The sequence below is a fragment of the Haemorhous mexicanus genome, chromosome 21, assembly GCF_027477595.1.
Source record: "Haemorhous mexicanus isolate bHaeMex1 chromosome 21, bHaeMex1.pri, whole genome shotgun sequence".
Lineage (NCBI taxonomy): Eukaryota > Metazoa > Chordata > Aves > Passeriformes > Fringillidae > Haemorhous > Haemorhous mexicanus.
Window position 1 is genome coordinate 1,590,490 of NC_082361.1, and position 123,600 is coordinate 1,714,089.

At 50.1% G+C, this 123,600-nt stretch overlaps 10 protein-coding genes and 1 non-coding gene across 18 annotated transcripts in view; 8 read left to right on the forward strand and 3 right to left on the reverse strand.

Moving 5' to 3' along the window:
• The window catches only part of ZBTB26 (zinc finger and BTB domain containing 26), a 7,664-nt gene extending 5,602 nt beyond the window's left edge, over positions 1–2,062 (forward strand). The window contains exon 3 of the mRNA XM_059865482.1: positions 1–2,062. This exon is cut by the window's left edge and continues 3,398 nt beyond it. The gene's annotated coding sequence lies outside the window, so the exon portion shown is untranslated.
• Positions 2,063–2,153: 91 nt separating this feature from the next.
• ZBTB6 (zinc finger and BTB domain containing 6) lies at positions 2,154–5,365 on the forward strand. Its single transcript, XM_059865483.1, has one exon. It carries the CDS (start codon positions 2,324–2,326, stop codon positions 3,629–3,631), a length of 1,308 nt encoding a protein of 435 aa, XP_059721466.1. The 5' UTR covers positions 2,154–2,323; the 3' UTR covers positions 3,632–5,365.
• An 843-nt stretch (positions 5,366–6,208) lies between these two features.
• RC3H2 (ring finger and CCCH-type domains 2) lies at positions 6,209–32,273 on the forward strand. Of its 3 annotated transcripts, none has more exons than XM_059865446.1 (21): positions 6,209–6,302; positions 13,418–13,714; positions 15,062–15,179; positions 15,628–15,861; positions 16,699–16,874; positions 16,976–17,176; positions 17,557–17,689; positions 17,928–18,046; positions 18,427–18,539; positions 19,002–19,310; positions 20,042–20,256; positions 21,213–21,640; positions 22,061–22,231; positions 23,333–23,488; positions 23,757–23,970; positions 24,136–24,220; positions 24,740–24,821; positions 24,972–25,106; positions 25,646–25,753; positions 26,164–26,312; positions 26,922–32,273. In XM_059865446.1, the coding sequence occupies exons 2-21, from the start codon at positions 13,484–13,486 to the stop codon at positions 27,118–27,120; spliced, it is 3,576 nt and encodes a 1,191-aa protein (XP_059721429.1). In that variant the 5' UTR covers positions 6,209–6,302; positions 13,418–13,483; the 3' UTR covers positions 27,121–32,273. The 3 variants fall into 3 exon arrangements, with proteins under 3 accessions (XP_059721429.1, XP_059721432.1, XP_059721430.1); XM_059865449.1 differs by having other exon boundaries at positions 26,164–26,293; positions 26,922–27,096; XM_059865447.1 differs by lacking the exon at positions 23,333–23,488.
• Positions 17,355–17,468, forward strand: LOC132337232 (small nucleolar RNA SNORD90). Its single transcript, XR_009489108.1, has one exon. It is a non-coding gene; the product is annotated as a small nucleolar RNA SNORD90 (small nucleolar RNA).
• A 235-nt stretch (positions 32,274–32,508) lies between the features above and the next one.
• Positions 32,509–36,891, forward strand: PDCL (phosducin like). 4 transcript variants are annotated; one of them, XM_059864935.1, is made up of 5 exons: positions 32,509–32,599; positions 33,149–33,192; positions 33,503–33,677; positions 34,184–34,365; positions 35,243–36,891. In XM_059864935.1, the coding sequence occupies exons 3-5, from the start codon at positions 33,509–33,511 to the stop codon at positions 35,792–35,794; spliced, it is 903 nt and encodes a 300-aa protein (XP_059720918.1). In that variant the 5' UTR covers positions 32,509–32,599; positions 33,149–33,192; positions 33,503–33,508; the 3' UTR covers positions 35,795–36,891. The 4 variants fall into 4 exon arrangements, with proteins under 4 accessions (XP_059720918.1, XP_059720920.1, XP_059720919.1 ...); XM_059864937.1 differs by lacking the exon at positions 32,509–32,599 and adding an exon at positions 32,615–32,701; XM_059864936.1 differs by lacking the exon at positions 32,509–32,599 and adding an exon at positions 32,763–33,057.
• Positions 36,892–39,497: 2,606 nt separating this feature from the next.
• On the reverse strand, positions 39,498–50,341 carry PTGS1 (prostaglandin-endoperoxide synthase 1). Its single transcript, XM_059864934.1, has 11 exons — positions 50,189–50,341; positions 45,509–45,625; positions 45,246–45,386; positions 44,379–44,522; positions 43,841–44,022; positions 43,671–43,754; positions 43,134–43,380; positions 42,564–42,850; positions 41,764–41,911; positions 41,031–41,403; positions 39,498–40,953 (listed from the first exon to the last, which is right to left on the reverse strand). The coding sequence occupies exons 1-10, from the start codon at positions 50,295–50,297 to the stop codon at positions 41,048–41,050; spliced, it is 1,815 nt and encodes a 604-aa protein (XP_059720917.1). The 5' UTR covers positions 50,298–50,341; the 3' UTR covers positions 39,498–40,953; positions 41,031–41,047.
• Positions 50,342–58,622: 8,281 nt separating this feature from the next.
• Positions 58,623–71,101, reverse strand: MRRF (mitochondrial ribosome recycling factor). Of its 3 annotated transcripts, XM_059864895.1 has the most exons (7): positions 71,050–71,101; positions 70,002–70,200; positions 69,595–69,750; positions 68,265–68,383; positions 65,533–65,624; positions 60,029–60,188; positions 58,623–58,961 (listed from the first exon to the last, which is right to left on the reverse strand). In XM_059864895.1, the coding sequence occupies exons 2-7, from the start codon at positions 70,174–70,176 to the stop codon at positions 58,884–58,886; spliced, it is 780 nt and encodes a 259-aa protein (XP_059720878.1). In that variant the 5' UTR covers positions 70,177–70,200; positions 71,050–71,101; the 3' UTR covers positions 58,623–58,883. The 3 variants fall into 3 exon arrangements, with proteins under 3 accessions (XP_059720878.1, XP_059720876.1, XP_059720877.1); XM_059864893.1 differs by lacking the exon at positions 71,050–71,101 and having other exon boundaries at positions 70,002–70,677; XM_059864894.1 differs by lacking the exons at positions 58,623–58,961; positions 60,029–60,188; positions 65,533–65,624; positions 71,050–71,101 and adding an exon at positions 65,694–67,960 and having other exon boundaries at positions 70,002–70,732.
• Positions 71,102–71,178: 77 nt separating this feature from the next.
• Positions 71,179–81,280, forward strand: RBM18 (RNA binding motif protein 18). The gene is made up of 5 exons (XM_059864898.1): positions 71,179–71,314; positions 76,758–76,884; positions 77,413–77,499; positions 79,242–79,327; positions 80,665–81,280. Exons 1-5 carry the CDS (start codon positions 71,202–71,204, stop codon positions 80,822–80,824), a joined length of 573 nt encoding a protein of 190 aa, XP_059720881.1. The 5' UTR covers positions 71,179–71,201; the 3' UTR covers positions 80,825–81,280.
• A 3,340-nt stretch (positions 81,281–84,620) lies between these two features.
• Positions 84,621–101,389, forward strand: LHX6 (LIM homeobox 6). Its single transcript, XM_059865139.1, has 10 exons — positions 84,621–84,696; positions 85,222–85,362; positions 85,650–85,832; positions 85,909–86,030; positions 91,386–91,606; positions 93,855–93,955; positions 94,049–94,144; positions 95,342–95,516; positions 96,025–96,128; positions 97,766–101,389. Exons 1-10 carry the CDS (start codon positions 84,622–84,624, stop codon positions 97,784–97,786), a joined length of 1,239 nt encoding a protein of 412 aa, XP_059721122.1. The 5' UTR covers position 84,621; the 3' UTR covers positions 97,787–101,389.
• MORN5 (MORN repeat containing 5) lies at positions 100,633–115,296 on the reverse strand. Its single transcript, XM_059865140.1, has 6 exons — positions 115,216–115,296; positions 114,784–114,931; positions 114,419–114,530; positions 113,426–113,557; positions 101,961–102,075; positions 100,633–100,738 (listed from the first exon to the last, which is right to left on the reverse strand). The coding sequence occupies exons 1-5, from the start codon at positions 115,260–115,262 to the stop codon at positions 101,981–101,983; spliced, it is 534 nt and encodes a 177-aa protein (XP_059721123.1). The 5' UTR covers positions 115,263–115,296; the 3' UTR covers positions 100,633–100,738; positions 101,961–101,980.
• Positions 115,297–115,329: 33 nt separating this feature from the next.
• NDUFA8 (NADH:ubiquinone oxidoreductase subunit A8) lies at positions 115,330–117,871 on the forward strand. The gene is made up of 4 exons (XM_059865156.1): positions 115,330–115,447; positions 115,532–115,695; positions 117,006–117,171; positions 117,626–117,871. Exons 1-4 carry the CDS (start codon positions 115,397–115,399, stop codon positions 117,761–117,763), a joined length of 519 nt encoding a protein of 172 aa, XP_059721139.1. The 5' UTR covers positions 115,330–115,396; the 3' UTR covers positions 117,764–117,871.
• Positions 117,872–123,600: the final 5,729 nt, after the last annotated feature.

The following is a 123,600-nucleotide window of genomic DNA, read 5'->3' on the forward strand; positions in this document are numbered from 1 at the left end:
TGCATTCTGTCTTCAGGCAAAATCTTCTGTATTGTTCAAACATTTTGATAATCTGTTATTCACTAAATAGTTAGAATGCTATGTCAAAATGAAGATAGAAGTGGACAACAAGAGCTTGCAGAGCCAGGTCAACATGCTGTAAGGTACTAGTGAACAATCCAAGGCAATATGAATATGGACACAAAAAAGAAAATGGTCTTTTGCCACAGAAAGGAATACAACTGCACAAATGCTAGAAAACGTGGCAGCAAAATGGACAGTATTGAAAGTTTTGTCTATCTGGAAAGTTTTGGTTTTTGTGAAATTATGAAGCTGTAATGTTACTGTAAGGAGAATACAGCTAGTTGAAGTAGCTGTGGGTGACTTGAAGCTGATACGAAGAGACAAGGCGTTTCCTAAGAAACGAAAGAAATCATTTGGTCAAGATGCATAGGTGTTCAGTCTACCCTGTGCTGTGGTGATTTGGATGTCTGAGATGGTCAAGACTGCTGGGCTGCTCAATGAAAGGCTGCTGTGGTTGTTTGGCAAGAGTGCAGCATAAATCAATAGGAAAAAGCAGAAATGCAGAAGACTTTCTTCACTGAAAATGGACACATCTGTTGGATGAAAAGTGACTTTTACTAATGTCTGCTTTTGGCCTGGCAAAAGGGTGCAGACCCAAAGATTTATGCAGGAGATGGCTGTGGGACTCCAGAAACACTGGAGCTCTGAGGGCAATACGCCGATGCAAAGTGCACTGGTGGTAGAGTTCATCTAGAATTTGCCCCTTTATGGAAAGACAAGTGAAGAGTATAGAAGAGGTAATAGGAAAGCAAAATCTGGCTAATGCTGCTTCTCTGAATTACAGATTAAGATGGAGTGAGAATTATGATAAATGGAATATGCAGAGGCAGCTCGATTATAGAGTAAGATGAACTTAATTGTCCATGTATGTAAAATGTTGTCTTCATTGCAATGTCCTGAGTAGTGAAAGATTAGATCTGTTGGTTGTTGCTACTGATGCTGCATATTCAGATGAGGACTATGGCAGTTATCATAATCTGTGTGTTACTGTGTAGAATACCATTTGCTGGTAAGTGGATAGTCTCATAACTTAATGTGCTGTACAACTTCCTGCATATCCTAAAAATAACTGAAGTCTATTACAAAAGTATTTTAATAACTCCTCAGCATATTAGGATTTTTTTTAAGTTGGCATTTTATTTATTTATATTATATAGAAGAAGGATTTTTTAGAATTTAGGTTTGCCAGAGGTTTGGGCTCACCACTTCTCTGAGTGATGGTAGCTTGTGTAGCATGTGTTCCTGCAGCATCTGCTGCAACTGCACAGCCTCCTGCATAGATCAGGGATGAGTCTTTCCTTAATTTATTTTTCTTTTAGAAGACATGTTTTGCAAGTTAGTAACTGATGAATTTGAAGTGTCAGTCTTTCTCTCCCCTAGCTTTTTGGCAAAACTTAGCTGCCGCTAAACTTTTGTTGAAATAACGTAGAAATTAATTGTGTGGGGCTGATTATGGTTTTGGAGTCACTAGGAAGAGTAAAAGTGAGGAGGGAGAATCAAAATGTGATACAAACTGAAACTGTTGAGAGAACTCTAAAGTCACATTAAATGTTAATTTTTATAAACAAAGAGGGGGACATAGTAATGCCTCCCGACTTGGTAAGGGGTGAGAAGGCAGGACGGACCCTTTCTTTTGAGATTGTATAATCAATGGACTGAGCATTAGCTACCTCTTCACTGACTGGGCAAAAGTCTTACACTACGTGTGATAACCAAAGCAGGCGGGTCGGCGGCTGCCGGGCATTGCCCCGTGGCCGTGAAGAAGCCAGCAGCTCGTCCCGGCGGCGTTCGGGGCGGCGGTTCGCCGTTACCCCGGCGCATCCCGGCTGATGGCGAGGAGGAGCCCCGGTAGCCGCTCCCCGGGATGCCTTACGGGGGCGGACACGTCGCTACCTCTACCGAACGGTGGGCGAGGCGCGCCCCGGTGCCGGTGCGGTTTCCCCTAGCGGCAGCCGCTGTAGCAGTGCCAAGTCTTCTAATAAACGTGCTGCTAACTCTGCCTGCCGCCGCCTCTCATTTCCACCGCGGTCACGGCGCACCGGGGGCGGGCGGGCGGAAGGGGCGGGCGGGGAAGCTGTTCCGGGGCGCTGCGGCACCGGCGGCGGAGCGGCACCGGCTGCGGGGAGAGGCCGGGGAGCGGGGCAGAGCGGGATCGCGGCCGGCGGCGAGCGGCCCGGGAGCCCCAGGACAGCGGGTCCTGCCGGAGGCGGGGGTGGGCTGCGCTCGGCGAGACGCTCCGGCCGTGCCCGCGGGTCCCGCCATGGCGGCGGACTCGGAGGTGCTGCACTTCCAGTTCGAGCAGCAGGGCGATGCCGTGCTGCAAAAGATGAACCTCCTGCGCCAGCAGAACCTCTTCTGCGACGTGTCCATCTACATCAACGACACCGAGTTCCAGGGGCACAAGGTGATCTTCGCCGCCTGCTCCACCTTCATGCGGGATCAGTTCCTGCTCAACCAGTCCAGGCAGGTGCGGATCACCATCCTGCAGAGCGCCGAGGTGGGCAGGAAGCTGCTGCTGTCCTGCTACACGGGCGCGCTGGAAGTCAAGAAGAAGGAGCTGCTAAAGTACCTGACGGCCGCGAGTTACCTGCAGATGGTTCATATTGTGGAGAAGTGCACCGAGGCTTTGTCCAAGTACTTGGAGATCGACGCTTCCATGGAGAGCGGAACCCAGGCTGCTGAGGGATGCCACTCCTCGGATGCTGAACTAAGGAGCGGGGATGAGGTTTTAGATAAAGATTGTGAAATAATCGAGATCTCTGAAGATAGCCCAGAGAACGAAGAATACCCCGTGAAACAGGAGGATGGGGATGGGGATGGGGATGGGGATGGGGATGGCCCACACCCTGCAGCACAGAGCTTGGTGTCGGAAAGGAAGGACACAAAATCCCCAGAAATATCAACAGTGGAAATTGGCTATAAGGATGATGAAATCTGTATCTTCAGAATGGATTCCATGAGTGTGGCAAGTGCAGAGAATGATCATTTTCCTCAGCCTTGCACTTCCTCTAAAACAAATCTATATTTCCCAGAAACCCAACACTCCTTGATAAACTCTACAGTTGAAAGCAGGAATACAGAAATGCCAGGAAATCACTTTCAGGCTTTTGTTGGTGACAATCCAGAAGGAACTTCTAGTGGGGCGAATGGCTTCCAGAGCCTGGAGGATTCTGGCAGCTCATGGCGGCACCAGTGTCCAAAGTGTCCGAGGGGCTTTCTGCACCTCGAGAACTATCTCAGACATCTGAAAATGCACAAGCTCTTCCTGTGCCTGCAATGTGGCAAAACATTTACGCAAAAAAAGAATCTCAACAGGCACATCCGGGGGCACATGGGGATCCGGCCCTTCCAGTGCATGGTGTGCTTGAAGACCTTCACGGCCAAGAGCACGCTGCAGGATCACCTCAACATCCACAGCGGGGACAGGCCCTACAAGTGCCACTGCTGCGACATGGACTTCAAACACAAGTCTGCTCTTAAAAAGCATTTGACTTCTGTTCATGGAAGGAGCAGCAGTGAAAAGCCAAACCTGAACACTATTACAAAAGTTAAAATAGACTATGATTGATAGCTGGGCAATTGTGGAGTCAGACTCCACAAAAAGCTCCTGGCTAGTGAAATTGTAGATGCAATTCCAGTTCCAGATCCCCATCTAAGGGAGAGAAGCACAAACAGGTGGCTGGTGATCCAAGACAGGCCTTGGAGCAGGAAACCTGCCTGCTCCCTTAAGGTTGCTATTGCTGTCAGTGAAAAAAAGGTGTTTCCTAGTTGAAAGTAAACTGCAAAATATGGGAAATTATTTCATGCTTCTCTTCTGTTATACTGAGCATATCCTGGTCCCCCAATGATGTTTTATATTCCTTGCCTCAAGGGCAGGCACTGCTGACTTTCAGGCTATTACTGATACTGCAATAAGCTGAAGCCTGAGCCATGGTGTTGGTGACAACAGCTGAGGGAAGGGGGTGTTTGTATTTACTCAGCGAGTCAGTTGTTTCCATCCAGTTCCTGGATCATTCATGGTGAAATCATCTCCTTCCTTGCCCAAACTTTGGTAGATCTTCCAGAAAGAAGGTGTGTTTTTTCATACTCAAGTCTGTGACGTTTAAGGACACACAACAAAGAAAAACTAATCAAGGAACCTTTCAGTTTGTCTCTCGCAAATAGAGAATTTGTAAAAGAGAAAGAAACAAACAGTATTGCCTTGGAGTTTATTTGTAACTGGACAGTCCCATGAAAAGGACTTGCTTTTAGTTTTATCAAGTTCTGAATTTTTATAAACTTCTTTCTTCTAAGAATTTTTTTTTTTTCTGTCATACCAGTGTTTTGCACCTGTATTTGATAAGTTTAGTCCTGTTTGTTGCATCATAACATCTGCCTTCATTTTTTTACAGATCTTAGCTATATGCACTTGTGTGAAATTCAGCTGTGTGCTGTTGGGTAATCATAGTTTCAATGCTAATTTTGAAAAACAGACATTTCTAGCAATGACTTAGAGGTCTCATACCCCGATTCTGTGACACAGTAACACAGTAATGATGTGTGTTTGCAGAAATGTGTTTGTGCTTTGTCAAAGGTCATTTTAGTTTCATCATGAGCATTGAGCGCCCTGTGATGCAGTCTGTGTCTTTGGCTGGTACATGTTTCTTCCAATTAAATATAAATAAAGAGTTATTTCAGTTGTTAATATGAGATAATGGTACTTACAACTAGCAAAAAGCAGTAGTTCTTACTCCTGTCTGTACCACGCTTTCCTTCACGTCTCAGAAGTGCTGTTCCAAGTTCTTGCTCAGAGTCCAGAAGTCTGGCCCAAATGCTTCAGAATCTGGCTGGCTCTAAAATCTAAGACAACAGTTTTTAATGTCAGTTCACTTTCCTTCCCTGTGTCTGTGAGTGCACCAGCCTGTTGAGGGTTTTATTGATCAGATACGTGAGGCGATGGGTGTGTACAATGTCTACCGTGCACTTTCCTGTTACTACTTGTTACAGGCACGGTCAGGTGTATGTGTGGGTATTTCCCTCATGAGCACTTCCTTGTGTGCCAAAGGGGAAACAGACTGATCTTTTGAAGTGTATCTTCTGTGGGAGCAGGTTCCGAGTTATTTTGGTCGTGCATGTAAACATGAGAGGGAGTTGTGTTGTGTGACAGGCCACCAGCATGTTCTGTTCAGTGGCTGCAGTGTCTCAGTAAGCTTTGTGGACAAACCCTGGTCTTGTGCACATGTTCACATTAAAGGAGTTTCCTCTCCCCTGTCCCCACATGTAACCATGTCTTGTCATAACACAATAAATGAAATGCAAACAAGGCGTTTTGTGACAAATACATCTCGATTTTTCTGATCACGCTTAATAATTCTGTGCATACCTTAACAGTTAGTATTTTGGCTTGCTGTGTTGAGTAAACAAGATGTAGTAAACAAAACACGGTGTTCCAGTGGCGGTCATTTAGTAACGCGTTTTTTTCGTCCTTCTGAGGGGTCTGTCTGACCCCCTCGTGCCATGAATTCTTCCCCCTCAGGAGTCACAGCTCTGCATCGCCGTGACCTTGGCTAAGGCTGTGTTATCTCTGCGTGACCGGAGAAGCAGCTGCAGCTCCCGGGTGCGGCTCCTGGGGCTGCCGTGCTGGGGCTGCCGTGCTGGGGCAGCAGCGCCAGCGCTCCCCACACCTCAGCGGGCCCCGCCGGCTTGAGGCGGCTCCGGGACAACGGACGTGGGCCAGAGGGCGCCTCCAAACCCCTCTTCCTCCTCAGCGCAGCAATAACAAAGTCATCAATTGCAATTTAGAACGGCAATTAAAAATCGACGCTAGCGCCGAAAGTTACTGAATAAATTTTAAAAGGACAATAAATAATCGACGCCAGAGGCGAACGTTGCGCACCGAGGAACCGCTGAGGCGGCTCTGCTCGAGGCGCGCCACAAGGGGGCGCTGGCGGCGCCGGCCGCCGCTCTGTCACGCCGTCTCTATGACCCCCGCTTGCCCCAGGCGGCGGGGCCCGTGCGGCGGGCGCATCTGCACCTCCGTCTCTATGGTAACTCCCTCCCTCGCGCGGTCACGTGTGGCGGGCGGCGCGCAGGTCTCGCGAGAGCGGCGTCGCGGGGCGTGGCGGCGGTGCCGCTGTCAGCGCGATGAGGCGGCGCCGCCGGGGCTCCCGCCGCTGCCTCCGCCGGGCCGCGCGCCCGCCCCATGGCGCGTGAGGCCGGCACCGCCCGACCGCGCTCCGGCCGCCGCCCCCGCCCAGCAGGTACGGACCGCACCGCACGGGTCGGACCGAGCTACCGAGCTGCGCGGGGGCGGCCGCCGCGGGGGACGCGCCGACCCGCCGGGGCCCCGCCCGCCCCCCCCCCACCCCACCCCCATCACCCACCCCGGTCCTTCCTCTGCCTCCCGGCGCTGCGGGAGCCGGGCGGGAGCGGCGTCGAGCTGAGCCCGTCCGGTGCGGCCCGTCAGGGGCCGCTGGGGTGTCGGCGCCCGGCGGGCCCCGCCAGGCCGCGGGGCCGGCCCGGGGACCCGGGCAGCCATTTGGTGGCGGCTCCGAAATGACGGCGGGAGCAGGGCCGGGCAGCGGGTGCGGGAGCGGCAAGCCAGCCCCGGGCCCAGGAGCTGGAGCCGGCCCGGCTGCGGGAGCCAGGCCCAGGAACGGGAGCCGGGCCCTGGAGCGGCAGCCGGGCCTGGTGCGGGAGCGGGGCTGGGCTCGGGTGCGGCTGACAGCGGCCTGCGGACGGGGCGAAGCCGCGGGGGCACTCGCGGGGCCGCCCGGCGTTCCGGGCACCGGCGAACGGAGGCAGCAGCTCCCGGTCCCCTCCCTGGCAGCCCCTTGGGGAGCCGCAGCATCGGGCAGTCCGCGCTGAGGCGCCCCCGGCACCGGGGAAAGTCGCACCGGAGCCATGAATATTCCCAGTCTGGAATACTCATGGAGCTGTGCGTTAGGGTAATGGTGGAGGAGAGTCGTGGTGGGAGACAGGCCCTGGGACTGCACCCACTGTGTCATGTTTGAAGTGTCTTAAACACAAAAACACAAAACGAGTGAGCAGGAAAAGCGTGTCCCGGTTCTGCTGATGCTCGAGGTGCACGGAGGGTTTCCATTTAAGTGTAGGAGTCAGCACAAAGCACAGAAGGGCAGCAGAGTGGTGGGAGAGTGATGAGTGTTCAGTTCATCCAGGGTTCAGAGGGGAATGGCATGGCTCTGTAATGAGAGAAAATAATGACAAAGTTTAGACAGGCAACCAGGAGATTTTCTGATCCAGGCCTGTTTAATTTCCATGCAAACTTAGAATTTTGTTTGGATTTAATTGTAGTTCCTGTAGCTTCTCTTGTGGTTGTTCTCTCATGAGAGAGCTATATAGCTACATCATAATAACGAAACTAAAATTAAAAATAGTCCTTTGGATTACAAGGGTGTAAATTTGCAATTGTGGCAGAAAATATCTAATTTTAAATGTGAAGCAACCAGTACAGCTGTAAATCTTCTGAATCAAAATACTATTCTTTAACCTTTGGTCTTTCATAAACATCTGTGGAAATAGTAGAAATTGAAACTTATGTTGCTGGTATAAGTATTATTCCAAGAAACACTGAAGTCTTAATTTTTGTAGTGAATCATTTTCCCAAGACCTTCATGTCCTTTTTGTGAACTTTTTTCTTGTTTCTGCATTGTAAGCAAAGCTTTCCCCAAGAAGAGGTGTTTTTATTAACTTGTATTTCTGTCTTGTTTGAGGTTGTGGCCATTTCTCTCAAAAATACTAAATTCTAACCCATTTTAGTGTCAGTGCTTTAGGTATCCCAAAACGAAGTCCTGATCTTGATCTTATTTATTTAAGACTTTGTTGCTTTAAAATAGATAAAACATTTACAATACCCAGATGGTAATAGCTGATAGCATTTGTTAGGAGTATGTTGCATTTCATTTGGTGATATTTTATATACCCTTAATGGGATGAATGTTCAGGGTCTCTCCTTGCTGCTTGGACTACCCTAAGGAAAGGAAAAAATTATTTGTCCATGGGCATCTAAAGTAATTCTGTACAACCTTTAAAAAGGCTTTCTAGCTCCTGTGGAGCCCTCTGTTTTCTTGCCTACATCTCAGTAGAAATGGTATTTCATTAAAATGGTCTAAAAAATATTAAAATACAGAATTTTTCATCTAAAAAATTTCATAGTTTAAACATGGAGGTCATGTGAAAAAAAAAAAAAAAGCTTGGAGAATTAAACCATACAGAGGAGTCCTTATTTACTGAAAATACTACCAAAAAGTTAGGGGTTCTACACTGTATCTCTTCTTGGAGTAACTGTGTCAAAGTAGATCTGCCTGGAAATGGATTCCCTTTCTCTGCATTCAGAGAGAGTTCAACTGATTTGGGTGGCCAAAAAGATTTTCACTTATTTGCCCTTCAGTTGGTCCTGAAAAGTCAATACTGTTCCAGAAGCTGAGTTGGTATCAGGCTGGTGGCAAGGACAGGCTCTCCTTTCAGGGGCACCTACAAAACACAAGGAAAAACCCACAGCAGCATTACATAAGTATTTTGGAAACTTTTAAAATCTACTAACATGATTTGTGGTAGAAGGGTTGGGCAGGGAGGAGCAGGTGAGACCTGCTGAGGGTGCCCTGACTCTGGTGTTGGGTTGGGGGCAGTTAACCCTGGATTGAGTGAACTTTGGCAGTCACAGAGCCACCACGAGTGTAAATTTATATTGTACCCCTGTTGGTAGGAACTGTTCAGCCACACATTTTAAGGAGGCAGAGGGGAATCAAGCTTTGATTTTTTTAACCAGTTAACAAGAGAATCCCGTAGGCATTTTGGCAAAACCTAGTCTGGGTACAGGTAAATGTTCAGATCTATATTTAGGGCATGAGGAAATGGAGTGAAGCTCTCAAGGAAGTTCAGGTTGGACATTGGGAACAGGCCAGAGGGTGGCCAGGCACTGGAACAGGCTCCCCAGGGTGGTGGTTGTGGCACCAAGTCTGCCAGAGCTCCAGGAATGTGTGGGTGATGCTCCTGGACACGTGCTGTAGTGTCAGGTACTCCTGCAAGAAGCAGAGTTGGACATGATGGGTTCCTTCCCACCAGGATTTCTATTGGTGACTTTTTTTGGAGCTTGAATTGGGCTGCAGATATTCACAAGAGCATTTTTGTTCAGTGAAATAATTGCATTGAAATACTGTATTAAATGGTCATTAAAGACTTTATGTGTAGAATTTTCACATGTTGTAAAAAGATTTGCATGTGACGGATATTATGGAGTGTAAAAATAAGCAAGGCACCTCAGTAAAGAGGATTTATTTCAATTTCAAGCCATCATAGCTGAATGATGCAAAGCTGTTACGGGGATGGCCCTTTCCTAAGCCTTTAATGAAGCCAGTTTTTAAGATCTGTGGATGGTGGCTGTTGAAGAGAAATCAATAAAAGAAATAACATGTTCCAGAGAATACATTAATACTGATAATTATATTATGTGATATGTGAGTTTTTGACTCAGTCAGAATGCTTTCAGGAACTACATAACTTAGGAAGGAAAGGTGGAAAAAGCTGCCTCCTTGTAGTAAAAACCAACCATTCATCTGCATAAATGAAAAGTTTTGATGGAGAACACTTTAAAAAAGAAAAGAAAATACCGTGATCTCTGCAGTCAGCATTAAGAGCAAGTCAATATCAAGGACTCTTTAATTTAGTGATTCAAAATCAATTGAGTTCTAAGATTTAGGCTTAAATCCACAGTAGGATTGTAATTGAGCCTCAGTTACGAATATGCCATATAATGTCACAAGTTTTCCAAGCATTTCCTTCATCTGTGGAGGAGACTTCCCTTTGTTCAGCACTGACAGAATTATTCCGTGTCTCATTCTCACCCAAGCTCTGCTTGTTTGTCTTTGCCCATGGCCCACAAGGGACCTGATGGAGGCAGCCTGAGCCGAGCAGAGCTGATGCTCTGGGGGAACTGAGCTGAGCCTTCAGCCTTTTCTGTGATAAGGGATGAAACTTGCTTGTCTGCGTTTTGGCAAATGCCCTGACTGAGCAGTGTGGGAGAGGAACAGACTAACAGAATAGCATGATCACCTAAGCTTGGTTTCTTCAGGAAATCAGAATTTAATTCTATTTTTCATGTCCAGAGGTTATTGAGTAAACATAATGATTTAGATTAGTTGTAGAGAATGTCTTGGGATTAGGTAGCTAAAAGTTAATATAAAATTATTAGAGACATCTAAGTCTTACAACTACCATCATTTGTAAGTGGTACAGCTGTTTGAGGAAGGTCTTGAGGTTTCACTTAGCTCCCCTTCCATCTCTCATTCCAACTTAATCAGATATTCTAGTCTAAAATGAGAAAATCAGTCAGTTATTGTTACTCTGATCCATTACAGCCATTACTGCAATAGGAAAATACTACTGTTTTAAAAACACAGCACTACTCAGCTGTACTGGTTTTTATTATTACATAATTTCTGAACTTAGGCTTGTATGTTTCTTGGTTTGTCATCTGAAGTAGTGCTTCTGGTAGTAATACTACAAAACTAATTGTGACTTCACTATGTAATGATCTTTTAAATAACAGCTGCCATGACTTTTCAGACTGCTTCCTTGTATGTCTGGCCAGTTTCTGTATCAGCCATTTCTTTGGGATTTTTTTTTGCAGGGTGCTTCTACTTTGACAGGGAAGAGGAGCCCTGTGTAGTATAGAGGTAGATAATACATCTGCTAGAATGAACAGACAGCAAAGATAGCTGTTCCAATGGAGTGTGCTGCCTGTTAAAAACAGAATCCAAAGGATTTCTAGTTTAGCTTCTTTTTTTTTTTTTTGTTCTCTCTTCCTTGTGTTTGCTCAGTTTAGAGTGCTGGAGCAATTTGTTCTTCAAGAGGACATCCCTGAAATACATTGTTTCTGACAAGGAGCAAGAATCTATTAAACATTTGGCTTATGCTTTTTGTAGGAGTTGACATGGTAATTAGGAGATGTGAGATTGTTTTCCTACACACTGGGGTGTAAGAGTGGCAGGAGAGCTGGCAGACTCAATAAAGTATGGAGATTCCTCCCTGTATGGCTGCTTGAAGTTTTGGGAGTCGAGAGCTTTTCCCAGCTGTTTGCTGGCTTAATTAGATTTTTTTTTCCTGTCAAGAAATCTGAAGGTCAACACATGCTTAGCAGAGTCTGTCATTTGGGATGATTAAACACCCAGAGATAGATCTTTAGAAAACAGTGGTGCACACTTGAAGAATCTGTTGTGTTCATTTCTATGCTGGTCAGGAAAACAACTGTATTTTAAAAGCTTGGAAACAGAGAGGTGGTTTCTTGCAAGTCTCTGAAGCACCTGTGGAAACCGAACGTGGGTATTGTCTCAGAGCAGAGATCCCTGTGTCTGAGATAATTAATGAGCAGTGTGGACACAGGGACTGTTTATTAGGAGCTCGTTAGTGACATACCAGCAGTTGAGCTCTTTGTGTGCCAGTCTCTTAAACTTTTCCCTGTGTGAGTCATGGCAGTCACACACTTCCCGGAGTGGTCTGGTTTGTGCTGTTACCTGTGGCTTGCAGTCAAGTGAAGAAGCACCACTATCAGCCCTAGGTCAGCAGTAGTGTTGGTGTTGGGGTTTTAATGTTTCTGGTGGTGCTGCAGAAAGCTTTAAGGGAGGTGTTCACAGACTGGCTTTGCAGCTCTGTGCATCTCTTCTGCCCTTACAGAAGGGAAGCAGATGTGCCAAAGGAAATGGTGGGATTCTTAACAGAGGAATCAGAAATCTTTCTGGGCCTGTTGGCTCAGCGTTTAGCTTTATTCTTATTTGTTTTGCTTTTAAATTTCCTTGGTTAAAAGACACATGTAGCAATAGCATGTTAAAGATGACTGGGTTTGTTCATCTCTGCTAGATCTTTGACTGTGCTTCCGTAGAAGCTGGAGGAAAATCTGATTTGTCCAATACATGGCAATTTTCTGGCTTATGTTGGAAGTGTAACCTCAGCAGTTTGGTTTTGAGAGGTTCAACTTCCAGTTTGGTGTGTTTTACTATGGGAATTCATCTGAGACAAAAATTGCTGCATAATATTGAAAAGCTCGCTGAGATAAGGACATCTTGTACAAGTATCCTGTTACTTAAAGGGCACTGAATGTTCATAGTACTAAATAGGATTTCTAAACAGATGGTCATAATTAACATAAAATACATCCACAGATAAGAGTCTATTTGGTCTTCTAGTAATTCTTTCAATGGTCTGGTACTTTAGCATTAATTAAACCGTAGCACAGCCAACAATGGAACTGCAGTGAGGAGTTTCTGAATTTGAACACAGAGGGGAGATCTCAGCTTCCTCAGAACAATCACCTTTTTTCTGTCATCAGAGTAAAAAAAAAAAAAAAAATAGAATGCTAAACATGTAATTAAAACATTTGTGTATTTGCATTTGTAACAAGCTTGTTCATAGCCTTGAAGTGACCCAACTGGTCTGTAGGTTGCCTAGAGAGCAAACACGGTGGCACATCACAGCCCAGGGTGGGGCTGCTCCCTCCAGGGTGGAGCTCTGAATGTAAATCCTGATGATGGAAGCTTGGATGAGAAGGGTTTCAATGAACTTCTTAGGCCTGGTACCTTTTTCAGGAATGTGACTTATGTAAGATCCAACAACAATCTCCATAAAGCCATATTTTCTTTGAAATACACTTAGGTAAACAATTTATTTGGTGCTACTGCACAGAGTGAGATGTTTCAAGAGACAAGGAAGCCATCTGAAGTTATTGCTGGCCTTATCATAGGTCCTTAATAACTGGATTTTACATACATCAAAGGTTTTCTTGCTGTGAGTTCGTGGACATAGTTATGTGTAAGGTAGAAACACGAAAAGCAAAATTGCACACAGCAATCTCTGCCCTTGAGTGCTCCAGCTCTTGAAGAAAAGGCGGAAATAACACAATCATAAAACTAAAAACTGGTCTCTCACTCTTTTAGTTTTTTCTTATGGCTCTTGATATTTATTAGTTGATTTGTATTTTACAGAAAGAGAAAACGTGTTTAAAAAAAAAGCAAAGCTCAGTTTAGTTTGGTGTCTGATTGAGTCTGAATAAGATCTGCAGAAGGAAGGCGTTGTTTTACTTAATTTCAAATGAAAATAACATTCTAAACCACACCACTCCCCCAACAAAAATTAGTGCCATTTATTGTGAATGAGTTAAACTTAGGGTAGTCTGCATTAATTTAGTTCATGAGCCTTTTTTGGTACAGTTGTTAAACTAACCCAGAGTTGGGGTTTTTGAGTACTTCAGCATAAGGATTTGGTTTTGTTCTTGGTAATATTGAAATTGTGGTCTGTTTTTTAATTAAAAGTTATTCTAAATTGCCAGAAAGCATGTTTTAAATACTCTGTTATTCACTTACAGCTGCCAAAACATAATACAGTGAAATAATGGTCTGCTAGCCTGCTAAACAAGTGTCCAGCTTCCACAATGCCTGTGCAGGCAGCCCAGTGGACAGAATTTCTGTCCTGCCCAATCTGCTACAATGAGTTTGATGAGAATGTGCACAAGCCCATCAGCTTAGGTTGCTCTCACACCGTGTGCAAGACCTGCCTGAACAAGCTCCATCGCAAGGCGTGTCCTTTTGACCAGACCGCCATCAACACCGACATCGATGTGCTCCCCGTGAACTTTGCACTCCTCCAGCTGGTTGGAGCCCAGGTAGGATTGAAGCAGCTCTTTGTTTTGCCACTTCGTGTTGTTGCCTTCTCCGTGCCAGCTGCAATATGTGTGCTGCTCTTTCTTCCTCATTTTAGCCCAAATAAATGGTAAGGCTTAACTTTGGACTCTCTAGGAGTCCATAGGTATTCTAAAAGCAACTTCACCATTTCAGGGCCATCTTCTCATAAAATGAAAACATGTTCTAATTGTAACCTGAATTCTGATTTTAAAAGGCTCTTGAACTGTGACTGGAGAAAAATTCCCGTTGGGAAGCAGACAGTTGTCTGTCCCAGTTGTCAGTAGTATGAGTGAACCTGCAGACTGCACTCGTTCATCTTAGCCTTGTGAGAAATCTCATTCCTAATTGTCACGTGTTTGGAAGTGGCTGTTTAACCAGGTTCCAGAAGTGTGTGTATAATTTTTTTAAAATGTGCTTGATGATGGCTTTTCAGTTGCGTTTGCAGACACTGGCTAATCAGGCCAGGAATGTTCCCTGCGCTGTCTCGTAGCAGTGGCAAAACAGTGATTATATAATCAGTACTGCACTTTATGGAGACTAAATAAGTCTGTTCCCCTTATGCTGATTCATGTGCTTTTTCATGTTACTCTCTCTAACACCTTGGTGAGGCAGTAAGATGATGTTATTTACTTTGCTTTTTAATGTCCTAGCATATGCCTTGACACAGCTACTGGTAATGACATGTCAGAGTGTTTTTATTTCTCAAGTTCACGTGATCCTTTCTTTTTTTTAATGTGTCAGATCATTGTTGTGATCTTACAACATTTATTTTCATGGTCTCCTAACTGCTTGCAATGTATTCCAAACAATTAATTTATTATGACTTACACTCCCTCTGTTTTCCTTATCTGACCTTGTTACTCCAAGTTTTTTTCCACCAAGTTTCCTGCTTCTTCTCTTGGAAGATTTCAGCATGCCCAAATAATGCTTAAATAATTTTTAAACTTTGCTTTATTATATTCTTGCTAGTTCATTTTGTCCTATAGCTTTTTTTGTAGTAAATCATGCTGATCTGGTATACTGGATCACCTTCTCAGATCTTGTGTTCTTCATCTTTTAGACGTTGGTTATTATTTTCCACCCTACTTCTGTTTTTAAGGTGTTGAGTAATAACAAAAACCATCTTTCATCACGCTAGTCTTCATCTTGGGCCCTTTTTGTTGTTCCTTATGCTGTGTACATGCCCTGGGTGGGTCCTGTGTTTCCCTGCTCTCAGAGCAGAGCACATCTGCAGTGTTATGTAATTAGTGGTGATGTGGGTACCAGCGGGGAGGTCAGCCAGGTGTATGTAATTCTGCTCCCCCTTCCTCCCCCTTGCATTTTTTTAGGTACCTGATCATCAGACAGTAAAATTGAGTAATGTAGGAGAGAACAAACATTATGAAGTAGCAAAGAAATGTGTTGAGGATTTGGCGCTCTACTTAAAGCCATTAAGTGGAGGAAAAGGTGAGTCTCTGCTGAGCAGTGGAATTTTGATGTAGCTTGCTTTTAACAGCACTGTGTTTTCAGCTCTGATTGTAAATGTCAGTGACATAATACTCTCATTCTTCTAATAAAATTGCCTTGTGTCTTTAAAAGCTTATTCACACTTGTGACACTTGTTTGCGGTTTTCTTATTTTTAAGTTTACAAAATACTCTGTTTAATAAAACTGCCTTGGGGCTAACTTTCTACTGAAACTGAACTTTCCCAAAGGATGGCTTTGATGTCAGTTTAAGATTTTTAATTAAAGTTCTTTTTGATAAAGAATTACAGAGAGTTGCCTTAGAAAAGGGAAGGTACCTGGGACTGGTATCCAAGTCATAGAGAAAGACATGCACTGTTAGACATTTTTTGTCTCGCTGAGATGAATTTGATGAGATGCACTGCTCTGCCTTTTCTCCCTTTCTCTGAAGGTGTTGCAAGCTTGAATCAGAGTGCACTGAGCCGTCCCATGCAGAGGAAGCTTGTGACACTGGTGAATTGTCAGCTGGTGGAGGAGGAGGGTCGGGTCAGAGCCATGAGGGCAGCTCGGTCGCTGGGAGAGAGAACTGTCACAGAACTCATCCTGCAGCACCAAAATCCTCAGCAGCTTTCTGCCAATCTTTGGGCTGCTGTCAGGGCACGAGGGTGCCAGTTTCTAGGACCAGGTAAGGGACCTGTACATCTGCAACAGAATATTTTTAGCTATACCTTTTCTTTACAAAAATACTTTGAAATTTCTTCTGTTCAGTTGAAGATGTTCTGCCAGAAAGAAAGGAAAAGGGGAAAAAAACCCCAGCAAATAGTAGTAAAATCTTCTGGCATAAAGTTTTTGGTTGTTTCCCCTGCTGGTCCATTAAATGTTTTTTGAAATTGGGAGGAAGTATTTCAAAAATGCTGGCAAAGAGGAGTCAATAAGCACACGCTGTGCAGTTTGTAATGGAGTGTAGCAGGCTGGCTGTACTGCTGCCTGTTATTGGAATTGAATAGCTGTCAATACAATCAGCCTAACTTCAGCTGCAGCATACTTTTGAAAATTATAGTGATTTCTATCTCTGATAGAAAACAAATTCATAGTTAAGAATGCAGCTAAAGCAAACACAGAAGCAAGAAAATTCTCTTTAAAGTAGAAGTTGTCCTCTCTTGACTCCTGCAACTGTTGATAGCATCCCAGTACTGTTCCCATATTTGTTTTATAGTTTCATGATGTGGCATTGAAGTGGTGTCCAAAAGAACAATGGCTGCAAGACTGCACAGTGGAGAAAAGTATAAAAAGTGCACTACTGATGTGTTTATTACTGGAACTTAGCCTAAGTTTGCTGTGCTTAGAGTGCTTTTAAATATTTCTTCTAAACTAGCAGCTTTCTTTAAATTTTTTTTAAGTAAAATAAAAAGCAATAAGGAATTACATTCAAGATGATTTAGATGTTCCTGCTTACCTGTTCAAATACAGTAGCCTAGCTGTTTTCTGGAATGTATCTAACTTCCATTTTTGTGTGTTAAAGCTATGCAAGAGGAGGCACTGAAACTTGTATTACTGGCACTGGAAGATGGCTCTGCACTCTCAAGAAAAGTTCTGGTACTTTTTGTTGTTCAAAGGCTGGAACCAAGATTTCCTCAGGCCTCTAAAACAAGCATTGGTCATGTTGTGCAGCTACTGTATAGAGCATCATGCTTTAAGGTAAAACACACTATTGTGGTTGGTGCTGTGCAGCTGTTTTTTATGATGAACATGGAGATTTTTGGTTAAAGAAGGAATGTTTAACTATTACTGTTTATTAGGTCACTAAAAGGGATGAAGATTCTTCTCTGATGCAACTGAAGGAAGAGTTCCGGAGTTACGAGGCTTTGCGGAGAGAGCACGATGCCCAGATTGTTCACATTGCCATGGAAGCAGGACTTAGAATATCACCAGAACAGTGGTCTTCCCTTCTCTATGGAGACCTGGCACATAAATCACACATGCAATCCATTATTGACAAGGTTTGTCAAAGGGATGATTTTAGTATCTTTGTAAGATTAGTTTTGACGATTAAATGTTACAAGAAAAATCAAAGAACTCCGTGAATTAACTTTTTGTTCGTAGTCCTATCAAATATTAATTAAAAACTAGATTGAATTTTTTCCCCTGATGTAGCATATTCATCATATGAAGTACTTTAATTAACTTTTTGGTGTCTTATGATGAAGCTTCATAGGGCAGATTCTGAGTTGAGAAATAAAATTTCTCTCCACTGATCCTCTCTATATGCCATCTGAAGACACTATATATTGCATTTAGGAACCAGTGTCATGAATATCTTTCTAAGATCAGTAATTGACAGTTGTAAGATGCAGGACACTAATGCTCCCTTTATTTTCAGCTTCAATCTCCAGAATCTTTTGCTAAGAGTGTACAGGAATTGACAATTGTCTTACAGCGCACGGGGGATCCTGCAAACTTAAACAGGCTGAGGCCTCATTTAGAACTCCTGGCAAACATAGATCCAAATCCAGGTATGCAAATCAAGCTTCTTAAACTTTTCTTGGTATTCTTCCTATCTAGCAAAATAAATTAAGAAGATAACCTCCATTCCTGGTTTTGAAATTCCCATTAATGAACATAATAAATTCTTCTTCGGGGCTCTCCGAGTTCGGTCCTAGTACTTGGTGTTGTAAAGTATACAAGATGTGTCTCTTATTTATGATCCTGGAATTATTGACAGAGTGACAGCCCTGCTTTTCAACATTTTAGATGCAGCATCTCCAACATGGGAGCAGCTGGAAAATGCCATGGTGGCTGTAAAGACTGTGGTCCATGGGCTGGTGGATTTCATTCAGAATTACAGTAGAAAAGGCCATGAAACTCCACAGGTAACCAGACTTGATCATTGCATCATGTCTTCAGCTTCCTCTCCATTTACTGGGAGATGTAACTTTGAAGAATTACTGTTGATTTGAAATATTTATGGCCTTTCTTGTGGGATAATTGATGATACTGTTATTTACTGCATTCAGATTTTGAAAACTTAACATTTGTGAATATGGAATGCAGCAGAACTGGCTGTAGAGAGATCCGTACAAGGACAATTTAGCCCCTCAACAAGGAGTGTCCTTGTTTTTCTGATTTAAAATGCAAAATGTAAAAACATGCCATGGATGTATTTTCTGTATTTTAAGCCTAATTTAATGTGAATGTCTGATAGATGGTAAGAGGAATGTCTTGTGGTTTTTGTTTGTTGTTCTTTTTTAAGCCACAACCAAATAGCAAATACAAAACAAGTATGTGCCGAGACCTTCGACAGCAAGGGGGGTGTCCAAGAGGAACAAACTGTACATTTGCTCATTCTCAGGAAGAGCTTGAAAAGTGAGTGTGGGAGACTTTTTCCTTTTTACTCCTTTTAATTTAAGTCCAAGCAATCTACAGAGATTTTTGAAAACATTCTCTTCCATGTATTCATTCATTTGGAGGGACTCTTGACATGACAATTCTTTATATGAAATTGAAGATAGAGCAAAGCAATGTCTAGAGACTAATTCCAGTTTTATTTTTTATTTTACCCCATATGAGGTAAAATTTCCTTTCCTGCAATTGAGTGCAAGCTCAGTGTCTTTCAAGGATTGGTTCTATTCTGTACAAGAGAGGATGGGTCTTAGAAGAGGAGAGATGATTTTGGGTTCCCGTTGTTGAAAATAAGTTTGTAATTTTTTGATGTCATGTTCCATGTCAATCCCTTCTTTTTGCTAGTTTTGCAAATCCAGTAAACTTCTCAATAAGCACTATCTATACCATCTTGTCTTTTGTGTGTTTGCACATGTTTGTTTGCAGATATCGCTTGAGGAACAAAAAAATCAGCGCAACAGTGAGAACATTCCCCCTTCTAAACAAAGTTGGCGTAAACAGCACCGTCTCAACCACCACGGGAAGCGTGATCTCTGTCATAGGAAGCCCTGAGGCAACGGGCAAGATGGTGCCAAGTACTAATGGAATAGCTAATCTAGAAACTGGGGTTCCCCAGCTGATCCCCCGCTGTGCAGACACCTCCCTGAGAGCTCTGGACAACACCAAGAAGGGAGGGAAGACTGGAGCCAATGGCCAGAACGCTTCTGGGTCCCCCACAGAATCACTTCCTGAAAAGTAGGTGACTTTTTTACATCAAGACAATTCAACAGAACATTCTGCTTTTAGATTATATAAAATAATAAATGGGGTTTGTGGGTGGCCAGCAGATACTGAAGTGTGGTCCTGGCTTGCAGTAATTGCTGCTGCTCAGTGGCTGCAGAGCTGTGTAAGGTCTTGCACTGCAGTGCATTGTTTTTGCTGTTCAGTAGTCGTGTGCAATGTAGACGAAATGGAAAATCTCTCCCTTAATCTCTTACCTCAATTGTTCTCAGCCTGGTATCTTAATTGCTGGTAGGTTATTACATAAAAAGTTATGGCATACAAATAAATTATATACGTATTGCATACTCTTGGGTTATTACATACAAATATGTTACTGCACGTGATAAATTGTATTCAGAATTTGACATTTCCTAAAACCAAGAAGAGCACAGAGTGTGCACTTCCTTGAAGCCTTCTAGTTTTGGGATTTTCACTTAAAACTTTTTAGATAATTCTGCAGGAAGCACTGAGTCTCTAAACCTTTGTCTTTACCAGAATGCACTTACAAAGGGTATCAAAACATTCACTTTTGAGTTCTCCTAGGAGAAAGTCTAAAATGTAGCATCAGTTCAGGGTATGAAAAACAAAATTCCAGAGGAAATGTCAAGGCCCAGATTTCCATGTTACGTGGGAATGTACACAAAGAGGTGACTGACTGAAATAAGTGAAGATCTGTTTAATGATTTCTTGGTAATCCTTTTCAGTAAAATCGGTTCTCCACCCAAGACTCCTGTAAGCCAGGCAGCAGCTACCTCAGCTGGTCCTCCTAATATTGGAACAGAAGTTAATTCTGTGCCTCCAAAATCCAGCCCATTTGTTCCCAGAGTACCTGTCTACCCTCCACATTCTGATAATGTTCAATATTTCCAAGATCCCAGGACTCAGCTGTCATATGAAGTTCCACAGTACCCACAGACAGGTGAGTGAGATCTGCACTGATTAGGAAATAGCTCTGAACTTTTCTCTGGAAAAATAACTTTTATGAGAAATAACTTTTAGATCTGTTTTGTCAATGTCTATTTTATTTTTTTTTAATTTAATATCAGCTGAATGTTCTCTTAATGGAATACTAATCTTGTTAATTGCTGAGTATGTGAGGGACTTGCAGTTTGCTCCCAGTGTTGGTGGTTCTTGCCTTTGTGTGCTGAATGTTATATAGCTTATACTTCAGCCTCCAGAAGAACTTGAACCTCAAGGTCTTTCATCTACTTTTTCCTTTGTTAACATTTAATTGTTTTTATTTAGGCTTGCTCTTGCCATGGCCCATCCATGAGGGTATCCCTGGGCAGGATTCAGAGGCATAGCACGCTTCTGCTGGGAGGCTTACACGTCTTTGTGCTTGCTGGAATGTTTTCAGAAGGTTCCAGTTATCTTTTTAGGTTGCACTGTCTATGTTTATATTCAGGCTAACAATTGTGGTTTTTAGCACTGAGTCATTCACAAGCTCTCAAAAGGTAGAGATGTTCAGGCAATCCTCTCCAAAGAAAGAGCAATAAATCAAGTGTGAAATGGTTATTTATAGACTTTTTATTTTTTATTAATATAGATTTTTATTTTAGAGAGAACTCTTTTAACTTCCTATATAAAGACTTGCTGAAGATTCTGTGTTTTCAGTTACTTAGTTACACCACAGTACATAGGAGCAATATTTTCCAAACTGGGTCCAGTTGGTGAAGGGCCATCACTGCATCTGCAAATGTGGTTGTCATACATGAAATGATATTTAACAGAAACATGGTGGGGTCAGTAAGAGGTTTGTAAAGTGTGACTCCTCATTCTCTAAAGGTACTTACCAATGCTATTTACAGTTTTAGAAGGTGTAAAATTTTGGGTCATTTGTGGTTGCATTAAATGCGCCTTTTTCCAATTTTTAAGGGTATTATCCAGCACCTCCAACAGTACCAGCTGGTGTGGCTCCCTGTGTTCCTCGCTTTGTGAGGTCCAATAACGTTCCAGAATCCTCCCTCCCACCTGCTTCCGTGCCATATGCCGATCATTACAGCACATTTCCCCCTCGAGACCGACTGAATTCTCCCTACCAGCCTCCTCCTCCGCAGCCCTACGGACCAGTCCCTCCTGTCCCCTCTGGAATGTACGCTCCAGTCTATGACAGCAGGCGCATCTGGCGCCCGCAGATGTACCCACGGGATGATATCATCAGGAGCAATTCTTTGCCTCCCATGGACGTGATGCACTCATCTGTCTATCAGACATCGTTGCGGGAGAGGTACAACTCTCTGGATGGGTATTACTCTGTGGCTTGTCAACCTCCAAACGAGCAGAGGACTGTGCCTTTACCGAGGGTAAGTGAGAGCCAGGAGGGGAAGGCTCTATGCAGACTTGGTTCTGAAGTTCATTACTGGGAAGTTGGTAAATAATTAGCATAGACCTGTTTATTACAGTGATCGAGACATGTGACTTGGACAAAATTCTTGTTTTGTTTTTAACGTCAAAATGGGCTTGCACAACAGACCACTGTCATCCGCATCAGGACCAGAGCCCCTTTGCCTCTTTAATGGCCATGTATGTTGCTTGAATTAATTGCATATCTAAGATTTGAGTAGCCGTACACGGGCCTACAAATTCTTGTAAAATTCTTCAAGTGATATCAGTGGAAGGTTACAGACCCAAGGAAATTTGGGGACCCAAGTGTGTCCCGTGCAAGTGTTTGCCTTCTGATTAGAGTGTGATGGGTTATCCAGTCCTGTGTTTATTCTTTCCAGGAGCCTTGTGGTCATGTGAAGACTGGTTATGATGAGCAGATGAGGCGGAAGCCGGAGCAATGGGCACAGTACCACACACAGAAAACTCCTCTGGTATCGTCAACCCTTCCTATGGCAACTCCATCTCCAACACCACCTTCTCCTCTCTTCAGTGTAGATTTCAGCACAGAGGTGGGAATCCAAAGATCCTCTTTATTTTCCCTTCCTGTTTCTGTAAGATGCCATTTAATATTTCTAGGAAAGACTTTCTAGCTGCCATTTATTGTTCATAAAATTAAGTTAATTTTCTAGCAAAAGGAAAATGACATTCAATAATGATGCAATTCAGTTTGATATTAAGGTGATGCATAACATGACTGCAGAAAAAAGGTCAAGAAGTGAAGTGATTCAGTTCAGCTTCACTAAATGAACAGTAATTTTATTGAACTCTGTGAACCTCCAGGTTTTTGTGTAGGGAACAGCAGTCGTGTTTTCCATTAAAAAGTACATTGCCTTTGGTAGTCCAAATGGCTTGACTTGATGAGTAGCCTGAATCAAACTTCAAGTGCTTATCAAGTCCCAAAGAATGCATTCCCTTAAGAGTGGCAAAAAGCACTGGTAGGACATTGTGTACTTCTGTGATAAGGCCTGTAAAGAAGAAGGGGAACTCAGGAAATAGAAATAGTGCACTTTTGAAGAAAAAAAAAACCAACTTAAAATACTTTCTCTCTCTAAATAAGATGCATCCAAAAACTAGTTTGAAAACCACAGTGCCAAGCACTCTTAGCTGTGGTTTGAGTTTTGTTGGTGATATTTGAGATGTTAAGAGTAATTATTCAGATCAGATCTTGTAGGTGTACCTGAAGTGCCTTCTGCATGCATTCAAGGTGGATCAGGATTTAGTAATTTTCACCCAGGTTGGAGGGTTGTAAGTTGTACTTTTATTTAGCACTGGCTAATACATTAAGGGAAAATGCACGGCTTCCTCTCAGTTAAGTTACTGTAGATATTTGCCTAAAGAAACCTGACACTAACACAGATTGCAGTCTCTCATCTTGGTGGGCCAGGCAGTTATTTGTATGGCAAAGTTTGCCCTCTGACAGCTGCCAGGGGCACTATTTTAAAGCATGACAAAACAGCTTATGTTGTCCCCAAGTCAAGTCTTGAATATGGCTGGAACTCCTTGATTGACTTTGAGATACACTTATTGCTATTTAATTAAATTATCTTCTCATTTTAAAACTGATTTCCCTGTTTTTATTATTCACTGCTTATTTATTCCCTTTTCTGTAGTTCTCAGAGAGTGTCAGTGATTTGAGTGGAACTAAATTTGAGGAAGACCATCTCTCTCACTATTCACCGTGGTCTTGTGGCACTATTGGCTCTTGTATAAATGCTATCGACTCAGAGCCCAAGGATGTGATTGCCAATTCCAATGCCGTGTTAATGGTAGGGGTTTTCTGCATGTTCTCTCATTAGTGTGATGATCCTTACATGCTGAAGTGTCTTCTGTTTGGTTAAACCAGCCTTTAAAAAAAAAAAAAAGGTCATAGCTTCCATTAGTAGTATTTTAATGTAGTTCTGCTCATTTGAAGTTGTTTGGAATATCCTTTCCCAGTTTTGTAAATAGGCAACTATAATGAGAAGTTACTGGCCAGCTGAAGAATGTGCATAACCTCAAATGAGTCCATGTATCTCCTATCTCCTGAATATGTAGGATTTGGACAGTGGGGACGTTAAAAGGAGAGTGCATTTATTTGAAACACAGAGAAGGGCAAAGGAGGAAGATCCTATCATCCCGTTCAGCGATGGACCCATCATCTCCAAGTGGGGTGCAATCTCCAGGTCATCCCGCACAGGCTATCACACAACAGATCCAATCCAGGCCACTGCTTCCCAAGGAAGTGCTACTAAGCCCATCAGTGTATCAGGTACAGCTTCAGGCTCTGTGTGACAGGAATTCATCATTTGTGCACACCCTGAGCTTTTCATCCTCTTTGTACTTACTGCAGCTATGAAATGCAAAGAGCTAAAGAACGTGCATGTCCCACTGAAGAGCAGAGAAGATAGTGAATGCTATCCTAATTCTTTTGCAGATTATGTCCCTTATGTCAACGCTGTAGACTCGAGATGGAGTGCCTATGGCTCAGATTCTGCCTCCTCAGCACGTTATGCGGAACGGTACGGACTCCTTCCCGAGCTCTGTTCACAGCTTTTCCTGTAGCTTGCAGTTCTTCAAAGTCCTCTGTGTGTGTGGGAAATCTGGAATGTCTATTAATAGACATTCTTAATTTGAAAGTAAAAGACTTTTTTACCTATCCAGCATAAAGCCTTGGAAAAAACTAGGTTAAAGCTTGTGTAGTCTTTAATACTTAATGCAGTTAATAGTGCACAATTACTAGCAGTGTATCCTTTGAGAGATCTGGCAAAGACCTGGAGTCAGGTACTGCCAAGTTGTCACGTCAAAATCTTGAGTAGTTTCAGGTTTTCTTGCCACATCTTATCCATGTGTAAAATAAGGATATTTGCTTCATACAATGCCTTGAAGTATTATGAGCCACAGTGAAGGTGAAGAACACATTGTCTAAATCACATCTAGTTTCTGTCCAAAAATCTAGCATTGATAGACTAATGAAGTTATGGGGTGTTTGATTTAGAGAACGTCTTTTAATTTCTAGTTTTGCCTTCTTTCTTTTAAAGGGACAGGTTCATAATTACAGATTTGTCTGGTCACAGAAAGCATTCCAGCACTGGAGATCTACTGAGTATTGAATTACAGCAGGTAAGACCAGTAAGACCAATACCATGAGGGTTTTTTAATTTAAAACAAGTTGTTTAGTAAAGTGCTTTTAAATAAATTTTCTTAGGGTAGCTGTCTGACTGCACATGGTTTAGGTGTAGTGTTTGGTAACTGAGCTGTTTCTTTCCATAGGCCAAAAGCAACTCCTTACTCCTTCAGAGAGAGGCAAACGCTCTTGCCATGCAGCAGAAGTGGAATTCTCTAGATGAGGGCAGTCGTCTTACCTTAAACCTTTTAAGCAAGGAAATTGATTTGAGGAATGGTGAGGTAAAGAAAGGGGTAATTGGGATGAAACAAATCTTGGAGGGTGTTTATGTGTATATATATATATAGAAGGGCATGAATTTTAACTAAGAGTTGAAACTTGGTTTTAACACTCCCAAATATTTATAGCTCCTTGTTTGCAAGCTAAGTTGCTGTTGTTGCTCTCAGTTATTAGGCAGGTGCACCTGCTATGCTGCTGCTCCACACATGCATTTACAGGGTGGGAAGAATGTAACAACCATTTTCATGCTATCATTACTTTTTGTCTATTTGTACATGTTATAAATCTTAACATTTTTTCAATGGACTCAAATTTCTTTAGTATTAATTTTATCTGTTTCAGTGCTGTATTCTGATTCAATTTAGCCTTGTATCCTATGTTGTCCATGCCTGAAGTTCATTTCTGTCTGACTAGCTCTCTTGTATTGTAGAAATGTTGTGTGCTGGACATGCATCTTCTGTTTTCACTTTAATTCTCCAGTGTTGTGTGAAGCCAGTGAAAAGCCACTTGATATTTAGAGAACATATTCATTCTTTTTTAGACTGATTATCCTGAAGACTGTGCAGACACAAAGCCAGACCGAGACATTGAATTGGAGCTGTCAGCCCTCGATACAGACGAACCTGATGGGCAAGGGGAACAGATAGAAGTGAGTACAAAAATCTGTGTGCCTAAAGAGGTCACTGGGTCTTCCCATTAGGCTTTATAGATTAATATGTTGATAGCAAAGCCTTTTGGTTTTAGTCCCAGTAATGACATCCAGCATTTCCCTTATTTAGCACTTGGGGTCTTGTACTTCTTGCTGGTATACCTGGCAGTTAATACTGGTGAAGTTAAAAACAGCTCACAGTTTATACTGCTCTTGTCATTCACAGCCATCTTTGAACAACTGGCTTTTCCTTTAGTGAAATGTGGTGGACATTCTGATAGTATGACATAAAATGAGGGAGTTTTATGACCAGACTCCTGTTTCTATTAGCATAATGTAGTGGAACTTAATAGGAAAATGTAAAGGTGGTAGGGACAGGGTTGATGGGCATTTCTCCTTCTCTCTTGTAGGAGATTCTGGACATACAGCTAGGGATTAGCTCCCAAGAGGATCAGCTGCTCAATGGAACAACTGTAGAGAATGGGCATCTGCTAAAGCAGCACCAGAAAGAATCTATGGAGCAGAAGAGACAAAGTTTAGGTGAAGACCTTGTGATTCTGTGAGTGTTAGACAAAACAGCAGTGTCTGCCAGTGTTAGACAAACAGAAGCATCAGAATAGTGGAAGCATGGTTGTGTAAGGATGAACTACGTACCTGCTCAGACTTGGATTAGACATCTGCATTGTTTGTACATGGTGGAGTGAGAAGAACCTGTTAAGAAATAGAATTAGGCCACAAAGCTGAATGTCCCAGGCTGGTTCCATTGTTCGTATGCATCGTTGTAATCGTACACACTGAAACGTGTCACAGCTGTTCAAAATACCTTTCACAGTCAGTAAGCAAAAAATGCAGAATATTTTTATAGTTAACAGAAATTAAGAAAAACTTCAAAAGGTTAAATGGCGGACTGTTTGCACAAATCTCCACGGAGAGGTAGATTTTGAAATACACTATTTTAGGTTTATATGTTCTGTAGTCTTTAATGAGTAAAGCAGCCTTTGAAAATGAGGCAGACTACTTTAACATCTTGAGCGTACCATTCCAGAGGAAGAGGTTTAGCCTGTTGCTAAAAATGAGTTTGTCAGTATTTATTTAATGCACACAATTCAGTTCCGGATACTTGTGCATGTCCTTGTTTAATATTTGTGTAACTTATTTTTCTCCTCAGGGAGGAGCAGAAAACAATCCTGCCCGTAACTTCTTGCTTCAGTCAGCCGATCACAACATCTGTTAGCAATGCAAGCTGCCTGCCCATCAGCACATCAGTCAGTGTTGGCAGCCTCATTTTGAAAACTGCTCACATTATGTCTGAGGATAAAAATGACTTTTTAAAGCCTGTTGCAAATGGCAGGATGGTTAACAGCTGAAAGGCATTCATCTTTCCAGCTTGTGACCACACCATGGAAGCATTTACACTAGCTTTTTATATATATAATATATATTATATAATGTATATTTTTTTTAAAAAAAATAATATTGGGGTCATGCATTTCCTGTGGACTCTTTGATACTTCAAGCCCCTCTCGCATTAGCATTCTGAAGAAAAAAAACTTACTTTAGTAGGGTAAGGCGTTCACTTTCCACAAATGAATGGAATTTGGACATTGTTTTACTTAAGCTTAAAGCAGCTTTTTATGAGTTTGTAGCAATCCGGTGCGGTATCTGAGCCATTCTTGTTGAAAATGGCTTCTGTAGAAAACTAACAACTCAGTTATTTAAACTAGCAGGATCCTACGATGATACATCTAGTGAAAGGAAGACTAACTTATTTGTCTCTATTTTGTTTCACAAGAGAACTTTTGTCTTGTTGCAGCTGCTTTTTCTTTAGTTGTGGAACTTTGCATGGAGTCTTGTTTCCTGTTGGAAGACTGAGAGGTGGAGATTTGGACTTGAGGCTTTTACAGGGTTAACACACCATTAGCTTTGCACTGCTGTGTTATTTGCAGGTCTGTGGGGCAGTGCTTTGCTGCAGCTTTTGGTTTCCATTCCCCCCAGTTTATGCTTTAGTACTGTAGATACACATACACAGGCTACTTGTCCAAGTAAAGTTATCAGAAGTAAATCAAGTGCCTAAGTCCTCCAGCTAATGTACTAGATATTGGTTTCCCCAAGCTACACATGGAACAATTTTCGACGATTTTGAGAGGTTATGCACTAATGTAACAGCAATTTTGGTTTTTTTTCTTATTTTTCTTTTTTTCGTTAATAGTTCTCAACTTGGAGATTATAGGATCCAGATGACTTGGCAAAAAGTATCAGGTGCTCTTGGCTTTCCTTTGAAAACCCTGTATCTAGTGTTTGCACTGACTAACAAGATGGTATTGCTGTTTTTTGTACTGTTTTGTTTTAATTTAAACTAAATATTGGGAATTTAAGGTGGTTGTAATTACCTTTGTTAAATGTTGTTAATCATAATCTTGTATTCAGGTTTAATTTTTGTTTATTCAGTGGCAACTTATTTTCAAAGACCTTGAAAATACAATGAGATAGCATTATCTGACCTTCAGAGTGCTGAAAACTGTATGAATTTATGCCCTGTTAAGAGGTGACTGAGAATCATGTTAGACATGTCAACTGAAAATTGGTTTTCATAAATACACATGAACTAGAGCCCTGGGCATATTTTTTTTGAAAAGCTTAAAAATCCACTTTTTTTTTTCTTTTAAGAAAGCAGGACTCTCCTTCCTGATGGTTACTATCTTCTTGTTTGTCCTCTTACTTTTCTTTGTGACAAGTTTTACATTTTTTTATGTTTTTATTAACTTCTGTGAAGTTGTTTACTCTGAAAATTGTACTGGAATATTTTAAGCCAAGCTGATCTTTCACCAGGTGTACTGCATGTAAGGGCTTTTCCTGCTAGCAAATTGCTTAAAGAGGATCATGTTACTGGTCGTCTGAGTTGTTATTTTACAAAATCACAGCTATGTGGTCGGGTAAGATTTTGATAACTGTTTTGTGCACGCTTCTGGGGGGTGGGGGTTGGCATTTCCCTGAGGGTTACTGATTAGACTAAGTAAATATTGGTGTTTGATATCTCTCCTAACGAACCTGTCCATGAAATAATTATGTTGTAAATATACCTGCAAATCCAAGGGTTAGTTTTGATATTCTGGTGTCAGTATGGAAGATCTTACACATCTATTTAATACTCCAATGTCAAGGAATGTATGTAGAACAGTCAAGTAGTCTTTTCTTAGTTTCCTTTGGCTGTTGCTGTACCTTCTCCAGCCAGTGCCACCTCACTCTAGGGTTAGACTGACGCTTCTTTCACTCGCTCCGTGAAGTGAATGGATACAAGAACCAGACCACCTTTGTCACCTTAACTTATTTCCTATTGATGTTAACTTTAACTTAGAATGTTAGACATAAATATGATTGTTGTATATTTTATACCAAGACCATTCTGTAAATATGAATTTATATTACTTTTGAAATGCTTCTGAGATACTATTATTTGCTGTACAATGTAATTCCAAAACAGATATGCAAACAAGTATGTCTCTTTCATGGATATTTAAACAGTGAGATCTTCCATGTTGAAGGTGATGTAATTTTTTTAAAAGATTTTTAAATTTTAAATTGCTATTTTGTTACAAAAATAGAGAAAATATAAAGGTTTGAGAAGTCCTTATTTGCCCTCAGGGAAAGAGCCCTCTGTGCACCAGAACTCCACAGAACATCTTCAGCATGATCTGAGGGTGAATATATACTACATAAATTGATTGTGTATTTACCTTAACTTTTTAATTTTAAAATGGCAATTTTAAAAACTTGGTTGTGCTCTGCTGGAGGGGGTTGGGATGAGCTGCTTACACACATTTGCCTGTTTGTCCAGTGAAATAAGCCTGACATATTCCTGCCAAGGTCTTGGCATATTTAAGAACAAGTGTATCTCTAGACTCTTGTCTGCAGCAGGAGGTCCCGTGATAGAGCAGTTCTCTAGGATGACCATACACTTCATATGGAAGGTTGGCTCTCAACTGAGGCTTGAGTTTCCTAGCTGAATTTTTAACCTATAATGACAGGCAAAAGAATTATGTGAGGGTTTAACAGCATGTCGGCTTTGTCTTATGGTTTTAACACTGACTGTGTGGTTTTTGGCACCAAACTAATGCCCTCCAGTGCCCTGACAGGGAGAAGAAGCTGCAGGTGGGAGCACCTGGCTCTGGCTTCCTTCTTTGTTGAAATTTCAGCCCGTGACCCTTTACAAACAAGTATGTATTCATTTGTTAATTGTAAATCAGGTGCCTTTGGGCTATGGAAGGGCTTATTTTCTGACACTGAGAGAGTGGCTTACCTTTGTGTGTCAATAGCAGTGATGCCCATTTAGGTTTTGGCCTAATTTACTGTGCTGTCAGAAAAGAAGGCCCGGAGCAGATCGGGGAAAGAGATTGGCTCTTTTGCTTTGCTTGGACAAGCATTTTGGGTTGGTTTGGTTTGGTTAATTTTTTTTTTTTTTTTTTTTTCCCATTAGGGGTACAGCAGGGATTTCACATGCAAGAGAGACAGGAATTATTAGTATCTAAGTTAATTGTGTTGCCTCACTACCTGGATACATTCCTTGGTTTGCCTCATTTCCCACATAGGTCTTAAAAGAGACTAATGCTTGTGCTGGGAGAATGCTTGTGTGAGAAAGTAACTATCTGTACATTCTTAACATATACTTAGAGCAGAGTGATTGCCCTGCTGCTGATATTTTGTTCCTGTAAACAGGTGACAAGAAATGAATCTTAGTGTTTATGCAGATTTTGCATTGTAGAATGTATACTAGACCCTTCAAAGGCAAGGTTAGACTCTTTGCAAAGCAAACTGGCGTTGGTTCCTGGTAGTCTAGTACAGGGACACTAAAGTTTGGCATTTGATTTAGGAAAAAGAAAACAGTTGCACACAGTTGATTATGTTGAATAACCTCTTAATTAAGCTCTTTGTAGAAGTCTAATTTGGAAGGTTTTAGTGCTTTGATAACTCAATTGAAATTTTAATTTCTCCTGTACTCAAGAGCTGAATGCTGTTCTTGTATAATAGTGTACTAGGCTGGATGAGGTACAAAATAATGCACAGTGGTCAGAAACAGCTGAGGAAAGAACGCTTAAAATAACTCAATCTAAACTCAGAATAGTTCCAAACATTGGTTTTGTTTGCTTTTTCAAAGCACAAGTTGTCAAGTTGTACCTGTTGCTGTACATAAACACTGTATGCCAGCAGCTCCTTGATCATATTTGTGAACAGACTTTTCATTACTAGACTGGTATTAAAGGAAGGTGTTGAATTTGAGAGTGTAGCAAAATGAGAAATGATCAGATGATCTATAGGATGTAAAAGTCCATTTTTATGTTGTAGTTTAATCCCTTTGTTAGGAAGTTCCCTCTCATTGAGGGACCTCTTCTGCAAGCAGAACACAATAAATGTGCTTTTTTAAGTGACCCAATTTCCCAGTATAAATGAACAGCTGACTTTGGCAGTAGTCATCCCCCTGCATCTCTTTGCTGGCAAGGGAGCAGGACAAGGGTGGGAAAAAACCCCAAAACTGTCACTGATGAAATGAAACAAATCTGAATAATCTAAGTGCCCAATGCCCAAACATAATTCTACACCCCATTTATTTAAGGATGCTTGTGGAAGCTTTTAATCACTCAAGATTCTGCTGTAAAAGCTGAATTAAAGCAGAGCCTGGCTGCGTTTCTTACTGCCAAAAGCCAAGGTCATTTGCACATAGCCCATGGATTTCTCCAGAGTAGATCTCCGTTACCCAAGGCATGGGAATGCATGCGTTTTCTTAGCTGGGCAAACAAGTACATTATACAGTAGTTGTGATACAACACACGTGGCTTTGATTTGTACTGCACATACCCACTGTACAGCCACTCCGAAGTATTGTGGTTAGCTTGCAGCATCTGCTGTCGCATTGATACTGTTTACTGCGTATTCTTTTCCCTGGAAGTTTTAAAGAAAATTTTTTTTTCTTGTTGCATTGATTACATTTTATAAATTTGCTTAGCTGGAAAGTTTGGGAAAAGAGGCCTGTTTGTCAATTGTACAACCGATTGTGAAGCTCTAGTGTGAATATTTTTACGTCTGTATTAGACATTTTCTTTGCAAATCTATTGTTCGATTGAAATGTAAATGAAATAAAAGATGGTGTACACCCATCATGTATAAAGCAGGCACCATCGCTACGATGGATTTAATGCTCATTTTTATGGCGCATTCTCAGCTTCTATTTAAAACTATAATTTAAAGAAAAAAAAAAATCTGTAAAATGAAATGGGGATATATGGGGGAGTAAATTCTATTCCGTTTATTTCGGTTTTGATTCCCAATGGTAATGTTTCCCTTCGTGTTAGAGTAGGGGGGCCCCGGCGGGGCCCGTGTGTCGCTGTAGCACTGACGTGCAGAGGTTGTAGCTTTGGCTGGGCACGGATAGAGCATCCCGGTTCGGTGTTTGAGAGACTCGATGGAAGAAGTTTGCAGTATTGACATGTATTTGCATGCACGAATAAAAATTATTTGTCCACCTTAACGGGCTGTTTGTCGTCAGCGGCGGCTGGGGAGGTCCGGGGCGAGCGGAGGGAACGGAGCCACTGCGGGCTGGGGGGAGCGGGGCCGGGGGCCCGGCCGCTGCCGGTGCCGTTCCCTGGGCGGGCGGTCCCGCCGTGCCGGTGCCGTTGCCGGTGCCCGTGCCGGTGCCGGTGCCGGTGCCGGTGCCGGTGCCGGTGCCGGTGCCGGTGCCGGTGCCGGTGCCGTTCCCGTCGCGGGGCGGGGGCAGCGGGGCCGGGCCCGGCTCCTCCCCCGGCCGCCTCTTTCCCGCCGTGCCCCGCGCAGCGGCCCCGGAAGGCGGCGCGATCGGTGAGGCGGCGGCGCCGGGGCCGGGGCGGTGGGGCCGCTTCGCTTCGCTCCGCTCGGGCAGCGCCGCTCGGGCCGGTGCTCCCGGGCCCCGCAGAATCCCGGGTCGGGGCGCGGCTCCCCGGGCGGGCGAGGGGCGGGGGCTCGGCCGGGGCGGGCGCGGGGAGCCGAGCCGGTTCGCTCGGGGCCCGCGGGGATCGCCGGCCCCAGGCCCGGCCCCGCTGCGGGGCGGTCCCGGTAATCCCGGGCCATCTGGCGCTGTAATCGGCTGAATCTGGGGTTAGCTCCGGCGGAGCCTGCAGCTTCCGGCCGGAAAACCGGGAGCCGGGCTGTGTCCGTGGGCAGGAGAACCGGAGCCGGGCTGTGTCCGTGGGCAGAAGAACCGGAGCCGGGCTGTGTCCGTGGGCAGGAGAACCGGAGCCGGGCTGTGTCCGTGGGCAGGAGAACCGGAGCGGGGCTGTGTCACACACACGGCCTGGGCTGGCTGAGGGACCCCTGCGCCATCGAGCGTGAGCCCACATCAACTGATCTGATTGAAATTTCTTCTTCCAGGTCTTGTTAGAAGCTTGTCTCTGAAAGACTGGAAAGGAATACAGGTCAGAACGCTTTAATTTGCTTAATTACACTGATAGTTTTTCAGCTCTAATAAATTGTTGTTAAATAATGCAAGTAATACTCAGTAGCTGGGAGTTGGCCTGATGGAGCTGTCCAGTGAGGCTCTGAGGTTTTCAACTGAGTTTTAAATTGTGGCTTATGAATTAACCCAGGTGTGACTGCCAGCATCAAGGGCTGTTTGAGAGTGGGCTGTGTTCTCCTGGGGCTAAAAACTGCCCTGAGGAAATAAAGGACCATGGTGATGCATGTTTGATCAGAAATGCATCCTCTCTTTTGTTACTTTATTTTTAGAGCATAATGACTACTGCGGATGATAAACTGCTTGGTGAGAAGCTGCAGTATTATTACAGCAGCAGTGAGGGTGAGGATGAAGACAGTGAGAAGGAGGATAAAGAAGGGGAGAGCAGCATTCCTGAAAGTGTGGGCGAGGTGGAGCTCAGCAGCGATGGCAGCGCTGTCAACACAGGTATCATCATATCAGTGTACTTCTTTTGTAAATTCCTTGCTGACTGGAAATTTTGTACGTTCTTCTAAAACTCTTTTTTTGAAATGAAATTCCTGGGTTTATGCATATTTGAGTCAGAGGGTGATCAGGTTTTGGATAGAAAGCTGAGACAAGGCTGATTTGTACAATTCGGATGATAATATGTCATTATTTTTGTTCTGATGAAAGCCATGTTAACAATAGGGGACTCTTGTGGGCTGGTGGTTCTATTCCAAGAGCACAGATATTAATCTTTGGGACAATTACAAGAGTAGCCTAATTAAGTAAATTGTAGCCTTCTTATTAAAAAAAATAGAAACTCAAGGACTTGCAAGTGGCAAATTACTTACTTCAGTGTTTTGCATAGTTACGAAAACATTTATGACCGGGTCACGGTTTTACTGATTTATAAGCTACTCCTTGATTATAACTGGTAGGTAAAATTGTATTGTCTTTTTTACACGAAATGGCTCCACCCCTGATTGCAGGTCCCAAGGGAGTGATCAATGACTGGCGGAGGTTTAAGCAGCTGGAGACGGAGCAGCGGCAGGAGCAGCGCAGGGAGATGGAGAGGCTCATCAAGAAGCTCTCCATGACGTGCAGGTCTCACTTGGATGACGAGGCTGAGCAGCAGAAGCAGAAAGAGCTTCAGGAAAAAATCAATGGAAAGGTGGGATGGCACAAAGGAATTAAAATGCCACTTAAGTATTTTAACAGTTTTGTTTACCTGTGATAACAAATAAGTGATTTAGCTGCAACACCAAGGAAGTCCAAAAGCTTTTTCCAGATTTCTCATCTGTTGATGAAGTCAACTTCAGGGGATTAATATGAAGAGTTGTATGGCAAAACTATGAATGCTGCCTCCCCTGCCCGAAACTAGGAGCCCTTATTAATTTACTGTTTAGTAAGCGAGTGTTTCAACTCTGAGCTCCAGAAGTTGAAGACATTGGATATAGTGAATGGTTCTCATCAGCTGGGCTGTTAACTCGTCCTGGGTTATAGTCAGAGAAGTTACTAATTTGCAGACACGTCTGTGCCTTCAGGTGATGAAAGCTGGCTGTGCTCTCCTATATCTTGAGTGATGCAGATAAGTTTAATGAAGCAAGTGAACAGGTATAAAATACATAAAATCCTGGTAATTTCAATTCTACAGGCACAGTGATGCCACAAATGTTAACTGAAAAACTAAATGAAAAGCTGATGAGAAAGAAGCTCATCTCAGGTCAAGCACAGTTTCCAAATCAGCACTCCCAGCTCGGTGAAACCACATGGCCACCATTAACCTGGATTAAAGTGGGAGCAGCCACTTGTGTTATTAGTGCAGCTTGTGGAAACTGGAATACCCAGGGCTGAAATCGCTGTTCCCCCTGGACATGGTTTCTAATTAGATCAGAATGGAGTGTAATACACAGGGTGCTTGAGCCTTCATGGGTTGCTGTTATTAAAGATGAGTGACCCACATTAATCCTCTTGATTTATGTTCTCATTATGTAAGTGACCCATATAATGGTGCAGATGTTTTTCAGGAATCTCTGTGTGTTTTTTAGATGACTTTACAGGAGTACAGCATGATCCACAATGATGAGGATGATGAGGAATTCTTGCAGCGCTACAGGAAGCAGCGAATGGAGGAGATGAGGCAGCAGTTGTACAGTGGGCAGCAATTCAAGCAGGTGTTTGAGATCACCAGTGGGGAAGCATTTCTGGACACCGTGGACAAAGAGCATAAGGGCACACTGATCATGATCCATATTTATGAAGATGATATCCCTGGCACTGAATCCCTGAATGGCTGCATGATCTGCCTGGCTGCAGAGTACCCAGCAGTGAAATTCTGCAGAGTGAAGAGTTCACTCATTGGTGCCAGCACTCGCTTCACTAACAATGCCCTGCCAGCCCTGCTGGTCTACAAGGCAGGGGAGCTCATTGGCAACTTCGTGCGCATCACCGACCAGCTTGGAGAAGATTTTTTTGCTGTAGACCTGGAGGCTTTTCTGCAGGAATGTGGTTTGCTGCCAGAAAAAGACCTGCTGCTCCTGACTTCTATACATAATCCATCTGCATGTTACAGTGAAGACAGTGATCTGGAAATAGACTGAGCCATTTATGCCAAGGGCCCGTAGGTGTAGTTGTGCTGTGGGATGTTCTTGTGCTAGGGATTGTTCTCTCTCCTCCATCGTGTGGGTATGTATTCCTCCCCTTCAAGCACTTTGACTTTTGCTCATTAAAAATAACAACAAATTCCTAACATTTTCTTAAATTAATTCCATAGCTACAACTAAAACAGTCTCATTTCTATGCAATTCAAATGTGTTTTACTTAACACAAAGTTCTAACATGATTCAGTCGGTTTAGGAAATTGTCTGTTGCAATGTCTCAGCATCCTTGCACGTTTCAATTGAGATGTGGCCACCAACTCCCTAAGACAAGACCTGAGACTGCAAATAAAAGAGTTTTTAACATTCAGGACTTACTAATTTAGTGCTGAACTGCACCACTTACAAGTGTGAGGTCCCATGTTCCATTCCACAGTTTGCAGTCTCCTTCCTGAGAGTATCTAACACTTGGCCTTAAATTTTTGTTCCTTTCTCAGTTACAAATAACAGCAACCCCTGGCTTCATCCTGAGAATTGCTTTTCAGCTGGAGAGAGTTCTTCTTCCCTTAACCTTCCCTGAGACATAAATGCATTTACAGCTCTTAATCCTTTCTTGGGTTCTAAAACCCATCCTTGGAGTTCATAGTAGTTACTTGATGAGAAAATGAGCTCTGCCTCTTCAGAGAGACTGCCTGCTACAAAGAGCTCCAGCGTGTGTGCTGAACAGCAGCAAGGAGAATTTTGTTGGCAAAATGCAGAATTAGGACTTGAATAACCTCAGAATATCATCCCATGCTAAAATTACTAAATCAGTGGTAAAGTTCTTTTCTGTCTGCCTTCAGGAGTAGTAAGTAGAGTATCATTTCCTAAATACATGACCCAATGTAATGCCATGTTTAATGATTAAATTTAATTGCAATTTTTATGTAAAGCACTTTGGAACACCAGGAAGAATTGCAAATGTGTCTGTGGATCCTAATAGGATCTTAATAAGAATGGATCTTGGGCTGGGAAAAGAAGAATTTCTAACTGTATCTATTTGAACTGTGTTTTAAAAAGTAGTATGAGCAGAAAAATAAATAATCTGTCGTTTAAAATGACTGAGTTGGCACAGATTGTAGCTGTTTTAAGGAAACTGGCAGAAATCCAGGTTTTCAAATGTGGTGAGAGATTATTTCTTTTAATCTGAGAATTGCAGAAAAGAAACCTGTGTAAGTTATATGGAATTAAATCATTGAGCGTGGATATCAGCACATTTAAGGAAAATATTAAAGCAACTGTAACTCATATCCAGGGTGAGATTCAATGAAGTCTGTTGTGCAGACAAGGTGCATTTTAGCATCATCATAAAACCTGTCTTGGAGAGGGGATCAAGGCAGAGCTGTCTGCTTGGGTTGCTATGAGGTTCTATTTTTATAAAGTGGGGGGGTTTTTTGCCCCCTATGGCAGCAAAACTGTAACAGGATCAAACCCTCCCCTGCTGCTCTGTGTCCCGTGGCCTGGAGCAAGGTGACTCCTGGTGAGGAACCTCCTGTGCTCAGGTAGGGGAGAGGTGGTTTGCAGTGCCAGTAGCAAAAAGGAGAAGAAAAAAGGTGTGAATCCAATTAATCATTGATCTGGAAGAATAGAACAAGCACAAGGGAGTGAGGGGAGAGAAGCTGTGCCCTAACCCTGCTGCTCGTTCATGCACAGGCCTCACAGCTGTGAGCAGGGAGAGGAGGCTGAGCTGGGGAAAAGCTGCTGCTGCTTTTGCCATTTCTTGAAGCTGAGTTTTCAAGGAGTTCTATAAATAGGAGTTGAAAAAGCACTTGTAATGTAGGTGTGTAGCCTCTGGGAAATGTTCTGTTTTGGAAGGAGCAGTGCAGTGGGGGAGGCAGCCAGGAAGGGTGGGTGTTACAGCCCTCACCTGGCTTTGCTCACAGTTCATGTTCCAATACAAACAGCAGAGCTTGGGCACGGGATGTGAGGGCACAAGGAAGCATGGATGGTTGCTTGGAATGAGATCCCAGGATGAGCTCAGCATGGACATTTAATCCAGCAGCACTGCAGGACAAAATTTAGCTTACAAAAGATTACACTGAGTTTTTCTGGCCTCCCATCTCCCTCTTCTTTGTAAAATGTTCAAAATATGCCTTTGCTGAAAATCCAAACAAGTTTTCCTGTGCAGTCACTGGCCTGATCCTGTGGCAGGGGGGCCTGCTGGGGAGGGCTGAGAGACTCTGGAGATTCCCTCCAAGGGGAGATTGCTTTGCTCCTCCTGCTCAGTGAATCATTGCCTCTGAGGCCACACAACCCCAGATGCATGTTTTCATTGTTGCTGCAGGAACCCAGGCAGCCCCATCCTCCTGCCCCTGTCCATCCCCACCACAGGCAAGCCACAGCTGGGCTCTTCAGAGGCATGTTTAAAAACACAGAGCTTGTCCCACGAGCTGTGTTTACCAAGAGCTCAAACAGAGGGCACTGCTGGCAGCACTCTCCTCTCCAGAGCACAGCAGGGAGCCCTTGCCGTGGTTGGTGATGCTGGTGGCCACACCAAACACCACCATGTATGGGGTTCACAAGGTGGTGCATCCCACTTGGATGTGGCTGTACCTTGTGCTGGACAAACTGGTGATGGTGGGAGCAATTTCTGCAAGCTGCCATGGCTGGAAAACCAGCACAGAAAACAGGAGAGCTCAGCAGTGCTGGGCTAGGGGAAGCTCTGTGTGCAGGGCCGTGGGTGCCTGGGCTCCTGGGGGAGATTTCAGTAGCGTGTTGGATGCTGTGCCTTGGGCTGGCACATGTTGGTCCTTCAAAGAAATTATTTCAAAGCTTTTCCTGCTAGCAGGAGGGAGATGCTTTGCTCTCCTGGACTGGTTGGAAGAGGTGCCAGGTTTGCCAGTGGTGGCTCAGCTGAGCTATCCCAGTGGAACATTCCTCCTTGGTGGCACAGAGCAGCCGGGCGCTCTCGCTGTGCCCCAGGGCTCTCGTGCCGTTATCAGCTGTCCCAAAGCAGCGCTGGCAGCCGCCGATAGCCAGGAGCAAACGCAGGATGGTTGTGGTTTAACTGCAGCGAGCCGAGCTTGTGCCTGTCGCCAGATGGAAGGGAAGGATGCTCGGGGCTGGAGCAGCTCCCTGCCGGGGAGGGCGGTCACGAGCACAGCTGGAGGCACATCTGGAAACGTGCTCGGTGCTCGGCTGGCTGGGGGCGTGGGAAGGACCGACCGCGTCCTCCCCTCGCTTTGCTGCTCGGCACTTCTGCACGGCACAGTGGGACTGGGAGCACTGGGCTGTCCATGTGCCAGGACAGGTCAGGGCCAGCCCAGGGGAGCACAGGGCAGGTGAAGCTGCCTGCTGTTCCTCCGAGGTCTTACTGGCCTCTCTGCCTCCCCACATCCCCTAGGAAACTAAAATCCAGATGCCATCCTGGTAATGCTCTCCCATTTCTGAAGAGTTAAAGAGAGTGAGTGAGAAGGCTCTTGCCTTGGGAGTCTCTCCTTGCACATGTTCCCTTGCTATGATGTTCTACCACATCCCTGCCAAGGCAGCAGCCCTTTAAACCTCCCTAGTTTAAAATTCCTGTAACACCTCCCTGGGAATGCTGCTGGGATGGAGCAGAGGCTCAGGAGTGCTCCCCTCCTCCAGAACAGCAGAGGAAGGAGCTGGAGCTGCATGCTCTCTTACAGACTGTGGCTATTTCATGTCTACAAAACACCAGGCAGCCAGATTTATGTGTGGAGAGATTTTATGTGAGAGAAATACACAGTGTTGGTCTAAGCAGTGTCACCATGGACTTACAGAATATCCTGAACTGGAAGGGACCCACAAACATTATCCCAGTCCAACCCCTGGCCCTGCCCAGGATGACCCCAACAATCCCTCCCTGTGCCTGAGAGCAGTGGCCAAACACTGAATTGTGGCATTTGAGCAATGCAGGGCTGGGGGGTGGCTGGAGGGGAGAAAGTTCAAACTGCCTCAGGACACTCAGAGACCCCCATGGAAGCTTCTAAGGGAGAAGTTGCTCCATTTTTTGTTTCAGGTGCAGTCAGCAATGGCCCAGCACAGTGCTGGTGGGCACAGCCACAAATAGAGGAGTTTTTAAAATAGTTTATTATTTTAAATGTCCTTTTTCCTGGAGCTTAACCAGGATCTGATGGGGATCAAGGCCAGTGACAGTGGCTGCCAGCTATCACATGGCTGGGCTGGGCAAGGGCTGAGCTCTGTTTCAGGAGGAGGACAGAAGCAGGCTGTGTGTGCTGTGAGGATGTGTTTGCTGAGCTGTTAGTGCAGAGAAGGGTGATGATTTTGGGATGGAAGAGACTCCATCCCTTTGTGTGCACAGAGGTAGCATCTTGCCCTGAGCAGCCCCGGGTTGGCAGCCAGTGGCACATGCCAGGGTCCAAGCCAGCATGACACAGGAGGTCTGGGGATCTGACCTCATGCTTCTCTCTGGTCTCCTCCACGAGAGACACTGCTTTGGTTCCTTCTCCCAGCTGTGCCTGTGTGCTGGGTAGGCTGTTGCAGGAGAATTGGATCAGAACAGGCTTCTACTGCAAGCTCAGCCACTACTGGGCAGCACAGACACTGTGACCTCCCCATCCCTCTGCATGCTGCCACCTCCTCTGCATCCCTCGGGCAGCTCATCGCTTCACCAGGTGCAGCAGGGGAGGAGAGAGTGCTCCCTGGGCTCTGGGCTCCTGTTCTGAGCAGGAAAGAGAGTCTCTACTGGAAATAGACGTTGTGTGAAGAAAAATTGGACTCCTGGTGAGTAAGAATTAAGTCAGTGCTAACCAGTTAACTAAAATGAAATTTTTCCAATCTTACACTTTTCACTAATTCTAAACATGGTTTTCAGGCATAATGTGGATATGACCCCTCTGAAGAGGGGCTGCTGGTGGCCTGGTGCCGGGAGGCAGCGGGGATGGAAGGTGACAAAGCACTGGGGAGCCCAGAGTGTGCACTGGGGAACTCCAAAGCTGTTTTGTGCAAGGCATTCACTATCAGAGAGCTGGGTCTGCTGAGGACAGAGCTGGCAGCCACACTCCCAAGGCACTCGAGTTTTTCAGAGAGCAGGGAGCAGCCTCTCCTGGAGGGCTGGCATGGAGGACACCCAGGGTGGGACCATCTCCTGTCCTGTTTCTGTTCAGCACAGGGGCAGCAGGTTCCTGCATCCCCACCATTCGCTGTAGGAAGGAACAGGATCCTCAGCACCAGGCTGGGAGCTCAGCTCAGCCTGCAGCAGGGCAAGGACAGTCCCTACCTGGGCAGGTCAGCCCGCTAGAGCTCTGTAGAGGACCCAGCAGCCTGAGGGCTGCCGTGCTCCGCAGCGTCCGGCACGTGGAACGCCACGTACGGGCACTTCTTCACGTTGAGGCACACGAGCTTCTCCAGGGATGCCGTCTTCACAATCTCAAAGCCAGTTGCTCCACCAAAGGTACTGGGTTTCCAGTACTCTGGGGAGCAGATGGGATTTCCAAAAAGCCCCTTGAGGGAAAATGGAGCTCCGATCTCCACCATGCTTTCCCCAAAAATGCCATTGGGCTGGGGTTTCTCCAGCAGCAAGCCTGGGTAAAACTCCAGGGCATCAATGTCTCCATACAGCTCTTCTAGCTCTGCTGCCTTCTCTTCCTCTCCTGCACCAAGTGAACATCAGAGTGCTTTAGCAAGAGAATCACCTGGCAAGGACTGGCCTTGCAGCGGGCAAAGGGAGGGTGGCTCCCTCACAGGCAGTGGCAAGCCTGACTTCCAGGCCAGGGGCTGTACTCTGGACCAGTGCTCCAGCCCGCAGGAGGAAGGACCCCTGCATCCCCTGACACCCCTGCCTCAGCCCAGTCTGCCCCACTGAGGGGCCATGAGCAGCAGGGCTGGGATGGGCAGGAGCAGCTGCTCCAAGCCCAGTGGCAGAGGAGCAGCTCATGGCCTTGTACTCACCCACGGGCACAGAGCCCCTACCCTGGCCCAGCAGAGCCCCAGGAGCAGCAGTGCAGCCCTACCTGTCAGCTCCTGGAAGGACTTGTAGGGCTTCATGCCAAACCTTTTCCGATACTCGTTGAAGGGCTGCAGCCTCAGCTGTCGGGACTCCTTGATGACCCCAACTGCCACGTGCAAGACATTGGCATTGATGGTCTGTCCCCCACCAATCTGGAGGGGAGAGACAAGGAGGAGCACACATCAGGCACAAGGCAGCACCAGCATCAGCTCCTGAGGGCCACCACACCACAGCATCCTGGGCTCGTGTTGTGACACCAGCACGTCACTGCAGCAGCAGGAGGGGGAGCATGTGGGCAGTGCAAAACCCAGCTGTGGAGCAGCTTGGTCAGGTCAGCCCTGCTCCCAGGGCAGGGCACAGGGCAGAAGTCCCCGATGGACAGTGACCCAGTGACCTGGGAGGATGAGAGAGATTTCAGGCTCACTGGGAGAACCCAAATGCCCAAAGGTTCTCAGGCTCAGCCTCAGCTGGGCTGCTTGGCACGAGCAAAGAGGGTCAGGAATGGAGCTGCAATCGCTTGGAGGAAAACATCCATGCGATGGCAGCAGAGAACAGTGCCAGGCGCTGCTCCAGGCCCTGCTGCTCCACAGGGACATCCCGGCTTCCACAGGCTCCTGGCATCACCGGAATGTTTCCTGCAGAGCAGCAAGGGCGAGCAGCTGGGGCTGCCAGGGCCAGCCTTGCCACGGTGCTGGGGGGGAGGGCTCCTGATGTGCCCATCGGGTGCTGCCCCGGGCAGGCTCGGTGTGACATGGGCAGCACTGCACGAGTGTCCCTCCTGGGGAGGGCAGAGCAGGACCTTACCCTTCCTGCCACCTGCTTGGAGAAGGACTCCACCAGTGCCTCCACACCATAGTCCATGAGCATGGAGGTGTTGTAGAGGAACTGCTTGTAGCTGTACTCTTGTCCCTGGATGATGAAGGAGTCGGGCATCAGCCCGTGCCAGTGATAGAGCTGGTTGAACTCCACGGCGATGCGATTCCGGTACTGGAACTGTGACCCAAACAACAGCTCGGGGTCGAACTTGAGGCTCAGGTAGTACCCACTGAGGTGCTGCACGTAGTCCTCAACAACGATCTTAATGGTCTCCCCTGGGCAGGAGAAAAGAAGCAGCTGGCAGCAGCAGGAACCACCAGCTCTGCACCTGAGATGTTACCCACATCTACCACAGCAGCCATCCACCTCCTCCTGACCATTCTGGATGGACCAAAGCCAATTTTTTTGCTATATGGACCAAAACAAACGATTCCCAGAAGGATGCCAGGGGAACTGCCTCAAGGGCAGTTTGGCCATTACCCTCAAAAGGAGGCTGGCCAGCGTGTGAGTCCTTGGGGGCCGCCCAGGGGGTAGGACAGGGCAGGGGCAGTTCCTCACCGATGAGGATGAGCCGTGCAGTCTGGAAGAGCTGCTCGTCGCTCCAGGTGGGATGGTCCCGCTTGAGCAGGTCGCAGACGCGGTTGTGCTCGCGCAGCCAGAGCGTGGCGTACACGCAGAGCCCGGGCAGCAGCCCGAACACCTCCTGCCCCACCGCCAGCTGCTGCTCCTCGGGCACGCCCGACGGGTACACCATGTGAACCGGGGCCTCGGTGACCATGGGCGGGTACACCTCTCCATCCACCACCTGGGGACACAGGGCAGAAAGGGCAGAGGGGCAAAAACATCCCAGGAAAAGCCTCCCTAAGGACACCACATCTGCTCTCCTGCAAGAGGTGAGTGGAATGGAAACACCTCCCTCATACAGCCCCAAATGCCTGCTGCCATCTGAGCAGCTGCACCCCAAAGATTATCCCCTGGCAGCAGCCACAGAGGGCATCAGGGCTGGGGTCTGCCAAGAGCTGCCCAGAGGAACACGGGCTTCAAACAAGCCTGGCTCACAGGGCTGGGATGTGTTTCAGTTGTGCTGGGTGGTACCTGGAATTTCAGCTTGCCGTCTCGGAAAAGTCGCAGCTGGTGCTGCCGCTGCAGGTTGTCCCCGTACAAATGTCCCAGGTCCACCTGTGGAGAAAGCAGGGCATCAAGGCTGCTCTGAGAGGCAGAGGGACCCCAGCACCCCCTCGCTTCTGCTGCCCCCACGCCCTCACCCCGTGCCCCAGAGCCTTGGTGAAGCCACGTCCCATCTTCCCAGATGTCTTGAAGAACTGGTGGGTGAAATGCTGGGCGAAGAAGGCAAACATCATGTTGGTGCCTCGAGGATCAGCCTCAAACTTCTGCCGCAGCAGGAACCTCTCTGCCAGGAGCTGGGGGTCAGGGAGCTGCAGCTTCCCTGCAAAGGATGGAGGTTGAGGGAAGATGCCCAGTGCCAACGCAGCCGGGTACTGGTGCTGTCTGCAGGGCTGCGGGTGGTGTCTGCTGCAGCATCAGGCACAGACTCATCTGCGCAGAGACCTCGCAGCCCTCTCTCACACAGGCTGTGACATGTCCCAACAGCTCAGCCTGAGCTGTCCCAGCAGCAATCCAGATGTCATCAATCTCCTCCTGCTGCAGAGCCAGTCTGGGCAGGACAGTGGTAGCACGTGGCATTGCCAGTGGTGCTTTGCAGATGTGTCCATGGCAGCAAAAGCTTGGCCATGGCTGGGTGGGAAACACTCAGGGTGCGGGTCCCCCAGAGCAGCCACGTACCTTTGGTGCCCATGGGCGTGGGGCAGTCGTCCGGCACGGGCGGGAGGACACGGGTGTAATAGCTGACGTTGGCATAGGCCTCCCAGCTGATGTAGCCATAGTCAGAGTTGAAAGTGGGGGGGCTGGGGATGAGATTGGCACGAACTGAAAGGAGAGAGGGGGATCACCACTGTGGGGCTTGAGGCACCAACCCACAGGCTCTGCCCCTGGTCCCTGCCTGCCTGCTCTGTACTGCCAGACAGCCCCTGACACCCCAAAAACCAGAAAGGTACCAGCAGGGGAGGCACGGGGGTGTCCTGGGCTTTGTTCCGAGCCTTTTAAAGAAAAGGAGGGCTCCTGCTAATGTGCTAAGTGGATTCTTGGATGATGGATGAGATGACAAACCCTTAGAAATGGTGAAGCCAACAGCCGGAGCCTTGTAAGCGTGTCACCACGGCTCCAAGAGCTGGAACCTAAATATTTATGCAAAGTGATGAATATGGGGACATGAGTAACAAGGGCCACATTTCCACAGGCTGCTTTCTGTGCAGCTATGAAACAGCTCCTTGGCCTAGGGAGTGCAGCATGCTAAGAACTGCTTGTGTTTTCCAACCAGCTGGCAGCTTGGCACAGTGCTGGGGACCCCCTACACCCCACTGCAACCTGGTTGGGCATCTCCCCCGGGCACAGTGACAGTGTGACAGGGTGATGGAAGGACAGGGTGACAACCTTCTGGGTCTCTTGGTGAGGTGACTCAAGCCCAATGCCCACCCTGCTCACAGGAGCTGCTCAGCATCGCTGCAGCCCTGCTATCCTCACCCACACATCTGTGCATGCCAGGGGGTCCTCGAGTCCTGCTGAACCCCAAGACCCTCTCCAACCCCTCACCTGTCAGCACGAGCCTCATGAGCGTGCCCCTGATGAAGGTGCTGTTGATAATGTCCCAAAACCACTTGAAGTGGGTCAGGATGAAGTGGTAGAAGGCAGGACTGGGCTTCAGCAGATTGTGGAGACGTGTCCAGAACTCAGCTGGGGGAAACAGACCAGTCACTCTCCCTGCTGAGGAGCCAGCCCACCCACAGCAGTGAGTGCTGTGGGCACAGTGCTGCCCTGGTACCCACGGGTGCCAGATCCTGGGGTCAGGGACTCACGGGAGGTGCAGTTGGCCCCGTAGTACCCGGTCCGCGTGCAGTCACACTCGTATCCTCTCAGGCCGACCCTCACACACACCCCTTGGTTCTGGCAGGGGAAATAGCAACAGGGATTCACTGCAGGGGAAGAGAGAGAGAGACATCACCGTGCAGCCAGCACACTGCTGCATCTGCTGGCTCCCTGCTCCACAAGGGCTCAGTGCCTCGGACCCAGCCCAGCCGGGTCCGGCTCAGCAGAGGAGGTGCAGTGCTGCAGGAGCCAAGCACTGCCCTGTTGGGGTGGTCTCCCCCGTGTCTGGGGGGGCTGCTGTGCCCCCGGAGCCCCAGCCCGGGCCACAGCCATGCAAACAGCCACTGTGCTAATAACAACAGCCATTGTCAGGGCCGTTTGCTTTGGCAGGGCCCCTCGGCCTCGCCGCCCCCAGCGGATGGAAAGGGCCTCTCTGCGCTCACTCCCGGCTCCCGCCCAGCCCCTTCCTCCACCACCTTCATGCCCAGCCTGCAGGGACGAGATAAAGGCCCCTTGCAGCCCTTCCCAGGGCGGTGGGATCACGTGGGACAGGGAGACCCCCCCCCCCGCACAGAGCAGCTCCCACGCTGAGCAGCTCCAACCCCACCAAGCCTCTCCAGGCTGCCCTGGAGCAGGAACATCCTTGTAACTCCACCATCCACAACCCCTCCAAGAGCAGCAATCCTCAGGAGATAGAGAAACACAGTCCAGGGTGGCCAGAGATTCTTCTGCCTTCCATCAGCCAAAGGAGTGCTCTGGAATTTGGGATGTTCTCTATCACTGCTGCCTCCTGAAATCCTCACCAGTGGCATTCTCAACTCACCAAGCCAGGGCTGGACAGAGCCTTTGTGCCAGGAGGGAAATGCCTAAAGCCCAGAGCTGACTGCACACCTGGCTTTGTCAGAGCACACTGGAGGCCACCAGCCCCGCCAGGGCACACAGCACTCACGGACAAGGTGCCACCAACACAGTGCCCAGCTCTGGAGCTGCTGGCTGCAGGAATGGGGGACAGGCAGCACACCCCGAGTGCTGAAGAGACTGACAGCCACTGCCAGTGTGCCCAGTGCCACAGCTGATGGGGGAAGGTCTCCTGAGCCCATCAGCTGCTCCGTGTGACTCGTGAGCTCACCGGATCCCTGCCAGACTTGCTTCAGATTCTTCTGGAATTTGGGAACAGGTTCCATTGCTAGGGTGGTGGGATGGGCATGCAGAACAGAAACCACATTTTTTCCATAGGAAATTGCAGCTAAAAATTAACATCTTTGGAAAATAAAGGTAATTTTGTGAAGTTGCTCAGTCTCCCAGCAGGCACATACTCGGGGCAGGGCAGGGAGCCCGGGGCTCAGCCAGCAGCTCTGCCGGGCTGTGCTCAGCCCTGTGGTCCCAAATCCCTCCCGGCACAGGACCCAACTTGCAAAGACGTGTTCAGCTCCCAGCACTTCCATCAGGCTCCCTTTCATCTTGGATCTTTTCATGTCTCCAGACGGGAAGCAGCAGGCAGGATCTTATTTATCTCAGACAAATTAAGGTCAGACCACCCGTTCAGATTTTTGCAAGATGGGAATTTTTGGAAAGGGGGAGGTGTTGCAGCACAGCTGGAGCATCCTCTGGGTTATTCCCACGCCGGTCGCTCCACACTTGGCTCTGCTGCAGACCCGGTGAAAGCCCCGACGACCAGCCCCGTGCTGTGCCCGCTGCAACCCGGGGGAAGCCGGGCTCTTGCGGGCGCCGCAGCCACGGGGCTGGGAGGATGCTCCGGCACAGCAGGTCGAGTCCTGCCCCGTCTCTCCAGCCGATATGGGGAGTCAGGAGAAGTTTGCTTCGCCGGGGCCCTCCCCGGTGCGGGGCTCGATGGCACGTCGTGCCGAGCCCTCCTCCGAGGCGGCTCTGGCAGCGAGCCGGGCCGGGCCGGGCCGCGCCTCCCACGGTTCACCGTAGTGTCAGTGCCGCCGGGTCCCCGAGGCGGGGTGGGAGCAGCGTGTTCCAGCCAAAAGGGTGGGAAGGGGCTGGAGCGTGTCCTGGCCCGCGACACCAGCCCCATCACATCCTGACGGAGCCTCCCTCTGCAGAGGCTCCGTGCCTCTCCACACCCCGGCCTGGAATCCTGCGCTGGCCTTGCCAGGACGGCTCCAGGTATGGGGAAAGGCGCTGCAGCGTGCGCGGGGAGCGCGACCCCTCCGTGCCGGCAGGGCTGGTGCACACGCTCCATCACCGCTGAAAAATGCCAGATTTCGGGCACAACATCCGTTCCACAAACCGCAGCCAAAGCAACCTGGGGTGAATCACGGCCGGGACGGAGCCGGGCTCGCTCCATGGGACATGGCCGCGCTGCCGCAGGCTTTGAAGACCACGGAACGCTTACGCACTTGTTTGTCTGATCCTGGAAGGTTTCTCGGGCCCACGAACTATTCACAGCGCACACACCACAGCCAGATTGTCATCTGCAACCACTTCTGGCAGCACCATGAGCAGGAGCAGCGTGCCAGGCCCACAGCTGTGTTCCACATGGACTCAGTGATCCTCCCCCTGCACCTGAGCCAGACTGCCTGCCCAGGATGGGCTGGAGGGGTGACACAGCCCCAGGGCTCTCGTGCGGTAGCTGGCTTCACTCTGCAGCCCAGGCTGGCTCTCGGTGAGCCCCGCTGCAGAGGGGATGTGCTGGGAGGAGACACAGACCACGGGCAGTGCAAACAGCCATGGATGCAAAGCAGCTCTGCCAGAGGTGCCCACCTGCCTCCACACAGCGGGGCCTGTGCCTGACCTGCCCCATGCCTGGAGCTCGGGCACACAGCGATGTTGGGGTGCTGCCACTGCTCCTGTCTGGCAGCGTGAGTCGTGCAACGGCTGCTGAGAGGACAGTCAAGTTTACTTTGCAAGAAGGCTTGAACAAAACTACACCCCTGAAGGCAAGTTAGCAGCCAAGGGCAATATCTGCAGGGAAAACTGAGAAACACCTTGGGAGCAGCCTGGCTCTGCTCACAGCCAGAGGAAAAGTCTACAGAGAACAAACACCATGGCTCAGAGCCAAGGTGCAGCCAGTGAGGAGTCAAGGAAAGTGCTCTGAGCAGCAAATATCAAGTGAGCAGGAGATCCCAGCCTCAGCCCAACATCCTGTTATTTGGTCTTCAAGAGCAGATACGAGGACTAGATTAGGGCTGTGGTCCTCCTGGTGCAATGCTGGGGAGGAGCAGAGCCCGGACGCTCTGCTGACAGCACCTCGGGGCACAGCACAGTTCCCCTAATTTCTCAATCAGATATCTCCCTCCCTAATTAAGCCTTGGAAAAAAGCCGTCTTTTCCTGTACATCATGTATTGCAGGTATTTATTTTTCCCCCACATAATGAAATCTGCTTTGATCATGCTGTGCAGCAGTCAGCTCCAGGGCTGCACCATTCCAGCGTTGCATCTGTCCCAGCTGCTTCAGGCACGTGGGTCCTCAGCATGTCCCCAGGCCCTGTCCTGTGATCAGCAGGACACACAGATGCTGGCCCAGCTGTCCTCAGCTCCCAGAGGAACTTCTCAGGAAGATAAAACACATGTAAAGAGACGGCCAAGCTGGAGAAGGAACAGAGCAGAGGCTGTCCCTTGCCTGTCCCCACCACCTGTGGTCCAGCCCAGCCAGTGACAGCCAGGTCCATCCCCTGGGGGCTCTCCTTTCAGCAGATGTGGCTGATGTTCCCTGCAGTGGGGTGCCTGCCACCTCCCCAGCCACACTGGGGTCACTCAGCATTGGGGTCACCCAGCCCCACTGTTTCTTGTGGCTGGACCTGTCACATCCTGCTGGGTCACACCCCAGCTCCTGGAGTCCCCTTCAGAGCTGGCCATGGGTTTGAGGAAGGGTTTTAGTTAACCACATGCTCCATGAGTGCCTGCCATAGTCAGTATTACTCCTCAATATCTCCTGGTGTGCCTGCGGTTGGGCAGCACGTGGTGCTGGGAAGGAAACGATGGCTGAGGCCACCAGAGCCATCCCTGCTGCTCCCAGCCCTCCATCCTCGCTCCCTACCGCAGTGTCACCCGGCGTGTATATGGGGACAGCGGCAGGGCCTCTGGCTGCCAGCACGCACGGGCATTGTCCCCCTCTCCTTCGAGAAGCCCCGTCCGGCCGGGAGGCTGCAGGAAGCAGCCGGGCACTGCCCCTCAGCCCGGTGGTGGGGCCGGCCCGGGGTGGCCGCGGTCTTGGCGGGGGTCCAGCCCTGTCGTGCGTCCCCGGCCGCCTCGGGCCAGCGATGTCTCCCCCGAGCCCTGCGTGTGGTCCCTGCGGGAGGCGGAGGGGAAGTTTGTTCCAGCCGGGCGCTTTTGCTCCCAGCCGGGCGTGACGGGCCCAAACCTGCGGGCACCCTGACCCGGGCGGTGGTCGTGGGGCTCCTGCCAGCCGCCCCTGCCCACCCTCCGCCCCGGACACGGAGGGCACCGGCGGGCGAGGACGAGCCGGGGGTGGCCAGTGCGATCCCGCCCGGGACCCGCCGGACCGCGGCCCGGTCCCGCAGCGCCCGCCCCGCAGTGCTCCCCGCCTCCTCGGGACTCCCGGCACTGGACCCTGAGGGACCAGGTCCCCTCACGGCCTCCGGTGCCGAATGTCCCCCGTTCGGGATGTCGCCGCTCCACCGGTGCCGACTCCCCGCGTCTCCCTCCCTCCCTCCCTCCCGGTGCGGTCCCGCCCCGCGTACCGGAGCCGGTGCCGGCGGCGCTCCCGGCGGCGCAGAACAGCACGGCGTGGGCGAGCAGCAGCCGAAGCCCCGCGGTCGGCGGGACCCGGGCCCGGCACCCACCGCCCATGGCGAGAGGCAGCTCCGCCGCGTCCCGCCGTCGCACCCGGCGTGGCCCCGCCGCCCCCGCCCCCGCCGCGCTGCCTCCCGCCCCCGACGGGACGGGACGGGGCCGCCTCCGACAGCCCGGCCCGCCGGGGGACTGCCCTGGCTGCGCTCCCCTCCCTGGTCCACTTGGCCCCCCCTGCATCCCCAGCCGTGCCCCGGTCCGTGTCTCTCCCAGGAATCCCAGGTTTCCTCATTTCCCTCCCAGTTCCCACCTACCCGAACATCTCCATACCCAGCTTCTGGTTCCCACATCCCGCTGCACCCCCACGCCCATGCCCTTGTTCCCACGTCCCCCTGCATCCCAATTCCACATCCCAGGTCCCCCAGGACTCCACGCCCCCCACCCCCGATCTCCTTGGCCTGGCTCAGCTCCTCCGAGTGGCCGCAAGAGGCTGCCCTGGCAGTGCTGCCCGGCTGTGCCAGGAGCCCGGCTGCCCACAGCCGCTAGCAGCCAGAAAAATTGAGATTATCGGTGAAACCATCGCTGGGTGTTTCCTGCCTGGTGCTTTGTTCCCAGCACCAGTCGCTGGGAGCAGGACAGGATTCAGCCAGCCCAGCCCGGGCAGGCACCAGCCACCCCACAGGAATCGTGTGGGGCTGGGAGAGGCTCTGCATGGCTCTGGGGTAGGCGAGAGCGTGGTGAGCTGCAGACCAGGCTGGGATGTCCCCAGAGTGGTGGAACCCAGAGCTCAGAGCCTGCTGAGCCTCTCAGTGGCAGAGACCCCAGCACAGGCCTGGCTGTGTGAGAGGATTATCGTGGGTTTTGCTGAGCTGCAGGAAGCCCTGGCAGGCTGGAGGAGAGCAGCTCCTGCCTGGATCCCTCTTGATTGCGGGGGTTTCAGCAGCAGGGAGGGAGTGTCCTCACAGGGCAAGTGGCTTTCACAGGTGTCCAGAAATGCACAAGGGCCCCAGATCCAGCTTCAGCAGGCAAATGCACCAGTTATGACATAAACATGAGCTCAGCAGGCTCTGGATGCACTCACGCAGGGTGGGGACACTGCTCTGCTCCCACTGACGAGCTCACACCGGGAATTGGGGCAGGTTTTGCTGTATGTGTGCAATCGCTGCAGTCACGGCTGCTCCTGCCCCCTGCCAGCCTCCCCAGGGTGTCGCAGCCCCAAGGGAGGCAGTGGTCCACTCTGTGGCTGTCTGTATTTCCCCTCCATTCCCTCTTGCAGCACCACCAGCCCCAGCTCTGGCCGGTCCCCCTCCTGTCCTGCACCCGATGCTTGACACTGCTGACCTCAGCACGTGTGACCCGGCACAGCCTGACCCCCTCCCGCCGCGGGCCAGCCCCGCAGCCCTCGGGGATGTCCCGCTCCAGCCGCGCTCCGTTCTCACTGCCCCCTCCTTTCCCTGTCACCAGGTTCCAATAACCACTCTCTTGCACAACACCGGAAACGGTTGCAACAGCCCGGGGCCGCCGTCTCGCCAGGGCTGCCATGGAGGGGCTGTCCCGGCACTGCTGGGGAGGGAGGGGGCTCTGCAGACTCCCACCACTCCTGATGTCTCTCGAGTAGCCAGACCCCTCACTCCAGTGCTCAGCTCAAAACCAGAAACCACTGAACTCCCTGGTGCCGGCCCCGGCTGCCACCAGACCTCCCGTGGCTCTGTCTGAGCTGCGGCCCGCGGTGTCTGACCTCAAGTCCCAGGGCGGCAGCCAGCCCTGGGTGCCCAGAGGAGTTCCTGTCCCCAGCCAGGGCAAAGGAGGGTGGTGCTGCTGGGGCGCTGTGGGAGACTGTGGTCTCAGCCTTGGTGCAAGGCCAGGGCCACCTGAGGCACAGAGGGCACATCTGGGCATTTGCCACAGGCAAAATGGGCACTGGGTCTGGCCAGCAAATGCTCTGACACCACTCCGGGCTAGAAAGGGGATCTCCAGCACGGTGCTGCCAAATGCCGTGTGTCCCTCATTGTGTGTCCTGGGGGACAGCAGGAGACAAACAGACCCCACTGGGGCCCTGGCTGCTCCGGGGCTGCCGGTGCTGCCCCGGGGATGTGCCGGCGCCAGACCCCGGGGATGGTGCGGGAATGGCCGCGGCCCTTCGGCTGCGGTGCAGGACAGGATGGAGAAGGCAGGTCCGGAGCCGTTCTGGGATGCACCAGAGCCCCGCCTGAGGCACCGGTGAGAGGTCACCGCCCCGGTCACGGCCCCGCATGTCTGTCCCGGCGGGGGCGGCGGGGCCCCGGTGCTGCCGGCGCGTCCTCCGTAGGGAGGCAGCAGAACACCGCCGATGGCAGCGCGGCGGCGGCGGCGGGAGGCGCTGGGAGGCGCTGGGAGGCGCTGGGAGGCGCTGGGAAGCACGAAGCATCGCTGGTCCTTAGCTGCTCTGCCTTGGGCCGCCCCGCATCTCCCCTCCCGTCCCCTGAGCCCCTCATTCCCCGTATTTGGGGTGGTGCTGTCCCCGGAATCCGAATCGTGACTGGAACAGGACAGCGGGACACAAGAACCTGTGGCTGGTCAGCACTCAAAATCCTTCCCCTCATAAAATCCTTCCCCCCATCTGCCCGAGGATGCTGGAGCCATGGGAACACCCATGCTACGGGGATACCTGGTGCTCTGCCTCGTGAGACAAAGGGCAAAGGAGCCACCCAGGGAGACCACCCACTCTGAGCCCCACGCAGGGAGCAGAGCTGTGGGCAGCCAGGCAGGGGCACCCCACAGCTCCCCACACCAGGCCTGTGAGGACTGTGTCCCTCTGATCCCTGGGGATCTGCATGGCCATGGAGCATCCCCGGGCTGACCCATCCTTGTCCATTCCTGAGCAGTTTCTCTGTGGGATGTGGTTCAGTGGGGGAACATTGGCCGTGGGCTGCAGGGGATGGGCAGAGAACACAGAAGCTGAACCTCTCATTTTTCTGCTCTGAGGTTAAGAGGTCACCGGTGGCAAGTCCCCATGGGGAAGGTCCTCAACAGCCACAGAAACAAAGGCACAGCAGATGCTGGTGGCTGGAGACCCCTCACAGGACAGTGCTCAGGGCTAGTCCCCTCTGCCTCGGGGGGCTGTGTGGGCACAGGGCCAAGTGGGGCAGCCCGGGGGGCCAAACCCTCCCCGGTGGCTGTACAGGGCTGGCAGCCCCTTCCCCAGCTCCGGGGGGCACAGCAAAGGAGGACCCAGCATTTCCTCCGGCATGGGGAGCTGACAGACAGTTTGGGGGGCTACAAATCAGGATTGAAAAGCCGGGGCTGGACAGGCTGTCTGGGAACTCGTAACCTGAGCCCCAGGAAAGGAGGACTCAGGAAAGCGCTTTCAGCAATCATATTCATCATCTTCAGCTCAGGCTCATTAGGCTCCGGAGCCCAGCCCCGCCACCGCCAACGCCTCCCGCACGCAGATAGAGCCGCCGGCTCAGACAAATAAATGCTTCCAGCTTCCCGGTGGATGCGGCAGGTCAGGGAGCATCTGATGCCAATTACCCGCGGTGTAGGGTTCCCGGGCAGCTCCTGCGCTCCGGCTCTGCCCCGGCCACAGCCTGCCCGGCCACCGACACCTCCCCTCCCGTGCGGGGTGGCCCCACGGGTCACCCTCTGCTCCCAGGGCAGGAGCGATGGGGGCAGCCGAGGGAGAGCTCCAGCCTTCTGCCCCGGGGGAGGAGCAGCCCAGGGCCCCCGCGCTTTGGGCTCCTCCATCCCCGATCAGGGCCCGGCACTTCAGGTCATGGTTGAAGGCCCCCTCACCATATGGCTGTCCCCACCAGCGTGTCACTGCTGCCACTCCCTCTCAGGCTGTCCCCACACACGTGGTCACAACAGGGACCCTCCTCCCTGCTCCCTGGCGGGGCCCCAGCTGGTACAGCAGGTTTGGAGCCATCCTGGCCGAGGGGCTGGCCGAGCCCTGAGCACTGGGCAGCCCTTCACCAAGCAGGGGGAAGCGTGTTGGGGCTGTGCATGGCCGTGTGGCAGCACGTGGGTGCCCCACACCCCTCTGTGCCTGCTGTGTGTGGGTCCCACGGGATCCCTGGGACAGCTCACCCCCACCTCAGGCCCCAAGCAGAGGACAGATGTGGGAGTCTTGTCAGATTCAGGTCCAAAATCACAATGGGACATGGAAACCCACGGACAGGGCTGGGAATGGGCCAAGGGTGCATCCCGAGGGGCGATGGCAGCCAGCACAGCCACGCAGCCTCGCTAGGCACGGCAGTGAAAGGGGCACAGGTGGCTCTTGGGGACAGCTGCACGTTCCCACTTCTCCAGGCTCAGGCTGGCCTGGATGTCCTTAATTGCCCAAAGGTCGGTGTCCCCGAGCCCGGGGCCACGTGTCGGAGGGACTGCGGGGCAGGAACCTGGCACTGACACGGACAGGAGTCATTCGGGATCAACGCTGGGGGTCAGGAAATTACAACGGACACCAACCTAAATAGGCTGCACGTCCCCCCAGGTAATCAGGGGCCGGGCCAGATTCCAGCTGACAGCTTAAATGCCCTAATTCCTCAGCCCCTGTGGCTCGAGGGGGTCCCGTGTGCCGTGGGCTTCTCCCAAACGGTCTCTGAGCTGGAGGTTTGTCTGTAATTGGAGGCGTGCTGCATTCCCCTGAAAGTAGCCAGGTCCCGCTGGAGGGGGGCTGCGGGAAGGCAGCAATTTCCCTTATGGAATTATTTACCTGATTAGAGAGTTTATTTTATCAAAATTGCTTCAGAATGGGGCTGCTCAGTGTGTCCAGCACAGGGAGCTCCCCGGTGGGGCTGGCGGCCTGGAGACAGGTAATTTGTGTGGTTAATGGGACTAATCCACCAGGCAATTACACCAATAGATTTCACGGCTGCAAAGTGCTCTGTTCCCATTAATTAAAAATCTGTTAAGAAGATTAGCACGTAAAGGTATCAAAAGAAACCCACGAGTTTCTTTCCCCACAGGCCCCCCGAAGGCGAGTGTGGGAGTGCTGGATTGCTCACATTAGCACAAAAATGATTCTTTTAAAGGTAAGGGCTTCACATCCAAAGTGACTGCTGACAGTTTACCCGACTTCTCTACCAAGAGGTCCTTTATTTTTAATTACAGTTTTTTTAAAATTAGCCCTGATTGTTCATGTGGAGTGTTAGCTTAAATGTATTTGTGGTTCCCCTGTGTGTGGTAGCACAGGGTGAGGAGGGCAGCCCCTGGCCCAGCCCTGCTTCCCGTGTGCCCCCATTGCTGTGCTGCTGCTCGGGACTGCCCAGGAGGGGTCAGGGCTCTGAGGGGTCTGAACTCAGCATCCAATGGTCAACTGACCATTGAGATGGTCCCTGCGGGGCAGGAATGGGGATGGCAGCATCACCATTGGTACCCCCACAGGCAGCACCCTACAGCTCTGCAGCAGGCACGGGGCTGTACGGGCACCTCCCCAGAGTGCCGGGGGGCGCACGGCTCCAGCAGGAGCGGCAGGGGAGCTGTGCCACCACCGCTGCACCCCACGGACACCCCACGGACACCCCACCCCACCGCTGCGGCCAGCCCGGCTCCGCTCAGCCCCTCCTGCCACTCCTGCTCTTTGTCCACAGCCAGACACGAGCAAAACAAAAGCAAATTCCCCAGCAGCTGAAGGTGCCATTTTTATGGCTGGGCTGAACGAGGAAGTATTTTTTGATCTGTTAAAAATCCTGAATATTATCTGACAGTTTATCTTGTTTCTCGAATCCGTGTCTTTGCAGCAACGCCAGCTCATTTACATGTGTATTGCGCCTGCCTCCACGGGTGCTGAGGTCAATTGAAACTCAAGAAAAGAGGAGAAATTTATGCAAAACTGTTGATTGCATTTGTATGTAATGAAATCATCCAATATTCATCTGACTATAGACTCTAATCTGAAAGGAGAAGTGAAGGACATAAGAGTCACTGGAAAGCAATAATGAGCTTCTGTAGTGATTAAAAAAGCACTTGAGCTTTCTGAAAATCCAGCCAGAAATCGTGTCTAATCAACACGGAATATAGGAGGCAGAGATTACATTGATACATTTTGCAAAGCTCACTGTTGAAAATGTATGCTCGCTGTAAACTCTGACATGCCATCCAGGGCTGTGGATACAAATCCGGGCGGCACAATCAGCGCCCGCCCGTCCCTGGCACAAAGCAATCTCCGTGTCTCTGCTCCGTGACTCACAAGGAGCGCAATCACATCTATTTTGAAGAGCAACGTTGTTTTTTAACTATGTCGAGAGCTTCCAGCTTCCTTGGAGTTGTTCCTTCCCTGTGCCTCTGTTCGTGTGTCCCTGCGGCCACGGGGCTGGGGCCAGCAGCTGCCGGGAGCCCAGGGCCTGCCCTGGTGTGTCCAGCCTGGAGCCCTGGAACATCCTGGTGGAGCTGAGAGTGGCTTTGGGCAGCCTGGGCAGGGCACAGGTCTGTCCTGAGCAGAGATGAGCACAGGGATGTTGGGAGTGTGACCCCCAGGGGACCCCCACCCCTCCAGGCCACAGCAGTGCCCACCAGGAGGGCCCCTGCCAGTGTCCCAGGCTGGCAGGCGCTGTTGGCAGAGGGGTCCCTGCGAGGGCACCAGGGTGTGGACAGCCCAGGGCACAGCAGGGGGTCTGGCCATGGCTCTCCCTCACCCTCTGTCCTGCCAAGGCCAGACCATTTGGTGGCTGATGTGGCATCGCTGACACCGACCCACATTGAAGCAGCCCAGCTGCTTTCTGGCCCATGTCCCTTCCCCTCCTGGGTTATTTGGCACAGCTGGAGCTCCTTTCCCACCCGCCAACAGCATCAGCTGCAGCTTCTTATCAACTCTGGGTGCAATCCAGGCTGGAACCAAGTGAGAGGCTCCTGCTGGTGCCAGGGGAGGAGTGTTTGGAGCAGGCAGACCTTGTGCTGCAGCTCCTGATGTGGAGCAGCAGGTGATTTGTGCTGCAAAGGCAAAGTGGGACCTCTCCAGGGCCACCCTGTGAGCCAGCCAGTGGTGAGTGCCCATCCTCTCTTTTCCTGGGGGTTCTGTGTGACTGGGAGGTGCTGGGGCTGTGCTTTTTTCTGCTTGTCCTGCAGGGAGCAGGGTGGGCAGTGGGGACACAGCTCCTCAAGGTTCATGTCCTGCCTGCCCTACTTTGGTGGTACCAGGGCTGAGAGCAGTTTCTGTGGGCCCTGTGGCTGCTCCTGGCTGATGCCAGGGCACAGGGGTGAGAAGGGGACACAGGTAAATGGGCTCCCCAACCATCCAGGCAGCTCTGTCCCCAGTCCAGCACCGGGGTAGTTTTACCACAGGCTTTATTCCTTGTGTAGTGGTAAATATTTGGGCAATTCCCATGTGTAACCCCCTGTAGCTCCACTGCCTGCCTCCACCAGCTCACTGCCACCACGCCAAGGGCTTGCGGAATGGGGAGAGGCTGGAGAAGCCTCCATGAGCAGCAGCAGCAGCAGCTCTCCACCTGCCCTGGCTTTGTGGAGCTCACAGCCCAGCAGCTGCTGCTCCTGGGCAGGTATCAGGGAAACCCTTCCAGCCCTGGCTGCTGTGGGGATGCTGAGGCTGCAACAATGGCAAAAAAAAACCCAGTTGATAAATGTCAGAAGAAATGCAGTAATGGGCTGAAAGCAATTTCCCGAGCTGTGGAACCGCCCTGGGCTCGCCATCTTCCTTTATTCATTTATCATGGTAAGGGCTTTGGCCAAAATACACAAAGCAGAGAAATTGTTGACATGTGGGGCCCTAGCAGAGCAAATCCTTCATCCTCCTCCCCCTCCCCGTGGCACACAAACTAACTTTCGGGGAGTTGTTTATTTAAGGAGTGCAGAGCACTTGGTGCTCTTTGAACCCAAATGCCTTGGGAGCAGGGCTGGGGCTGCCACCACCTTCCTCTGCTGCCACCCCCGAGGCCTCTGCTGCCCTCGGGAAGTACCTGCTCCCCGTGAGGAGCTGAGCTGTGTCATGAGCTCAGGACCTGCTCTGCCCACACCTCCTCCAAGCCCTCAGCTCTGCTGCCAGAGACTCACAGGAGTTTTGTAGATGGCTGGGGAGGCAGATGCTGCTTTTGGGAAGTTCCTGTGTTGGCTTTAGGTCTTCTCAGTCCTGGCTGAAGCAGCTGTGCTGACAGCACTGGTTTCAGGTCTCTCCCCATAGAGCCCCTGCCCAGCCTGTGCTGAGCTCCCTCATCCCTTCCCACCCTGCTGCCCTGGCACGGGGCAAATGCTTGCTTTGGAACACGTGAGCCAAGGGAACACACCAAGCAGGACCTGGCTGTAGTGAGGCTGCTGCTCCACACCTCCTTTTGACTTGATTTCAAGCAGAAGTAAGTGCTGAGGTTTGCAGCAGGACAGGCAGGTTCCTCTCATGGGAGGCTGAAGGTGTGGGGCAAAGATGGGGCACAAAGTAAGCAGGGCAGTCCTTCCTCTGTGCCTCCAGCAGTTTCCAGGTCTCCTTCCTGGTATTTTATTTTTGATCTCAGTTCATCCAATTCCATTCCCACCTGGATAAAGGACAGCAAGGAGAGCTCCCCCCTCCCTCCAGCACACCCCAAGGCAGGCCATGGCAGCAGCCAAGGCACAGAGCTGGCCCTGGGCACGGGTGGGTGCTGGGGCTGTGGCAGTCCATTCCTGCTCCAGGGGCAGCTGGGATGATGTTGATGATGTTTTTGACAATTGGGATGGTGTTTATCCAAGCAGCTCCTTGGTCTTTGCTGCCAGCAGCTTGTCCATCTCTGCAGCAGCCTCATCTGCCATTTGCTGGATCTGTGGCAAGACAGCACAAACCAGAGCTGTGAGAGGGGATGCCACAGCTGAAAGGGAAAGGAGTGACCAAACCACCCTTTGGAACAATGCCTCACGTGACTGGTGATTGCTGAAGCCCTGTCCAGGGATCAGCTCTCCTGGGAACAAGGGATGGACACAGGCAGTGTGCAGAAGGGATGGACACAGGCAGGTGAAGCCTGGAGCACACCCTGTGCTGTGCTCTGGCTCCAGGGGAGTAAGATCTGCTTCTCCACAGGGCTTGACAATGGCCTTTGCTCATAATGGAAAATCTGGGCACAAGAAAGGAATTCCACTGGAGCTGTTACCTCCACCAGTGCAGAACACATCTGTGTGCTCTGGGAGAGCCCTCCTGCAGGATTTGGTTACAATGGCATGGCCATTTTTCCTGCCTGCACAAACCCTCTGTCTATCGATGTTTATTTTTGTGAGCACACACAGAACTGTCCCAGAGCATTTGCAATGTATCTAACTTTAGCTGTTAATAAACAAACAGCTAAGAAGTAATGGCCTGCCTTCAGAGGCATCAGCTCAGCAGAACACTCAGGCTTGTGCCTGAGTTTATGCCCAAGTAATTGACTTTAGTGACATCTGCTCTTAGGGAATTAGGCATGTGCTTAAGTATTTTCCTGAACTGGAGCCAAAAACTCAGAACAGAGATAATCCTGCAAGCCTTTTAATTAATAACAACTGGAGCAATGCTCATTAACACATTTGCAGTGGCCAGGCATGGCATGAGTGGTGGTACAGCCATGGTCATGGGTTGTTCTGCTCCCTAAATTCTGCTGGTTTGTGCAACAATCCCTCCTGGTACAAAAGAATTTGGGGCATTATTTTTCCCTGTGTGAGCTTACAATGGCTAATATCTTAAATCTGGCTTTGAGATTGAAGCCCCAAATCTCACAAAGAAAAAGCAGATACAAATGTCATTGCCAGCTCCAGAAATTCAACCCAGGGCTGTCCATTGCCCCACTGGGATCTCAGTGCTGAGGATTTGTCAGCAAGGGCTGGGACAAACCACTGATATGGCAGAAGGAAAGAAAAAATACCTGCTTTTCTAGCAGCCAGAGGGTATCTTCTGACACTTTGTTCTTGGACTTCTTCACTTGGGTGATGCTTTTGCTTCTCACCTTTCTCAGGGCCTCTTTGGACTTGTTGGTGGACTGCTTGGCCAGCTTGGCCAGGCTCTCCCTGTGCTCCCTCGTGACCCTGGGAGAGAGAGGAGAGGAGAAACACTGGAAGGAAAAGCAGTGTCATGTGCAGCACAGCCAGATTTATTTTCTGTGGAGGACTCTGGGTAAATGAGTGATCCTCTCCAACTGGTGCTGCCCTGCTCAGGGACACACCAAAGCTGCTGGTTTTAGATGGAGCTGGCTCTGTGTGGAGACACTGTCTCAGGGCAGAGGGACTGAACAGCTCAGGACACGTTTTTATTCTGCTTTGGTCCACCTGGGAAGATCTGCCAGCTCTGCACAGCATTCCAAGGAAGCAGTCTTGAACCTAGAATGGAAAATTTCCAGCTCAGCCCTAAGCTGGGGATCTTGGACTGAATCTTGCTTTATAGTTCTTGCTGCAGTGCCTGAAAGTCATCTTGAAATGTTCAGACTTTCCTTACTGCCTGCTGCCAAAGCATGTGTGGGAAAGAGGAAAAATCCAGCTCCAGACTTGAAAGATCAAGAGAAAAGTGTCATCCTAAAAAGCACAAAACTGCAAAGCCAGGAGGAAATGTCTGCTCCTGAAACTGGGATTTGCCTCCCTGCAGCTGAAGAGCCTGAATTATGTACCTGGAAGCTAATGAGCTTATCTTTCACTCAGTCTTATTCCAGCTCACCCTGAGCAGGATTTCCCACCAAGATGGGATGAGCACCTGGAATGACAAGAGGATGCTGCTGGACATGGTAAGCCACAGGTAACTCAGACCAGGAGAGCTTCTGGTGAACCCTCCCTGTGATGTGGGGCCAGTTAATGCTGTGGTGTCACAAAAAAATGTTCAACTTTCTATCCCAAACTAAAAACTGGTGATGAGGGGGTCTGGGATAAAAGGCTCAGGAATGGCTGAGGTGTCCCCTCAGCTTGGGTCATGCTCCAGCACCTACAGCTAACCGCTGTCAACTGCTAGTGCTTAACATTAATATTTTAATTATTTTCATAGCTCTTGGAGTTTCCAGACTGCCTGGAGAAGGAAAAACCCCAGTGCACTCCCTGAGACTCACTAGCAGGAGAATGTGTAGGGGTGATACTGCAAAATAAACATTTCACAGGAGTATTTAGAAATTGCCTGGGTCACCAAAACCCTGGGGCAAGGACTCTTTCCACAGAGAGCTCAGGAAATGTGGGGTGAGAGTGCCTGGGCTGTGCCCCTCAGTGGGTGTGGGCTCTGGGGGCACAGCTGGACCCTCAGCCTGTCCCCACAGCCAGGTCTCTGGCAGCCATCCCCATTTCACAGTGCCAGAGGGAAGAGGTTTCCCAGAAGCAGTCAGTGTTTACAGGAACTCAGGATGGCCAGGAGAGCTGGCAGACCCAGAGAGCCAACCCAGCCCTGGCACCCAGGGCACCCTGGCCTGTCCCCTCCCTGTGGAGGGAGCTGGCCAGGGAATGTCATGTGGAATCTCAGAAAACCCTGAGCTGGAAGAGTCCAACCCCTGGCCCTCACAATCCCACCGGGTGCCTGAGGGTGTTGTCCAAGCACTCCTGGAGCTCTGGCAGCCCTGGGGCTGTGCCCATTCCCTGGGGAGCCTGGGCATGGCTCCACCACCCTCTGGGGGAAGAACCTTTCCCTGAGCTCCAGCCTGACTCACCTCATGTGGCAGGAGGCTTCTGGTCAGCACAGGCTGGAGCCTGGCCCCAGTGCCTGACCAGGAGGGAGCAGGGACCCCTCCCTGTGGTTTCCCTGCATCCCAGCACTGACTGCTCTGGGCATTCTCACATCCACCTCCCAGCAGAGCCCGGGCACACCCAGAACCCCAACAGAGCTCACAGGCACACTCTGCCTGAGGGCACCTTCTCAGGAGGCTTTTGGGGGGAAGTGGGCAGGGGCTCCTGGCTGCTCGGCCTGCAGGAGGGAGCTGGGAGTCTGTCCCATCCCTGCTGGCTGGGAGGGAGCAGCTCAGCTCGGGGTGGGAGCCCAGCCCGCGCTCGGCGGTGCCGAGGCTATCGCTGGCCTGCCCGGGGCTGCCGAGCCTTGGAGGAAATGTTTTTGTTTATGCAGCACTGCCAGATTTCCTCTGCTTCTTGGCACGGGGTCACAGCTTTCATGCCTCCCTGTCTGTCTTTATTAACACCAATTTCTTTTTATCACCGCGCAGCGCCGGGGAGTTTCTCAGCGGGTTTTATGTTCCAGCCAGACTGTGTGTAAATTCTCAGCAATGCTACCAATAATGCCAGAAACAGACACTTTTCCAAGTAGATGCTGTTTCTGGTTAAGGAATCCATCAACACGAGCCAGGCCCCAGGTTTCTAAGGACAGTTGTTCTAATCCTGCCCTGAGAGCTGGGACTTTTAAGCTGTTCTTAGGTATGTTTGCTTTGCTGTCTAGTAACCATTGTCCCTGCCCCCTCTCCAAGCCAAAACAAAGTGTGAAGTGAACTTGGGGAAAGGGGGTCAGATGGGGAATGAGGACAAGCTCCCAGCCAGCTGCCCTCCCCTGCAGCCCATGGAGCAGCAGGGTCAATCCCTGCCATTCCCCCAGGGACAGCCTTGTCCTGCCTGGCCCGGGGCAAAGCCTGCTGAGTGACATCTCAGGGGGGTCTCATCTTTTTTTCTGAGGAATATCTTTTTTTCTGCAGCCCTCGAGGTCCCACCCCTGCATGTGGCAGAGAAGACCCTGAGAGGACAACCCAGCTCAACAGGAGACACTTCTCTGGGTAAGAGTGATTCCTGTACCTCCAACACCAAGAATTTCCTGGGAAGGAGAGGGATCAGCTAAAGGAAAGCAGGCTAAGCTAAACACTCTGCAGTCATAATTGCAGATAAACACAGGCTGCAACATTTATTGCTCAATAAAACGCAGGCAAGAGGCTCCTGATGATGAGCAGGAGCAGCTCACAACAGCTTTGGGGTGTTTCCAAGGGAAATTTTTTGGTCCTTTCTCCCCATAGTAGGTATCTGCTTATTTCTTAAAGGGCAAAGGGAAAAAAAAGGCTCACAATGAGTCATTAAACTTTCAAATGAGTCATCTGGCTTTCAGTAAAGCATGTGTAAAAATATTACTGATTTACAAACAATATCCAGTGTAACACAATGGGTCCAAAAAAGATGAATCTAAAAATGAGGCAATACCATAAAAGACACAAGGTCAGGTCAAATTCGGCCAAGAGATCAACCAATACAAATGTTCCCATGGATGGTCTTCTTTCTTTTTTTTCATCTTTTTTTTTTTTGTAATTTTTATTTTTAAACCCTCAGAGGCTACTTTTTATACAAATAAATATTGCCTGTGCAGTGCTAGCCACACAAACAGGAGAATGCCCTGGGGAGCAGAGGCAGCCTGGCAGGCAGCAGAAGTAAACACCAACCACACAAGTGTATTTTTTCTGTTCAAACTGCATTGCAAAAACTAAACTGATAGAACAAATACTGAAAAGCAAACTCCATTTTTTAATGCTCTGTTGAAACATTCTGGAGCAGAGCTGGACCTGCACAAAGCAAAATATGGCACATGTGTGTCCAGCTGATAGGTCAGACTGAGGAGTGGTTAAAATAACAGGTAAGGACAATTTGGATTTGGTTTCATTTTTATTGTGCCTCCCTTCATGAAAGAACCAGAGTCTGCAGAACCAACATTAATATTGTCTCTTCATTTCTGATTTGTTGCTTATTTTGCACACCTGATGTAATTCTGCAATTTCACTGCATCTGTCTGTCATACTCTTTCATGAACTGCTGGAAATAATGCAAAACTTAAAAAAAAGGTAAAAATTAAATGAGGGATAGAATTATCTTTGCCCTTCCTTTTTCATTAGGGGGTTTTAAAAGGCTGGAACTGTTTGTCTTTTTGGTGAGTGGCTGGAACTGCCACAGCCCCAGACATGGAGCTAGAGAGCAGAAGGGACTGGTGTGCCAGAGAGGGCAGAGCCACAGAGCCAGGGGGCACAGCTCCCAGAATCCTTAACTCAGGACTTCCAGCAGCCAGGAAGGGACCAAGAGCTGCAGCCCTGACACAGGAGGGGAACACAGGAGCACAGAGGCAGAGCTTCCCTGGGAAGAGAAGCCTTGTTTTCACTCTGCAGCACCACAGAAGATAGTGACAGACCTACACATTTGTTTAAAAACACGGGATTTTGTTAAAGCTGGGGATTTGCAGTTTTGGAGTTTCCTCCCCTGCAATTGGTATTCAAGGATGACCCAAGTGCCCATTAACAATCAAACCACTGTGCAGCAACCCGGGAGCCTCAGCAATTACAAAGATAATGGTGCCCTCCTCCTCCTCTGCCTCCTCTCCTGAGGAATGGGGGAAGGGCAGGGAGCACAGGGAAGGAAAATCAGCAAATAGGATGATAATGTCACTGCCTCTCACCGACAGCCACGGAAAGCTGCAATTAGACTTCTCTGATCAAAATGCTGGGTAAAATTCCACAGAATGCTTAAAGGAGATTTGCAGCACACCAAATGCCTGGTTCATCTTTACCAAGAAGTCACCTGCTTGTGCAAGGGGTTTGTGCATGCTCTGTGTGGGAGCTGTTTGTCTGTACCATGGTGGGAAACCATGCCCAACCACACCTGCCCAGGGTGTTCAGGTGCTCCATAAGCTCTGAGCACCCCCAGGAACTGATGAATTTTCCTTGTGCCCCCAGCCCTGTGCCAGGCTCTGTGTGGCAGTGGGTGGAGCTGCTGGGAGAGTTCTCTTTTCATCTGAGTGCAGCCCCATTCCCAGCAGAGCCAGGATCACTTCTCCTGATCCAAAGTGAAGCATGGATGCAGCAGCACCTCCTGCCTTGTCCAAGGTCTGTGTTGGGTGAGGGAAGTGATGCTCAGCCCTTGCCCAGGGGCAACCTGCTTTTCTAGCCCCACACTCAATTTTCCATAGAGCCACCACTGTGTTTTACACAAGAGAGTGAGCAGATTTTTTGTCAAAGCTGTAAATTTCCTTCCTCTCACTTTCATCAGTTCCTTTTAGTGCTCTCTGCAGCAAGGTGCTACTCTCCCCTAATACTGCTGGATCAACACTGCTGTTCTGTGCTGGTATAATTGCAGAAATTTAGAGCAGGGCAGCAAAGAATCAGCCCCTGAATTAAAGCAATACAGTTTCAAAAGCCTTTGGCTCTCTCTTTCAAAGTGCTGCAGCCAGCCAGGCCAAGCTCCCTCTGCAGAGGGAAGATGAAAAATCAGACCAATCTCCAGATACCAAGATGTGGTGACAGAGCTCAGACACTCCCAGGAGGTTTCACAAGAACCTTCCAAGGGCTCAGATTTTTTCCTGAACCCAAACTACAGCTCTTTGGAAAGCATCTGCATGGGGATACACAGCAATGATGCATGTTTCCCCTCTGAAGGGCACTGACTGCAGTGCTCTGTGCTGTCCTGCGTGGTGCAGAGCTGGGGCATCCCTACTCACTTGGGAACTGGCACCCGAATCACCGTCCCGTCCACCTCGGGGTTCAGGTTCATGCCACTCTCCCTTATGGCCTTTGCAGCTGCAGCTGTGCTCTGTGAAACAGATCAAAAGGTAAAGGGAATTAGGAAATAATCATTCCCATATGCCAGAACTCTGTCAATAGTTGGCAATCCATCTCCATGGAACATGGAAACATTTACTTGTGTTACCAGTGAGATCAGGAAGTGACATTGGTGCAGAGAGCTTTGATCAGACCGAGTGGGAAACTCCAGCCCCTCGTGCTGGGGTAGGGGCACACAGGGAGGAGAGGGGAAGGGAAGCAACAACAAAAGAAAACTGCTTTGCTTCTTTGAAACTGTTTGAATGGTTTGAGGCAACGCAGAGTGAAACCGCAACAAATTCCCAAGGCAGGGCCCGACTGTGGCAAAGGAGATGAAAGATTCTGAGCATTTGAAAATTCCAGCTGAACGTTTCCCCCCAGAAATCACCCAGTGCCAATTCTGAAACCCTAACAAACTTAACCACTTCAGCACCACAAGCTGACCACAGGACACTTCTGAAAACTCCCCTGCTGCTGGCTGGCAGCCTGCTGTGTTTGGAAGGTGGGGTGGCAGGTTTGCTTGGTGCCTGCAAGGTGCTTACAAGGCTTCACCCCCGTCACAAGGTGAGTGCACCTCTACAGAGTGCCAGGCTTTGGGGTTAAAGCAGAGTTTGGCCAGGAACACCCACAGGGCTCTGCCAGGTCACTTCATTCTTGACTCTCACAAGCCCCAGGAATTTTTTTCCTGTGGCACTCGTTTCCTACCAGGCCTGATGCTATTTCTGATACTCTCTGCCATCATTAACTTTAGCTCCAGGCTGCTCAGTATTTATGTAGCTCAGACTGTATTTATAAAGCTCAGCTTTTACCAACTGAGGCACAAACTAAAGCTCTGCAGATTTGTTCAGGTCCCTCATGTGTGACATCACTGAATGAGATGAATGCTCTGCTGGTGTTCTGCAGGAGACAACTGCTGTCCCCTGAAACTACAAGGGCAGAGAAAATGCAACCAAAATGATCTCAGCTCACCAGGAATGTCAGTGTGTTATTCCATGGACAGCGCCTGGTCTGCAGGAAAGAAATACTCAGTAAAAACTGAGTTGTTTAACACAGATATTGGAGGAGATAGAGGAGGAAAGTAATGAGAGAAGGGAAAATATTGCAATATTGCCTCCATCCTCTTGTAGCCTGTGAAAAAAATAACTGTATTTAAAAACCCAGTGTTGTTTGGTTTTATAACTCTTGGGAAGACAGACTTTGGCTCTGCAAGTCCTCTTCTATGATTATTTTATTTCTCAAACTCTTCAGGCAATTTTATTTGCTTCTCAGTGTCATGAATTACTGACTGTATGCTGTAAATAATGACAGCAAGTGATCATGTCTCTAATGGTTTTAGCCCAACCTATCACAAAACAGGTGTGGGCATAAAGCAGCTGTGGTGAGAGAAATGTTCAAGTGGTCCTTTAGCATAGAAGGCAAATGTAGGCAATGCTAGCTAGAGGATATGTAATTTCTCACATGCCCATTTCTCAGCCTGAGCTCCTGCCTGGACATGGGATAAGCCATGGAGGGACTTCCCTGGCCCTCTCAGCACTGACACTCTGTGGGACCTCGCTGATGAGGGGCCTCCATTCTTCAGAGCCTTTAAACACACGGGATACACTCTAAGAAACACTCAGGCATCAAGTGCCTTGCACTGACCTCCTCTGAGACTTGGCTGACTTAATTAATTGGGGAAAGCCTTTGCAAAATAAATAGAGATAAGGCCTGGCACAGCTCCAGCCCTGGAGCAGCATGAATTGTTAACCTTGTGCTCACTCCTGCTGCCCTGTGCCTGGCTCTGGGACCTGCTGCAGGCACCCCCAGGGCCTGAGCTGAGCTGGGATTTGGGTTTGCTGCCTCATTCAGATGGGCCTAAGGCTCCTGCAGAAAATTAAAAGAACCTGTGTCTCACAGAAGATAAACCAGAGCCCCTGATTCGGGTCCTGACCTGGAGGAGCTGCCAAGCTCAGCAGTGCCCAAGTGGATCTCAGTGACAGCACTCAGCAGGAGCCAGCTCAGCCCCACCAGGGAAGCTGCTCAGAAGGGCACAGGCTCCATCACAGCTTCTCTCATGAACTCTCAGGGCTATCAGCAGCCCTGGTAATAGATAGGAAAGTTTCAGAGGAGTTTGATTAAGTCCTCAGCACAAATTCCAACTACACATCTGGTTCTGTGCATGGCCACATCTTAGCAAGGAACTGATAGAGCATTGCAGCCAGGTGAGTGTGTGTGCTCAGACTTCTCATAAATGCATGGAAATGGGGAGGGCTGGAAGGGCACAGTGAATCCAGGCATCTGGTCCGTGGTGCTTCGTGTTGTTTTGCAGATCCAACTGAGGGAAAGCGCCTGCAAAGCAAACCCCAGTCACTGTGGCACTCCTTGGACACACCCCTGAGAGCAAGCACAGCACTCAGTAACTCTCCTGTGACCCTGTGCTGCTGCAGGTGAGCTGCTCTGGGAGCCACGTGGGGCTGGGGAGCTGCTGTCAGCAGCAAAATGCCCCTTCTGTTCAGTGTCAGCTCCAAGTGACACAGCCCAGCCCCAGGCTGCAGCCCTGCCACGTCTGACTGATTTTGTCTAAATGCTCCTTTGCCACAGGAACAAACAGGTTGATGCTGAGCAATTACCTCCCCTCCCCATGTGTCCTCACCTCTGGGAAACTGGTCATGTTCACTGTCAGGAGCTGAGGTGACTTCTGTGAGATCTGTCCCAGCTGGTTCAGCGGAAACTTCCCATCCTTTGTCACCACAGTTATGTGATCCAGGGCCCCTCAAAAGAACCAAACACAGGGAGCTTCAGTGGGACAGAACACTGTGCAGGGATGCTGAAGAAAAATGTGTCCACATTGTCCCACTTCCCTTCTGCCACGCAAAATGCAGAGGGTACAAAGGGAAAAATGGTGTTTACTCAGACCTCAGGTGCTGTTTGTGTTCAGGCATCCCCTGTGTATTCACAAGGTAAATATTTCAAAGCTGCTCTAAAGCACAAAAACATGAAAACAAAACTCTTGTTTGTTTTTGCTACTAGAATAGGAAAACTAAGCAGGATTGTTAAGAATTAAAGGGAAATGGTTATTTTTTTTAATTCTTACAACTTAAAGAAAATCAAAATGTTGCTATAAAAATCAAGACAAATATTGTCTTTAACTTAGCAGAGCTATCTTAAACCCCCCTATTTTTTCCAGGCCCCCAGAGGGGTGTTGTACACTGCCCAATTTAAAGTATTCCATTTCTCCCTGAGCTACTCTTAACCTGCTCTCTATTTTCTGCTGCAAAATGTTAACAGGCCAAAAGGCACATGGGACAGGAGGTACTTTATCAGTGCAATTTAAAAAAATACCTATGGTTAAAATAAATAGTTAAGAGACCAAGCTACGCTTCCCAGCTCCATTAAAGACACAAGTGCCCCTGCCAGAGCTGGGGTGGTGAATGATTCAAATCTGGCCATTGTTTAATGTTAAATTTTATCCCTGAAACTCGATATGCTCACAAATGCTCCGAGTGTTACAGTAACTGCAGCTTAGGCAAACACTCACATTTCTTCCTAAAACACAGAATCCATGAAGGAGGCTCCTACAGGTTACTAGCCACTAAGATGCACGGCAGAAAAAAGGTTTGTATATGCCAGACACCAGGCCAATGGCAATTTCCAAAAGGATCATTTAATGGCAATTGGGTTTTTCCTGCCCTACTGCACCATTAGCTGACAACCTGCTTCTTCATCACATCTGCAAACAGTTCAGTTAGACACTTTTGACATCTCCCACTTAAAAAAGCTATTTCCAGGAAGCTATTAACAAAAATGGATCCTTCCTGGTCAAGCTCAGGGTGAAGAAAGCCTCTAGCTGGGGATGTCAGGATTGTAGGAATTGGATAACTCCAGGAAAAGAAAATTGATTTTGAAAAAATCTGAGCTGTCCATTACTAGGATTTGTATCCTTACTGACAGGCCACAGAGCATGACACAAGGAAGTTACCAACCTGGTGAGGTTCTAACATTGAGATTTCTGCTGAAATCTTCTTTCAGAGCTTCTATGACTGCCTGCATATCTTCACTGGTTTCTTCCAAATTGATAATATCCTCAACTAGGGCAGCACTGATATTCACTTTGGCTTGACTCTGCCCTTTACCTTTAGCTGCAGATTACACAAAAGATTAGTTTCTATTTCTGACAAGTTAGTTAGAAAGTAGAAGGAGATATTAAAGTCCTGCTCAGATTTAGAATCAAGTCTAAGATAAACTGAAGTAAAACCAAAGTAACTGTATTTTTAATGAGTAAAGAGCTCACCACCTGAGCACATCAGCCAAAATAAATAAATATACTTAAAATACTTAATAAGTATTGAAAGACAGGTTGCAAAACCGTGAGAGAAGCTGCCGTTTTTACCTTTTTTGGTAGCCAGCTGTCTGCTCGGCAGCATGTGCTGGACACAGGGGCCGCAGCCCGCCGGGAGCGGGGCCGGGCAGCCCCCGGGAGCGCGGGGCAGCCCCGGGGCCTCGGCAGGGGAGCGGCGGAGCAGCAGCGCCGGGAGGGGCCGGAGGCAGCGCAGCGCCAGAGCCATGGCTCCCGGTCCTGAGCGCCCCACCTGCAGGGGAGAGAGGCAGGAGGGCAGCGCGGGGCTGAGCCCGAACGGAGCCGGGGCCGAGCGACAGCTGGGGGGGCAAGGGCGGCTCCGTGATGTGGGCAGCACGCTGGGCATCGGCCGGGAAATGCCGCGGGAAGGGCTCGGCGGCTGCCAGCGCTGTCAGCACGGCCTCTGCACATCTGCCCAGATGTGCCCGTGACACAAACCCACGGCTGCCGAGCAGGAGCATCCCCCCGGTACCGGCTGTGCGCACATCAGCGGGGCTGAGGCTTCCATTTCTGCCTCCGAGCTCTGACACCCCCAGAGCCACAGGGTTTATTCCATTCCAGCCGGGCCGGTCGGGGCTCTGGCACCCCCATATTCACCGGGTTTATTCCACCGGGCCGCTCGGGGTTCCGGGCAGTGTCAGCAGCCGCGGAGCTGCAGCAACACACACGGGACTCGGACCCCGCGGCACCGGCGGCGGGGCGGCGCGGAGCTGCCGCTGGCGGCCACCGGAGGCAGCGGCCCTCCCTGCGCCGGGGACACGCGACCCGACCCTGTCCCCGGTGCCGGTCCCGGTCCCCGTCCCCGTCCCGGTGCCGCGCAGGTGCGCACAGGCCCCGCCCCGCCGCCCCACCCATCCATGCCCCGCCCAACCAGACCACGCCCTGCTCCTGGCCCCGCCCCCACCGCTGCCGCTGCTCAGGACGGCCCGGCCCGCTCGCCCCGGTACCCCGTGGAAAGCCGCGCCGAGGAGCGGGGATCGGGGGCCGGCGATCGGGAATCGGGGGCCGGGATCGGAGGCCGGGGGCGGCCAAAGGGAGGAGAAGGGAGGCGGGGGAGGGCGGGCGCCATCTCCTCGCTCACCGTAGCGCGGCCCTGCGCGGCCCTGAGAGCGTCATCGGCCGCGCCGCAGCGTGACGTCACAGAGCGGCGCCAAGGGCGGGGCGAGGCCTGCGCGGGGACGGAGCGGCCGCGGCCCCCGGGGACGGAGCGGGCGGCGCGGGCCCCGCGCGGCCATGGAGCCGGGCCGGCAGGCGCTGCCGCTGGAGAACGCCTCCATCCTGTCCGAGGGCGCGCTGCAGGACGGGCACCGCCTCTGGATCGGCAACCTGGACCCCAAGATCACCGAGTGAGTGACCGCGGAACCCCCCCGGCACCGCCCCCGCGGCGGCACCGCCCCGGACGGGGCCATGTTCCCGCAGCGGCACCGAGCCCTCCCGGGCGGTGCCGCATCGCCCGGCCCCGGCGTTAGCCCGAGCACTGTCCGGCCCCCGGTGCCCGCAGCTCTCCGGGCGCTGGGGGTGCCCCCGCGGCCGGTCGGGTGCGGCACTCCCGGCTCTAACTCTGCCCGCGGCCGGCGGGGCCGATCGCCCGCTGGAGGAGATTGGCACTCCGAGGAGCTGCCCGTGCGTGCCGGGTGCTGCTGCGGGCAGGAATCGCCGCAGCCTGGGTGTGTCTGTGTGCGCGGTGTCCTCCCACCCCGGGGGGCTCAGAGGCTGCAGACAGCACCCCCTGAAGCACCGCTCGGGCTGGGAGCCCAGGGGCTGAAAACATCCCTGTGCTGGGGAAATGTAGAATATCAGGGTGGCCGTGCTGCAAACAGTGGTAAAGCAAGGCGTAGCCCTGGAAGCTGTACCCTGAGTGGTTGGGATCTGGAGGAATGAAGGTGGGCAGGGCAGAGCTGATGGGCAGGCATCTGTGCCAAACAGCAGCTCTGTTTTGATGCTTTGCTGAGCGTGAGTTCAGAGAAGAGTGGCTGCAGCAGTGGGTGGTGAGGAGGTGGCAGTGGTGGGAGTGGCTGCTTTGATGGGTAAATGCATGAATCAAACGTGTGTGTGAGCATTTCATGTCTTCTGTAGGCTATGGATAATTATCTCCTGTGCAAGCATAACATTTGAACAGCTAAATTGACAAGGGAATATGATGTGCTGTCCAGTATTTGGATAGGGTGCTGTGAAATCACTGTTGTATAAAATGGAAAGCAAACCAAAACAATTTGGGCTTTACACACTCACAACAAACAAGGATTTTTGATTAACTATTGTGTGTGCCTGTCGTGGAATACTTTTTCTTCCTGGTTCTTTTTGTGTGTGTGCAGGTGCTGGGGTTTATTCTGAGTGTGGTTCATCTGAGCAGAGCAGCTCCCTAATAGCCTCTAAATGGAATCATTAATGCTTTGTGATTTCAGCCATTCAGCTTGGGAGGTTTCTGCATTAATTACCACTTCTGTCCCACAGCTCTGTCCCTGTGGTTTGTCCACATTCACTGACCACGTGAAATTAGATACAAGAATTCTTGAGTGTTGTTTGCTGGCTCCTCAGGGATTCAGGAGCTGGGTGAGGGTGAGGGCAGGAGTGCAGGGTGTGAGTGCATTGGATCCTTCACTGCCCAGGGGGGATCCTCAGTGCTGTTAAAGACCCTTTCAGGATAGGTTGTTCCTTTTAGTCTTGGCCAGATAAATAATAGGTTTTTATGGCAAAATTTACTGGTTTCATCACTTGGATGAAGTGAGTTTGGTGGTTTCTCAATCCTAGAGTGCTTCCATGCTCCTAAATGTTTAAAGTTTGCCCAGTGATGAGTGACAGTGCTTGCTGCTTATTTCAGGCTTTATAATTCTGTGTCTTGCCTTTTGTTTTGCTTTAAAATGGCTCTTCTCTCCTGCAAATGATGTTGTGCCTCCATTTCCTTGTGAATAAAAGAAGAGGAAGCCTCTTTTAGCACATTATCAGTGTAAAGAAAGTGTGTGGTCAGTGAATTTCTATAAATCATCTTGATCCTTACTCTCTCATGCTAAGGGCTTACATCTCTTAGTTCTAGTTGCTCCTCTGAATTATTACTGTTGAGGTTACTACTCACGTGACTAAATCAAACCCCTGAAAACAAAATGTTTCTGCATTTGCTGCTTTTATCTGTTTTTTAAAGAGCTGCCTTTGTTATTTCTATGTTGGATTTGTTTAAGGCAGAGTAAGGTTGATTGAGTTGTTGGCAGAGTTAATAAGTGGTTGTGACACTCTCGAGCAGAAATGAGATCAGAAAGTCTTGAATCAATCCAAGACTTCCATTTAAAGAGCAAACTGGAGCTGCAGTCAGGTGCTGGGGAGTTAATAGGTAATGTACACCTTGGAGCACAAGCTGCAGGAGCAGCGTTTATAAGCGTAGGGCTGCCCACAGATTCCAGCCTGGGAGCTGATGCTTTTGGGAGGTTGTTGCACACACGGAGTGGCTGTGACTCAGCTGGGGGTGCTGACGTGCCCTGGGCACTGGGTTATGGTGGCTCTTCAGCTGGGCATTCCTCCCTGCTGCTGCTGGTTTTGGGTGACTCCTTTTATCCAGCACCCTTAAAGCATTGTCTGCCTGCCATTGGGAGCAGGTGCTGTTGGGAGTCTCCTGAGTGTGCTCTCAGCAGCTGGAAGGAGGACAGCTGGCACCAGGGGACCTCACAGCTGCTTGAGACATAGGATGGTGTCTGCAGGCACTCTGGAAGCCGTGAGATCCCTGCCATGGGGTCTGCATGAGGATGGCAGCAGGTGTTTCCTCGTGGTTTGGTGTCACCACCGCCATTTGTGCCCAGCAGGGCAGGCCATGTGCGTGGCTCAGCTGTGTGCTCCCACCCTAAGGGGCAAAGCCATGCAGTTCAGTTCTGTCTCCCTGTGGCAGGTGGGCTAGAATTGCCTCCTCTGCCCATTCCTGCTCCTGAAGCTGCCTGAGACTTTGCAGCTTTTTGGCCAGGCAGAGATTTCGTTTCAGCTCTCTGTTCACATGATCTGGTTTCCCGTAGCCTTTCAATGCCCATTCATTTTCCACGGGGATGAAGTAGGGGTGTTGAACTTCCTCGGCTGCTGTGCTGCTTGTCGAGGATCCCATCTCGATGAGTGTCACCTAGAAAACAATGTGTGCACAAGCTGTTGTCACAGCCCCCCGCTGGCAGCTCCCAGTGGGGCAGAATTCCTGCAGTAATGGTTTCTGCATGTGGCCCGGCCCCGGGCCGGGTCCTTGGGACAGCATTGTTCAGAGGAAGCCTTGCCTGCGTCTGAATAGCGCTGGGGGTGCCAGGAGGAAGAGAGGAGGAAAAGGAAACGGGGGAGCTGCAGGTTTGTCTCGCATCCACATCAGATGACAGGAAGTGGAGATGGAGCTTGGCCGCGGATCCGCGCTGGGGCCGCGGCGGTGCCAACGCTTCCAGGCTCTGGGTGACCCACCTTGTCCTTGTTGCCATAGTAAAGCTTTTTACATCTCCTCACCCTTTTTTTTTTTTTTTTTTTAATTAATAAGGCTTCAGGTTTTCCATGACAGTCTTCTTCTTCTTTATCTCTTGGCCTGAAGAGCTACTTGTCAAGTTACTGTTAATGCCCTCAGTATTTTAACAATAACAAACTGTAATCACAGCCTAAAACATTAATTATACAGGATTTCTGAGCTGCTCTACAGAGAGGAGGTGGCCTGCAGTTGTAAAATTGCAGGCACGGTTGGAAAAAGGGTTCTGAACTAAATAGATGACATAAGTTACTTCTAGGCTGTTGATGAAAATTGTTTTAAAGGAGCAACTATCACCTCACTGCTGAGAGGGCATTATTTGAAAGCAGACTCTCTCAAGGAAAAAAAAAAAAAAAAAAGAAAAACACCCCCCAAAGAATTCCTTTTGGCAAGGTAGCTGTGGGGATTTTTAGTGCAGAACTCGGGGAGAATCCTCCTTGCTCTTCCCCTGCCTCTGTAATGGCCAGACAGGGAACAGCGTCCTGGTGTAAGGACTTTTTTTCCATGCTGCTGAAATTCCGAGGGCCTTTTGGAGCAGTATGTTTACAGAAACAAACCTGAGGTGCGTTTACATCTCTTGGAGGCTCTGAAAGTCCAACATGTGGAGTTTTTTATACATCACATCTCCGAAGTCAGTGTTTTCACTTGTACATCTGTGTCTGCTTTTTGGAAGTTTGAGGTGGTGAAATTTGGCTACTGTGTAATCAGCTCCTTTTCTTCGCCCTGCTCTTTCCAGTTGCCCTTGCTTTCAGAGCAGTTTGAGAGCTCCTAGGTGTTGCAAAGGATGTAGGAAGCCTTCCATAATCAATGACAATGTGTGTGTTCCCCTGGGGGGTAACTTGGCCCTCCTGCTCTGCTCGTCTGCACACACGCTGCACCTTCACCTCTTTAAAAGTGCACATCCTGAATGTCCACTGTGACCCATCCTGTGGGATGACTCACATTCCTGGAACTTTCTTGCCTGGCTTCTGAAGCTTAACAAAAGGGCTAAGGCTCTTTTCAGACATCCTATCAGGCTTTATTAGGAAAAATGTTGTCTGCCCTTCCCATCTGGACAGTGCCTGTAGTGCCTGGTGCACTTGACTGCCTCGGGCCACTGCTGGCCATTCATGTCTGGACATGGGAGGTTCATCTGGTGCCTGGTGTTATCCTGGTAGGTTCTCTGAGCACTGAACACTGGAAACACTCAACTCAAACTCTGAAAACTGGGGTTAGGCTGTGTGGCTTGCTAACAAACACTCTACAGCTGCTCGGGAGATGAGTCCTGACTAGGACACCCTTATTAAACACTTCAATAATTCTGAAATGTCAGGGGTGGGGTCAGGCAGCGAAGGAGCAATGAGTGTCACTTTTCTCCTAGGTCAGCCAGTGTTGTTAAACACTTCAATCCCAGGGAACCAAAAAAAGCTGCAGAGAACTCTCAGGATTAGATGTGGCCTGTACAGCATATGTGCTCCTTGTTTTAAGTTGCTCAGTGCACCAGATACTAAGCAGACAGATTTACTCTGGCTTTCCCCAGTTTTATTGGAAACAGCACACTCCCCACTGGATGGCAGGAAGATAATTGGCTAAAAAAGTGTCTGACTCCCATGAGCATGTCACTGAAAAGCTGTCTGAGCCAGAAGCACTGGCAGATTTAGGCTGGATGATACTGAGAGCTGGCTGGTGCCTTTTTTCTGAGGCCTGCTGGCAATTCCTGGTTGCAGGTGCTTCTATTTTTTCTTCTGCCTTCCTGCATCTCCATCTTTTCCAGGCAAGTGTCTGTGTGCCCTGGGGTGTCCTTGCCAGAGCACTGACACTGGTTAGCACAGGACAGGGTGGGCTTGTTCTGGGAGAGGGAGGGCAGCAGGAGCAGCAGGGTCCTGAGGGATGCAGGTGCTGTGGGCTCAGAGTGCTTGAGCTGGGACAGGAGTACAGCTGGGATGGAGCTTCAGGTGGTCACATCAGGGCTAGAGAGGTGGAGACAGGAGGATTATGCTTAAAAGTAGGAGTGATTTAGTGAGGCAGGAGGCAAAGCCCTCCCAAACCCCTTGGGAGCCATTGCATAATTGTCCAAAAGGCAGCTATTAATAGATCTCTGTGCCCTTCAGCTGGCACTGCTGGGAGGAGCTTTGTGCCTTGGGGCTTTGGAAAGTCACTGGTAGTGCTGCTCAGAGCTATGGATGCTGAAGGGGTGCTGCACAGGGCACCCACCTCTGCAGGGATTTGGGAATGTGTGTGTGACAGCTGAGTGTGAGCTCTGTGTGTGTCGGGGGTTCCTCTGTATCTGCTCAGTGTCAGTGAGATGAAACATCATAAATGTTTTCTCTTCCCTTCAGATACCACCTCCTCAAACTTCTTCAGAAGTTTGGCAAAGTAAAGCAGTTTGACTTTCTCTTCCACAAGTCTGGTGCTCTGGAAGGGCAGCCCAGGGGTTATTGTTTTGTCAACTTTGAAACCAAACAGGTAAGTTTATCTAAAGTTCTGCTATAAATTATTGACTTCTCTCCCATTTTTTTTAATGCTAGTTCAAAACTACAACAGGAAAGGTTAAATTCAGTACTTTGTCTACACAAACCCACAGTTTCTAACAGCTCTGCTCTGTCACAGCCACTTTGTGACTGCTCCTGGAAGTAGCAATAGTGATTTTCTGTCTCCTCTGCTGTTTTCTCCTGAACCCTGCCTTTTAGTGCTAAGCAGAAAGGGCCAGTTCTTTGGTCCATTTTGCAGCTGGTGGTAAGAAGTCAGAGGAGTCCTAACATTGTGCATCTAGGAAATTATTCACAGGAGGGTGGAGCAGCAAGGCAAATAAAGTCTGGTTACTGGGAGTCTTTCAGAGGTGTCCCTGCATTGGGGTACAGCGGGATAAACTTTCTGTGCTGTCAGTGAGCTGTACTTACAGTAGGCTAAATAACAAAGAAAAAAGGGCTCTTTCCATGTGAGTGGGTTTTGACTAAAGGCTTGGTTTGTTTATGGAGCTGTCTTCCTGTGCAGGAAGCAGAGAAGGCGATCCAGTGTCTCAATGGGAAGCTGGCCCTTTCCAAGAAGCTGGTGGTGCGGTGGGCACACGCACAAGTCAAGGTAAGCTGGCTGCTGCAAGGAAGAATTGCCTGTAGTTTGCAAAACTGAAAAGCTTTAATAATAAAGCCTTCTTATCAGGGCAGTCTTTGCCTGGCAAAATAATTTCAGTCTCTTCTAGGAAATAACTCGGGGAGTTGATGTTTACAGCTTCTCCTGTCTACCCAAGCTGTGCTGGATTAGCTGTGAGTGAGGACAGGCCCTTTAACCTGGGGTTCTTTGGGAGGGGGTTTCTGCTCAGAGCAGTGTGAACAGATTACTTCTCTAAATGCCCATGTTTTTACTTTTCCCAAACTTAGTGAGTAATTGGCTGGAAGTTTGAATCCTTCCCTTTGTGGTTTTTTTGCATAGGAGAGGTATGGAAATTCCCAATTACCGGTTGCTGTGTTACTTGGTTCCACTTCTGAAAGCACTTATGTGGCAGCAGCTCTAATTAGTTTTGACTTTAAAGTAACATACTCTGCATCTAAGCTAAATATCCTTTTATTCCTTGTTCCGTCACATAAACAATCAAGTTTTTAAGATTGACTTAGGCAGTTCCTTCTGGAACATCCTTCTTTTCATTTTTTAAAGGTCTTGTCTCGTTTCTCCTACAGTTATTTACTATCTTGTTTTTGATAAAGCAATTTATTTTTAATAACTTTCTTTGCAGATTGACAGATTTTGGGGGAGGCAGAGAGGAGATGCTTGTTGCTATTTTCCTATGGGTAGTTTTCTTTTAGTTGATTATTCTCCCAGCAGCTTTCTGCTTTGTCTTATCAAGTATATTAATGCATCTGCTTAAAAAACCAAACCAGGTATCATATTAAAGGAGACCACATTGTTTTAGTTACTGACTTCAAGGGCTCTTGTCAGCACATCCAAGCTTGTGCAAACCCAGTCTCCATTTTCTGTTTCTGTGGAGCTGCTGGAGTGCCACGTGCTTCTGGATGCCTGAGGAATGATCAGGCCACGCAGGGAGTCTGAGCTGGAGGAGTGAGTGTCTGCCCAGCTGCTCCTGGGTCTGGGGAGGAACATGCATAAATAATCACTCACTTCACATGGCATTTTCCAGTCCCTGAATGGAAAGACTTAACAGCACAAGACTTTGGCTCATTGTAACAGAAGTTGTTTTAGACAGGACCAGCACGGTGCTGAGCAGCTCTGGGATGAGTGGCCAAGGCTCAGCAGACGCTGTTGGTTTGAGCAGCTCTGCTGAAAAACAAACCTGACTCTGTGCCAAGCGAAATAAGGAAGCAGAACACTGCAAATAGTTCAGGAGGCCCGTTGCCCACAGAGATGACAGACTCACAAGCTGCCTTCTACAGAAAGGAGGGGGTTCCTAATTGATTTTTTTTCTTTTTTCCCCATCTTTTCTCCCAGGACTGCCCAGTTCTGTGCACTCTTGTGCTTGGGTTGCCTTCTGGCTCTGCACATAAAGAGCACAGCAAGCAGTGCAGTAGTTACCTTCAAGTTTACCATCTGTGCTTCCTGCCTTATGTAGAGGGGAACAAGGAGTGACAGGATAAGGTTTAAGGATCCACAGTACAATGCACATAACTGTTCAGTATCCAGCCTGCATTCCATGGTGGTACTAACCAAATATTGTGGTTGGGATTTGTTTCAGTGTTTGGCCACCAAAATCTTTCCTAGCAAAAGCTCCACAAAACCTGAGGCAATGCTAATCCAGCTTTAAAGTCCATCTGTGGGAAATGTTTCTTTGTTCCTAATTGCAGCTGACTCAGTCCTTGGTCTCTTGCTTGCAGAGATATGATCACAATAAAAATGAGAAGATCCTTCCAATCAGTCTGGAGCCATCTTCCAGCACGGAGCCACCCCAGTCCAACCTAAGGTAGGAGATGGGTTGGGTGAGAGGTGACCCTGCTGTGGGGCTGGCAGGGCACCAGCTTCTTCCATTTCAGTAAGATTTAGAGTTGTTGGCATTGTGTTAAAAATGTGCACAGCAAAAGAAGCTGGTTTTGAAAGGACAGTGCCTGTGAAGTCGCTCACTTGATGTGGGACACTTCAGACTGGAAGTTTATTTTCTAATGTGCAAAGCCAGTTGGTACTAGGAAGGGAATGAGGTGAGATGAGGAATTGGGGATGCATAGCACTCCATCTCCTTTGGCCAGAATCTCTGCACTTTGTGTGAATTGGGTTTTTACTGGACTAATTTGGTTCAGCAAAATGCTTATGAGCAAGAAGTTCCACAATAGTGGCAGAAGATTAAAACAAAATCACAGGTAGTATTTCACATAAAACTAATTTTAATTTTTTTTGCCAGTGGTTTTTTGCTCGTAGGTCTTGTCTGTGGGATGTGGTTAAATTCTCCAACCACTGCATTTACCTGAAGCACGTTGCTGCTTTGCTAATTCAGTTTGTTTGTGTGGTTTTCCTCTGTGTTCTGTCAGTGGGACCCTGTGAGGAACCAGGACCAGATTAATGCACTTGCCCAGAGATAAAATGAGCTTGTAATTCAGAAGTAACAGGCTAGGAAGGAAAGAGCAGAGGGGTTTGATCATGCAGATTGTTAACTGCATCAGTGGCACAAAGGGGTTGTTCTAGTGAGGATGGATGGTGCAAGAAGCCACAGTGGGGCAGGGAACATTCCTCCCCATCCATACCCAGTGGAGGATAGTGAATAACAAAAGTCCTAGGAATTTGGGGTGTAACCTAGGATAGCTTCTCCCTCTGGGATAAACCCTGCTAATGCTGAAATAATGTTTCTTCCTGACCTAATTAGAGTCTGGGGTTTTCCCATCCCGAGCGGGCTGTAGCTGGGAGGAAGTCTGGCTTTCATTTCTCTGCTGTTCCCAGCAGCCAGCTCCGAGCTCTGCTCTGCTGCACATGCTCAGAGCTCCCGAAATGACATCATGTCACATGAAGGAGGAAGCCTTGCCGTGGTCTTGTCTCACTCAGCCTCCTCCAGGAAGCTCTGAATAGGTGCAAGGGCTGTTATTTTGTGGTGCTGAGGTGTCTCTTGGAGGAGCAAACCCGTGCAGAGGTTGAAATGCAGCAGTGTGGGCTCTGAGCTGTGCATTCCTGCCTCGCTGTGGCTGCAGCAGTGGGGGCTGCCTGGCCCCTCCTTGTGCAGGGAGGATTCTCGTGTCAGCAGAATCTCTGGATTTCTGTAGTTGGGTTTCATGCTAAGATCAAGCTCAATTTCCCTTCTGCTCTTTCTCTTCCCAGCGTCAGTGCAAAAATAAAGGCCATTGAAGCCAAGCTGAAGATGATGGCAGAAAATCCAGACGCAGAATATCCTGCAGCACCTGTTTATTCTTACTTCAAACCACCAGATAAGAAAAGGACTACTCCTTACTCCAGAGCTGCCTGGAAATCCAGAAGATGATGCTTCTGAATGGATGATGGTAGCAAGAAACACTGCTTTGTATACCTGGAGTCCTCCAATGCTTTTGTACTTTTGTAGAGTGGGAAGGACAGTGCCACCTGAGCAGGGCACGGCCAGCACAGCCCTCTGTCACACCTGAGGGTCTGCACGTTCCTGCCTGTGCAGCTCACAGCTGAAGGCTGTTCAGAGAAATAGGTTCCCTTCAAAACCTCTGAGGAACACACAGGCAACCTCTCGTTAGTGTGCATTCATTAGCCAGATTAGGAACAGTAACCAGCGTTCGGAGTAAAGCACATCCAAAAATACTCCATTTAACTGATTACTTTTTAACGTATTTTTGAACAAAATGTATTCCAATTCATGTTTTAATGGAAGGGGAAGCACTTGGTTTTGATTAACATGCTGTAGTTATAATGGAAAAACTTTTTCATCTCAATAAAATTCATTTTAAATAGATCTTGCAACACCTTTAGTAACTGTGCATGCAATATTTTATATGCACCAAGGCCAATTGATTTTACATTTTGATTTGCACATTCCACAGTGTTACTTTATGATATGGTAATGACACAGCACAGGTATTTTCAGTGTCATTTAGGCTGGAGGTGTGTGCCTGCCTGCAGGAATTAGTGTATTTACACATCTCTGAGGTCTGTGCTGTGCCCTGAGCTTTGGCATTTGTGTTCAGTGATCCCCAGTGGTGGCAGCTCCTGGTGATCCAGGTGTGGCAGTGTGGGAGTAACTGCAGCCTCTGAGACATCTTCAAGCCATGAACTTGGTGTTCTCCCCTGTCCTGCCCAGCCTTGGTTTCCACGGGCTGGTAGAGGTGGTCAGCTGCCTCTGGTGTGAGGTGGCACCAGGGTTTGTGGGGAGCTGGGACTGCCCCAGGGGCCAAATCCACAGATCTGATGGAGGGCATTGCTCTGAACCATCTGATCTGCAGCATGTTTTCCCCCTAAATGTCTGCAAAATAGAAATCTGAGGAAAAAACACTTTCTGGCAGCATTTTCTCCTTTGTGCACACAGTGCTGTGACTGCAGGTGCCAGGAGGGTGTCAGAGAGCTCACGTGCTCAGGTCCAGGTGACACTGGTCTGATTTTCCCTCTCCAGTGCTGTCAGACCTCATCGGTCACTATTGAGCTGCTCCCCCCAAGCTGGTTAATGGTGGTCTCAAACAGTAGGAGGAAAACAATTTGGAAACAGCCCCAGTTAGTGCAGGCAGGAGTTGCTCAGTGGCACAGCCCAGGGAGGTTTGTATTCCTGCAGCAGCAGCACACCTCCCTCCAGGCAGAGCTGGCTTCCTGCTGCCGAACCGAGCACCTGGAACGGAGCCGTGCCTGTCTGTGGTGGAGGATTGTTGAAAGCCTCAATTGTTCTGAAGTAGGTCTCGTGCTGTTAATGTTTGTTTCCTAGTTTCTGGGTACCTGAGTAGAGGGAAAAGTAGTATTCTTGGGAGTTTGTACCCCTCTGAATGTGAGTGACACCCGTTTGCATTCCTCTGTGAACAGCCTGTGTTTGTTCGTGTGTGCTCTAACGTTTGTAGCTTTCCGGGTCTGTATCTGCATTGTTTAAAACAGCTCTGAATTCTGTTCCTATTAGGAAGATACCTGAAGATACCTGGCTTCAACTGGGTGTGTGGCTGTGCTCCCCTCAGAAACATCCTTTGATATTTATTTGTATTTCGATACAATTTGTTGAAATTCGTACAGCTCTAAATAAACATTTAAAATGCATGTTTTCCTCCAGGAAAGCCGAGGGTGGCAAGCAGGAAGTGAGTGAGGGTGGTAAATGCTTGGCATCAGCCGAAGTCCACTGACAGAACCGGGGTACAATAGCATCAGTCTTTTTTTTTTTTAATTATTTCTTTGCCCTGCCGTGGTCGCTAACAGAAGTGCCTTGTCTGTCCAGCCAGCCTCAGACCTGGGGGAGCTTTATTGCAGGTCGGTGCTGGTGCTGGTCACTGCTGCTGCCGCCGGCCTGGCAGGCGCTGGTGCTGCCTGCGGCTCCCCGGGGCCCAGAGTTCCTCACCCTGGAGTTGGGAGGAGGGAAATGCTCAGAAACTGGTTTTTTTTTCATGAGCATCAGCCCTGGGACTTTGCGTAAGACCGTCGTGAGAGAGGTTTGAAGAGCGCCGGGGAGCGCGGCATCGCTGGAGCCGTGAGTTGGGAGGGTGGCAGCTGGTGGTGGGAAGGAGAGCTGGGCTTGGTGCCTGGCTCCTCTGGAGGGGAATTGGGCTGTTTCTCACTTCTAGCCTGCCCTCCTGTCCTCTGAGGGGGTTCCTTGCTTCCCCTGTATTTCCAGCAAACCCATGGGAGCAAGGTGGGTTACTGAGGGCGACGTTCACCATGGCCACAGTGTGGGGTTTTCCTTGGTATTTGAACCATTCTGCCTGTGGTGACAGTCCCTCACTTGGGACAGGCACGGAATCTTCCCTCTGGGAACACACAGCATTCCCAACCCCAAATTCTGGGATTCTGGCCGAGCTGCTGCTTGACACGCTGCCGCCTTGTTGCTGCCTTGTAGAAACTCCAGGACTGGAGGAGGGAGCACAGGGGGGTAAGTACAGGGATGGACTCAGGGCTGATACCTGTGAGCTGCAGTGCTTTGCATTCCCCAGTCCCTGCCCAGGCTCTATCCCTGGTGCAAGAAGCACGTGTGAGATCTGCCTGCTCTCAGCAGGCAGTGAGAGCAGGACACCACAGAGCCAAGACTTACTCCCAGGGCTGGAGAAGGGCAGAAGCTGGCCTGGAGTCACCCCATTCCTGAGCCTGCTCTGGCTTTGCCAGGTCCAGAGAGCCGGGTCTGTAATCATGAGAGCAGTGCAAGCATCTGCTTGGCTGCGTGGTGCTGGCCCGTGGTGCTGAGCCGTGGCTGCCAAGCCCAGCATCGCTCTGGGGATGCAAATAAACCCCACACGGCCCTGCCTCGACCAGTGCTGCGTAGGGGGACAGACAGCTTTCATGGCTGTGTCCATGAAAACTCCTACATGTTTCTCCTGGAGCAGCCAGAGCTAATTCAGACCCCACCAGTGAGAACGAAGGGTTTCAATTGTCCTTTCTCAGCATCTCGCCTCTGCACTTGTCCGTGTCCCCCCACACTCGGCCTCTGTGGAGCCGGGGACAGGGGAGGACAAGCTGGCAGGCCTTGGGTTCCGTTTCCTGGGGGTTTCTCGGGCTTTCCTGCAACCTCGATGTTTAAACCTAATGCCTTGTATTTATTCTAAAATGGCTTTCATCTGATTTCCCTCTCGGTTAACAATTTAGCTGTCACAATCAATAACGGCGAGGATCCATCCCCGGCCGCCATCAGCTCACGTTACCGTCCTGCAATTACCCGGCGGTGGCACCGCTGCCGGGGCTTTGCTGGGGAATTATCAGGTTACTAATGAAGCCCGGGCAGCGGCGGGCGGCCAGACGCCGCGGCGGTGGGCGCGATCCCCGCTGCCGCGATCGGAGGGGGGCTGCGGGGCCGGCCCGGACCGTGCGCCCCGTCGGGGCGGGCAGCGGCGGGGGAGGACCGGGACGAGCCGGACCGGGCTGCCCCCTCCCCGCCGCGCCCGCGGGCGGTGCCGCCGCCGGTGCCGCCGCCGCAGGTAGCGGGGCCCGGCGGGGCGGGCGGCCCCCGGGGCGCGGCGGGGGGGCGCCGTTTCCTGCCCGGCCCGCGGCCGCCCCCGGCGGGGGAGCGGGGCCGGCGCGGTTCCCCGCCCGGCTCCCCGCCCTTCCTGCCGCGGCCGCGGGACGCGCCGCCCGCGGGCACGGAGCGCGGCGGCGGCGGGCGGAGCGGGGCGCGCCCGCCCCATGCACCGGAGCCATGGGGGCGGGCAGCCCCGGGGCCCTGGCCGCCGCGCCCCGGCCGGCGCCCAGGCGGGCAAGGTGAGCGCTGCCGCCGCCGCCGCTGCCGTCGGGGCCGGGAGCGGGGCTGGAGCGGGGCCGGGCTCCCCGCGGCGGCCGGTACCGGGGCTGGGGCCGGGCCGGGGCCGGGGCCGCTAGCTGCCTCCCGCGTCAGAGGGGTGGATTTTTCCATCCCGGCGTTTTCTGGGGCGTTTTGTGCTCGGCGGAGGGAGAGGGGGAAGAATTTCGATTTTTAATTACTACCATTAAAAAAATCAAATTTGCAATTCTTTGGGTGGCCTGATGGATTCCCTGATTGACAGCCGGAATTGACACTCTGGTACCTCTTATCTCGGGCATTTACGGCAATTTCTAATTGCAGGTAGTTTGGGGGGTTTTTCAGCGCCTTGGCTCGCATGGGAACCGAGCGATTACTTCAAGAGGCCCGGGTTAAGTGCAGGCAGGGGGAGAATTCAATCCACATTCAAATTGCTTCATTAAAGAGACGCAGCTTTTGTTGCAAAGGATTTAAATGGCCACTAGAAAGTTCTTATTTATTGTTTTGAGGCGGTTTATATAGGGTGCCCCGCGCTCGCCCGGCGCATGGAGCCGCAGCCTCCCTCTCCCGCTCTCTCCATCAAGGTGATGCCGCCGGAGCCGCTGCCCAAGGGGAGCGCCCGCTGTCTGGACCCGCACTCCCGCGCCATGGTAAGCGGGGCCGGGGGTTGCGGGTTCCGGCCGGGACCCGCCGGGCCGGGAATGCGGGGCCGCACTGGGCCGGGGGTGCCGGGAGCTGTGGGGATCCGCTGGGCCGGGGGCTGTGGGGACGCGCGGGACCGGGGATTACGGGGTCCCGCCGGGGATGTCAGGGGTTTGTTCGTACCCGCCGGGCCGGGGATGCCGAGGACGGCGGGGACCCGGCGGGACGCTGCGCTTCGGTGCCGCGGGGAACGGCGGGGCCCCGGCTGACGGCCCCGCGGCGGCTCTGCCCGCAGTCGCAGCCCGACGGGGAGCCTCTGCCTGGAGCCCTGGAGAAGGAGGACGCCCGCTCAGCTCCCAGCACCCCTTCCACGCCGTCCGTCTGCTCCCCGCCATCCTCCTCCTCCTCCACGCCGTCGGCCGGCAAAAACGTCTGCTCCAGCTGCGGGCTGGAGATCCTCGACCGGTACCTGCTGAAGGTGAGCGGGGCGGAGGGCGGCGGGGGCGGCGGGGGGCGGCGGATGGCCCCGGGTCTCAGCCCCTTCTCTGCCGCAGGTGAACAACCTCATCTGGCACGTCCGGTGCCTGGAGTGCTCCGTGTGCCGCACCTCGCTGCGCCAGCAGCACAGCTGCTACATCAAGAACAAGGAGATCTTCTGCAAGATGGACTACTTCAGGTAGGGATCGGGCCGGGGCCGCTCCGGGGGGCTCAGCCCTCGCCGGCTGCCGCGAGGTCGGGGACGCTCGGGCGCTGCCGTGGGGAAGGTTTGGAAAACCCGCCGGGCTCACTGGAGCAGCCGGCTGGGAGACGACCCTCAGGAAACGGGGAGAAAAGAAGGAAGGGAGCTTGGGGTGCAACTGCACAACCGCCCGGAGGGATTCCTGCCCTCCGGCCGGGCTGTGCGGGCCGCCCCGAGCCCCTGCTCCTCCCGGCTCGGCGGCGACCGCGCCCGGCTCCCCGCGGCGGGGAAAAGGGGCTCGAACGGCCTCGTCCCGGCTCCTGCCGGAGGGGAAATAGGCGCTGGCAGCCTGCGGTGCCCAGCGGCTTTTGGGGAGCCCCTGTCAGCGCTGTGGGCCCGCTGTGGCCGGAGCGTCGGCGGGAGCGCGTTACGGAACGGAAACGAACGACGGGCGGCAGCTGCGGCCGGCCGGGGCTCGGCGGCGGCCCCGGGGCTCGGTCCGGACCTGCACACCCGGGGCAGCCTGTTCCGCAGGGAGGATGTTCTGGCTTCGACAGGCTTTCTGTTCTAAACCTTAAACCACTAATTTTCCTCCAATTTGACTCGCACGAGGGGACTGAGTATTTTGAGATCCTCGTGGGTGTTTGACTAAACATTGGAACCCCCGCTCTGACTTTTCCCACCCTACCAGGATGAGGGAATGCTGTTTGACCCGGGAGAAAGGGGAATGGCGGGCAGGAAATGGGAATGACCCCGGCGGGGCGCGGGGGGCTCGGAGCATCCTCCGGCCGCGGCAGAGCTCGGGGCTGCCCCGACGACAGCGGGCAGGGGAGCTCGGGGGGCACCTCAGAGATTCCTCCCGTGTTTTTTGTTAAGGGGTCTGCGATTGCCCGATTTTTTGCAGCTCAGCCCCTGCCCCCGCCAGACTCGGTGCGGTGCCGGGAGTGCGGGGCTCACGGAGGCGGGTGCGGGGCTCGGAGAACCGGGTCAGTCCCGAGGCTGCGGTGCTCTGCGTCCTGCCCTGTGATGGTTTTTGTTGTTGTTATTACTATTATTATTGTTATTATTGTTATTATTTTCAAACCGCAATTTTCGGTGATTTCAGCGAAATTTTCCCCACTCAGCACAGAAAGGCACAAGGGGGTCCCGGGGCCGCGGTGCTGTTTTGGAGCACTTTGAGCGTTTTCATTCATTTATCGCCGTTCTGGTGCCGTTCATGTTTGGTTTCTTTTTCGTTTGTTTTTAAGAGCGTACCTTTCTTAAGGCGGTTTTAAAGTAGCGCCGGGATCTCGAAATGACCTTCGAGCAAATATGACAAATAATAATGTTAAAATAAATCTGTTTCGCGACCCCCCGTCCGAGAAGCTCCGAGCCCCTTCCCCGCTGGGAGCAGCCAGGCTCTGCCCGCCGGTACCGGCGGGGCCAAGGGAAATAAAACGAAAATCGCCGAAGCCGCCGCAGGACGCTCCCGGTTCCTGCGGCATCCGTTCGGGGGGCGCGGGGGCTCCCAGCCCGCGCTCCGCACTTGTCTTTTGCATAGAAAGGTGGGGGTTTGGAGAGATTTTTAAATTTTATTCTGGTGAATCTCTGAGCGGGGGCAGCGACGGCAGCGGCGGCGCTCGGAGCCCGGAGGGTGCGGAGCTGCCTCGCTGCTCCCCACCCCGCGGGGATCGCTGCGGCCCCGGCCCCGCTGCGGTGCTCGGGGGGGTGGGCGGGGGTCGCTCCCGCCGCCTTCCGCGGCAGAACCCGCCGGGCTGAGCCGCCGCCGCCGGTGCCGGTGTGCGGCCGGGACCCGCTCGGCAGGGCTGGGATCCCTCCCGCTACCCCCGGCAAACTCGCCCCGTTGTCCGTTCTCTCGGCCGCCTCCTGCACCCACCCAGCCCTGGGAGCATCCTGGCTGGCATCTTGCTGACTCCGGCCAGTGAAACCTGGAGCGTGGCACGGGCTAAACCTGATCCTCGGGATGGATTTGGAAAATTTTATGTATTATTTGAGGCAGATTAAATGTGTGTGGGTTTTTTTAAAGCAAAGCAGAAACCCCATGCTGAGGCGTGTGGTCCTTGGTGCCGAGGCAGAGGGAAGGGGCAGTGAGATGCTCTGCACAGGTCACACGGATGCTTCGCATTCCTCTGACACCGCGGCTGCTGGGGGACGCTGAGGACGAAGGCTGTCAGGCACGGGGCTGTCATGTCACAGCCCCACTGCCCACGGGGAGTGTGGTTAGGCCTGCTCTGTGCAAGTGTCCCTTCTCTGTCCCCGTGAGGGGCTGTGTAGGTGCTGGCTCTGATGTGACTCCATGGCCTCATGCGCATTTTTAAGCAAATGCTGCTGTTTCCTGTGTCTTGTCAAATAATTACATTTGGCATCTAAGGCTCCAGCGCTCCAAGGAGAACCAAATTAAAATTGGAGCTCACTGAGAAGAACACTGTGTTCCCAGCCATGCAAGGGCTGCTCACAGCCAAGCTCCCAGGGCTCCAGTCACCGGAGGCCCAGCATGATCCTGGTGTGATTCCTGCTGTGACCTCCATGGGCAGTCTGCAGGCGTGTGACCTTGGGGTCCCTGGCCTGGCCATGGCTCAGGTGGCCTTCATCCCAGAGGTTGTGTTCCTCCAGGATGATGCTCCTGCTCGGGCAGCGTGAAGGTCCTCACTGAGGCACTGCTGCTGCTCCGCTGTGGGACTGGGCAGATGTGAGCTGCAGCTGGCTCTGAGGGCTGTGCTAGAGGCTTCCTACAGGAGGGGACAGGAGCCAGGGGGGGGACAGGGATGTTTGAGATGTGCGTGGCCCTGGGGCTGGGTGCCCCTTGCCCTGTCCTCACAGGCAGGGATGGACAGGAGGGCTGAGGGAGCTGTGGCACCTGGGGACAAGTGGCGTGGGAGAGACAGGATGCAGCAGGGGCCTCCTCCCGCCTCTGCTCTTCCTGCGCCCCAGATGATGCGGCCGCCCCTGGGGGAGGTGGGATGAGTCTCCCTGGGATGAGTCTCCCTGGGATGAGTCTTTCCTGGTAACGTTGCTGTCAATTTCCGTCTCCCACAGTTAACCTTTGGGGAGAGCATCTGCTCACCTGACCACAAACCATGCATGCAGGGCATGAGCCCATGGCTCTGGTAGCGTTTGGTAATGCTGCAGTTTGTGCCACTGTTCTGGGCTTGGGCAAATCCTCTGGCTCTGTGTCTCTTGCTACAGTGTGGTCCTGTCCCCATGTCCATCCCTGTCCCTGCCAGGCAGGTGGCAGGAGTCCTGTGCAGCCCCTTTCCTGGGGCTCTTGGGCTCTCACCGCCCTGAGAGCTCAATGAGCTAAATCCTGTGTTGTGTTTGAGCTGCTATTTGCAGCGCTGATGGTCAGGGCAGATTTCTTGCAGGCATTTCTCTCCCCATTCCTGTGTCCCTGGCAGTGGTGGTGCCTGCAGTGTCACCTCAGTGGGGTGACAGTGGGTGCTGGTGCCTGGCCCCAGCCCTGTCTCTGCTGGCTGCAGCGGTGCCGCAGACGGGAGTTGGCCGAGAGCTGCAGGCGCAGCGTCAGTGCTGCTGCTGCTGCAGCTGCAGGCTGTGCAGCCCCGTGCCCGTGCCCGGCTGTGCTGAGCCCCGGCCTCTCTGCAGGCTCTGCTCATGGCGTGGCCCTGCAGGGACAGGGACAGGGACATCAGCCGCTGCCTGTGCTGCTGCCACAGCCACAGGAGCCCCTGCGCCTTTCAGCAAACCCTGCCCAAATCCCTGGGCACTGCTGCCAACCTGGGGGTCCTGCCCTCTCCTCAGGAGATGCCTGGGTGTCTCCCCAGGGCCCAGCTGATGTGTGATGGGGATGTGTGACCTTTCCTGTGTGGTGCCTCAGTTTCCCCTGCCTGTGCTGTGCTCCCCTGGCTGGGGCTGGAGCGGGGAGCGGCGATCACCACGTGCCATTAGCTCCGTGCGCCTGCCCCTCGCTTGATACTGCTCAGCAAGTACCACTGTTTACATAGCACATTGTTCAAAGTAATTCAATTTACAGGAATGATCTTTATTTCTAAATAAAAAATTAATACAGTTCTTTTGTTTGCGCGTTTATATAAACGAGCTGGCACAAAGTCAGTTTACAATGTTCCCATCTGAAGTAAATTAGTGAAGTCTCTTAGCTAAGTCTCTGTATAATTTCAGCACAGAAATGTCCTTTTTTTTTTTTTCTTCTTTTTTGGTCAGCTATGGTCAGGCTGAAAAATTTAGACCCTTCTTTTCCTCCCAAATAGTTTTGCTATTAGTAATCCCAGCACAGGACAGTATTTCCACATCTTGCTGGGCCCATGGTGGGCAGCAGTTCCTCGGTGTGGGGTCGGGCATGGGCAGCGTGCTGGCCCTGGTGGCCTGGCCCAGGCTCTGTCTCTGCCTGTGTGCAGAGCGTGGGGCTGCTCTGGCCACTGAACCAGCGGGTTGGTGCTGCAGGGTCTCTCCTGTCGCTTGCTGTGGTCGTTTCTTGTCGGTGTTTTGTGCCTGCACTGAGAGATGCTGGAGCTGCTCAGGCAGGGCTGCCACTGGTTCTGCTTCCCACTGTGGTGAGGGGCTGGCAGGAGCCCTCGGGAGCTTGAGGTGACAGTGGCAGTGCTGGGGCTGTGTGGGGAAGTGCATGGACTGTGTTGGAGCCAGTACCACCTCTGGAGTGGCAGAGGAGATGCTCCCTTTTCTCCCGATGCTCTCACTGCTGTTCGTTGCATTTATTATTTTAAGCAGCAGTAGAACTGAAAATGCAGATATCAAACCTGCCTGGCACCTCATGTCAGACACTGACCTGGGGGTTCAGGGCCGTGGGGGCCACATCTGCTGCTCCCTGTGAATCACCTGCCCTTGACCACCAGCATCCTGACAGGAATGGGGGTTTTCACACAATCACCTGGTGAGAGGATCCTGGCTGTCTTGTTGCCTCTTGACTGTGCTGAGCTACCTTCCAGCATAGCTCACTCCAGCACAGTCATCATCCTCTCACAGTGAGGAGACCTCCTCCACGGGGAAAAAGCAGATGTGTGCGCCTGTACGTGTGAGGAGAACACACATGGTTTGATTTATGGCAGCGGGAGAGAACCAGCTCTGACACAGTTTTCATCCGAGTGTCACACTAGCTGTTATCAAAATAAAAAACCCACGGGCTGGGAAGCTGATTCACAGGGTTGCAGTGAGTTACACCCACTGCTGCCCACACCGCTGCCACTGCCACGGCACGGGCACTGCTGGGGCGACCCCACTGCATCTCTGCATGCACGGGTGCTTGGGGTGGTCGGGGTGAGCAACGGGGTCGGCAGCAGCACCTGCACGCTGGCACGGTGCTGCCTGCCCTCCCTCACCTGCCTGCCCTCACCTGCCCTCACCTGTCTGCTCTCCCCGCAGCCGGTTCGGTACCAAGTGTGCGCGCTGCGGCAGGCAGATCTACGCCAGCGACTGGGTGCGGCGGGCGCGGGGCAACGCCTACCACCTGGCCTGCTTCGCCTGCTTCTCCTGCAAGCGGCAGCTCTCCACCGGCGAGGAGTTCGGCCTGGTGGAGGAGAAGGTGCTGTGCCGGATCCACTACGACACCATGATCGAGAACCTGAAGCGCGCGGCGGAGAACGGTACGGAGCGGGCACCGGCACGGTGTCACCCTTAGCACACGGTGCTGGGGAGGGTCCTGTCGTTGCCAAAAAGGGTGATGGGTGGTGCTGGGGGGGCTTGAGCACAAGGCCCTGGGCTGGCAGAGGGCTCACGGGGTGGCCAATGTGCTGGCAGCACCTGCGGCTCGTGGCAGACCTGTGTGCGGTGGGCAATGCCAGGGACAAGTGCCTGGTCCTGCACAGCCTGGAGTGCAGAGCGTGAGGAAGGCGCTGGGATTTGAGGCTGTGAGTCATAAATGTAGAAGGTGGGATTGGCAATTGGACAAAACCTCCCTATCATTTTCCACCGGCCCTGCCCTTGTGGGGCTGTGCCACTCCCAGCTGGACAGTGCTGTGCCACAGCCAGCCAGCTGAGCTGGTGACACCGGGGTCACACAGCACTGCAGCTCCTGTCCCTTCCCCAGCCTCCTGCATGACACTGCCCAGAGGGATGCTCACAGGAACAGATTTGTGGCGTTAGTCCAGAGTGGTGCTCAGGGAGGCCAGGCAGTGCCAAGGCCTGTGCTGCTGTGGAAAGGGCTTCAGCACACGGTGGGCACTGGGAGTGACGCGCCATGTCCCGGCCCATGCAGCATGTGGAAACCATTAACAACCTGACAGGAAAATAATATGGTTCAGTTTACTGTGTTTGAGAAAGAGGATGGAAACAGAGTGCCCAGTTGGGCTGGGAGGGTCCTGGCTTGGGACGTGGCTTGTGACATGTTGGTCCATCTGGTCAGCTGCTGCAGGGCATGAGGGAGGTGATGGGGAGCAAGGATGGAGGGGGAGAAGCCACATGTCCTGGGGGAGCAGAATGGTGTGAGGACAGCAGGGTCTGGCACTGGGGAGTCCCGCAGAGCTGCTGCCCTGGCTGAGGGCTGGGATGGTGAGTTTGCTGCTGCTGCTGCTCAGAACAACCTGCTGGTGTGGGCTGAGCACCAGTGTTGGGCAGTGCTGGGGCACCTGGTGAGTGTCAGGTGTCACTACCTGTGTCCAAGGGGTTTTGAGAAGGGGGTGGGATCACTTTGGAGAGCTGTAGCTGCTGTGGAGTTGCAGGGCCACACTCCCCCCCTCCAGTAATTACCCAGCAATTTCTTCTGCACATGAGGTTTTACATACAAGAAAAATAAACAGATGTTGCTGAAGTCAGAGTCCCATTCATCATCCGAAAAGAACAAGTCAAACTATATGAGAAAGTCCTTCAACTCAAGCCAAGACAATCACAGCCTGGTCCAGCTCGGGGAGCGCTCTCCGGGCTGTGCAGGCGCATCCTGGGAGGGGGCGAGGCCAGCCCTGCTCGCTGCCCTCCCCCACCCATCCCCGCCCGCCCCTCCCTCCGCAGGGCTTCACCCACCCACCCTGCCCCAGCAGCCGGGCTGGCACGGGCTGCAGCAGGGCCCAGTGAGCAGCCAGGCTCTGGGCACCTCTCTGAGGCTGCACAGCAGCGTGAGCACGGCTGGGCTCACTCTGACACAGAGCTGGTCCCCCCGGAGTGTCCCCTAGAGTGTCCCCTTAGTGTGGCTGCTGCTCCTGCATGGCCACCCCAAGGCCCTGGGGACGGTGCTGGTCCTGCTGCTGCTCTGGGACCCCGGCAGAAGAGGAACATCAGGATGCTGGGACAGTTTGGGGCTGGGGAAAGGAGCAAAGAGCCCGTTGGAATGCTCTGAGCAAGTGAAAGGACTGATGGAGGCAGCACCCACGAGGGAAAACGGGGTCACAGGGGGCAGTGAGGGGCAGGAGTGATGGATGTGGGTGAGCCTGGCAGAGACAGGAGCAATTGGCTCCTGCCACTCCCTGGAGAATGTGGCCAAGTGGTGAGCGGGAGCCAGGGCCAGAGGGACACCAGTTCTTGCCCTCACACACCACCTTGACCCTTTCTTGCTGCTGTCTCCCCTTATTCCCTGTGGCCTTCACCACTTGCTGCATTTTTCTTAATTCCACAGTAAACTCTTGGGCAGTGGTTGTTTCTCCTTCCCTGTGTGTGGAGGGGCTCAGCAGCCCAGGGCAGCTCCTGGGTGGCCATGCTCCACTCTTTCTGCTCCCACTGCAGCAAGAGGTGCTTGCTGTGCCAGGCTGTGATGCCAGAGCTGTTGTCCCCCTGTTGAGGGGACGCCCTGGGTGTCCCACGCTGTGGTGCCACCAGGTGTGGTGTCCCCTAGAGCAGCAGCTTCTGCATGTGGTGGGGCAGGCAGGCTTCTGCCCTGTGCCTCAGAGGACTTCTCCCCTGCAGGCAATGGGATCACGCTGGAGGGGGCTGTGCCCTCGGAGCAGGACAGCCAGCCCAAGCCAGCCAAGAGAGCCCGCACCTCCTTCACCGCCGAGCAGCTGCAGGTAGGGCAGGACGGCCAGGGGGCTGCGGGGGCAGGGGTTCCCCAGTCTCACCCGAGCCCCTTTCTCCCCTCCTCTCCCCTCCTCTCCCCACAGGTCATGCAGGCACAGTTTGCTCAGGACAACAACCCCGACGCACAAACGCTCCAGAAGCTGGCGGACATGACGGGGCTGAGCCGCAGAGTCATTCAGGTGAGGCAGGGTGGGCTGGGCTGGCCACAATGGGCTGAGCAGGGCAGGCAGGGCAGGCAGGGGGCACCTGAAGGCTGGCACCAGCCAGGGCTCACACTCACAGCCCGTGGCTCCTCACCCCCAGACCTGCAGCATCCATCCAGCAGCTCCGAGCTGCCTCCCTGCCTGCCCTGCTCCCGCAGCGATGCCAGCGCCGTTCCTTCTCTGTCTCGCTCGTGGCTTTTCTATTTGTTTTCCCTCTTCTGATGCAATGAATCAAACCCCCACAGCCCCAGCCATCCGCAGTAAATCTCTGGGTGGGGAAGCTGCCGGTAGCAGGGGTCCTGGAGCGCTGTGCTCTGTCCCAGCTGCTGCCGGGAGTGGGAGCTCCCCCGGCAGCCGCCCCTGCCACAGAGGCAGAGTCAGGAGGAATTGGCTTTGAGAAGTTTAAAGAAAAAGGAGTTTTGCAGCTCCAGAGGACGCTGTGGCAGGGAAGTCCCCACCCCTGATGTGGGAGGGGAGGGCGGGTGGTGCCGGGGACTGAGAAATGTCCCCTCTGCAGCTCCCAGCTCCCAGACAGCCCAGCTCTGCCTCTTGGTGACGTTTGTACTCATCACTTCAACCTTCTGCTCACAAACTTTCTGCATACAATAAAAACAAGAGTGGTTAAAATAAATTTGGAGCTTTCATCCGAGATTGTTTTGCCAATGACACTTTTGAATTTTGTGTGTGAAAATCTGGCTTGAGCCTCTGTTATTGAGATTCTTCATTTAGCTAAAGATCAAGCAGGCTGCACACTGGGTGATTTTTTTTTTTTGTGGATGTTTTTTAGTGTGCTTTGAACAGGAAACAATTTGTCAAATGCTGAGAGTGTTTCCTTCTCTATGGTCCTGTGTGCTCTGCCTTGGAGAACTGATCTTCACTCAGTCTTGGAGAAGGTTTTTACTCACAGCTGTCTTTCAGAAATTAAAGCATAAGAAACAGATCACCTCATTAGCATAAAAACCCGTTTCCATATATGTTTTAACTCTAGGATGGAATTCCCAAACTACTCCTTTAATTCGAGGCAGTGAGATATGATCAGAGATCTCATACCTGCTGCTGTTCATTCCTTTTGTAAAAACTTTGAAGAAACACCCATCCAAGGACCCTGGTGAAGGACCACATTTCAACCCAGCTGTCTCTCAGCTGTCACACCGCTCGCTTCTTTCTTTTCAGGTTTGGTTTCAAAACTGCAGAGCCCGCCATAAAAAACACACCCCGCAGCACACGGTGCCGCCCTCGGGAGCGCCCCCGTCCCGCATCCCCTCCTCGCTGTCCGACGACATCCACTACTCGCCCTTCAGCAGCCCCGAGCGGGCCCGGATGGTGACGCTGCACGGATACATCGAAAGTAAGAGATGCCAGGGCTGGGGCAGGGCTGGGGTGGTGGCAGAACCCTCCCGGTGCTGCGGGTGCGGGGGTGGTGCCCCTGCTGCCGCTCCTCCTCCTCCTCGTGTCTGATCAACTTTGCTCTTGGGGTTTACTCGTCCCCACAAAGTCAGTGCCTGGCTTTCACTGCCTGGTCCTCGGCCCTCCTGTGCTCTCTGTGGCACGGAGAAGTGTGAGTGTGCCCTGTGGGGTTCGGTGGTCAGTGGTCTCCTTCCTGCTCAGAGCTGCTTTATCTGTTCCCAGTGCCAGTGAATGATTTGTGAGCGATGGGCGGCTTTGGTCATGCCTGGGCAGAGGTTTTGGCTCTGTGGCTCTTGTGAGGCTTCTCCCCTCCCTCACCCACGAGGTCAGGGCTGTGCCCCTGCCCCGCCTGCTCCCCGCGGGTCCCGGTGGAGCCCGGCCGTGAGCACGGAGGGCTGTGGGCTGTGTGGTTTGCAGTAACAGAGGCTGAAGCCTCTTCTCATCCACAGGTCAGGTACAGTGTGGACAAGTGCACTGTAGACTTCCCTACACTGCTCCACCAGTGCACCTCAAAGCAGACATGGAAGGACCACTGTCTAATAGGGGTGAGAAGGTAAATGGAGTCCCTGCTCCAGGCTCTGGGGCCAACCCTCGCTGTAGCAAAGATTTGTGTGTGACATCATTGCCACCACCATCTCCTGTCAGCATCACTGCTTCTCCATGACCTCCGCAGCTGCCACCCACCCTTGTGTCTTCCCTTAGTTTTGGGGGTCCTAGATGTACCCACTGTTGGTCAGAATGGCATCACTGTGTTTTCCCTTGGGCCCCCTCACTGCTGTGACATGCTGGGACTCTTTGCCTGCATCCACTGAGGGCTCTCACATCCTCCTGCCTGGATCCTCCCTGGGTTCCCCTTCCCGGTGCCCTGAGCTCTGTCTGCTCTGTTCCTCAGGCCCCTGCACGTGTGGTCAGTGTGAGCAGCACCTGGCTTTTAACAACGGAGCAGGGGGGACCTCTGGCATGAGCTAACTTCCCAGTTTTCCACGAGTTAACAAAAAAGATTCATTTCTTGTGGATAGCAGTATTGCTTAAAAATAATAACAACTGGCTGTTACAATATCTGAAGTAGGAATGTTATTTCACAATGTCTGGCCAGGAGACAATATTGCATGTTGATATTTTTCTGTTCAGCTCTTACAGTATCTGTTCTAACACACAGCTTATGGGGGGCAAGAATTCTCAAGCATGCTTAGGTTTGGAAGATTTTATTTAGGACCCCAGTTTCAGTGACTTCCTTCTGAGGGAACAGCGAGTCTTTAGCAATTCTGAGTGGTCTTAGCTTTTGGCTTTACTGTTGGAAGTTCTCAGCACCTCTCTTTTCAGATCTCTCTCTTCTCAGTGCAGCAGCTTATTGAGCTCTGTTTCAATGGGCAGAAGCAGGGGCACAGCAAAGATACCTTTTCAGTCTAAATTCTACCTTTTTGTCATATGTGCCCAGCAAGCTGCAGAGTTTTCAGAAAATATTATACAGTCCTGGTGCTGTTGTTAGGGAGGCTTCACTGCAGCAAGCAGCTCCTGATTGAAATGCAATTACTGGCTCACAGCTGTTGCAGAACAAGGTGCTCAGGACACGGAGCTGCCCCCCAACCAGCTCCTTTTCTAAACAATCTCTTGCATGTTGAATTCCTGAAAACTGAAGTAGCTTTTTTTCCCCACATCTAAAAATTTTTAAAAGCAGAGATACTGAGATCCTGGAAAACACATTTCAGCACTGAGTGTGTGTGTGGGGCAGCCCCACCCTCCTCTGGGGGTGCCCAGAGCAGTGGCTGGTGAGAGGTGAGAGGTGAGCTGTGAGCAGCCCAGCAGCTGCTTCCCCTGGGCCTGCAGAGCAGCGAGGTGCAGTTTGAGGGGAGCCTGTGCTGGTCACTGGGTGAGGTGGACACTCAGGGCTGCTGGGCATGGTCTGTGTCCTTCTTGGCAGCTGCTGTATCCCAGAAGAGATGCATGAAGTGCCGTGCTTGGGGCGCTGCCCCGTTGTGTTCAGTTCCACAGCCAAAGGTGTCTCCTGTCACCTCCCACCTGGGCTCCTCAGTGGCAGCTCCTTCCCTGGGCAGGGCTGGCAGCTCCTGGGCAGAGAGCACTTCCAGAGAGGGTTTCCTGCAGGAGGTGGCTGCCCCAGCAGAGCCCGTTCTGCTGCTCCCTGCAGCGCGTGGCCGTGGCTGTGCCGCTGACGCTCCCTTCTCCCCCCAGGTCATCCTCTTCCAGTACTGACTGCGTGGACTCCTCCTCACCTGCCCGTGGCCCTGCCAGCCCCGCTGCCCCTGAGCCGCTGACAGCGCCCGGCCCGCGGGAGAAGCTCAGCCCCAGCACTCTCAGCTCCTCCCAGTGAGCAGCACCTCACGCCCGCTCCGATTGCTCCAGCGACACTCTGTGTATGTGTGTGTTGAGTGCACAGTTACATTTTACACTTGTTTCTTGTGGACTTGTAGAATGACCGTGAGTCTCTCCAAGGCAGTGCCAGACACAGTCAAAACTGGTGACTCTGCTGTGCTTGCAAGTCTTGCTCCCAAACCCACGGGAATACGAACAACCCAGGACACGCTGAGTCTCAGGGGGGTCGATGATCGCCTCTGAACACAAAGGAAGGAGGAATCTTCGTGGTTTGGCCTGATTCTCTTTTTGCACCAGTGAAGCAGTTCCTGGACATCCCTCCTTCTTTCCACTCGCATGTGTGAAATCTGAAATTGGCTTTTTGGCTCAGCAACTCGATATATAGACAGACCTTCCTGAGCCAAACTCGCAGGTAGCTGAGACTCCACTGAGTGGAAAACATGATGCCAGCTGGAAATAGGCAGTTTTTCTTCCTCCTCAAAGTGCTTTAGAATCACATGTCCTTTGATCACTCAAAGGTAAGTAAATCTTAGTGTTTTTCCCCCCGTTTTATAGGAGGGGAAGCAGAGATGTCCTAAACTGAGAGGAACCATGAGGGTTGGTGGCAGAGCCAGGTTTAGCACCCTGAAGTTTTTGAATGCTGACTTGTTCTTAGAACACTGAATATCTCTCTCCTCTCACAGCCATCTGCCAAATCTTTTTCGTTTTTTTTTTTTTAAAGTTTTTTACTCTCGTTCTTTATTAACAAGCTACTTTATTTCCTTGGAGTCATATTGGATCACAAATGGGTGATTTCAGAATGTACCTACAGAAAACTCTCAGACAATCCACACTCTGGGACTGGGAAATGCTCGATGGAAGGAGGCCATAAAGGTGTAGAAATGTTCTGCCCTGCTGTGGACTCAAGTTCAGTCAGTGGAAAGAGTTGGGTAGAAACTGGAGCCCAGTTAAAAAGGTGAAAGCCACAGTAAGGCCAGCAGGAACCTTCAGTAGCCAAGTGGACAGCAAGAGGATGGCATCTTCCTTAGTCTGGCAGCATGGCTCTGATCCCCTCTGCCCTCCTGGTCTCCCTTGCTGGGGTAGGGCTGTCGGTCCTGCCAGGCCCTGGGATGAAGGTGCATCCCAGGAGAACGGCTGGGCTCACAGGAAGCACTCAGCAGTCTGGCCCCAAGTCAGGAAAAGGACTCCAAAACGATCCCATCCTTCATTGATGGTAAAAATGAAAAGTAAACAAGAGACCTCTGCCAGCCCTTCTCAGTTTGCAGCGAGCCAAGAGCAGGTCTGTAACAAAACCTCTCTCCACGCAAGCACATGGGTCTGTCCTGCTGTGAAGTGTCTGTGAGGCCACTCTTCCAAGAATGTGAAAGCCTCCCTGAGCCACAGCCAGTGAGGGATGGGACTGAGCCATGCCCGAGGAGCAGGAGATGGGAATCCATCCGTTCCATTAACTTGTAATTGCAACTGTAGATACACGTGTTCTCCTCTCCGGGAGATCCTGGATCAATCCAGGTGGGAACCATCCCACAGGAGCCCACACTGCCCACGTGGGGAGCCTCCTCCTGCCCGTGTCCCTGAACTCTGTGTGACACCAGCAGCCAGACACGTGGCTGCACTGAGCCCCAGGAGCGCCCCGGGAGCGGCGTGGGGAGATGGGGACCTCTGCTGAGGTGACCACTGAGATCTCTTGGCTTGAGAAGCAGCTGAGTACAACACACACACTTTGATATTGGTTGGAACAAATCCACACAACCCCCCCACCCTGTGTGTCCGTGTACTGAGGGTGATGGCACTACCTCACCTCGGACAGCTGGGCCAGCACCTGCCAAACTGCAGCCAGCAGCTCTAGTCCTGATTCAAAGTAACCTTTGAAAGGAGAGAGGGGAATTAAGTCCACAAAATGCTATTGTCACCTCCAGATGTGTGAGTGACCATTTGCAGAGTGTGACCAGTGATGAGGCGCTGCCACACGCCTGACCTGACTGGAGCCACCTCTGCAGAGGTGTCCCCTGGGGAGGGGACAGTCACCAGTTGCTCCAGGTGCATCCTTTTTGTCCTTTTCATAGAATGAGGGAAGGGTGAGTGCTCCCTTGGCTGGCTGTTGGTGAGTGTTTGTCATCACAGGTTGGGGTGGTTGCTGTGCCAGCCTTGAGATGCTCGTGGGGGCCGGGGGGTCACCGGGGCCTGACTTTGTTCTCCATTTGTGCTTGCACATCCTAATGACCATTTAGTTGTGGAATTAGTGCTATAAAGGAATGGGTAGTTATTCCATTTGACACAGAAGGAGAGATTCAGGCTGTAACTTGCCCTGACATCCCACAGTCTCTGAGATTGCCACAACTGTTCTGTTGAGGGAGAAAAGGGTTTGATGTGTTTCTCCCTTCTGTCCTGGCAATGCAGTGAAAGGGGAACGATGAAATATGTATCTGTTAAACACCAACTTGATCAGAAAAACCCCACTTGGGAATGTCCTGGGTATCCAAGGGTCTGTAAGCAGTGCCACAGCAGGGCCGAGGGAATGTCGGTGTTTCTCTCCAGGGATGTGGGCTCACCACAGACTGTGCTCGGGGCACTTCCCCCCATAAGTAGCCAGGAGCAGCTTTGCTAATTCAGAAATCAGGCTCTGTTTATATTAAGCCCAAATTGTTTGCAAAAACTGGAAGCAATTCAGCTTGTGCAGTTTTAGAGCTAATTATGTGTATGGAAAATACTCAACTGTACCAAGAATGTAAGAAATCTTCTAATTTATTCAATACATTGTTTCACAACATATTTCACACTGACTGTTGCCACTGAACCAAACCTTATCTCAGGTCATTTGCATTCATCTCCTGTCTGTGGATTTAAAAAAAAATAAAATTAAAGTCATTCTCATTTTCTTAGTTTATTCAGTAATTGCCAGATGGGTTCTGGTGCAGCAATGCAGACTCCACGCACTAAACTTTTCCAGTTGCTATTTACAAACCCTTTTGCAGACAGAATCCACTGAGGACAGCCACTGAAAGGCTCTTCACTCCAGTTTAATAAGGTGACTAGCAGAGCTCGGCTCTGGGAGTGGGGTGGTTTCAGGTTTTATCACCAGTGATGTTTCCTGGCTCATGCTGGTTAGCCCAATGCCCGAGCTAAAGGTGCTTACAGAACTCACTTGTTGGGACAGGGAGTGGGAACCAATCCTGCACTACCATCAGTGATTTATCTGTAGGATGCCAACTAAACACCAGTTTTATTTCATCTGCCAATCATTTTGTTGCAGCATGTTGCAATTCTGCATGTCTTGGCTACAATGGTTAAAAAATTTTTTCTCTGAACGAGTGGACAGTCAAGACTAATATTTATTTTAAAAAAGTAAAACAAAATTGTAAGCACTTTTTGTAAAACCAATGTCTGTTTTGTTACATACTTTTAATGTTGTGCTTTGTAAATGTCTTATTTGTGTAATAAATAAAGTTAATGCAAGTAGAAGTGCTGGCACTTACATCCAGAAAATGATGTAATTTCATTTTATTTTATTTTTAAATACTTTCTGGCTTACTAATCAAGCAGCAACCCACCCAGTTTTCCTCTTTTATTATTTTGTTAAACTCTGGCTTCAGGAGAGTTCAACAAACGTTCGTAGTAAATGGATATAATTTCCTAGTTAGCAAACCCGTCATTAAAGAATACCTCTGGTGTACATTATTACAATGATCAATCAATATCAAAGTACTGAGCAAAAAGAGAGGAAAGGAATTCACCAGGACAGCTAACTAAAATCTGGGAAAATAATGTTGATTAAGATGGATTTGAATGACTTCAACACCGAATCTGAGGCACTCTTTTTAACAAATTGTTTTCAGGCTTAATAATGTTTATACATACTACACTGCACACCTCTCAGGAATATTATTGTGAGTACAGTTGGCTTTTTTGCCGTGGCTTTTGCTCAGCATGACTGATTAAATGATTATTTCCATTTTTCTTTGAGCTGACAAAGATGACAGAAAGATTATATTCCTGTCGAGGGAAAGGGTGAGACAAATCCCCGAGGACAAATTGCATTTATTGTGAATCAGATCACCTGCTCTGCTGGAATATTGTCTAGGAGAGGCTCTGGGATGGTTTCGGCTCCTGCTCATCCATTAAGTCCCAGGCTTTCCGGCAGGTCCGAAGGATCCATTCGTGCTCATCATCATCTGAAAGGGAGAGAAAGGAACCTTAAATATCCCTGTGGCAGAGCTGCTCCTTGCACCCCTGGCCTGCAGTCAAACAAGCCATTTTCCCCCTGAAAAATAAATCCATTTTTTAGCCATTGGCACATCTTAGGACACTTTTTTTTTTTTTTGGTGTTTGTTGAAAAGATCGTGTGCTGTTGTGTGGGAATTTGTCAAGGCAGGAGGGACTGGCTCTGTGGCAAGGACTGATTATTCATCTGTTTGATCAGCTTAGCTTGGGTGAGCCACGAGATTTCCATGCACAGATTTTACATTTTGCCTTTTTGGGCAAAATACGCAGGAGAAATGTTGAAGCTATCAGAAATGAAGACAGGCATTTTAAAAATACTCTGGCTGTGTTGTCTGTTGGTTTATAAAAAGCGAAGGTAAAGAAAAATTGTCAGTAAAATCCCAGGTTCTTGTCTTGGAGCTTTTCTTTCCATGCTGTTTCTGAGATGTATGTTGTGGCAGGTATTGATAAGCTGATGTAGTGGCTGAGAGATATTTTAGACCAACTCCTGTGTCCCTTGTTAGTATTCATGTCTGTCGTATTTATTCTGAGAGCATAATGACAGTGTGGAAAGAAAATAAAAGCAAAGACAATGTAGGAAAAAACAACTGACCGGCAAAGTTTGAATAGTAATTTTCTGCATGATTTACAAAAAAATAGCTTGGTGAATGTTAAGTTGTGGCTTCTTAATTTCAGGGATTTAAATTGTCTTGTCTCCAAAAACTGTTCTGCAGCCTTTTCCTTTGTGTTTGTGTAGGAGAAAAGAGATCTGTGTATTAAACCAGGAAAAACAAACTTCAAAAAGCCTTGGGGGAAAAAAAAATCAAAGTATTACTTACAACAATACCTGTATTTATTTTTATACAAATGAAATATATTCGAGCTGCTTCTTGTGTTTACCACTGTCTTAACAAATTCATATTAGCTGCTTGTGATGTGTGTAAAAATCTAAATGTTGAGGGTTTGTGGCAGCCCCTGTTACGTACAAGAGCAGATGATGGGAGGAGGATGGGGCCGAGGGGGTGTGACCCCTGTGACCATCACGGTTCCATTTTTTCACCCTGCTGAGCACCTGCCTGGGCAGGCCAAAGAAAATGGAGAAAGAAGCAGGTTGCTTCTTTAGGAGTCAGCTTTTCAGGGAGATCTTTGATTGTGGAGTTGTACCCTCCTGCTAAAGTGCCAGGGCAGCATTGAAATGCAAAGGGGAGGAAGGTGCTGGGAATGAAGGGTTAAGCTAAGAAGTTTCCAGAGGGGTATGTGACAGATTCAGATGCACAAGTTTGGGGGTTAATCCTATTGACTGTGATGGCTTTGGAATAAAGCTTTGTCTTTTCTTTTTTCTTCCCCCATTTTTTTTCATGCTGCCCTCCCTTTTCTGCCATTGCTGGCCCAGCAGTTGGGTGCACACCCTGAGGTGCTGCTCACACCCAGCTCTGCTGGCACCCTGGTGCAGGCAGGAATGGTGCCAAGGTGCTTTAATGGCAGCAAAATAGTCATCATTTGGATCAAATAGCTAAGTTCAGCTCTTTCACTGATTTTTTTTATTCCTTAGAGATCCACAGATCCATAACAAAATATCCTGTTAATGGCACATTTCTAATTTCGGTGTAAAGTAGGTGAAAATAGATGCTGAAAAAAATATGCTAAAAGGGAAATTAAAAACATGAGCACAGAATCTTGCTTAAAGACCATGCAATTCTCACAGGCAGATTCCACCGAGGGCTGCAACAGGAATGCAAATGTGGTCCTTAAGCTTTCTTAAAAACAACATCCAAGCCATAATCAGTGCTGGCTTTTGTTCTATGCACTAGGTGTTGGAGATGGGATCACGTGAGCCTGGCCTGTGACAGACATTGTCCACTCTGTGTGGCTCTGTGGGTTTAGCTGGAATTGCCTTAACTTAACAAAAAAAGATAGTTTAACTGAGCTTGTAATAATTGCATGTAAAGGAAACTTTTGTCTGTTTCTGTCATGGTGAAGGAATAAGAAAACTTAGAGATGCTGTGCATCACCTTGTCTGGCTGGCAGCTGGGCACACCTGGCTCACCTGAGTGCTAGAAATAACCAGCCTGAGTCTGACTGAGCCCTTGGCAGCTCTCACTCAGCTGAGCATCAAGGGCTTGAGCACAAAGAAGGGCAGATGCTAACTTGGCCTCACAGGTTTCCAGCATACTCTGGGATTTCCTGGTCTAGGAAAGCACCCAGGACAAGTCACTCCAAGGATCTTGGCCCTGCCAGACTGACTCCAAAATCTCTTGGTTTGTGCAGTGATCTGAGCCTGGGCAGATTCAATACATCTTCATAAGCCCTGCTTAACCTGCTTGGAGTTTAACCAGATGTAAAAACTGGAGAGGTGTGAATTTCAACTTTGTGCATGAAAAGGAAATATAGATGGGATGACTCAATGTGAAGCAAATGCCCAGAACTGCCACCCAGCCCAGTGTGAGGTACAGCTGCTCCTCGGTCTAGGTAAGGGGAAATGAAAGAATTGCTCCAGGCTGGGAAGAAGAACCACAGCCCAGGGATGAGAATGGCTCCAGGGCTGGCTATGGGAGAGGAGGCAGGGAAATATTAGAATGTAAAGAGTTAAGCTATGGTAAAACATACTTTTGCTACACTAAAGAAGACTGGTTGATAATTACTGTAGTTTTAGGGCTATTTGAATCAGTGCAGCTGCAACCTCTTCAGTAGTAACCCCTGAAACAAGACAAACTGGGTTTATTGTACTGAACAAGTCTTAAAGCTCCTCCCTGATTGTTAGTAATTGGCAGCAATGGACTTAACAGCCTCTTGACTACCCTTTTTACACTCTACCTGACTGTGCAGCTAACAATTTAAATCACAGATGCCGATCCTTCTTTGTGGCAGCTGCTTGTTAACTACACGTTCCTCTTTTTCTGCCACTGGCTGCTTCCATAACCCTGCAACACCAGGGTTAGATTGGAGAATCACATTTCATCAATATTTAAAATGGAATTAAACCTTGAAGTTTGATTAATGCTACCAGATAGTGAGTTGTAATTACTATTTTGCAAATTACAATTGTTTGAATATGTTAATATGATTGTCTAAGCACATCTTCACCTTCAGAAGTAATTTTCCTTTTAAAAAAGATTTGAAAAAAATACAAACTCTTTAATCAGTGCTAAATTATCACCCTGTGCACAATTAGGTAGAAAGGGGTTCTTCGTGTGGTGTGCTGAATTTTGTGTCAGAATATTTATCTTTAAAAGTTTATCCATTTTTTTAGATTTTCCTCAGTAGAATAAACAGTGATGGAACAGACTTTGCTGAAAGAGGACTAACCATGCTGGTGTTTGAAGGTAAAAAGCTTTGTCTGAGCATTTCACTGCAATCTGGTGTATCCCTGTGCAGTTAGTAAATGTTGCCCATTTTAATTCTTCCTAAGTCAGTGAAATATTATCATTATTATAATGACATATTATTGGAATCTTGAAACTGAAACAGCAAAAGATTGTAATGGATGAGCTCTTGAATTATTTCCTTGTGTCTCAATCAAAAATGAGATCAGTTTCTAGCACCCACTAAATATATCTGGAATATTGTGGGCGAGCTCCTCAGCCAGCCCACACTGGGACAGCTCTCTGTCATTTGGGATTAATTCAGGCTGTTTTCAGTGAGCAGGCAGAGGCACAGGGAGCCAGCCCTGGCAGCCACCTGCACCACTGGTCCCAGCAGCATGCAGAAACAGCAGCAGCCCACAGAAGGTGATCAAGCAGGGGGAGAAGTGTCCTGGTCTCCTGCTGGACACTGTCACCCAGCAGGTCACTCTGGGGAGCCTCTTTAGCTAAACAAGACCCAGCTAAAGCTGAGGCTGTCATGTGTTCCTCTAAGTAGCCCATTGCAAAATTGGTTCTTCTCACCAAATACTGCCTGGCATGTTTCTGCCTTGTTTTGGGGGGCCTTAGGAGAAGTTCTAAATGTTGGCCAAGTCCAAACAGGTGTGACAGTCACTGTTAGGTGTATTCCACAGTGAGCTCCAAGTGCAGCCCACGTAAATCAGTGGATTTCTGCTCTCTGCAAAATGGAACCACTTGCCTCCTTTCCAATGTTCAGGCTAAAAGTAGTGGCAGAAGAGATTTCCCCAAATACCACACTCCAGATTTATCTCTCAGCTGGGATTAGAAACAGCTGAAAATTCAGGGTGGCCTTGCTTCAGGGTGCTTCCAAGGGATGTCATGAGAACACACTGTAATTTAGGTGCGTTTAATCTTGCTATATTAAATGCATATTGCAAAGTTTAGAATTATTTGCTTTTAACTATCATGTTTCTGTGTTGCTTATGGAAACCTCAGCTGTGAGAGGCTTCTGAGGACTCTGCATGCTTAGGTGCCTGCCATGGCACAGAGCTGAGGCTGACAGCACTGGCACTATTGTCATGGAGGCTTCTCTTAACTATTGCTTTCCCTGGAAAACACCTAGAACTTTGCTAGAATAATGCCCAGTGGGTTGAACAGGGAAAAAATGACATTGTTCACCTTTAAAACCTTGTCTGATTCTGTTAGGTCTTGGCAGCTGTATGTGTTCCTGGTGTCTCAGAGGCTGTGCACTCTGAAATTCAGATCCATGGCTCCCTCCCCTGCCCAAGGGCAAGCTGGGACCTGATGTGAGTGGGTGCCACCCCTGTGTGTGCCCTCTTAGAGCCCAGGAGGGGAGGCAGAAGTGAGATGTGAGTGGGTGCCACCCCTGTGTGTGCCCTGGTAGAGCCCAGGAGGGGAGGCAGAAGTGAGATGTGAGTGGGTGCCACCCCGTGTGTGCCCTCTTAGAGCCCAGGAGGGGAGGCAGAAGTGAGATGTGAGTGGGTGCCACCCCATGTGTGCCCTGTTAGAGCCCAGGAGGGGAGGCAGAAGTGAGATGTGAGTGGGTGCCACCCCTGTGTGTGCTCTGTTAGGGCCCAGGAGGGGAGGCAGAAGTGAGATGTGAGTGGGTGCCACCCCGTGTGTGCCCTGGTAGAGCCCAGGAGGGGAGTTGGTGTCCCTGGGAAGTGCCACCACTGGCGCAGGGAGCACTGGGAGCCCTGGCCCAGCCCTGCCCAGAGCTGCCCACGGTTTGAGGGGTGTGTTTGGATGGTCTGTGTTTACAACACACCATCCTCCAGCAGCAGCTGAGCTTCCTCCCCGTTCGCAGAGGGCCAAGCACACGCAGCCCATTGTAAACAACAATATCACCAAATTCTTTCACATCCCTGACTCCTCCCAGCACCCGCAGAGCAGTTCATCATGTTCTTCCACTGCACAATCACAATGCCCTGTGATAGCATCTCAGCCATGGGCTCTGCCTGGCACACCCCTTCCATTTCCACTGCCCCCCCTGGGTCCCTAGCACCCCTTTCCTTACTGCACCTGACCCCACCAACATCAAGGCTGGCAAGAAAATGGAAAATATGTTTTCAATTAACCTTTGCTTCCCCCCGACAAATTCTCACCCTTCCACTCTCTTTTAATTACTGTCATTCCAAAATGGCCCCCAAATGAACTTTCCATCTCTTGTAAAAGTTGTTTTCACATGAGCTGTATATTGAATTAAGTGCCTATAAGATTGTGGGTAACCTATTTAATGGATTCACAGTAGGATGGTTAGCACCCAAACAAAGGTGTTATTCTTGGCATGCCACTCTTTGGAACTGAAACTTCCACAATTTTCAAAAAGATAAGGCCAGGAAACCAGAAGGAACAATATATCTGCAAAAGCTATAGCTACTGAAATTACTGTAGTAACTTCCATCATGATGCAAATGTTAATATTATCACTGCTGGCTAGAGCCTGGAATATAAATTATGTTGGTTCATCATCTATTTTGCTGAATGAAGGATGTTTCAGATTAAAACATGTAAGCCAAATTTAATCTAAAAATGTTCTTGGTTGCTCAGATGAGAAGTCTCCAAGTGTCTCTGTCTGTCACCTGAGCAGATTTTGACACTGTGAAAGATGCATGTATGAATTTTGCAATGGCATCCAAAATGTGCTTGATCTTCACACATTTCTATACAAAAAGATACAAAAAGAGCATGTGATGGGTAGGAAAATTGGAGTCTGGGAGTGTCATTTGAAATGAAGTGGACTCAATTTCTCTCTGCCATCTTCACTGCTCAGCCCTTTGCCTTGCCCACTCAGCAGTCCCACTGTGATACTTGCCAGGGTTCTGCCTCTCCTCCTGCTGAGATCTGGCTCCTCAATTAATTTATTGTTAAGCATTGAGGATTATTTAGATCCAGAGCTCTGACATTGGAACAAAAACTAACTAAAAAAATAGGAAGAGGTAGATAAGTGACACTTTGAAGATCCAGATCAAAGAGTTCTAATACAATTTCTGACCTGCTTCTGGATGTAATATTTTTCAAAGCTTTTGGCTACCACAGAGTCTGGAAAGCAAGTACCAGAAAACTGGAATTGTATGAATGTGGCTAAAAACCCATGTCCTGGAACTACATCCAAAGGAAAAAGGGATGTGGGAGATGGAGGAGACAAGACCAGAAGGTGAATTTGAGGGTGAATTTGTAGGTAGCTCTGTAGAGCCTTGTGGGCAAAGAGAAGAAGCTGAATGCCATGGCAGAGAGAGAAAATATTTTTTGCAGTGGTATTTTGGAGGAATATGAATCAGAGAGGCCCGAAGGAGGAACTAGCAGTGAAAAGGACAAGCACTGCAGCTGTTGCAAGAAAAGCAGAGGGCTACTCACATTCATATGCTCTGCTTGTGTAAATGGAGAGCAGCTCTGGCTCTCTGCTTTACAACCCTGCTTTCAGAAATAAGTTTGTCAGCCAAAGTAAAGAGAAAAAGATCAATGGACTGCAATAAACGGCATTTAACATAAAAATGAGTAAAATTTACAATCCAGTTAACTTGTTAAATGTTACAAAATCAGCAAACAATAGACACAATTTGTTTTGTTCAGAGCCCAGAGGTAGAGACCAAATCCTCTAAATTAATTTCTGCAAAAGCTGGGGTTTTTTTCCAAACAGGTCTGGATCCTATTCGTTGTAGAATATACTGATTACCAACTATTTTTAAGAGCTTTACACAAACATTATTTCTTTTGTTGTGTGAAATGCAGAATCAGCCATCTGGCAAATGCCCCAGAGCTAAAATCTTTTACATGACATATAATTCAAAATGATTAAATATACAACAGAAAATAGCTATAGCATTGCACTTAAAATAGCATGAACTTTTACTGCCGATCAAAACTGATTTCTTTAGCCTAACAAGTATCCAAAGAACAATTATTTGAAGAGCTTTTAAGAGTTTCAATATGTAGGAACCAAACCTCATCTAAATTCAGTATCTTAAGTCAAATAAAAAAGAAACAAATGTACAAGAGATTAAATGGTCCTGCCTTATAAGTAGACATTTAAATCTATGGGAAGCTAAATTCATGAGAACAAAAATACCATATTCCCTCTGTATGTGCATTGCTGGGGCTTTCCTCTCCTCGCTCAGGGCATCTGCCAAAACAACTCGTACATTCTTAGGCAATGACACGGGAACTAGCCTGGAATCAGGCTGTTCATCCCCTCCCTCCATCAGCAGAACGGGCAATTTCAAAGAAGAGCAGGGAATAAAGCTCCGTGCACGATCCCTCAGTGCAGTCAATCTTTTTTCCTGCACTGCAGTTGACTCGAAGTTAAATTTGCTGTCTTTTTTCCAGAAATACTCCAGGCCTGAAAAATTGCCAGGTCCTCATCCCACACCCAATTCTCCAGTAGTTTCTGAGAAAGAGCACGCAAACATCTGCATGTATTTGGGGTACATGAGGGTAGGTATAGAAATATTACCCTGAGCGATTATTGAGTGGTTATGGCTGTTTCTCAACTGCATTTTTCAGACAAGTCAAAGTCTACATTTCCCAAAAAGCACTTGTGCAAGTCAGAGCTGAGTTGTGAGGGGAAAAAAGGCCAAATGTAGACATTTCTCTCATGGATTTGTGTACTTGGATAAACCTGAAATGGTTGAACACATCATTGCCAACTGTCCAAAATATTTCTGCTTCTCAGCTCTTTCAGACCAAGCATGAGATCTCCATCCCAAGGTAACAACATGAGGAAACTGTAAGTCTGTGATTAATAAGGCTTAGAATTAGAATGGCTTTGCTCCCTTGCCTGGGGAGTTGGGCCAGCCTCACAACCTCAGACATTCTAACCCCAGACTTCTCTAAACTACACGAAAATACTGTTCTTGAATCTTGACCTTTTCAGCTCATAATGATTCCTGAAGCAGCAGGATTTTTCCTGCTGCTTTTCACGAGACTTTCAGCCTTGCAGAAATGCTGATTGCGGGCTGCCTTGGGACTGCAGCAACACCAAAACCCCTCTTAATAAGACACTTGTCCTGGCCTTCTAGGCCTAATCCTGCTCTTAATTCAGTTCCCTGCCTGAGCTCTGAGTGAAAAGGCAGATTTTGTGTCTTTCTGCTCTTGATTTATAGGAAGAGGTACAAATGTATTTCAGGTAATACTGACTGCACTACAGGAAGCTCCCCTATGGACCATGCTAATTAAACCTGAAGAAGAAATATGAAAATAGTAGAATAAATATTCTCATATTAGAATGAGGAAAAGCATGTTTTATATTATTTAACCCATCCCTGCGAAACCACAGGAGAAACAAGGCAATTTTCATCAAAAATATCTTTGCTTTTCATCAAGACAGGTGACCCAGGCAATCTGCTGAGATCTTTTCCATCTCAGTATAAAAAATTCCCTGGTTTTGATGGTATTTTCTCTTTGAAAGTTATGGGCTTTTCTGATATTCAGAGGGCCTAAAATCTGACTGTCACAGCTCTTCTTGTACCTCTCTGCTTTGCATTAAAAATAATGTCTTGTAGTTTCTACTTTTCACTGAAAAACTGGGAAATCTTCCGATCTTTCTATTGACCAAACTCTGTTACAAAGGTGCCAGGAGTCCTATTTCTGAGGGGAAAAAAAAAAAAAAGCAATACTCCTGATGAAACAGGAGCCTGGTCCCGGTATCTATTAAAAATAAACAAGGTATCTTCTTACAAATGAGCCTTCCCATTCTTATTTATGTGCTCAGTTCTGTGTACTTCGCAATACTGGCAAAAAGAAAAGCTTGAAGAACACATGGAGAACCAGGAGAAATTTGAGCATCCCCAAGGAAACAGAGGTTTAGGGACGGAGTAATAACTGCGAGGCTGTAATGAGAATTTGGAAGAGTTTGCTAGATAAAAACTATAACAAAGCTGCTGCTGTCATTTCATTCCCTGGGCCCGCTGATGTTTTCACGAGGGGCCTTTGCTGCTCCAGCAGCGAGAGCTCCGCGAGCAAATGAGGATCAGAGCTCGGAGCTGAGGAGTGCAGGGCTGGCCAGGCTCCTCAGGAGCCTCCCTGGGGCTCCACATCCTCTCATCTCCACGGAGCAGTGCTGCCAGCAAGCTCAGGGGGTTCCAAGGGGGCTGCTCTGCCCTGCTCTGGAGCTGCACCTGGCCGTGCCAGGCTCAGGGATGCCTCGCTCTCTTCCACAAACAGCCCAGAAACAATCAGCCACTGCTTCAGAACGGGGCCGGGGTGAAAGGTGAGCCCTGGAGCATTCTGAAGCCTGCTGCCAGGGCTGAGGAAGATAGTGTCATTTTGGTAAACCTGTCAAGCTGTTGTAAGAACTTCCTGAATGCTTCCTACCATCTGCTTTTGATGCTTTCAAGACTTGGCTGGAAGCCTGGAGGTTTTCCTGCTCTTTCCTGCCCAACCTATAATGGAGTAATTCTGGATCTGTTCCCTGTCATCTCAGCCTCTTCCTCAGTTTCTTCTGCTTACAGCTGGTTTTTTTTTTTTCAGTTTTTTTTCTTCTCTTTGCTTCAGTGGCCTTGTGCCCTGAATCATCTCTCCTGGGGCGGCCGGAGTTCCTCTGATGTTGAACAAGTGCCGGGCTTTTCAATTGTGTTCGTGTTCTTGAGAGGAAGGGTCTGGCCTACATGACACATTCCTTCTTCACCCTCACATCAACAACCTGAACTTTGTGTGCAGGCCTGGCTGGAAGGGCCACACCAAGGCCATCTCCAGCGCCCTGGAGGCCGCACGCTGCGCCCGCCGCCGGGCCCGTATTGATTGGTATAATTTGTAGGGCTTGAGATAAATGTCATCAAGGACAATGAGTTCAAAGAACAGATTAAAAAACAATAAATTGAATTCCAAGGCGTTCCCTCCTGTACTAATCTGTGGAGGTTCCTGTGTTTTTGGAAAGCATGTTGCTTATCTTCCTCATCAGTAGGCCCACTGCATTCCAGTGTTTTGGATCAATGCCATTTGTAATAATCTAGATCAGTTTTTATTCAACGTTTATAAAACAGGCCATGTATCACAGGGTATATTTTATAGCAGATGGTATCTCCAATTCATTTAACCCCTCCCCACTTCCCTCCTCCAATATCACAGTGCACACTCACAAAAGCTCTCCAAAGTAGAGCGGAGCAGAGTTTTTTTACAACAAATAGTAAATTTGCTGGAAAATGGAGTTTCCAAGCAACAAAACTGTTAAACTGTAGCACACTGAAAATGAAATGTTCTGTTTTTCAGAAAAAGGAGGTTTTGCAATTTGGACATTTGAATTAAAAAAAAGAAAAAGCAGGGTGGGTGGCTGTTTTCAGAAATCAGTTTCATTTTAAAACCCTCTGCACTGAAAAGATTAAATAGCCAGAACACACAGTAGGGTTTTTTACAGGTCAGATTACATTTTTTTAGTTATCCCACTGTCAACTGTTTGGGGGTCTTCTGTGGCTTTTAATTTGAAAAGTTTCTCTTTTGACTTGGTAAGAACTAATATTCCCCGAGGTTTATCATTTTGAGGACCTTTCCATGTATTTGCCAGACTCTGCTCCCAACCCAGCTCTCCAAGGTGAAGGTTTCCTTTCAGGAAGGTAAGACCCAGACTCATTTTAATAAACTGGACTATTCCAGCACGTAGAGATAAGCAGATGCTTAGGCACTTTGCTGCTTGACAACATGGAGCTTTTCAGCTTTCAGGATCAGTGATGTGCCCCTCACAACCACTCCCTTGCTTGAGATCATAACAGGAGAGACTGAAGATTTTTCTGAGATTAACATACCAAATGGTAATAAAACATATTTATTCATATATGCTTGGGAATACTTCATTGTAATTTTGCAAAATATGATTTGTCCAGCTCTGGGGATACATAAATCACTGATAAAATAAATAAGTTGAAGATATTTTAGCCCAGTGATAATAGAAGCAGGTCATGGAGTTGTTTATATTTTGGCTTTAATCAGGCAGCCTAGAAGATACAATAAACCCTTCTTAGTTTACCTTGCAGAAGAAGTTAAATCATACCTGCATTTCTCAGAAACTTGCGTTTGTAGTCAACAACTATTCTGGTTTTGGGGTTATAGAATCCATCACCACAGTCATAACAACCTTTTGGGATTATTTTGGGAGGATCCAGATTTGTAAGCTGAGCAATGCCTGAAGGGGAAAAACAAGGTTTGATTTTTTTTTTTAAATTTATGCCTTTGATCAAGATCACTAACATACATCTCCATGGTGTTTGCCATAAAAATAACAGAGTTACCTCACAATAAATTTTGTAAAACATTTCATCAATTTTGCAGATGGGGAAAACGAAAATGGAAAAATGCGCACACAAAGATTGTGTGATAAAAAACAATCACTTTGATTTCCTCATTCACAGCCCTGTGATTCAGCCCACCAAGTTAACATTACAAGTCCAACCCTAAAATCCAAAAAGGGGCCAGGAGAGAATCGCTGGCTTCACAGAACTCCATGTCACCACTAAAATATTCTATGTATTGTGTGTATTAAATTACAGATTTTACTCACTTTTTTCCTTTACAAACCCACCTTTTGACTAAAATAAATAACATTATAAAACTCTTTAGCAAAAACATAAACTGAACACAAACATCTGTTCTGGCATCTTCTAAAAAGCTACGTGGGGCAAATGCTTGAAGCTTCATTTGGTGTCCTGGATGCAAACCAATTGCTTTTGCTCAACTTCTCTATATCAAAAGCACCCTGCTGAGGCAGTGAGGGTGAATGGTATGAAAGGGTTAATCAGGATGTCAAAAGCTGCAGATGATGAAGGCCTGTCCTGCCCCAGGAGACTGCTGTGGGTGCAGAGCTGCACCCCAGGCTGTGCTGGTGGAAGGTGCTGTCCACATTCTCCTGGCAGCATCTCAGGCTTGTATGAAATTAGCCAGAGCATTTCTGCTCCATGTTACTCATGTAGCTGAATTAATCTTTCTTAAGCAAAGTTGTTAGTTTAATTCCTTCCAGACTCTCAGGATCGCAAATGCAATTTAGTACCTGGTGGTTTAAAGCCAGAGCAGATTTCTGTATAGAATCTTCTGTCGTAGCCGTCGCAGTAAAGCCATTTTTCCTGCTCGTATTCGAGACCATCTGTAAAAGTGTATTTCCCCTGCAAAACACGTTTGAGTGCAGAGTTAATAAACATGATGGATGGACGGAACCAAGGCCAGGTCGCACCGGCAGAGCCGCAGCAGGGCCAGCGCGGCTCCGCTCGCCTTTGGTCGGGAACCCCGTCTGCGGTGCCAGCAGCCTCCCCCCACCCACCCCGAGGGGTCAAACACCGCCCTGGCTCGGAAATCCGCGTGTTTCAGCCCAGGCCTCTGCCAGCGGAGGCCCCTGGGGGTGCAGCCCCCCGGCCGTACCTGCGTGGGCAGCCCGCGGTCCCAGAGCGCCTGGTACGCGCCGCCTGTGGGGCGCCGCAGCTCGCCCTGCCCGTGGAACATCCCGTCCCACAGCGAGCCCCGGTACTCGGTGCCCATCGGCAGCGTGTAATAGCCGAATCCTTCCATCCTGGAAGAGATGGCGAGGGTGGACGGTGGCAACCCCGCGCCCCCGGGTCCCACCAGCCCTCCGCGACCCCCGCCTTGTCCCCATGGCCCATCTGCAATGCCCGCGACTCCCCTGCCCTCCCAGTACCCCCTTGGCCTCCCACGTGTCCCCTGCGCACCCCTCTGTGCCCTCCGTCTCCCCGTGCTCCCCCCCGCCCCTTCCCGCACCCCCCGCTTCCACCCGCCCCCGGCACCCCCTGTTCCCCTTCCCGGTGCCCCCGTGTCCCCCGTTGTGCCCGGCCCCACCTGCCGCGCATGACTCCCCCCAGGTACCGATCCCCCACCAGCTCCATGGCGGCCCCGATGGCGCGTCCCGGTCACCGGGGCAACGGCCCCGCCCTGGCCCCGCCCCGCCCTGGTCCCGCCTCCCCGCGGCCGCGCGTGCGCGGTGCGGGGCGGGCGCTGAGGGCGCTCAAGGAGAGCCGCCATGCCCGGGGTGCTGCGGGTGCCCCCGCTCGAGGAGCTCGATGTGCAGGAGGTGAGTGCGTGAGGGCCGGCGGGACCTTCCCCGCCCTGCCCTGTCTTCCCCGCCCGCCCTCACGGCCGCTGTGCCCCGCCGCAGGTGGCGGTGAGCTCGGCCGTGCTGAAGGCCGCGGCGCACCACTACGGCTCGCAGTGCGACCGGCCCAACAAGGAGTTCATGCTGTGCCGCTGGGAGGAGAAGGACCCGCGCAAGTGCCTGAGGGAGGGCCGGCAGGTGAACCAGTGCGCCATCGACTTCTTCAGGTGAGCGGGCCCCGGCCGGGAGACGCCGCCGCAGCCCCCCGGGCCTGGAGGTGACGGTGCTGCGGGGCCGTGCCCGGCAGTGTCACTCGAGCGCTGGCGGTCACTCCTTCCAGCGGAGCGCCTCTGCTGTGGGGACAGGTTGGGAGAGCTGTTCGGCTGGGGAAGAGAAGGCTCCGGGGTGACCTTAGTGCGACTTTCAGTACCAGCAGGGGCTACAGGAGAGCTGGAGAGGGACTTGTGACAAGGGTATATGATGTGACAGAACAAGGGGGGGTGGCTTCACACTGACAGAGGGCAGGTTTAGATTGGGTGTTTGGAAGGAATCTTGCCCTGTGAGGGTGGTGAGGCCCTGGTACAGGATGCCCCAGAGAAGCGGTGGCTTCCCCATCCCTAGGAGTGTCCAAGGCCAGGTTGGATGGAGTTTGGAGCGGCCTGGCATATTGGAAGGTGTCTCCTGCCCATGGCAGGGAGTGGAATGAGATGAACTTTAAGGTTCCTGCTAACGCAAACTATTCTGTAATTCCTTTATTCTAATTAAAAATGCTGCCGCCATCAACGCCTGCAAAACTTTTATACCTTCTTCTTAAACTTTAACTCCTGGGAATAGAGGCCATGTGTTTTGTCTTGCTCATTTATAGATGGATTTATCCAGTCACTTGAAGCTCTTGTGCCTTTGTTCCAGAGCAGGCAGCCTGGGTTTTTATTGGGAACTCAGGGCAGTGGTGTGAGGCTGCTGCACCTTGCAGCTGTGTGATGAACTCCAGAAACCAACCTGAGTGTTGCATTGTCTGTCCTCCCTGTCTCACAGGTGAACCACTGAGAAAGCTTGAGCAGGTGCACCACCTGCCTCTTCTGACCAAACACGTAGCTCCAAGGCACATGCCAGTACTGTTTGTACAGAGCCTAATCTAATTACCTCAAGGCATATCCACCTCCAGCGCAGCAGCTGAAACCTCTGCTCTAAGCATGGCTTTTTGAGCTTCAGACACAAAATTATTTAGAAGCATTAGAGCACCATATAACGTAACTAAATTACTTGGCAAAACAAAGATGTCCCATTGTGGTGTTCACCACGTGCTGTGGAGGAGCTTTGAACATGCACCCAACAAAAATCTCTCCACATACCAGCCATTGCTGTCATTAATTGTAGCTGCAGCAATGGAAATTTCACAGGTACCTGTACCACATACTGCCTTGAGTGAAGGTTTAGCTGTTCCTGAAGCTGCGAGACCCGCTTGATCCCGAGCTGAGGTTGGGGTGAGAGGAGCCTGAGTGCTGGTGCTGAGGGGTTTGTGCTGTGGTGTCCCCAGGAGAATCCAGACGCACTGCGCCGAGCCCTTCACCGCCTACTGGACGTGCATCGACTACACCGGGCAGCAGGAGCTGCGCCGCTGCCGCAAGCAGCAGGCGGCCTTCGACTCCTGCGTGCTGGACAAGCTGGGCTGGGTCAGGCCCGACCTGGGAGACCTCTCCAAGGTAACTTCTGACCCCTCGGGGCACGCAGGCAGACCCTGCTCTCCTCCCTTTGTGCGCCTTTTGCCCAGAGCAGGTCTCCAGCACCTCTGGGCCTGATGGTGTTTCGTGAACTCGGCGCTGGAAGTTTGTGGGATAGTAGAAGTCAAGACTGGCAGCATTTTCCAGGGTTGCTTTTCCAAAAGACTTTCTTAGACAGTGAAATTCTTACTTTTTTGCTTTTCCTGGTAGAGGCTTTTCCTTTAGGAATGAAGCTCATGCTCACGTGGAGCTATTCTGTAGTTGTGATGAAACACCCCTCCCTTCCCTTTTCTTAGAAGTATTGAGGAGCTCTCATCAGCTGAACAATATGTCCTTACTATTGTTTGGTTCTTGGTAGTTACTCCTTGAAGTTCTGACTCAACCTGGCTATTAAATGCTGTGAGAAGTTCTATCACTTCTTTGCATTTCTTTCCAGGTTACGAAGGTGAAGACAGACCGTCCTCTGCCTGAGAATGTCTATCACTCTAGACCCAGACCACAGCCAAACCCACCCACAGAAGGGCAACTGAAGCCCTCTCCCTTTGGCAGCAGGCTCTTTTTCTGGTCCTGGTGAAGTGGGCAAGCTGTGCTGTGACTCAAGTGCAGAGATGTGGCACTTGCACATGTAAATTGTGTGGTGTGTGCTGGCTATTACTAATAATTAAAGAGCCCAAAACCATTACATGGCTGAGCAGACTTCTTTAAACTCATAGCAACGAGAACAATGCATTTCCCTGTTTTGCTCAGAGCCCTCTGCAGTCACACAGCCCTGGGGACCCTCTGGGCACCAGTAACGTCAGCTGGTTGATCATGATTACCAGGATTGTGTGGGATGTGTGCAAACGTAGTTCCAGTCTTTGACTGCTGGCCCATCAATCACAGACTGGTGTGTGACTTGATTTACTTACTGAGAACATTGCCTCATGGATCAAGGAAACTCTGGGAACAAACAAGTCATTAATGTCTTCCCTTAGTCTTGCAGCTGATAATTGTGCATTCTTTACAAGAGACTCCTGTAAAGGTTTAACCTAAAACCTGTCTTGGAGCAAGGGGTTTGTGGAATCTGGCATTTGCTAGGTATGGGGGCAATACTGTTTCAGCCATGAAGATCTCTGTTGTGCTTCCCAGCTGCTCATAGAACTTTGGTTAGGGACTTCCACTTTTTGGACTGTTCTACTGGGGAACACGAGCTACTTTGTCGGAAAAATCATAATAAATTTTCAACACCTTTCAGGAAGAAATTTCTCCTAAAGGATCTTGTGCCCCATTAAGCAGGGTAGGAAAGGAGGTTCTATTCTGTCTCAAGGCTGTGACTTAGAGGGTTTGGGGCAAATCCTTCCCAGTTTTTCACTGTGATGTTCTTTTTGATGGAGAAGTTAGTGAGCTTTTTAAAATAGATCTATTCTACAAAATCTGAAAGTCACATTTTTCTTAGGAGTTGGATCTAGTCTTTCATCCACCTCCATCCAATAGCAAGGTCAGAAAAAATCCAGTGAACTTGTTTTTCCAAAGCAATATGCAGTTTAACTTGCTCTGGGTGAGATTGTCTCACCTGGGCCGTGGCAAAGAGTGGAACTGTGCTCTGCTCCTTGAGTAGCCTGCTGGTGGTAGGATCTGAAGATTTACCATCTCCTTCATTGAGGTGGGATTAAGCTGTAATGGTTCTATAACTGCAGCATGTGTTTCTGATCCATGGAGCTAGAGGGAAAATTGTGTAACATTTATCTGAAAACCGCTTGTGCACTGTGTGGCTTCTGGGTACTTGCTGCTTTCTGCTGGGGTGCTTTGACTGAAACTCAAGGCAGGTGCTGTGTTTGCATTTTAATGTACATACCAGGCTGTCTTAGCAGCTCCTTGCCTAAATCTGTCAGCTGGTGCTGCACCTTTGCAGCTTCTCATTGCCCATCACTGGCACCATCTCGGAGCAGCCACATCTTTCTTGCTGAAGAAAGAGAACCCTTCTCTGCAGAGACTGAAATTGGGACAAGCTTGGGGTCTAATTGCATTCAGCTGAGTGAGTGCAATGAGGTTTGGCTGAGGGGAGGATGAATTGTTCTGGGATGTTAACATGTATCCCATCAGATCTATGCTGACCCACTCCAACAGTTGATCAGGAGTTTTTAGATCTTACCATGTTCTGTTAATAACTTACTATTGTCAGCATATTGCACTGCTGAACATCTGCTTTGGAATTAACAGGCATGGGCATTCCAGTAGTCAGCCCCTAATCACAATTAAAGAGTATTTTTTCCTATTAGATTGCTTCTGAAAAGAAAGACATTCATAAGTGGGGGGGCAAGTTTTTTCAACAGCCTGATAGGAACCCCACCCTTAAGTTGGCCAGTACAGTAAGCAAAAAAAAAAAAGTGATTTTGATTTATGCTGAGCCTCAAAGGTTTAAGATTATTTTCTGTTTCTCGACAGCTGAATATACAGCCTCTTGGGTCAGAGCTGTGGGATCCAGTAATGATACACTGATCATGGTTTAAAATGTCAGAATTAACTGTCTGCTGGCCTAGATTCCCTCTCCAGTTTCAAGCAGGAGTGGGCAGGTGAAAGTACAAAAGAGATCAGCAGAGGAGGACAATGAAATGATAAAGTCAAGTAGAATTCAGCTGTACTCTGAGCATTTCCTTCATTAACCTCTCTGTGATAATTGTTTCTTGTCTTTATCTCTTGGCCAAATCTCTGGAAAAGTGTTGCCAGAGGCTTTTCATGGTGCTTTGGACAGTGCCTGAAGGCAGCTATTTCTGCTCAAAATCCTGTGGCTGTACTCAAACCTGGATGCCCCTTTGGAGCTGTAATGGAAACTAGAACAAGTGGATGTCGAGATTCAGTAAAGACCATAAAAGTATTTTTGAAGAATGTGTCTTGACAATTTTTTGGCAGATGGAGAGCAGACACAGATTCAACGCAGATATTTCCCTGGCCCTGTGAGAAGTGTTATTTGTTGTGCTGTGGGATCTCAGCTTTGCCAGAGTTTCTAATCACATGTTAAATTAACAGAATGTTAAGCCAGTTTTGTAGTGTGTTCCACTGTGGGTCAGAGTCGGCAGAACCTGCTCCCTTCTTTCAGACTGTGGGTGGGAAGAGTAAAATCTGAGCATAATATCAAATCTCAGTAATGTGGGACTGCGTTTCTGGTGCAGCAGACTTGCGTGGCAGTAGTTCAACAGCACATTTCTGAGAACGTCTCTCTCCAACACATCTGGCAGTTGGAGATGCCCTGGTTTCAAATGGTTCTGCTCAATTCAGGACTGTACAATCCTTTTGAAGCTCTCTGTGTGCTCTTGCACTGAAGAGTTTCGAAGCCAGAATCCATCTGGGCAGTAACAGATTTCAGACTCCCTCTTGTGGCTGCGTTAAGCTGATTTTGGGCATCTCTCTGAAGAGTCTGCCATAGTGAAAATCCAAAGGCTACTTAAATACAGAAACTTGATTAGATCTTTTGTCTTTGCTATAAAATTCACGTTGTCTCAACTTGATTTTTCCTACATGTAAAAATTCTTGAGTATGAAGAGAGGAGAGGAAGAAAAATTATTTGAAAACTACTGCCTCAGTCACATTTGATGTGGTTTAAGGTAGAGTCAAAGTAGATGGAGGTGGCTGGGAAGTCACAGTGTACATTATTATTCCTTCTCTGAATCCAGAAAGGAGATGACCCTGGTGCTGCAGAGAGCTGGGTGGTTCTGCACTTGTGGGGCTGGTGTGAAATGAGTGGGACGGGCAAGGATAGGAGCAGTTTAATTGCAATATTTACCTTTGTATGAAAGCACATTATTTCTCTTTGTTAGGAACAGACATGGCCTCACGAAATGGTCTTACTAATGTAACAACTCTGTTAATCATTTTCTGGTTTTTCACGTGAGCCCTCCTACCTGGGGACCTGATCTGAATCTAAGGCACCTTCTGTGTGGCTGAGTGTGGTGCAAAGAGTACTCTGGCAAAGGGAGGAGCTCTGAGAAAACACAGCACAGCAAACTAGAAGCACATAGACTGTGGTGTGAATTTGGCTTTAAAGCAGTAAATCAGCACTGCAAGCAGAAGCAGATGCTGGAGGACAGGTGGCTCCCAGATCCCCAAGGCAGGTCAGCAACAGCTCAGGAGTTATTCCTGGGCTTGGTTTCTGCTTCAACAAATTTCTCCACTCCCACATGCTGCCAGAGCCTTGGCAAACTCCACACAGGCACAGTGCAGGTTCCTCTGTGCCTGGCAAGGGCAGGCAGTGAGGGAGGAGAGCCCCATGCCCCTGTGCCCAGGCTGTGCCTGCCTGTGGAGAGCTGCTCCAGGCTGTGCCAGGCTGGGACACAAGCAGAAGCTGCTGGGACATGAAGAGTTTTGCTATACATCATACATCCAGGAATAGGAGTTCAAAGAAGAAAGCGTTTAATGGGGTAAAAGCTCTTTTTTGCATCCCAAGCATATCCCCAGTGCTGCTGCCTGAGAAATATCTTAGATCACGCTTGTCTGTTGCTGGTGCCTGAACAAAAGGATTCCAATCTGCAAGTTCCTGTGCTCTTGGCTGGGCTTGGCAAGTGCAGGTGGTTCAAGGGAGTGTTTGGTTCACACTGTGTTCTGCAGCACAAAATGGCAAACGGCTTTTGCACTTTTGATAGGGTTTAAATTAATTTTTCCCTTCTCACCAGGGTAAATGAGGGCTGGGAAGAATGGCCATGCCTGTTGCTTTGTTAAGCTCGGCTTTGGCTCCAATTCTGGCACCAAGAAAGGAAATAAAATACAGGGAAGGGGAGCTCTATAAAAGAGCTATGGGTCTGCTCCCAAGTTGATAGGTTAAACCACACAAAACCCTGAATCTGAGGCATTGCTCTAATATTTGTAAAATCAGCATGGCAGCTCTGTTAAGGGCTATGAGTCAGCCTGAGGGTGGTTCAGCTCTTTATAAGTAGTAGCACAGCCTTCTGCTTCCATGCAAACAGGAGCGAGGATTTTAATGGAGCCAGAATTACCCCTTTGGTTAGAGCGCCGTCTGACCTCTGCTTTGTTCTCTCTGCCTCCCGTGTGCAGCTGTGCCGAGACGGGAACCTGACCCAGCTTTGGGAGAAAAGGGCTGGATGGAGCCCCAAAATGTGGGATCAGCGCAGCCCTCCCTCCCCGCCGCCCGTCCCTGCCCAGCCCGGGCTCTCTCCGGGCTCTGCCGCTCGGCTCCTTGCGCTGCTCCCGAGGCCCCAGTGTGTGCCCGGGCGCTCAGGTTTGGCCCCGGGCTGTGGCTCTCGGGAAGCCGCAGCAGCGGGGCTGACCCGGCCGTGTGCGCACCGCGGGAGGCTCTGCCGGCCCCTGGCGCGGCCGCAGGCGCTCGTGGCCAGCCTGAGCTCCAGGCTAAACAGAGGAAGGTGAGGGTCAGCCGCCGAGAGCTCTGCCCAAAGCTCAAGAAGCACATTTTGGCAGAGGAAAGAAATACAATACAAGCAGGGAGGGAAACTCGACTTCCATCCAACCCCCTCCAAGAAGCTTTTGGCTCCCTACAGCTGCTGGAGTCTTTACTACCAGTCACTGGGCTCTTTATTTTTACAGGCTTTCATGTGTTTGTTTTCTGTCTCTTAGGCCAGTGTTTCAGAGGGGACAGAGCAGAGCAGGAGCAGTGGGGACTGGAGGGTACAGCCCTGCACAGGGGGACAGGCAACCCAGCTTCCCTTTCCTGCCTGTCACTATCTCATTGTGTGGCCTTGGGGCACTGTCACTTCCCTCTCTGCCCTGGCTCCTCTGCGATGGGGTGGTTCCACCCAGCACAGCTCTCTGCTTGTTTACCATCTTTGTCCTTGTGAAGTGCCTTAGGGGAGTCTTGGGGGAAGCTCTGCCTGGGCAGGGCAGGCACAGCCATGGCCCAGTGCTGTTCTTGCCCAGAGCAGCAGGAGCCACACAGTCACAGGGTGTGGGTGGGCAGAGAAGTGCCTGTCACCTGTCCTGGAGCCTCTGCCCTCTGTGGGCACCCAGCTCTGTGATCAGAGAGGCAGCTGGAGACCTCACTGCGGGGTGGAAGAGGAGAAATGTCTCTCTCAGCACTCTTGGAGGGGTATTTCCCAGTTGTGAACTGCTCCTGCCTGTCAGAAATCACAGTGGCAGCACCCTGCCTGCTGCTGGGAGCCATCCTTTGGCAGTGCTGGGAGTGGCTGTGTGCAGGGAGCAGGGGAGGAGGTCACAGCAGAGACAGTCCCCAGAGCACGGGTAGCATCCAGCCCTTGCACACCCCTCTCTGCTCTCCATCACTGCTTGCTCAGAGCCTTTGTTTCTTCTAACCATGAGTGAAACCAGTTGTGAGAGGTTGTGCTCAGCCATGACATAATCTGAGTCTGGGACTCCACTGGAGGAATCCTTTTGAAGATTTACTAGTCTGGCTAATTACAATAAAACTATGAAGGTGCTGTGCTCTAAATCATCAGAAATTAATAACTA

What these genes read in the sequence shown, in the direction of transcription:
- MRRF (XM_059864893.1), bottom strand. Translation starts at nt 70,314, where the DNA reads ATGCCCAGCGTGCTGCCCACATCACGGAGCCGCCCTTGCCCCCCCAGC. An exon ending in ACATGACCAGTTTCCCAGAG is followed by an intron (nt 65,625 to 68,264) that starts GTGAGGACACAT and finishes TCTGTTTCACAG; the next exon opens with AGCACAGCTGCAGCTGCAAA. An exon ending in ATTCGGGTGCCAGTTCCCAA is followed by an intron (nt 60,189 to 65,532) that starts GTGAGTAGGGAT and finishes TCTCTCTCCCAG; the next exon opens with GGTCACGAGGGAGCACAGGG.
- RBM18 (XM_059864898.1), top strand. Translation starts at nt 71,202, where the DNA reads ATGGAGCCGGGCCGGCAGGCGCTGCCGCTGGAGAACGCCTCCATCCTG. An exon ending in TCAACTTTGAAACCAAACAG is followed by an intron (nt 76,885 to 77,412) that starts GTAAGTTTATCT and finishes CTTCCTGTGCAG; the next exon opens with GAAGCAGAGAAGGCGATCCA. An exon ending in CCACCCCAGTCCAACCTAAG is followed by an intron (nt 79,328 to 80,664) that starts GTAGGAGATGGG and finishes TTCTCTTCCCAG; the next exon opens with CGTCAGTGCAAAAATAAAGG.
- LHX6 (XM_059865139.1), top strand. Translation starts at nt 84,622, where the DNA reads ATGCACCGGAGCCATGGGGGCGGGCAGCCCCGGGGCCCTGGCCGCCGC. An exon ending in ACCCGCACTCCCGCGCCATG is followed by an intron (nt 85,363 to 85,649) that starts GTAAGCGGGGCC and finishes CTCTGCCCGCAG; the next exon opens with TCGCAGCCCGACGGGGAGCC. An exon ending in TGCAAGATGGACTACTTCAG is followed by an intron (nt 86,031 to 91,385) that starts GTAGGGATCGGG and finishes CTCTCCCCGCAG; the next exon opens with CCGGTTCGGTACCAAGTGTG.
- RC3H2 (XM_059865446.1), top strand. Translation starts at nt 13,484, where the DNA reads ATGCCTGTGCAGGCAGCCCAGTGGACAGAATTTCTGTCCTGCCCAATC. An exon ending in GGACTGTGCCTTTACCGAGG is followed by an intron (nt 21,641 to 22,060) that starts GTAAGTGAGAGC and finishes TATTCTTTCCAG; the next exon opens with GAGCCTTGTGGTCATGTGAA. An exon ending in ATTCCAATGCCGTGTTAATG is followed by an intron (nt 23,489 to 23,756) that starts GTAGGGGTTTTC and finishes CTGAATATGTAG; the next exon opens with GATTTGGACAGTGGGGACGT.
- PTGS1 (XM_059864934.1), bottom strand. Translation starts at nt 50,297, where the DNA reads ATGGGCGGTGGGTGCCGGGCCCGGGTCCCGCCGACCGCGGGGCTTCGG. An exon ending in CATGAGGCTCGTGCTGACAG is followed by an intron (nt 44,523 to 45,245) that starts GTGAGGGGTTGG and finishes CTCTCCTTTCAG; the next exon opens with TTCGTGCCAATCTCATCCCC. An exon ending in CCAAGCAGGTGGCAGGAAGG is followed by an intron (nt 41,912 to 42,563) that starts GTAAGGTCCTGC and finishes TCTCCCCTCCAG; the next exon opens with ATTGGTGGGGGACAGACCAT.
- NDUFA8 (XM_059865156.1), top strand. Translation starts at nt 115,397, where the DNA reads ATGCCCGGGGTGCTGCGGGTGCCCCCGCTCGAGGAGCTCGATGTGCAG. An exon ending in AGGAGCTCGATGTGCAGGAG is followed by an intron (nt 115,448 to 115,531) that starts GTGAGTGCGTGA and finishes GCCCCGCCGCAG; the next exon opens with GTGGCGGTGAGCTCGGCCGT. An exon ending in TGCGCCATCGACTTCTTCAG is followed by an intron (nt 115,696 to 117,005) that starts GTGAGCGGGCCC and finishes TGGTGTCCCCAG; the next exon opens with GAGAATCCAGACGCACTGCG.
- MORN5 (XM_059865140.1), bottom strand. Translation starts at nt 115,262, where the DNA reads ATGGAGCTGGTGGGGGATCGGTACCTGGGGGGAGTCATGCGCGGCAG. An exon ending in GGGGGAGTCATGCGCGGCAG is followed by an intron (nt 114,932 to 115,215) that starts GTGGGGCCGGGC and finishes CATCTCTTCCAG; the next exon opens with GATGGAAGGATTCGGCTATT. An exon ending in CAAGTTTCTGAGAAATGCAG is followed by an intron (nt 102,076 to 113,425) that starts GTATGATTTAAC and finishes TCTCCCTTTCAG; the next exon opens with ATGATGATGAGCACGAATGG.
- ZBTB6 (XM_059865483.1), top strand. Translation starts at nt 2,324, where the DNA reads ATGGCGGCGGACTCGGAGGTGCTGCACTTCCAGTTCGAGCAGCAGGGC.
- PDCL (XM_059864935.1), top strand. Translation starts at nt 33,509, where the DNA reads ATGACTACTGCGGATGATAAACTGCTTGGTGAGAAGCTGCAGTATTAT. An exon ending in TGGCAGCGCTGTCAACACAG is followed by an intron (nt 33,678 to 34,183) that starts GTATCATCATAT and finishes CCCTGATTGCAG; the next exon opens with GTCCCAAGGGAGTGATCAAT. An exon ending in AGGAAAAAATCAATGGAAAG is followed by an intron (nt 34,366 to 35,242) that starts GTGGGATGGCAC and finishes TGTGTTTTTTAG; the next exon opens with ATGACTTTACAGGAGTACAG.